Raw genomic sequence first — 139,141 nt, 5'->3', positions numbered from 1 at the left:
TTTGATTAATGCCAGTGAGAATGAATGAAAGAAAGAGAGAGAGGGCTCTATTTCAACTAACCTAACGCAATGGTAAATCTAAGCGCGGGCGGTAATGCTGTAGGTTCAAGGGTGCGTCAGAATATTTTTTGTTGTTGCTATTTTTAGTATGGCATTGGTGAGAGGAATAAACAACTTTGAAGAATATACAACTTCAAATCAAAGTTTATTTGTCACGTGCGCGGAATACAACAGGTGTAGACCTTACAGTGAAATGCATACTTACAGGCTCTAACCAATAGTGCATTTTTTAAGTAAAAAAAAAAAGGTATTAGGTGAACAATAGATAAGTAAAGAAATAAAAACAACAGTTAAAAAGACAGTGAAAAATAACAGTAGTGAGACTATATACAGTAGAGGGGCTATATACAGTAGAGAGGTTATATACAGTAGAGAGGTTATATACAGTAGAGAGGTTATATACAGTAGAGAGGTTATATACAGTAGAGAGGCTATATACAGTAGAGGGGCTATATACAGTAGAGAGGTTATATACAGTAGAGAGGTTATATACAGTAGAGAGGCTATATACAGTAGAGGGGCTATATACAGTAGAGAGGTTATATACAGTAGAGAGGCTATATACAGTAGCGAGGCTATATACAGTAGCGAGGCTATATACAGTAGCGAGGCTATATACAGTAGAGAGGCTATATACAGTAGTGAGACTATATACAGTAGAGGGGCTATATACAGTAGAGAGGTTATATACAGTAGAGAGGCTATATACAGTAGAGGGGCTATATACAGTAGAGAGGTTATATACAGTAGAGAGGCTATATACAGTAGCGAGGCTATATACAGTAGCGAGGCTATATACAGTAGCGAGGCTATATACAGTAGTGAGACTATATACAGTAGAGGGGCTATATACAGTAGAGAGGTTATATACAGTAGAGAGGCTATATACAGTAGCGAGGCTATATACAGTAGAGAGGTTATATACAGTAGAGAGGCTATATACAGTAGCGAGGCTATATACAGTAGAGAGGCTATATACAGTAGAGAGGCTATATACAGTAGCGAGGCTATATACAGTAGCGAGGCTATATACAGTAGAGAGGCTATATACAGTAGAGAGACTATATACAGTAGCGAGGCTATAACAGTAGAGAGGCTATATACAGTAGTGAGACTATAACAGTAGAGAGGCTATATACAGTAGTGAGGCTATAACAGTAGAGAGGCTATATACAGGAGTGAGGCTATATACAGTAGTGAGACTATAACAGTAGAGAGGCTATATACAGTAGTGAGGCTATAACAGTAGCAAGGCTATATACAGTAGTGAGACTGTAACAGTAGCAAGGTTATGTACAGCCACCGGTTAGTCGGGCTAGTTGTGGTAATATGTACATGTAGGCATGGATAAAGTGATTGTGCATATATGATAAACAGAGAGTAGCAGTAGCGTAAAAGAGCGTGTGGGTGTGTCGAGGTCTGAATGCCTTGGAATCAACTCTAACATTGGAATTGTCAGTTCTAGTTTGTTCAATGGCTTCTAGAAATAAAATAACAGACCTATTGTATCTTTGATAAATACGTTAACTGGAACCCATTTGTAGTCCACATTGTTCTAAGGAATTGTATGTCTTCAATAGCATTCACACTGATACAGGGGCTCCTACTGTAAATACAGTATGTAGTATACATATCATTCACACTGATATAGTGGCTAGGCCTACTGTAAATTACATTATGGCTGGGGCATTGACATGCCAAACATTGTCAATAAGCAAGATTAAATTATTATTGATAAGGCATAAAAAGATAAATAATAATTATAATCAAATTCTAAACAAAACAACAACTTGTTTTAAATATGCTTGATCACACTTACAGGTACCATCATTTCTCCCCCGTGGGCGTATAATATTAAAACAACGCAGACTATGGAGAGGATTTTACACACATCCAAACTTTTCACTGTAGCTGGACAAAGATCCAATATAAAGAGAAAGGGACAGAACGTCCACTCACCGTTATACTGCTCCCAAATAGGGCCTGTGTTTTAATGAACATCATCGGACCCGTCTTCAGAAGTTGAATTGCATTGCACTCCACAGACTCTGTAACCAACCATAAAACCAGAAAGGTGAATCATTCTGTAGTAATCTTGAATAGACCAACATATAATTGGAGGACACAGGATGTAATCTTTACTTGTCATTTATTAGGAATTGATTTACACCCACCGCTGTCTATCATGGAGACCAATACTCAACCATCTCTATTGCTCACAGAACGGTTACCAACCTAGGACCAGTGATAGCGCTGCCTATTGGTGAGATGAGCCAGCATCATTTATCACTCTATAACATTCCTCCCTCCATAAATCTGACACTAACTCTCAGTTAGTTTAACATTTTCAGATGTAACACCTACTGTATGAGTATTCCAACAACAATAACAGTAACCATTCTCATTGTAACTGGTAAGTAATTTCTTCACTTAGCATCAATAACATAACCTTACAGTGTTTTTCTTATCAACTGAACAACTGATTCAGTGTTTGAATTGTCATTTAACTTTTGTTTATTGGAAGCAAGGGTAGACTACCTTACTTCCTAAAGCAGATAAGGGCGCATTCTAGCCCATGAGAAACAAACATCTTCTTTACTACTTTCCAAACTCTCCAAAATGAGCTGGAGGTTTCCTAACTCTTTGAGAGCATCGCAATTCCCCTCTATGTGAACATTTGTTGGATTCCTTAACAAGTGCATTCTCCGTTGGGGGCCGTGGAGTACCTGTATCCTGTGGTAACTCTTTGCCTGCTGGACTGAGCTCTGTGCTGCATGTCACTGGCTCTGCATAGTCCTGTTCCTGTATACTGTCCTCGTCTCTGTTGTCTGTCACTGGCTCTGCGTAATCTGTTTCCTGTCTGCTGAACAGCTGATCAACATGCTTACGTGCTCCTCTACCATCCCCCACTAGCACAGTGTATGACACGGGCCCTGTGATTTCTTGAACCAACCCTGGTACCCATTTAGGTCCATATCCAAAGTTCTTGCTATACGTTGAGTCTCTGACTACAAAACTGCAAGCTTTTGCATGTTTGTCATGGTAAGTTTTCTGTCCTGCTTGCTTAGCCTTCACCTTACTCTTTAGGTCTGGGTGTATCAAGTCTAAGGTGCACCTCAACTTCCTCCCCGTCATCATCTCAGCCGGTGAAAGTTTGGTGGTTGACTGTGGCATGACACGATAGCTAAACAACGCTCTACTCAGTTTTGTCTCCAACGAGTCGCCTGCTCTCTTTTTCATTAGCTCTTTGAACGTCTGAGCGTCTCTCTCTACCAAACCATTCGACGCAGGTGCCCAAGGGACGTGTGTGATTCCATTCTTTGTCATGAACTCCTTATTGTTCTCACACACAAAACACTGAGCTGTTGTCTGAAACAATCATCTCTGGAATGCCATGAATACTGAAACTGTTCCTGAGGCACTCCACGGTAACAGCAGATGTAGCTGAGCTTACTGGATATACGTCCAGCCATTTTGAGTGAGCGTCTACTATCACAATAAAAACATCTTCCCCGTGAAAGGACCCTACATAGTCTATGTATAGTTTTCTCCAGGACCACTCCCATGCATGAAGTGGTGCATTAGCAGGTGTTTTCCTTTGCTCTTGACATGTGGTGCATGACTTTACCTTCCTTTCAATATCAGAGTACATATTAGACCTCCACGTGTAGCTCCTGGTCATGCCTTTCATCCTGGTCATGCCTGGATGACTCTGATGTCGCTGTTCCATCATCACTGTGTGTCCTTCTCTCTGGAACGATGACACGGTGCTCCCCAAAGCACACAGCCGTCCTGGACACTGAGCTTGCGCTGTCTCTGTTAGTATGGAGCAAACTCGGATCCCACATTGTGATCTGGCCACCTCCTCAAGTGTGTACTCACGGACCCTCGACAGGACTGGATCCTTCGCTGTCCAGCTCTGGATTTGCTGGGAGGTCATCAGTGGGCTGTTCTCCTGGTCCAACATCAGCACTCGTTCCTCCTGAGGTGAACTGCTTGGACACTCTGGGAGAGGGAGGCAGCTGAGAGCATCTGCATTACCATTGTCCTTGCCTGCTCTGTAAGTAATAACATACTCATATGCTCGTAGTGTTACTGCCCATCTCATTATTCTAGGAGATGCCATCTGTGGCCCTGCTTTCATTACATTCAACTGACTGTTAAGAAGCTTATGGGCTGTACAGTTTTCAAACTTTCTCACATATAGATACTTATGAAACTTCTGCACCCCGAATAGGATAGCTAACCCCTCCTTATCAAGTTGTGAATGGTTATTATCTGCAGGTGAGAGAGTGCGTAATACAAACCCTACTTGCTTCTCCCCCCCCCCCCCCCCCCCCCCCATCTGCCATGCGATTAGACAATACCGCCCCTTACCCCGTAGGGCGAGGCATCACAGGAAAGTACCAGTTATTTTCCTTCATCATAATGCACTAACACTCTGCTCGACTGAAACAGTTCTTTTTGACAGTTTGAAAATAACCTTTTGTTGTTCTGATCCCCAACACCATGGCTCGTCCTTCCTCAGCAGCTTGTATATAGGAGCGACAGAGTCGATAGGAAATAGTGTCGACAGAGTCGGTAGGAAACTATTATAGTAGTTTAATAGGCCCCAGATATGATTTCAGTTCTGTGACTGTGGTAGGCATTGGTGCCTGGCATTGGATGACGTCCAGTAGCATCCACCCTGTGTCCTAGAAATGTCACTTCCTTCTCCATGAAGCTGTGCTTACTCAGTTTCAAGCGTAGCCCAGCCTCCTCCAGTCGCTGTAACACTCTGTCCAGTGTTCGGATGTGGTCCTGGTCCTTTCTTCCTGTCAGGAGAATATCATCGAGATACACTGCACACTGGGTAATCCCCTGTAGAATCTCCTTCATTGTGCGCTGGAAGATAGCGGGACTGGAGCTGATGCCGAAGGGTAACCTGGCATAGGTGAACAGTCCCTTGTGAGTGTTCACTGTGACATATTTCTTTGAATCTTCATCTAGCACAATCTGCTGGTGAGCATGCCTCATGTCTAGTTTGCTGAATTTTTCTCCTCCAGCTAAGGACGTGAACATGTCCTCCATTTTAGGAATGGGGTACTGTTCTAGTGATGATAACTCTGTTTACTGTTACTTTATAGTCACCACACAATCTCACTGTTCCGTCTGGTTTTAACACTGGGACTAACGGTGCTGCCCAGTCCGAGAACTTCACTGGTTACATGATTTTGTTGTCCTGGCAACGATCTAACTCACCCTCGATTTTGGCTTTCATTGCAAATGGTACTGACCTTGGTTTTGAAGAAATGGGGTGTGGCATCACTTGATACATGTATACTACCGTTCAAAAGTTTGGGGTCACTTAGAAATGTCCTTGTTTTTGAAAGAATAGATACATTTTTTTGTCCATTAAAATAACATCAAATTGATCGGAAATACAGTGTAGACATTGATAATGTTGTAAATGACTATTGTAGCTGGAAACGGCTGATTTTCAATGGAATATCTACATAGGTGTACAGAGGCCCATTATCAGCAACCATCACTCCTGTGTTCCAATGGCACGTTGTGTTAGCTAATCCAAGTTTATCATTTTAAAAGGCTAATTGATCATTAGAAAACCCTTTTGCAATTATATGTTAGCACAGCTGAAAACTGTGGTGCTGATTAAAGAAGCAATAAAACTGGCCTTCTTTAGAATAGTTGAGTATCTGTAGCATCAGCATTTGTGGGTTCGATTACAGGCTCAAAATGGCCTTCTGAAACTCGTCAGTCTATTCTTGTTCTGAGAAATGAAGGCTATTCCAATGCGAGAAATTGCCAAGAAACTGAAGAGCTCGTGCAACGTGTACTACTCTCTTTACAGAACAGTGCAAACTGGCTCTAACCAGAATAGAAAGAGTGGGAGGCCCCCGGTGCACAACTGAGCAAGAGGACAAGTACATTGGAGTGTCTAGTTTGAGAAACAGACGCTTCACAAGTCCTCAACTGGGAGCTTCATTAAATTGTACCCACAAAACACCAGTCTCAACGTCAACAGTGAAGCGGCGACTCTGGGAGGCTGGCCTTCTAGGCATCCCTCTTATTGGTGCCAGCCTCAGTAACTGGCTTCACTGCCTCCTGTTTTTGGTGCCAGCCTCAGTAACTGACTTCACTGTCTCCTCTTCGAATTGGAATGAAAATAGACTTACACCCAGGCCTGCCAGTCACAGTACTGAAGACAGAATAATATAATGTACAACAAGTCAGTGGTTCCCAACCAGGGTTTGGTACCTTAAGTACCCCTTGTGGATAGGCTAAGAAGACTCATGAGACCATAGGCTTAGTGGTAAAATGCACATTAGTTGGTAGTTCAGGGGTACTCCAGGCAGAGCAAAATTCAGTTGGTGGTACAGTAAACAAAAGAGATTGGGAACCACTGCAGTAACTCATACACAGTGCAAGTAGTGTGCCTCCTAACCTGTTGATAGTTGAAGCCTAGCTCTAAGAATAACGGAAGTATTTTACAGTACCCAGCTAGCACATTTGGTTCCTTGGAAGTTTTGGGAACGTATGTTTTTGGTTTCACATTGGTTGTGGGAACGAAGCCATAGGTTTCCTGACTGGTAAAACGGATTAGGTTGCAGAGAGGTTCTGACAACTTTTTGCTCTGGTTCCTAAAAAGTTTTCCTGGGAGGTTTTATTAACGCTCTGAGAACGTTCTGACAACATTCTGAGAACGGAAATTAAAGCTTTTTAAATAACTTACAACTTTCACTGAATGATTCAATAAGACTTTTAATAACACTGCTACCTTATTTTGGGTTAATGTTTTAACTCCAAGCACAGATAGGACACATGGAAATGTATTTCCTTAGACATTAATCATGGAAACACATTTTTTTTTCATCAGTGAGATTCAAACCTATTGTCTTATTTTTCTCAATCCATGGAATTAGTCCACTGCGCCACTAGGATGGAGCGTACAAATCTGTTACTTTTAGTTCATTCAAACAGACCCAATTTCAAAGCAAAAAACAAACACTCATTAAGATCAGGTGTGGCCAATTAGTGGGTGCGGCCAACACACCTGAACACACTTAACAACATAGAGGACAGAGAGAGAGCTCTCTAAACATTACTAAAGTTTTATTGTGGTTTTTATGGAAAGTTGTAACGTTCTCTGGAACACTTTGAGAACATGACTTTAAATAGAACCACGAGGAAACCTGTTGGAAATGTTATGCTGAAGTCCTGAAATTCCCACAGGTTTCAATATTATTTTTTTTTATGCACTATGCTTTGCGTGGATTGAATGCTGTAACAACAAAGAATAAAACAAGTCCCATGATGGTGGTAACTGCTTATCACTTAATCATCATTTATTCACTTTACTTTAGTAAAATATTGAATATGTTGTGTAGGAGGAAGGAACCTGTCTTAAAACGTACTCTGAACTATTTCAGAACGTTGCCAATGTCAAACCATTTGGAGAACGTTCCTAGAACATTACCAAAATTGAAATTAACCATTTTTGAACCTTTGGGAAACATTGTTAGTTATGAAATGCCAAGAACGTAAAATGTTTGTCAAATTCCTTAAATGTGCTGAGAATGTTCCAAAGCCAAGCAACTATTCTACACCATTCCAAGCAAAATTACCATCAGACAACCACTCTCTCACCAAGCTGTAAGAAACACAAAAGGTTCTCTGAACGTTATGTTCTAGCTGGGTAGGAATTTGACTGGCCCAGTCTCCTTCCCTTTGCTCCAACAGAAGTGTTGAGTGGAAGTTGAAGACAGAACATGTGACTGGTAGACTGGGAACAGATACCTGTGAAGAAGCTACAGTTTTTATTGGTCTTTTCCACCGGTTAGCTCCCCACTCACTACTCCAAAATCCCCTCTGGCAAGACAGCTACAGTACAAAAGACAACCTACCCACTGCCACCCACGTACATGCATACTGGAAGCTCTGTCAATACACACATATGGTTTTTATTAAAGCACACACACTCACAAAGCTGCTTACTCGGATATATTGCTGAATTGCAAACAGCACACACTCAAACAGTGCCTAGTGAAAGTCTTCCCCAACCCTTCACACAGCTTTTCACATTTTGCTGCCTTTAAAATTCAAATCTAAAAAGAGATTGAATTGGATTGTTTCCTACAGATCTACACATATTCACAGTGAAATAAAAAAAATATATAGAACATTTAATAAATATAATGTAATAAAACAATTTGAAAAAACGAATTATGTCTTGATTGCATCTGTCTTCACACCCCAGAGTTAATACTTGGTGGATGCTCCTTTGACAGCCATTACAGCTATGAATTATTTTGAAAAAGATTCTACCAACTCTGTACAACTCTTAGGGCAATATACACTACCGTTCAAAAAGTTGAGTCACTTCGATTTTTTTTTTTTTTTTTAAATAACATGAAATTGATCGGAAATACAGTGTAGACATTGTTAATGTTGTAAATGACTATTGCAGCTGGAAACGGCTTATTTTTTATTAAATATCTACATAGGCGTACAGAGGCCCATTATCAGCAACCATCACTCCTGTGTTCCAATGGCACGTTGTGTTAGCTAATCCAAGTTTATCATTTTAAAAGGCTAATTGATCATCAGAAAACCCTTTTGCAATTATGTTAGCACAGCTGAAAACTGAGGTGCTGATTAAAGAAGCAATAAAACTGGCCTTCTTTAGACTAGTTGAGTATCTGGAGCATCAGCATTTGTGGGTTCAATTACAGTCTCAAAATGGCTAGAAACGAATAACATTCTTCTGAAACTCGTCAGTCTATTCTTGTTCTGAGAAATGAAGGCTATTCCATGCGAGAAAAAGCCAAGAAACTGAAGATTTGGTACAACGCTGTGTACTACTCCCTTCACAGAACAGCGCAAACTGGCTCTAACCAGAATAGAAAGAGGAGTGGGAGGCCCCGGTGCACAACTGAGCAAGAGAACAAGTACATTAGAGTGTCTAGTTTAAGAAACAGATGCTTCACAAGTCCTCAACTGGCAGCTTCATTAAATAGTACCCGCAAAACACCAGGCTCAACGTCAACAGTGAAGAGGCGACTCTATCCGTTCTTTTACCCATCTTAATCTTTTCTTTTTTTATTGGACAGTTTTATTGGCCAGTCTGAGATATTTTCTTTGCAACTCTGTGTTGTGTTATGATGCATCTGTGATGTTTATCCTGGATGAACACATTTAGAATTTTCACAGTTTTGAGGTTAAATCCTTTAGTAACACGATGCATTAGCAGGAGATATGCAACATCTCGCCATTAACAAACACATTTACATGAGGACACACAAACTCCTATTCCCACTGTGAGAAAAGGAAGCAAACAACACTACTCATAATTGATCACTCAATACCCCTATTTTTTTCCTCCCAGACCGAGAGAGTGAGAAACAAACACCATTTCAGTATATAGTAGGGCATAGATTGTAATGGATCCCATGGGACCCACAGGCTGTTGTGTTGGATATTAATGAGAGAGGGAGTGGGTTTCTGTCTCAGGGATGATTCTATAATAATAATAAAAGCTATTTAGCAGACTTTGATACAAAGTGATTTTGTGCATATATTCATATTTCGTATACAATTTATGTATGGGTGGCCCTGGGAATTGGACCCTCTATCCTGGAGTTGCCAACTGAGCCATGCCTCTCTAGCCTCTGGAGAAAAAAAACAGCACTGCCAGGAAGATCCACAGTCTCAAAATCCCATTTACCCCCTGCAGACAGACAATTATTGTCCACGGTGGGTGTAGAACAGCAGCACTAGTGCAATCACGGGCTCTTTATATTCCAGCCAGGCAATAAACGTGACGTTTAAATATTACCGCTTTGCATTTTACATCTCCAGCAGAGGTGGATGTGGAGGACAGTTGGAACTGGTTTGCATCTCGTTCTTCACCCTGGCTGTGTGCCCCAGCTCTAAAACATGATGTTTACAGGATTTTCTCACACTCTCACCTCGCCCTTCACGGTCCAAATTTACGAGCTTCACCTGCTCAGAAAGTTGTCTTCTGCCTCCTGGGTGGTGCAGTGGTCTATGGTGAACTCTGGGTTCGAGCCCAGGCTCTGTCGCAGCGACCGGGTGCCCCATGGGGTGGCGCACAATTGGCCCAGTGTCGTCCGGGTTAGGGGAGGGTTTGGCCGGCAGGGATATCCTTGTCTCATTGTGCACTAGTGACTCCTGTGGCGGGCCGGGCGCAGTGCATGCTGACCAGGTGTATGGTGTTTCCTCTGACACATTGGTGCAGCTGGCTTCTGGGTTGGATGTGTGCTGTGTCAAGAAGCAGTGCGGCTTGGTTGGGTTGTGTTTTGGAGGACACATGGATCTCGACCTTTATCTCTCCCGAGTCCATACGGGAGTTGCAGCGATGAGACAAGACTGTAACTATTACCAATTGGATACCATGAAATTGGAGCAATTTTAAAAAATGTAAAAAACAAAATAAGTTGTCTTCTAACGTGGGTGAAACAATTTTTTTTTACAGAAAAGGTCATATCTGTAGGGTCAGACGAGTCTGTAGGGATTCCGTTAAGCCAACACAGTAAATCAATCATTTAGGGTGGAAGTGGGGAGTTGATCTGTGCACAATGCAAACGCTGCCAAAAAAACATGAAAAGCTAAAGTTGTATTGATTAAATATGCAGATAATGTGCTGGAGAAAATGTGCTGTTATGGGAGAGATTTGAGAGAATGCCAGAGAGGAAAACAAGTAATTAAGTTCAAAAAGAAGATAAGCCCCGAGACTAACTACAAAAAAAAAGCTAACACAAAAATAACACACACTTCTTGATGTGTCATGATGCCTCTGATGTTTATTCTGGATGAAAACATGAGCATTTTCACACTTTAGAGGTTAATCCTTAGTAACACGATGCAGCGACTTCCTCTGTGAGACATCTTTCATATCGCAGACATTCAGAAACACACACACACACACACACAAACGAGTAAGGAGAGGAGTTGGACAGCAGTGTCATTGTTGGAAGTACTAGAGTTATTTATCACAGTAAATCCATCCTAGAATGGAGAATATGCATGTGGTGTTTTTTTTTTGCTGTGAGAGAAAGACAAGCTGTGATTGAAGCTGAGTGGGAAGGGAGGTATACAGCCTCCAGCCTACAGTTTGTCACGCTGTCAGAAAATAATGACACGACAGTGTGGAAAATTATAGAACTGTTCCCCAGATTCCAGAAATACTAAGGACAACTGTGACTAGATTCCAGATAACTCAAGAACCTATATATTTTTTACACAGCAAACAGAAAATCACATTGAAATAGTATAAGAATCTTCTCAACTTTACAACATGTGAATGTAAACAATGGTAAGCATTTATGAGTGATCACATGACAGTGACGCTGATGACATCAGTTTCCAGGATGTTTGTGTTTACTCTGATTACAGTGCCCTTGGGAACTACTGTAAACTTTGATATTCCAAACGGTTTGATTCTAAGGAAATTGGATTTTGATGTCTCAATGCTGACATCTACAGGTCACGATTCGATCATGTACGTTATCCCTAAGGGCTACAGACGGAGAACTTTGTACACGGAGAACAGGCTAGCTGAAATGACAGGAAATAATACTCTACACTTTGTTACTTCAAAAACAGTTCACATTTGGTTAGGTGAAAAGACAAGTCTCAGCATAAAACAAATAAACATGAAGTCCCCTTCTCATAATTCTGTGGGAGTGTTATTGCTGCACAGTGTTCTGATGACATCACTTGTACTGGTAAATCTTGATACAGTGGTGCATGCTGTCTGACACCACTAGATGCCCCTCAGGAAGCAAGGCCAGGCCTCGTGGGCTGCTCAGCCCCTGGGTGATTATAGGCCTGCCTACCCCCTGGGCTGGGTACATCACCACCCTGTGTTGCCTGCCCCAGTCCACCACCACCACGTCTCCATCCCTGTCTATGCAGATCCCCCAGGGGCTGGTCAGGACGGGCCCCATGCCAGCACACACCCCCAGGACCCTCACCGTGTTCCAGCCCGGCTCCAGCACCTTGACGCAGGGCTCCCGGCCCGTCTCGCTACCCCTCTCTGACACGGCCACCAGGCCAGAGCTCAGGCAGGCAGCCACCAGGTAGGGCCTGTGGAAACCCGTCACCACTGTGCGCTCCAGCCGAGAGCCCGTCTTGGGGTCCAGCTTGAGGGTGGTCAGGGTGCCTTTCCGGATGTCCGCCACGAGGAACTCATCCAGCCGGGTCACCGTCACACCCCGGGGGGCCTCCAGCTCGTCCTTGGCGGCGCCCATCCCCAACCCGCCGAAGGTCTGGAGCAGACGGCCGTGGCGGCTGAACACCAGGAGTGCACGCTCCGCTGCGCAGCTCAGAGCAATCAGACCCTTGGCGTTGACGGCGATGTCGAAGTAGTTCCGGCAGCGTCGGACGGAGCCCTCGGAGGTCGTGGAGGTCACCTGCTGGAGGACGTTCCCTCGCGGGTCGGTCACCTGGACGCGGGCGTTCCCACAGTCCACCACGAAAAGCTGCCCCTGGGGCGTGGCGTGGACCCCGCTGGGCAGGGTGAGGTCGGCACGGCCGGAGCCTTGTTTACCAAACTGACGGATCAGACACCCAAGCTGGGGCTGGAGATGGCCTCTTTCCTCTTCCATCTCCGTCAGAGCAGGCTCTCCTCTCTCCCCTCTCTCCCCCCAGCCTCTCCCCTGCTGCTCCTGAGAGGCAGAGTCTATGACCGACATGGAGAGACACCTGCTCACCTGGCTGGTACTCCCTATAATCCCACTCTGCCTCTTGGCTACTGGGCCCCACACCCCAGAGTCTCTGCGCCCGGAGGGGCTCTGTAGACCCTCAGAGACGGTGTGTCCTCGGCTTAGTGTCGGGGGGATGGAGGTGGTGGTGGAGGTCAGGCTGCTCCTGTTCACCCTCCAGGCCCCCACATGCTCCCCCCTCCCACTGTTGATCAGTGGGCGGGTCTTGCGTGACAAGTCTGCCGCTGACTTGGACAGGCGGGGGTCGTGGTTCAGGGAGCCTCTAAGGCTGTGGTCTCGGGGGGAGCTGACTATGAAGGTGTAGCAGGAATCCAGGCTGTCGGCTGGGGAAAGAGGATGGCCAGAGTCCCCCGTGGGGCCCATTTGGTGGTCATCAGAGGACACGCTGAGGCACGAGTGAGGGCACTCTCTGGAGGTGAGGTCCATGCAGCTATAGCTGGTCAGTGGCTCCCTAGGACTGACCTTAGGAGAGGGAGAGCCCATTGTTCTGTAGCTAGGAGACGGCGATCCTCTGGGGAACTCACACTGTCTCACTCTGCCTCTGCTGTCTCCTCCATCCTGGCTGTCCAGGCTCCAGCAGGGACTGAGGCTGCTGTGCTCCAGTCTGCCCCCCTCTGGTGGGGAGCAGGGCTCACGGCCAGAGACCATGACCAGGGTGCGTTGCTTCCTCTTGCTCATGACCCCGTAACCCAGCCGGCCGCCGAAATTGTTTGTCCTGTGCCTCAAGTCCTCTTCAGAGTCTCCGTTGCTAAGCGACGTGGGGACGGCCAGGAAGAGGTCCTCTTCACGTGGTTGAGATATAGGGGACTCTATCTCCTCATCCTGGGATGACTCCCTGTCAGAGGGCTCCCTCTTAGGAGGCCAGCGTCTCCTTTTAGGGGATGACTTCTTCTCTTCTCCTGACTCCTCGTCACTCCTGGCAGAGAGGCGGATCTTTCTGACAACCCTTAGGTTCCCACTGCCTGTCGGTGAGGTCATATCCTGCCTCGGCCCAGTCCCTCCATCGGGGGTACTTCTCACTTCCCCTGCACCCCCATGCTGGGCATTCCCACAGTGCTCCCCAGAGTGTAGGGCACAAAACTGTCCCTCTGGCCCACAACCCCCCACATTAAGACAGAGGTTGTGCTCCTGGAAACTGATCTCCCCGAAGGTCACGACATTGGGCTGGGAGCTGGGTCTGAAGCTCACCTTCTTCAGGGAGAGGGAGATCTCCCAGGGCTGGAGGAGGTCAGCGACCCCTCTGATCAGGAGGTTCTGGTCGGGCCCTGTCTGGCCCTGACCACTTCTCTGGATCAGCTCCCGCAGCTGGGCGACCTTACGGAGCCTCTGGTCCAGCAGGGCCTGACTAACGCGGGCGGCCGCAGCATTTTCCCTCTGCAGCTGCTCCAGCCTCCGCTGGGTGTCCCGGTGGTCCTGCTCCACTCTCTCCAGCAGACGCCGCTCCTCCCTTCTCGCCCCTAGTATGGCACGCTCCAGCCCCCTGCTCACTCCCTCTGTCTCAGCCACCTGGCGCTCCAGCAGCCGTCGCAGCTCTGTCTCCCCCCGGGCCAGGTCACGCAGGGCCTGGGTGGCCCAGCAGGTCAGGAGGGAGGGGGAGATGGGGGCAAGGTGGTCTTCCTCTGGGGTCTCTGTGTCGGACTGACCCAAGGGACTGGGGCTGATGGGGAACATAATGGCAGACCTAGGGGTGGAGGCTAGGGTGTCAGAGCCACAGTATAAGCAGGCCTTCCTGCTACCAGATCTCGGCCTTGCAATGAAGTCACTCCTTACCCTGAGAGAAGAACAAGAAGAGAAAAAAAATGATCTGTTAAAATGTTTTGAATGCCTTTGACTTATGTCATTACATAGCATGTCAACTAATTACTGCAAAATAATCTGAACTCGTACAGTATTGACCCATGATCTGTGTTCTGGGAAATCTGTGCCATTTTTAAGAAGTCTGACTATGGCTGTCACATACATTTTGGATTCAGCATGTAATGTATGTGTGTGTATGTGTGTGTGTGTGTGTGTGTGTGTGTGTGTGTGTGTGTGTGTGTGTGTGTGTGTGTGTGTGTGTGTGTGATATGTTGTTAAAGACCTGCAGCATCCTGTTCTTGTATAGCTGACAGACTCATTGTGACAGGCGCCATATGCTGATCTCTCTACCGCAGGCAGACTCTTCAATACACTGTTCTCCCAGACACACAGGAAGTAGATATTCTCAAACCTGCTGGACTTTCCTTACTGTTATCAACCAACACCATATCAACAGAACAGCAATATCTGTGCTTAGGGTTAGGGATTAGGGGTTAGGGTTAGGGTTATACAAAAATGTAAACGCAACATGTAAAGTGTTGGTCCCATGTTTCATTAGCTGAAATAAAAGATCCCAGACATTTTCCTTACACACAAAAAGCGTATCTCTCACAAATTTGTTGCACAAATTTGTTTACATCCCTTTTAGTAAGCATTTCTCCTTTTGCCAAGATAATCCATCCACCTGACAGGTATGGCATATCAAGAAGCTGATTAAACTGCATGATCATTACACAGGTAAACCTTGTGCTGAGGACAATAAAAGGCCACTCTAAAATGTGCAGTTTTGTCACACAACACAATGCCACAGATGTCTCAAGTATTGAGAGAGCGTGCAATTGGCATGCTGACTGCAGGAATGTCCATCAGACCGGTTGCCAGAATGTTATTTCCTCTACCAAAAGCCCCCAACGTCGTTTTTGAGAATTTGGCAGTACGTCCATCCGGTCTCACAACCACAGACCACGTGTAACCAAGCCAGCTCAAGACCTCCACATCCGGCTTCTTCACCTGGCGGATCGTCTGAGACCAGCCACCCAGACAGCTGACGAAACTGTGGGTTTGCGCAACAAAATAATTTCTGCACAAACTGTTCATGCTCACCAGACATTCACCCATTGAGCATGTTTGGGGTGCTCTGGATCGCTGTGTACAACAGCGTGTTCCAGTTCCAGCCAATGTCCGGCAACTCCACACAGCAATTGAAGAAGAGTGGGACAACGTTCCACAGGCCACAAACAGCCTGATCAACTCTATGCAAAGGAGATGTGTCACACTGTATGACGCAAATAAAGGTCACAACAGATACTGACTGGTTCTGATCCACGCCCCCACCTTTTTTTTAAGGTATCTGTGACGTACAGATGCATATCTGTATTCCCAATCATGTGAAATCCATAGATTAGGGCCTAATTAATTTTAAAAAATTAACTGATTCTCTTATATACTGACTTACTGTTCATCATGACAGAGAGACTGTCTTGTACTGTTCATCCAAGTCAGTAAAATAATTTTGTGCTGCGTTTATATTTTTGTTCAGTGTATATAAGCCAATTAGTATTGTTCCATGGAAGAAATTCCACCAAGACAATTTACCCCCTGCATGCAGTTACACATGTTGCCACACTGCAAACAGTACTGTATGTAGTACTGTATGTAGTACTGTATACCTATGGAAAGATGATATACAGTCGCTGTTGAAAGAGACAGTAGCCTGCAAGAGAATGGGGAAAAGAAAAAGAGGGAGGGAGGATAATGAGAGAGAGGGGAAGAGAGGGAGGGAGAGGAACTAGAGAGGAGAAGAGAAAGAGGGGAGGGAGGGAGAACGAGAGCGAGAGTGCATTGGCATTGAGAAATCTATTAGCATTTCAAATGGAGACAGAGAGTCAGAATCCTCTAGATAGGAGGGAGGTGAGGCTTGTCAGCCCAGAGAGGGAGGTGAAGCTAGTCAGACCAGAAAGGGAGGTGAGGCTTGTCAGCCCAGAGAGGGAGGTGAGGCTAGTCAGCCCAGAGAGGGAGGTGAAGCTAGTCAGCCTAGAGTGTCACCACCAAACATTTAATACAGGTCCCCAAGTCAGTGACATAACTCCCCCTTCTCCTCGCTTGGAGAAATTAGACATCACTGAGAAGAGCCTGGCTTTGATATTTTATTCATGAACTAGAACAAACTGACTATGAGAAACATCAGCGAAAGAAAGATGTTTGTTCTTCCAATCTGCCTGCTTGCTGTATTATGACAATAATGATGCCCCTGGGAACAGCCATGTGACGAGGAGATAGAGGAACGAAGCCCCTGGGAACAGCCGTGTGACGAGGAGATAGCAGAACGAAGCCCCTGGGAACAACCATGTGACGAGGAGATAGCAGAAGGAAGCCCCTGGGAACAGCTGTGTGACGAGGAGATAGCAGAACGAAGCCCCTGGGAACAGCCGTGTGATGAGGAGATAGCAGAACGAAGCCCCTGGGAACAGCCATGTGATGAGGAGATAGCAGAACGAAGCCCCTGGGAACAGCCGTGTGACGAGGAGATAGCAGAACGAAGCCCCTGGGAACAGCCGTGTGACGAGGAGATAGCAGAAGGAAGCCCCTGGGAACAGCCGTGTGACGAGGAGATAGCAGAACGAAGCCCCTGGGAACAGCCGTGTGATGAGGAGATAGCAGAACGATGCCCCTGGGAACAGCCGTGTGACGAGGAGATAGCAGAACACATGAATATACACAGTGGTGTGTATTTATGGATGCAAAGGTTTGCCAGGCTTCCCCAAAAAATTGACAAAAAAAATCTTTGTCTTTCTGTGTCTTCATAATTTTCCTTCAATTCGCAAGAGGCTTAATGTGTCATTGATAAAGCTTCGGAGCAAAACAGCGCCCCTCTATGTGTTGGCCATCTATCTGATGCCATCTGGTCCAAACAAGTATGACATTGTTTTAAATTTTTTATTTAACCAGGCAATTCAGTTAAGAACAAATTATTATTTACAATGACGGCCTACCCCCCCGGTCAAACCTGGACGACGCCTGGCCAATTGTGCGCCGCCCTATGGGACTCCCAATCACAGTCGGATGTGATGCAACCTGGATTTGAACCAGGGACTGTAGTGACGCCTCTTGCACTGAGATGCAGTGCCTTAGACCGCTGCGCCACTCGGGAGCCCCGAGTGTGAGTAATAGTGAAGGACATTTTTTTGGTGGGAAGGCTACCATATTTGGCATGACAATGACCGTATGATTTGACAAGACAAATCATTGTTGCCACCCGTAGCATTGAATGCAAGAGAAAGCCAGCAAGTATTTGGCCTCTCGATAACAAACAAAATAATAATAATAATAACAACCAATCAGCGTTGAGCTAAACTGAGTGCGCTCAACCGTGAATGGTTCTGGCAGACCAAAAAAAAGTGTCAAGGGAAGCCAGTTTGGATTTGACTTCACTCCTATTGCATCGATTCAAGAGAAATACGTAATACACAGAAACAACTTAAATTGTTGCATCTCGTTCAGTTGTCCTCCGGTTGCTAGCTAGCTAAAATTGTCCCTTTCCTAAATTAGCCATAGATGGTGATAGGGATTTGGACTTGTGGTTTTACTTAATTCTCCGTACTGGCCAACGATTATAACGTGGATTCTGACGCAACCATTAATTCATACATTGTGACACTGAGAGGATGGACGTTCAATGTAGTATGCTAATGTTAACTAGCTGGCCAGGTGCATCGTTGCCCATGAAAGGAAGTTAGGCTAGCGCGCAGGCATTTTATCCAGGTAGCCTAGGACAACAACAAATAAAAATGTAAGGCTGTACTGTATGACAGAGTCATTGACCGTTTAGACAACATGAAAGATGGGAGGAGGATGGCATTGGTGTTTCTCTGCAAGTAGGAGGGATTCAACATGTTTTTTTCTACTTACACACACACACACACACACACACACACACACACACACACACACACACAGAGAGAGAGAGAGACACACAAATCAGAACCACAGACAGCCACATCATATTTGGCTTACGTTGATTGGGCTAAATCGTTTTTGGTTTCTTTTAGTTGTCACTGTATTAGACTAAGCAGAGGTGATTTGATGATGTTGAAATGGTGCTGGAATAGTGGAGGCAGCTCCTGTTTTAGGTTTTTTTCTGGCTTAGCTTCCCCAGTAATTTTACACAGGCACCGCTACTGACGCTATGTAGGAATAAATTATATCACTTTATAGACTTCTTAGAAATATATTTCTTTTTCTTGGGCAAACCACGGTGTAGGTATAGAAATCCTGTCTGGGAAATACAACACTCAGCAGATGTTATGGTAGTGCCTCCTCAGTGATCTTATCTTATAACACTTTGACGAGAGGAACTAAATGAGAAATCCAACTACAGTCTCTCCTCATTCAATTCTAAAATGGAAATGAAGCAATAAAAACTCACTCATTTGAAAAAAAAATTTCTGTAAATCAGCAGACAGTCTCTAGTCATCAGTGGTGTATTATCTCAGGTTATATCAGGTGACTATGAGACACCCATGTTTGCTAAGGGTGGGTGTCTGTCAGAAAGGCTGCCTGTGTGGCAGTCGGCCTGTAGCAGTGCGAGTCCCTCTCTTGCCATCACAGGTTTCTCCTTACATTACCACCCTACATTATAGATGAGAAGGTCCTGTTGCTGCAACATCATGTTGTGTGAGTGATACACACACACACTCTCTCTCTCTCTCTCTCTCCCCCTGACAGCCATACAGATGTAGGATCGTAATTTGATTACTTTTGTTGCAGGAAATGCAAACTTAGTAGTGTATTCAAAGGTTTAAAATAGGTTCTAAAGTTTGTATTTTCCACTTTGAAATGTCAGATTTGATTTGCCCTAACAAAAACAATGTATCAACCCCTACAAAAACTTCCATTAATTATATTCCACATTTCCTGTTGATGCAGGATAATTTTCCTGCTGAAGCAAACTGGCTCAAATGAAGTTCCTACATCTGTAGTTCTGTTGGTAGAGCATGGCGCATGCAATGCTAGGATAGTGGGTTTGATTCCCGGCACCTCCCGTATGTAAAATGTATACACTCATGACTGTAGGTCACTTTGGACAATAGCATCTGCTAGAAGGCATATCTTATTTCATCTGTAGGCACAACAAGTGAGAGGAGAATAATATTGTAAATAACTGTGTCTCTGTTATTTGTACTTTGGACACTGTTTGTATTTTATTATAATTGCTTGTCCTTTGAAGCATGAAATATAAATATATTTAGAAACATTTAAACCTTACTTAAAAGACACATTATGCAGAAATTGCTCTGCCATTTCCTGGTTGATAAAATTCTAATAGTTTGCCTAATTTCATTTAATGTGAAAAAAAAAACCAAGCAACTAGAGAATCATTGTTCCATTCAAACCACTGTGAAATATATTTTCCATTACCAAAAATATTGTATTTTCAGCTGTTTGAAGCTGGTGCACAAAATCCTGACAGAGACAGTCTAAAGAGGCAAAAAACTAAATTCACACATAGAACAGATCTCCCGCGTCTTAGACTTGCTTTCAATGAGAATGACAGATCTATAACGCACATTTCTATGTGAATTTGGTCAGACTTACCTTTAATATATTTCACTAATTTAAACTAAATACATAAATGGCACCATACCCCAATTACCACTGAATACCATAAGCATTTCTTTAAGTTATATAATCTAAAGTCATGAACTGTCTGTCTTAAAAAAATATATTATGATATAAACAACAGAATTGCCTTACCTGTACCCAGGTATCCAACACCTGTTCCACCCCCACACACTGTTGTCCTTTATGACCACTCAACTCTAACGTTCTCTCTCTCTCTCTCTCAACTTCTCTCTTTTGTTTTCTTGTTTGGTGTTGCTAGGAGACAGCCAAAACTCCTCCAGTTTCCAACACTCCACACAAAGTGAAGAAATTCATCTGCCCTGACAGCTGCTTTTTTTTCTTTCTTAAAAAAAAAATAAATAAATAAAAAAGGTTGGTTTCCTTCAGTGGATTTGGCTTGATGAGGAGAGGGTAGTGGTATGGAGAATGTTGATGAGAAGGACACGTCAACAGACAAAATGAGCATGAAACTTTATCATATTATATGCAGGCAAACACATCAAATGTTATTATATGACAGACGAACATTGGGTTGATTGTCTTGAATGCTTTGCTTCATAAAACAAAAATGCTGGAATCAAAACATGTCAGTTTTGTGCAGAATACTGTATTATATGTAGTATGTCAGGATGACCAGTACGAGACTGTCAGGGTGACCAGTACGAGACAGTCTCTCTGTCAGGATGACCAGTACGAGACAGTCTCTCTGTCAGGATGACCAGTACGAGACAGTCTCTCTGTCAGGATGACCAGTACGAGACAGTCTCTCTGCCAGGATGACCAGTACTAGACTCTGTCAGGATGACCAGTACGAGACTGTCAGGGTGACCAGTACGAGACAGTGTCTCTGTCAGGATGACCAGTACGAGACAGTCTCTCTGTCAGGATGACCAGTACGAGACAGTCTCTCTGTCAGGATGACCAGTACGAGACAGTCTCTCTGCCAGGATGACCAGTACTAGACTCTGTCAGGATGACCAGTACGAGACAGTCTCTCTGTCAGGATGACCAGTACTAGACTCTGTCAGGATGACCAGTACTAGACAGTCTCTCTGCCAGGATGACCAGTACTAGACTCTGTCAGGATGACCAGTACGAGACAGTCTCTCTGTCAGGGTGACCAGTACGAGACAGTCTCTCTGTCAGGGTGACCAGTACGAGACAGTCTCTCTGTCAGGGTGACCAGTACGAGACAGTCTCTCTGTCAGGGTGACCAGTACGAGACAGTCTCTCTGTCAGGGTGACCAGTACGAGACAGTCTCTCTGTCAGGGTGACCAGTACGAGACAGTCTCTCTGTCAGGATGACCAGTACGAGACAGTCTCTCTGTCAGGATGACCAGTACTAGACAGTCTCTCTGCCAGGATGACCAGTACGAGACAGTCTCTCTGCCAGGATGACCAGTACGAGACAGTCTCTCTGCCAGGATGACCAGTACTAGACAGTCTCTCTGTCAGGATGACCAGTACTAGACAGTCTCTCTGTCAGGATTAGGACTGTTACGGTGACCGTATTACCGCCACACCAAATCAAATCGTTATTGGTCAGATACATACATATATTTAGCAGATGGTGTAGTGAAATACTTTTGTTCCTAGTGTTGGGTGGTCCTTTGCATGGGGTGATGTAAGTTTCCTTTAACAATCAGTCTTCCAGATAAATGACACAGACACAAGAACCTTGGTATAAAACTCTTAAGAAATAAAATGCAATTGCAGACAGAGATTCACATACAGAATACCTTAGTAGTCTATAGTAAAGATCTGTGTGGTGAAACAGGAGATAATGCTCTTTATACTAGATGATGTGGACAGCCTACCGTCAATCATATCTTAACATTGTTGCATTGGATTAGATAAAAAGTATCTAAGATGAGAAAAAACATGGTCTAGACTGTGGTTTCTCACTCTACCAATCTCAGGCCTTCAGGCTGTGTGGCTATCAGCAGGTGCAGACAGTTCTCAGCCTGAGAACTAAAGCAGGACATCTCCATTTACCCAGTGTTTTCCCCATCATCTGCGCAGTGCAAGCATACAAAAGTTATCACATATATATACAGTAATCACAGCATTGGTGTAACCCCTAACAGTGCAGTAGTATCTAACAATTCACAACAATACACACAAATCTAAAAGTAAAATAATGGAATTAAGAAATACTTAAATATTACATTGAGCAATGTCAGAGTGGCATTGACTAAAATATATGTATATACTGTATTCTATTCTACTGTGAGATAAGTAAAGCAGTATGTAAACATTAAAGTGACTAGTGTTTCATTATTAAAGTGGCCAGTGTTTCCATGTACAGTTGAAGTCGGAAGTTTACATACACCTTAGCCAAATACATTTAAACTCAGTTTTTCACAATTCCTGACATTTAATCCTAGTAAAAATTCCCTGTCTTAGGTCAGTTAGGATCACCACTTTATTTTAAGAATGTGAAATGTCAGGATAATAGTAGAGAGAATGATTAATTTCAGCTTTTATTTCTTTCATCACATTCCCAGTGGGTCAGAAGTTTACATACACTCAATTAGTATTTAGTTGCATTGCCTTTAAATTGTTTAACTTGGGTCAAACGTTTAGGGTAGCCTTCCACAAGCTTCCCACAATAAGTTGGGTGAATTTTGGCCCAGTCCTCCTCACAGAGCTGGTGTAACCGAGTCAGGTTTGTAGGCCTCCTTGCTCGCATACGCTTGTTCAGTTCTGCCCACAAAATGTTCTATAGGATTGAGGTCAGGGCTTTGATGGCCCCTCCAGTACCTTGACTTTGTTGTCCTTAAGCCATTTTGCAACAACTTTGGAAGTATGCTTGGGGTCATTGTCCATTTGGAAGACCCATTTGCGACCAAGCTTTAACTTCCTGACTGATGTCTTGAGATGTGGCTTCAATATATCTACATACTTTTCCTTACTCATGATGCCATCTATTTTGTGAAGTGCACCAGTCCCTCCTGCAGCAAAGCAACCGCACAACATGATGCTGCCACCCCCATGCTTCACAGTTGAGATGGTGTTCTTCGGCTTGCAAGCATCCCCCTTTTTCCTGCAAATGGAGGAGGATGGTCATTATGGCCAAACAGTTCTATTTTTGTTTCATCAGACCAGAGGACATTTCTCCAAAAAGTACAATCTTTGTCCCCATGTACAGCTGCAAACCGTAGTCTGGCTTTTTTATGTCAGTTTTAGAGCAGTGGCTTCTCCTTGCTGAGTGGCCTTTCAGGTTATGTCGATATAGGAATCATTTTACTGTGGATATAGATACTTTTGTACCCGTTTCCTCCAGCATCTTCACAAGGGCCTTCACTGTTGTTTTAGGATTGATTTGCACTTTTCGCACAAAAGTACATTAATCTCTAGGAGACAGAAAACGTCTCCTTCCTGAGCGGTATGACGGCTGCGTGGTCCCATGGTGTTTATACTTGCGTACTATTGTTTGTACAGATGAACGTGGTACCTTCAGGTGTTTGGAAATTGCTCCCAAGGATTAACCAGACTTGTGGAGGTCTACAATTTTTTTCTGAGTTCTTAACTAATTTCTTTAGATTTTCCCATGATTTCAAGCAAAGAGGCACTGAGTTTGAAGGTAGGCCGTGAAATACATCCACAGGTAAACCTCCATTTGACTCATTTAGCCTACCAGAAGCTTCTAAAGCCATGACATAATTTTCTGTTATTTTCCAAGCTGTTTAAAGGCACACTCTTCTGACCGACCGGAATTGTGATACAGTGAATTATAAGTGAAATAATCTGTCTGTAAAAAATATTTTGGAAAAATTACTTGTGTCATGCACAAAGTAGATGTTCTAACCGACTTGCCAAAACTATAGTTTGTTAAGAAATTTGTGGAGTGGTTGAAAAACTAGTTTCAATGACTTCAACCTAAGTGTATGTAAACTTCCGACTTCAACTGTATATACCTCTAAGGTGCAGAGATGCATAACCAGGTGGAAGCTGGCTAGTGATGGCTATTTGACAGTCTGATGGCCTTTAGACAGAAGCTGTTTTTCAGTCACTTGTCCCAGCTTTGATGCACCTGTACTGACCTCGCCTTCTGGATGATTGCGGGATGAACAGGCTGTGGCGGTTGATGTCCTTGCTGATCTTTTTGGCCTTCCAGTGACATCGGGTGCTGTAGTTGTCCTGGAGTCCAGGTAGTTTGCACCTGGTGATGCGTTGTGCAGACCGCACCACCCTCTGGAGAGCCCTGCGGTTGCGGGTGGTGCAGTTGCCATACCATGCAATGATACAGCCCGACAGAATGCTCTCAAATGTGCATCTGTAAAAGTTTGTGAGGGTTTTAGGGGCCAAGCCAAATTTCTTCAGCCTCCTGAGGTTGAAGAGGTGCTGTTGCGCCTTCCTCACCACACTATCGGTGTGGGTGGACAATTTCAGATTGTCAGTTATGTGTAGGCCGAGGAACTTGAAGCTTTCCACCCTCTCCACTGCGGTCCCGTCAATGTGAATAGGGGCGAGCTCCCTCTGCCGTTTCCTTAAGTCCACGATGAGCTCCTGTTTTGTTGACATTGAGTGAGAGGTTATTTTCCTGGCACCACTCTCCCAGGGCCTCACCACCTCCCTGTACGCTGTCTCGTCATTGTTGGTAATCAGGCCTACTACTGTTGTGTCGTATGTAAACTTGATGATTGAGTTGGAGACGTGCATGGCCACGCAGTCATTATTGAACAGGGAGTACAGGAGGGGGCTGAGCACACACCCTTGTGGGGCCCCAGTGTTGAGGATCAGCAGAGTGGAGGTGATGTTTCCTACCTTCACCACCTGGGGCAGCCCATCAGGAAGTCCAGGACCCAGTTGTACAGGACAGGGTTCAGACTCAGGACCTCCGACTTGAGCTTTAAGGGAACTATGGTGTTGAATGCTGAGCTATAGTCAATAAACAACATTCTTACATAGGTATTCCTCTTGTCCAGATGGGATAGAGCAGAGTGATGGTGATTGCATTGTCTGTGGATCTATTTGGTCAGTAAGCAAATTGTAGTGGGTCTATGGTATCAAGTAAGGTGGAGGTGATATGATCCTCAACTAGCCTCTCAAAGCACTTCATGATAACAGAAGTGAGTGCTACGGGGAAATAGTAAATTAAGTTCAGCTCCCTTTGCCTTCTTGTGTACAGGAACAATGGTGACCATCTTGAAGCATGTGGGGACAGTAGACTGGGATAGGGAGAGATCGAATATGTCCGAAAACACACCAGCCAGCTGGTCTGCGCATGCTCTGAGGACACGGCTAGGGATGCCGTCTGGGCCGGCAGCCTTGCTAAGGTTAACACGCTTAAATGTCTTACTCTCGTCGGCCATGGAGAAGGAGAGCCCACAGTCCCTGGTAGCGGGCCCGGCCGGACAGTTCCCGATTGACACAGGTGATCAACCAACACACTGTGCGTGGTGAACGTTCTAGATTAAACCAACACACAGACAGTGGTGAACGTTCTAGATTAAACCAACACACAGACAGTGGTGAACGTTCTAGATCAGGGGTGTCCAACTCATTCCATGGAGGGCCAAATGTCTGCAGGTTTTTGTTTTTTTCCTTTCAATTAAGACCTTGACAACCAGTTGAGTAGAGTTCCTTACTAATCAGTGACCTTACTTCATCAATCAAGTACAGTACAACGAAAACCCGCAGACACTCGGCATTCCGCGGAATGAGGTTGACTCGTGTTCTATAGACCGACGGACACACTAACAGTGGTGAATGTTCTAGACATGCATGAGATTCACTCACTCAAATCACCCCAGTGCTTGGAGCTAGGCTAATAAGCAAGAGTTTGAGTCAGTTAATAAGTATCTGTAGAATGTTCTGCTGTGAAATAGAGTACACACACACACACACACACACACACACACACACACACACACACACACGTTCAGGCAGAATTAATGATTAAAAAGGGAGAATAACAGGTGAAAGACGGAAAAAGCTCATCTCTAGGTGGGAAGCTCATCTGTACATCAACTGTTCTGTGTGCTGTGTCAGAAGCTTAATTGACACCGGAGAGAAAAGCCAAAATAAAGAAAACATCATGACACAATTCATATGGCTAGGTAAAACATTTATAAATGAATAAAAACGTTCCCTTTATTTTTTGTGTGTTTCTTACAGATATTTCCCCACAAAGTTCTTGTTTTTGATTCATGTTTTTTTTTTTTATCTTTCCCTCTCTTAAATTATAAAAATATTTCAGACATTCATTTCGCATGTGTTTCATTCAGTCCTCTTGATTAATTCATATGCCCCTGTATTTCTAAAGACCCATTGGTTTATACATTATTTACAGGTTAACTCAGTCTATCTCCTGTTTCAGCCTTGGCGTTAGGACACCAGAACATATTTGCATAGATTCCAGGAGAGATCTATCATTTCACAATACAGGAAGAAAAAAAAGTAAGAAAGAACAGCTGACAGACAATTCCCAGAAAAATGAAACTTAAATCAAAATAGTTTGAAACTTAAATCTTTAAAAAAAAATTACACACACACACACACACACTAGTGATGAGAACCATAAATCCATCCTCATCAGCTCATTGATGAGATAATCACAATGAGCCGTTCAGCTCTCTTGTGGTTTCTTGTCATTTGGAACGGTAACAACATCCTCTCCAACACAGTTTGAATATGATAGGCAGTAAATATAATAGGAAGTCAGGAAGTTACATCAGAGGATATTTTTCAAACCTCGACTGCATGGCATTATGTGGAGTGGCTGACTGGCAGTTCCAGAGAGAGATGCATGGCATTATGTGGAGTGGCTGACTGGCAGTTCCAGAGAGAGATGCATGGCATTATGTGGAGTGGCTGACTGGCAGTTCCAGAGAGAGATGCATGGCATTATGTGGAGTGGCTGACTGGCAGTTCCAGAGAGAGATGCATGGCATTATGTGGAGTGGCTGACTGGCAGTTCCAGAGAGAGATGCATGGCATTATGTGGAGTGGCTGACTGGCAGTTCCAGAGAGAGATGCATGGCATTATGTGGAGTGGCTGACTGGCAGTTCCAGAGAGAGATGCATGGCATTATGTGGAGTGGCTGACTGGCAGTTCCAGAGAGATGGTTGTATGAGGGAGAGAGATGCATGGCTGAGGAAGACTACTGCTGCCACACACACACACACACGACAAAACCTGGAAAGAGCTGAACACGCTCACAAATCACCAATCAATACAATTGAAATAGTTGCTTGAATTTCTTAATTTACAATAAAAGGAAAATGCTAACATGTTGAAAACACCTGATCCAGCTACTGTCTGTAGCCACCCCGAAACCCAGATGTATTTAACTCAACACTTATTATAGGTTTGCGTTCTTGTGGATGGGGGTTGCTTCAAGAGAACAGTGAACTGTAATAAAAAGGACAGTGAAACTAACTCACACACCTTTAACAAGCAATTCTTTCACAGAAAAATATTCATACAAAGTTAAAATCGGAGTTAAGAGTGACTGATTTGATGTCTGATCAAATGAAATAGATAACGGTTAAGAGATAATCATTTGGTCATTGCCAGGGTACAGTTCGTGACCTTAAGAGGGGTCACCAACTGTAAAATCCTTTTCTCTTGCACAATGTATTGAGACAAAATAAAAGTGAATGAAAGGGGATACATCGGAGGTGAACGAACAGAGACAGAAGGTATGGATATGGACAGCTGAAGGGACGGATGTTGTTTTGGAAAACACTGCAGTAATTTACTCTCTCCCTCTCTCTTCAACATAGAAACAGCTTGATTCTCTATTCTCAGTCTAGCACAGATTACCCAGAACCTACTTGTGGAACTAGCGACTTCTCATAGATTTTTTTGTTCATATATCTTTTTATTGAATTACTGTATTTTTTTCCTCTTCAAAACATCTGGATGTAGCTGTTCGAGGACTTGGGGAATATCGTCAATTCTTGAGAGTTATACATGCCCAGAATAAGAGTAACAGCGTAGGATATTAAGGGGACTTATTGTAGCCATGGCTTTCCTCAAACGTCAAAAGTCAAGAGTCGTACCTGTCGACCAGAGTTTTGGCATATCCATTTAAATTCTGACAGATGTTCTGACAAAAATGGCAAAAAACAGTTATTTCACTGACAGACCAGAGAGAATGTTGAGCCAAGTTATTGACAATATAGAGACAGGGTTAGAGATGGACTTTCACACACACACACACACACACACACACACACACACACACACACACACACACACACACACACACACACACACACCCTCAAACCCTAGATAAAAAATAAAAAAAGGAAATGAAAGTAATTAAAGTGTCTTGGCAAAGCTTCAAACACTGTGTGGGCGGCTAGCTTCTCAACACGACGCCTATTAATCAATATTAGATCCATGGAAACACTGACATGGTTAAACTTTCTACAGACTAGTTTCCCAGAGAGAAGAAAAAGGTCCCATATTTACTTGGTACCTCAGAATGACACCTTTTAGATATGTATATTACCTATGTAAGGTTAAGTATTACTGTTTAAGACCGCATCGCGCTTAGTTAGGCTAGTTCCAAGGTTATCATTAGCCTGGCTACCAGTCTCTTAGTTAGGCTAGCTCCAAGGTTATCATTAGCCTGGGTACCAGTCTCTTAGTTAGGCTAGCTCCAAGGTTATAATTAGCCTGGCTACCAGTCTCTTAGTTAGGCTAGCTCCAAGGTTATCATTAGCCTGGGTACCAGTCTCTTAGTTAGGCTAGTTCCAAGGTTATCATTAGCCTGGGTACCAGTCTCTTAGTTAGGCTAGCTCCAAGGTTATCATTAGCCTGGGTACCAGCCTCTAGCGTATCCACTCCCTATACACAAATCAAATCAACATATTAATTGTTAACGTACACGTGTTTAGCAGATGTTATTGCGGGTGTAGCAAAATACTCCATGTCACGTGCCAAAGATGGTAACGGCAAGGAGTGGAATGTTAGCTAAGAGAGACTGGTACTCAGACTAGGTTATCATGACAGTTCTATGTTCCATTATAGAACGGTTGGGGTGACTGTTCTATGTTTTTGAATTCCATGTTCCTAGCCTAGGTGATAGATCTACAGTATCTTTCCCTTGCAACAGTTGCCCCACCCCCCCGAACAGAAATATGGCCTTTCAGTATAGATAGCCAGCGTAAACTGATAATGGCTCTTAGGACTGGGACCCTATTCTCCCAGGGTTTAGAGAGCCCAAACAAAACTGTGTAGCCTATTTCTCACAACAGATTTGATGGATGGAACGTCAGTTTGGTTAATTGCAAACAGGAAACTAAATGTGATAAATGTAGTCACATTAAACAAATGTAAAGCTTTTAGAGGAACCAATATCTCCCGAGTAAAACCAGCACGAGAGAAGGGAGGTTGAAAGCAACGAGCATGAGGTTTTCTCCCAGTCTCAGACTACCGATTAACCTTCCCATCCTCTGTCCCACACTGAACCTTCAGAGAAGTATACTCTACAAAGCAGGATCAATGAGTTAGCCAGCTAACTTTGATAAGCAACCAGAAATAACTATTGCTATTCTAATTCATTAAGAAATCTAAACTTGGATACAAGTTTTGGTTGAGCCAATTTCAAGGTTATCCTTCTAAAAAAAGAAAACGTTTCAGAATATTTAGGCCTGGCTAACTCATTGATCCTGCTTTGTAGTACACACACCTTTAAGCACTGCAGTGTTTTTTTATACAACAGGACAGAAACACAGCCTTTCCTATGGCAACACCAGGTACATGACCAAATAGACTGGCAACACCAGGTACATGACCATATAGACTGGCAACACCAGGTACATGACCATATAGACTGGCAACACCAGGTACATGACCATATAGACTGGCAACACCAGGTACATGACCATATAGACTGGCAACACCAGGTACATGACCATATAGACTGGCAACACCAGGTACATGACCAAATAGACTGGCAACACCAGGTACATGACCAAATAGACTGGCAACACCAGGTACATGACCAAATAGACTGGCAACACCAGGTACATGACCATATAGACTGGCAACACCAGGTACATGACCATATAGACTGGCAACACCAGGTACATGACCAAATAGACTGGCAACACCAGGTACATGACCAAATAGACTGGCAACACCAGGTACATGACCATATAGACTGGCAACACCAGGTACATGACCATATAGACTGGCAACACCAGGTACATGACCATATAGACTGGCAACACCAGGTACATGACCATATAGACTGGCAACACCAGGTACATGACCATATAGACTGGCAACACCAGGTACATGACCATATAGACTGGCAACACCAGGTACATGACCATATAGACTGGCAACACCAGGTACATGACCATATAGACTGGCAACACCAGGTACATGACCAAATAGACTGGCAACACCAGGTACATGACCAAATAGACTGGCAACACCAGGTACATGACCAAATAGACTGGCAACACCAGGTACATGACCATATAGACTGGCAACACCAGGTACATGACCATATAGACTGGCAACACCAGGTACATGACCAAATAGACTGGCAACACCAGGTACATGACCATATAGACTGGCAACACCAGGTACATGACCATATAGACTGGCAACACCAGGTACATGACCATATAGACTGGCAACACCAGGTACATGACCATATAGACTGGCAACACCAGGTACATGACCATATAGACTGGCAACACCAGGTACATGACCATATAGACTGGCAACACCAGGTACATGACCATATAGACTGGCAACACCAGGTACATGACCATATAGACTGGCAACACCAGGTACATGACCAAATAGACTGGCAACACCAGGTACATGACCATATAGACTGGCAACACCAGGTACATGACCATATAGACTGGCAACACCAGGTACATGACCAAATAGACTGGCAACACCAGGTACATGACCATATAGACTGGCAACACCAGGTACATGACCATATAGACTGGCAACACCAGGTACATGACCATATAGACTGGCAACACCAGGTACATGACCATATAGACTGGCAACACCAGGTACATGACCAAATAGACTGGCAACACCAGGTACATGACCATATAGACTGGCAACACCAGGTACATGACCAAATAGACTGGCAACACCAGGTACATGACCATATAGACTGGCAACACCAGGTACATGACCATATACACTGGCAACACCAGGTACATGACCATATAGACTGGCAACACCAGGTACATGACCATAGAATGCACGGTGCACATGCATATTTTGCTCCCACATGACATTGATAGGTCTTAAAAATGTTTCATTTATATATATAAAAAAATAATACAATTAAAACTAAAATGATAAAGCAAGAACAGAGGTTGTAAATACAAATATCAAAATCCACTTTAGTTTTCCAGTACACAGTACGGGGGGGGGGGGGGGGGGGGGGTCCTTTCTCTTGTCACCCCTTTTTCCAGACCACCCCCTCTCCCCCTTGCTGTTAAATCTCACAAGCGGAGGTGATGAGTTTAAAAACAAAAAGGTTTGTCTTCTTGAGATGCTCTGAGCCCATTGGTCAGTTCCCTTCCTGTTGTGTCCACTACAGTTGAGATGATCAAAAGCTGAGTATCAGAGTTTACTTAAACAGTTTCAACGCTCCGCAAATTCTGTACCGCACAGGGAAAATTTAAGGTTGTGGGTCTTTTCTTGTTGTTGTTGTCAGATTTTCTAAAAGACGGAAGCTTTAACATGTCTGATGAGCATCATTCACTAGAGGGGAGAGTGGAAAGAGTTGACTCAGCACCATGTACATATATATATACTTCTCTACACTACCACCCTGCTATGGTATGTACACTACAGACCACTCTCCAAGATCTACAGATATATATATATGTAGATCTTGGAGAGTGGTGTGTAGTGTACATACCATAGCAGGGTGGTAGTGTAGAGAAGTATATATATATATTCTTGATTTCACATTGTCCGAATGAACTGTCCCCCTCCCTTCCTCTCGTCTCTTCACTGCAGCGCTTAGCCCCATCAGTGCTCCACTTTGCCCCCTGCAGGTGGAAGGGAGTAAATGGTAGCTGCACCATGAGGTCAGGGCCCATGGTCATAGTGTCCTAGAGGAGGAGTGCTGATCTAGGATCTGTCCATACATGGTCAGTGTCCTAGAGGAGGAGTGCTGATCTAGGATCTGTCCATACATGGTCAGTGTCCTAGAGGAGGAGTGCCGATCTAGGATCTGTTCATACATGGTCACAGCGTCCCAGAGGAGGAGTGCTGATCTAGGATCTGTCCATACATGGTCAGTGTCCTAGAGGAGGAGTGCTGATCTAGGATCTGTCCATACATGGTCAGTGTCCTAGAGGAGGAGTGCTGATCTAGGATCTGTCCATACATGGTCAGTGTCCTAGAGGAGGAGTGCTGATCTAGGATCTGTTCATACATGGTCAGCGTCCCAGAGGAGGAGTGCTGATCTAGGATCTGTCCATACATGGTCAGTGTCCTAGAGGAGGAGTGCTGATCTAGGATCTGTCCATACATGGTCATAGTGTCCCAGAGGAGGAGTGCTGATCTAGGATCTGTCCATACATGGTCACAGCGTCCCAGAGGAGGAGTGCTGATCTAGGATCTGTCCATACATGGTCAGTGTCCTAGAGGAGGAGTGCTGATCTAGGATCTGTCCATACATGGTCAGTGTCCTAGAGGAGGAGTGCTGATCTAGGATCTGTCCATACATGGTCACAGCGTCCCAGAGGAGGAGTGCTGATCTAGGATCTGTCCATACATGGTCAGTGTCCTAGAGGAGGAGTGCTGATCTAGGATCTGTCCATACATGGTCAGTGTCCTAGAGGAGGAGTGCTGATCTAGGATCTGTTCATACATGGTCACAGCGTCCCAGAGGAGGAGTGCTGATCTAGGATCTGTCCATACATGGTCAGTGTCCTAGAGAAGGAGTGCTGATCTAGGATCTGTTCATACATGGTCAGTGTCCTAGAGGAGGAGTGCCGATCTAGGATCTGTTCATACAATCTTATTCATTACGATTTAAAATTCTAAACCGATGCTAGTTCACCGTCAGTCTACCTGTCCTATCCTAACCGCTGTCTTGTTTCAGTCTACCTGTCCTATCCTAACCACTGTCTCGTGTGTCAGTCTACCTGTCCCGTCCTAACCACTTTCTCGTGTGTCAGTCTACCTGTCCCGTCCTAACCACTGTCTCGTGTGTCAGTCTACCTGTCCCATCCTAACCACTGTCTCGTGTGTCAGTCTACGTGTCCCATCCTAACCACTGTCTCGTGTGTCAGTCTACCTGTCTATCCTAACCACTGTCTCGTGTGTCAGTCTACCTGTCCCATCCTAACCACTGTCTCGTGTGTCAGTCTACCTGTCTATCCTAACCACTGTCTCGTGTGTCAGTCTACTTGTCCTAACCACTGTCTCGTGTCAGTCACCTGTCCTATCCTAACCACTGTCTCGTGTCAGTCACCTGTCCTATCCTAACCACTGTCTCGTGTGTCAGTCAACCTATCCTATCCTAACCACTGTCTCGTGTGTCAGTCTACCTGTCCTATCCTAACCACTGTCTTTTAGACTCTTTGTGGATACAGCCCCAGACTTCATGTACACTAGATTGACAACGCTTACAACCAATCCAATGCTTCTCAATCTTCTGGAGGAAGGGCATGGAGACAGACAGCATCACTCCTCAGTGTCGTGGCTCTGGAGGAAGGGCATGGAGGCAGACAGCATCACTCCTCAGTGTCGTGGCTCTGAAGGAAGGGCATGGAGACAGACAGCATCACTCCTCAGTGTCGTGGCTCTGGAGGAAGGGCATGGAGGCAGACAGCATCACTCCTCAGTGTCGTGGCTCTGAAGGAAGGGCATGGAGACAGACAGCATCACTCCTCAGTGTCGTGGCTCTGGAGGAAGGGCATGGAGACAGACAGCATCACTCCTCAGTGTCGTGGCTCTGAAGGAAGGGCATGGAGACAGACAGCATCACTCCTCAGTGTCGTGGCTCTGGAGGAAGGGCATGGAGACAGACAGCATCACTCCTCAGTGTCGTGGCTCTGGAGGAAGGGCATGGAGACAGACAGCATCACTCCTCAGTGTCGTGGCTCTGAAGGAAGGGCATGGAGACAGACAGCATCACTCCTCAGTGTCGTGGCTCTGGAGGAAGGGCATGGAGACAGACAGCATCACTCCTCAGTGTCGTGGCTCTGAAGGAAGGGCATGGAGACAGACAGCATCACTCCTCAGTGTCGTGGCTCTGAAGGAAGGGCATGGAGACAGCGTGCTCCTGGGCCAGAGCGGCCAGCTCCTTGAGGAACTCAGAGAAGATGACGGCGCAGTAGACGGCGTTCTTCACCCTCAGAGCCTCTGCCTGCTTCTCCAGCCCCGACGCCCCTGACCCGCCCCGGAACAGGGCACTGTGCAGCGATTGGCCGCCGTCTCGTACATGGGCCAGGGCGAGCTGGGCGGCGTGGCGTGCCCGCGTGGGGCTGTTGGTGTGGCGAAGGATCAGGTCGCCTAGTGAGGGTTTCCGGCTCTTCACTGGAGAAGAGATAGACACAGCATGTGATTAGGATAGGACAAGTAGACTGACACCAGACAGACAGGATGGGACAGGTAGACTGACAACAGACAGACAGGATGGGACAGGTAGACTGACAACAGAAGAGACGTAAATAACCCAAAACATGTCAAACCTCTTTTTAAAAATGTTTCTATTTATAATCTTTCGCTTTTACCCCTTTTTCTTCCTAATTTCATGATATCCAATTGGTAGTTCCAGTCTTGTTCCATCGCTGCAAGTCCCCTACGGACTTGGGATAGGCGACCCTGCCAAGCCGCACTGCTTCTTCACACACTGCTCGCTTAACCTGGAAGCCAGCCGCACCAATGTGTTGGAGGAAACACCATACACCTGATGACCGTGTCAGCGTGCACTGCACCCGGCCCGCCACAGGAGTCGCTAGTGCGCGATGGGACAAGGGTATCCCAGCCGGCCAAACCCTCCCCTAACCCGGACGACGCTGGGCCAAACCCTCCCCTAACCCGGACGACGCTGGGCCAAACCCTCCCCTAACCTGGACGACGCTGGGCCAAACCCTCCCCTAACCCGGACGGCGCTGGGCCAAACCCTCCCCTAACCCGGACGGCGCTGGGCCAAACCCTCCCCTAACCCGGACGGCGCTGGGCCAAACCCTCCCCTAACCCGGACGACGCTGGGCCAAACCCTCCCCTAACCCGGACGGCGCTGGGCCAAACCCTCCCCTAACCCGGACGGCGCTGGGCCAAACCCTCCCCTAACCCGGACGACGCTGGGCCAAACCCTCCCCTAACCCGGATGACGCTGGGCCAAACCCTCCCCGTGCCTTAGACCGCTGCACTGCCTTCTGACAGATGCAGATATAGACATGGTTTCACAATTATTATTTTTTACCTTTATTTAAACTAGACAAGTCAGTTAAGAACAAATTCTTAATTACAATGACGGCCTACCCCGGGCAAACCCAGACGACGCTGGGACTATTGGGCTCCCAATCACAGCCGGTTGTGATACAGCCTGGATATGAACCAGGGCGTCTTTAGTGACGCATCTATCACCGAGATGCAGTGTCTTAGATCGCCACTCAGTTGCCTTCAACTGTTTTGTTTATGTGGCCAGAACACAGACAGGCCCGTTTGAGCCTGATTCACCCTGGTGAGGAGATGTGTGTCTTGATAAAAGGTAATAATCTCATCTGCTGCCTACCCTATCCAGTAACCCTGTGAACAGAACAGATGACCCAATTTTCCCCAATCACAGCCTGTAGGCATTATTCATTCTCTCTAGCACTCCCATGGGCTACTATACACTGTGTGTGTGTGTGTGTGTGTGTGTCTGCATGTGTCCGTGGCCCTCTCACTCACCCAGAGAATCAGAGCGTCTCAGTGTGGGCATCCCCATGGGTGAGTCAGCCCAATCCACCTTGCCCCTGGCCGCCAGGTAGCGCTGGGCTTTCTTCAGCATGGCAGGGAAATCCTCATGGGACGCTGCAAACGTCTCGATGCGGTTCTTCACTGAGCCCAGGACCTGAGGGAGTGAGGAAAGAGAGAGGAGGCAGGGGAGAGAGAGAGAGAGAGAGGGGGCAGGGGAGAGAGAGAGGAGGCAGGGGAGAGAGAGAGAGAGAGAGAGGGGGCAGGGGAGAGAGAGAGAGGGGGCAGGGGAGAGAGAGAGAGGGGGCAGGGGAGAGAGAGAGAGGGGGCAGGGGAGAGAGAGAGAGGAGGCAGGGGAGAGAGAGAGAGGAGGCAGGGGAGAGAGAGAGAGGAGGCAGGGGAGAGAGAGAGAGGAGGCAGGGGAGAGAGAGAGGAGGCAGGGGAGGGAAGCAAGGTTAGGGAACATAGTGATACTTCCTATCAGTATGACATGCTGACCAGTCCCTTGTTCACGTGCACCATCACGCGCATGTTGATTTTGTCCACTCACACCAGACGTGATCAGGACACGCAGGTTGAAATATCAAAACGAACTCTGAACCAACTAAATTAATTTGGGGACAGGTCAAAAAGCATTGAACATTCATGTCCATTTCTCTAGCTTGCTGTTGCTAGCTCATTTTGTCCTGGGAAATAAACTAGATATTTTACCTGAAATGCACAAGGTCCTCTACTCTGACAATGAATCCACAGATAAAAGGGGAAACTGAGTTTGTTTCTAGTAATCTCTCCTCCTAGGCTTCTTATTCTTTGGACTTTATATGGAGGTTGGCAACCAACTTTAAGGTGCATTACCACCACCAACTGGACTGGAGTTTGGACCTCAGTTCATCTTTCAATCATCCAAGTGGGTATATGCTCCTAAAACCAATGAGATGGGAGAGGGACTTAGCATCCAGCATCCAGTTCAATTTCAGCACCTGGCTATGCAGACGCTCGTTGACGAGCGCGAGCAGTGTGAGCACGCGACGCTAACGGTGTGGTCAGCATATGAGAGATTTGACGCTGGGTTAGAGTTAGGGAACACAGCGATACTTCCTACCTGTATAAGAGACTTGACGCTGGGTTAGAGTTAGGGAACACAACGATACTTCCTACCTGTATAAGCGACTTGACGCTGGGTTAGAGTTAGGGAACACAACGATACTTCCTACCTGTATAAGAGACTTGACGCTGGGTTAGAGAACACAGCGATACTTCCTACCTGTATAAGAGACTTGACGCTGGGTTAGAGAACACAGCGATACTTCCTACCTGTATAAGAGACTTGACGCTGGGTTAGAGTTAGGAAACATAGTGATGTCTTCCTACCTGTATAAGAGACTTGACGCTGGGTTAGAGAACACAGCGATACTTCCTACCTGTATAAGAGACTTGACGCTGGGTTAGAGTTAGGAAGACATCACTATGTTCCCTACCTGTATAAGAGACTTGACGCTGGGTTAGAGTTAGGGAACACAGCAATACTTCCTACCTGTATAAGAGACTTGACGCTGGGTTAGAGTTAGGGAACATAGTGATGTCTTCCTACCTGTATAAGAGACTTGACGCTGGGCTGGAACACCATGTTGGTGTTGAGGAGGAAAGATCGGAGCAGGGGCTGAGGGTAGCAGGCAAGCTGGCCCAGAATACCCGTCAACAGGATGTTTACATACAGAGAGTTCTGGAGCATGTTTTCCAGCTTGGCAAACAGAACCACCATGAACGGACCTGCATGGGGGGGGGGCGAGAGAGAGGGGGAGCCAGAGAGAGATATTTTGTTAATTTGAAACAGGGACAAATGTACAACCAAACATACGACTCAAAAGTGAGAAGTCATACATTGCACCAGATTTAGCTAACAGTTCATTTAAATCTGAAGTCCCTGGGAGAGGAACAGAGAGCGAGGAAGAGAGAAGGAGGGAGACAGATGGGAGCAAGGAAGAGGGGGAAGGAGAGAGGGGAGCGAGGGAGAGAGAATGGAGGGAGGGAAGGTGCACTTGCACACTAATGGAAGTCAAAATCTAACAAGAAAAAAAACAGGCAAGACTAAATATCAAAAAGGAAGCAACAGTCTATATTAATTTCCTGTGCAACGTCATCCAATGTTAAACATCAAAAGAGCAAGTCAACCAAAAGAAAACATCAAACCAACATCAAAATAATTCAATAATGGAGCAGCATCCAACCTCGAGCACTAATTTAAAATATAACAACTAACATCTTAACACACATAAGCAAGTAAACAGCAGATAAACAGTAGACAACATAATCTAATAGACACAAAAACCCTTCTGCTCTCTGGTGGTCTTTCTCACCTGTGTAGGGCTGAGAGGATGGCTGTCCTAGAGGCCTGGCAGGGCTGAACACCCCCACAACTCCAGCCCCTACCCCACTCCCCATCAGGTCAGCGTCCAGGGGAGAGGGGGGCGGTGGTTCCTCTGAGTGGGGATCTCTGGTGGTCTCCTCCAGCTGTCTGAGCAGCCCCACCCCCCTGCTCCTCTCCCTCACCCTCTCCTCCAGCTCCCGGAGTTCCTGGGTGAAGGCTTCGATGCTGATGCCCTGGCCGTTGGAGTCCCCAGGCCCCTGCTGGCCCCCCTCCCAAGGCCCAGCCCCATCTAGGAGCTCAGAGATCAGTCGCTCCACTGCTTCTGACTGGTTAAAGATTGCCTCAGGAGGTCCCGATCCAGGGCCGGGTGCTGCAGCATGGAGGGTCAGCCTGTCGTTGGAGGAGTTGGTACGGGGTTCTGAGAGCAGCGGAGCAGACTGAGTCTGGGTGTGACTCGGTTTGTGTGGTGGAAGACCTCTGGAGCTTTCCACAGACCCATTCCCTTCACTGTAGAAGCCCAGTAGGGACCTGCAGGACTGGGCAGGGGCAGGGCAGGCACCCACCCCCCCGTTCTGACTAGAGTCCCCGCCAGCAGGGTGCCGCTGCTCGCCCAACTCTCTCTTCACCTTCTTAACTTCCATCCCTCCATCCTGGCTGTCCCTACCCCCGTCCCCCTGCCCCCCCAACAACGTTCCATTGATGATGGCCTGCTGAGGGCCCTTGGTGGGGGCGGAGTGGAGGTGGGGAGCAGCGGAGGGGTCAGGAAGGGAGGCAGAATCAGGAGGGAGATGGAGAGGTTTGGGGAGGGGGACATCCTCTCTCTGCAGGCTGCGTTTCTTGGTGCGGGGTGTGAGGCTGATACAGCTGTTCTTACCGATGGTGACATCCCACTCTCCACTATCCCTCTCTGTACTGGTCCACTCTGACCGCGCTGCTGCCACCACCGCTGCCCTCTGATGGCCGGGGGAGGTACTACCTCCACCTCCTCCTCCTCCCTGCTGGAAGGAGAAGTGCTCTGGGAACATGGCCAGGGAGGGGTTGGAGGTGGGGGGCGGGGGCGGTAGAGGGGCCGTGTTGGGTGAGGGGTCCTCTCCGTCGTAGGGGGCTGACCAGTTCCGGCAGGCCCAAGAGCACAGCTCTACCCCCCTACGTGCGTCCCTGAGGTACTCCAGGTATCCCGACTCCCAGTCCAGCCCCTCTGGGACAGGGTGCATGGGGCTATCTGGGGACAGGGGGGTGTTGGGGCCGGCACCAGGCGACAAGGGGACCGTCTCGGTGGGGGAGGAGGGCCCTCCTCCAGTGCTCTGCTGGCGCATGAAGAGGGCCAAGCGGGACGGAGTGCTGGGTTTGTGGTGTACTGGAGACTCTGAGCTGGGACTGTTCAGGACTACAGACAGAGGGAGACAGACAGACAGAGGGAGACAGACAGACAGAGGGAGACAGACAGACAGAGGGAGACAGACAGACAGAGGGAGACAGACAGACAGAGGGAGACAGACAGACAGAGGGAGACAGACAGACAGAGGAACATTAGTCATTGTTCTACTTTATGTACATATACATTTATATATCAATGTTGTAAATGTAAGTAGTGAGTCAAACAAGAGATGTGTTGTGTAATATAATGCAACTTACAAATAAAAATCTGTTTTTTTAAATATGCCCATATAGTTTCCTTTTATTTTCATAATATATTGAATTTGGCCTTTACTACTATAGCCCATAGAAACACATTAAATAACATAAATGGTAAAAAAAAAAAGATAATCCTTGTGATTTATTCATGGACTAAGGCGTTGAAGTGTCTGTCGTATAGGTAGGCAGGTAGCCCCTAGTGGTTAGAGCATTGGGCCAGTAACCGAAAGGTTGCTGGATCGAATCCCTGAGCTGACAAGGTGAAAATCTGTCGTTCTGCCCCTGAGCAAGGCAGTAACCTTCACTGTTCCCTGGGCGCCGTGGATGTCGATTATGGCACCACCCCCCCACACCTCTGTGATTCAGAGTACAACTGACTAGGTATCGCCCTTTCACTAAATCTAGGAAATATAAGATCAGCAAATACATATGTTTTTAACCCCTTATTTGCCACAAAACTACTTCCATTAATTTGCATGGGTTACCTTCAGATGAGTCTCGTGACATGTTTGTGAGAGTTTCCCCTTTCCACAGTGGGATCATTTTAGTTAGTAGCCCAAACGGTTCGGACGCAACAGAAAGAAGTTGGCACATCAGCGCTACAGACCTCAGACGAGTCGAGACCTCAGACCCTAGCTCTCTTTCCTTCCTTTCCTAGCTTCCTTTTCTTGGTCTCCCCCCCATTGTAGTCAAACAAAAAATAATCCGGTCAGCAGCAATCCTGTGGACAAAAACAGCTTGTTGATGAGAGCGGTCAAAGGAGAATGACTAGAATGGTTCAAGCTAACAGGCGGAACACAAACAGGCCAATAACGGCGCAGTACAATAGTGGTGTTCAGAACGACATCTCGGACCACACGGATGGGATATTGCAGCAGACGACCACACCGGGTTCCTACCAGCTAAAAACAAGAAGAAGAGGCTCCAGTGGGCACGCCATCACCAACACTGGACAACTGAGGAGTGGAAAACCATCGCCTGGTCCGACGAACCCCAGTTCCTGATGCGTCATGCTGATGGCAGAGTCAGGATTTGGCGTAAGCAGCATGAGTCCATGGCCCCATCCTGTCTGGTGTCAACGGTACAGGCTGGTGGTGGGGGTGGTGTAATGGTGTGAGGAATATTTTCCTGGAGCACGTTAGCTCCCTTGATACCAATTGAGCAACGTTTGAACGCCACAGCTGACCAGGTTGTTGCTGACCAGGTGCATCCCTTCATAGCAACAGGGGGGGTCCGACCCAGTACTAGATGGATGTAGCTAAAAACTGGCCACTGAGTGTATTCACTTTGATATTATTTTTAGGAAAACTGAAGATGTCCTAATCTGGACTCCGTATCATAAATCTGCACAAAACTGATCTGTAAAACGCAACTCACAAAATGTTGTCACATCCACAAAAACATATTTGACCACTTGCGTTAGTTAACAATTGCATTGGCGCTAGATAGAAGCTTCCTTCAAACTGCATGCAGATGTAATGAAAATTGGATCCACGAAATCCTCTGACTGGGGAAGTAGATAAAGGGCGTCTGCCAAAATCCCCAAGTATCCCTTGAAAAGTTGTATTCTATATTTGCACAACGTCTTTTGTTTGTGACTCACTACTTATACAGAGCAAAAATATAAAACGCAACATGCAACATTTTCGAAGATTTTACTGAGTTGCAGTTCATATAAGGAAAATCAGCCAATAGAAATATATAGATTAGGTCCTAATCTATGGGCAGGGGCACAGCCATGGGTGGGGCATGGGAGAGCATAGGCCCACCCACTTGGCAGTGAGGCCCACCCACTGGGGAGTCAGGCCCAGCCAATCAGAATAATTTTTTCCCCCCTCAAAAAGGGCTTTACTACAGACAAATACTCCTCAGCAGCCCTCTCACCCCACCTCAGACGATCCTGCAGGTGAAGCAGCCGGATGTGGCGGTGCTGGGTTGGCATGGTTACACGTGTTCTGCGGTTGTGAGGCCGGTTGGACGTACTGACGTGCGACTTTACATGTTGCGTTTATTTATTTATTTTTTTGCTCAAAAAAATAAAGGGAACACTAAAATAACACATCCTAGATCTGAATGAAATAATCTTATTAAATACTTTTTTCTTTACATAGTTGAATGTGCTGACAACAAAAATCACACAAAAATAATCAATGGAAATCCAATTTATCAACCCATGGAGGTCTGGATTTGGAGTCACACTCAAAATTAAAGTGGAAAACCACACTACAGGTTGATCCAACTTTGATGTAATGTCCTTAAAACGAGTCAAAATGATGCTCAGTAGTGTGTGTGGCCTCCATGTGCCTGTATGACCTCCCTACAACGCCTGGGCATGCTCCTGATGAGGTCGCGGATGGTCTCCTGAGGGATCTCCTCCCAGACCTAGACTAAAGCATCAGCCAACTCCTGGACAGTCTGTGGTGCAACGTGGCGTTGGTGGATGGAGCAAGACATGATGTCCCAGATGTGCTCAATTGGATTCAGGTCTGGGGAACGGGCGGGCCAGTCCATAGCATCAATGCCTTCCTCTTGCAGGAACTGCTGACACACTCCAGCCACATGAGGTCTAGCATTGTCTTGCATTGAAGGAACCCAGGGCCAACCGCACCAGCATATGGTCTCACAAGGGGTCTGAGGATCTCATCTCGGTACCTAATGGCAGACAGGCTACCTCTGGCGAGCACATGGAGGGCTGTGCGGCCCCCCAAAGAAATGCCACCCCACACCATGACTGACCCACCGCCAAACCGGTCATGCTGGAGGACGTTGCAGGCAGCAGAACGTTCTCCACGGCGTCTCCAGACTCTGTCACGTTTGTCACGTGCTCAGTGTGAACCTGCTTTCATCTGTGAAGAGCACAGGGCACCAGTGGCGAATTTGCCAATCTTGGTGTTCTCTGGCAAATGCCAAACGTCCTGCACGGTGTTGGGCTGTAAGCACAACCCCCACCTGTGGACGTCGGGCCCTCATACCACCTTCATGGAGTCTGTTTCTGTCCATTTGAGCAGACACATGAACATTTGTGGCCTGCTGGAGGTCATTTTGCAGGGCTCTGGCAGTGCTCCTCCTGCTCCTCCTTGCACAAAGGCGGAGGTAGCGGTCCTGCTGCTGGGTTGTTGCCCTCTTACGGCCTCCTCCACGTCTCCTGATGTACTGGCCTGTAGCGCCTCCATGCTCTGGACACTACGCTGACAGACACAGCAAACCTTCTGGCCACAGCTCGCATTGATGTGCCATCCTGGATGAGCTGCACTACCTGAGCCACTTGTGTGGGTTGTAGACTCCGTCTCATGCTATCACTAGAGTGAAAGCACCGCCAGCATTCAAAAGTGACCAAAACATCAGCCAGGAAGCATAGGAACTAAGAAGTGGTCTGTGGTCCCCACCTGCAGAACCACTCCTTTATTGGGGGTGTCTTGCTAATTGCCTATAATTTCCTCCTGTTGTCTATTCCATTTGCACAACAGCATGTAAAATGTATTGTCAATCAGTGTTGCTTCCTAAGTGGACAGTTTGATTTCACAGAAGTGTGATTGACTTGGAGTTACATTGTGTTGTTTAAGTGTTCCCTTAATTTTTTTGAGCAGTGTATATATATATATATATATATATTTTAAAACATTGATAAAAAATTAAAAAACTCCATAAAATGTCATAATGTATAACGTGTAGTTAAAACTGAAGTTTAACTCTTTCCAAATCTTTAAACACACCGTTTCTTATGCTTGTATTGAAAAAGGTACATTTGTAAATTCATCTGGATAAGAGCATCTGCTTGAATGAGTGACATGTTCAGTAGAAACCATGGGTTAGTCGCCTGTCAGTCAGTTACCTTTCCCCCAAAGGGCAGGTTCTTCCTCCTGCTCAGCAGAGGGCACTGTGCTCAGACGGCAGCAGTCTGGGATGAGGGACAGGAACTTGTCAGCTGATTTACCATAGAGATCAGTGTCCCTGACAGCACGCCTCTGACTCAACATCACATGGGTACAGGGCAGCAGATACCTGTCATGAAAATAATAATAGATTTCATTTATACAGTGTTTTTTCATTACAAGTAGAATCTTAAAAGATGCTGTAGGACAACAATACACTGTTACATTCTCAGTTTCAGTTTCTACCTGAGAACGAGCTGCAACATGAGGTCTTCACAGTTGAGAGAGAGTAGAGTCCTAAACAGGCTCAAAGACACCATACACAGCTGTAGGAGAGAAACAACAGAACATTAGACAGCTGTAGGAGAGAAACATGAAGAACATTAGACAGCTGTAGGAGAGAAACGTGAAGAAACAGCAGAACATTAGACAGCTGTAGGAGAGAAACGTGAAGAAACAGCAGAACATTAGACAGCTGTAGGAGAGAAACGTGAAGAAACATGAAGAACATTAGACAGCTGTAGGAGAGAAACGTGAAGAAACATGAAGAACATTAGACAGCTGTAGGAGAGAAACGTGAAGAAACATGAAGAACATTAGACAGCTGTAGGAGAGAAACGTGAAGAAACAGCAGAACATTAGACAGCTGTAGGAGAGAAACGAAGAAACAGCAGAACATTAGACAGCTGTAGGAGAGAAACGTGAAGAAACAGCAGAACATTAGACAGCTGTAGGAGAGAAACATGAAGAAACAGCAGAACATTAGACAGCTGTAGGAGAGAAACGTGAAGAAACAGCAGAACATTAGACAGCTGTAGGAGAGAAACAGCAGAACATTAGACAGCTGTAGGAGAGAAACGTGAAGAAACAGCAGAACATTAGACAGCTGTAGGAGAGAAACGTGAAGAAACAGCAGAACATTAGACAGCTGTAGGAGAGAAACGTGAAGAAACAGCAGAACATTAGACAGCTGTAGGAGAGAAACGTGAAGAAACAGCAGAACATTAGACAGCTGTAGGAGAGAAACGTGAAGAAACAGCAGAACATTAGACAGCTGTAGGAGAGAAACGTGAAGAAACAGCAGAACATTAGACAGCTGTAGGAGAGAAACGTGAAGAAACATGAAGAACATTAGACAGCTGTAGGAGAGAAACGTGAAGAAACAGCAGAACAGACACCCTTTTTACATCAGCCGATGTCACAAAGTGCTATACAGAAACCCAGCCTAAAACCCCAAACAGCAAGCAATGCAGCTGTAGAAGCCCCCCCCCACCCATTCCAGGCCCCATTTCCTACATCATTTTTTTGTTGTTTGTTTTAATTCATTTTACTTACTACAACTGATATGGATGTGGTTGTCTCACCTAGCTACCTTTTGATGACACTAACTGTAAGTGGCTTTAGATAAGACGGTCTGCTAAATGACTGAAAATACTGTACACTCACAATACTGTAGTACTGACCCTTGAGTTGCTGCTGATGCGAGTTAGCAACGTGTCCAGGATGGTGTCGTTGTCGTGGCGATGCATGAGGATAAAACGCAGGAAGGTTTTAAGGAGAGACGTTTCCGTGACGCTGCGCAGGAACAGGTCCAGGTAGGCTGTACTGGCTATCATCTCATCTACAGATGACTGGGGGGGGGGGATGTTAAATATTAAAATATAAAATTCTGATGTTGGCAGCCAAAATGACATGTTTTAACGAGAAGAGTAATAAAATCAAGTTTTTAAGCGTGCCTCCAGCTGGAGCAGCCTAGTAGCTACTACTTTTAACTGTCAGCTCAGGCTAGCCAATCAGAGAGTCCCCCCCCCCTACCTTGTGTAGGGCGGGTCCCATGACAGGGACCAGGAAGCCGTTGTGAACGTAGTCGACCAGCTGTCTGCGGACCAGGGGGTGAGCCACCTGGATGACAGCGTTACAGAACTCCAGAGAGTTCATGAAGAGCACCAGAGAGGACACGCCCATCCAGTCCTCCCTACGCAGAGCATGCCAGTCATCCCCCCGTACCTCTATCTTCCTCGGCAGGGAGGAGTAGAGAGCACTCAGGCCCGTGGCCAGCACCTGGAGAGGGGAAGAGGTCAGTGGATGTTTAGGACTAAATTAAGAGGCAAAAGATTCATTTTGACAAGGCTGTACATGTGTCAAATATGAGGGAAAGCAGGCATGTCAGCAGCACATCACAAACATTCAGCGGGAAATACTAACAGTCCATGTATTAATGATATATTTTCTGATAAAAAATAAAGGAGGGAGAAAGATGACATTTCTGGGAAATATACACATGCACTGGAAAACAGGTCTCAGGACAGTGTCTACAGGCAAATGTGTTCCCCGTTTAATCTGGAAAACGGTCTCCGGTCATGCCTGACTGGTTTAATAAACGCCACAGCCCCTTGGAGAGCAGCTAGCCAACACAGACAGTCCTGTGGACAGCATTTCTTTATAGCAACTGGCGGCCAAAAAGTTTTTTGAGCAAAAATATATAAGAAATATTACATTTGCCCCTCCAAGTCATTCAAGCAAAAAAAAAAAAAAAAAGGGGGTTGATTTTATACACACACACACACACACACACACACACACACACACACACACACACACACACACACACACACACACACACACACGTTATGGCTTTTCAACCTTTGCCATATGGTGGATTCAGAGCTATCTATCAAATAGAACTCAAAGGGTTTTCTTTAATGGAAGCTTCTCTAATGTCAAACATGTAATGTGTGGTGTACCGCAAGGCAGCTCTCTAGGCCCTCTACTCTTTTCTATGTTCACCAATGTCCTGCCACTGGCATTAAACAAAGCATGTGTGTCCATGTATGCTGATGATTCAACAATATACGCATCAGCAACCACAGCTAATGAAGTCACTGAAACCCTTAAAAAAGAGTTGCAGTCTGTTTTGGAATGGGTGGCCAGTAATAAACTGTTCCTGAACATCTCTAAAACTAAGAGCATTGTATTTGGTACAAATCACTCCCTAAGTTCTAGACCTCAGCTGAAACTGGTAATGAATAGTGTGGCTGTTGAACAAGTTGAGGAGACCAAATTACTTGGCGTTACCTTAGATTTTAAACTGTCATGGTCAAAACATAGAGATTCAATGATTGTAAAGATGGGGAGAGGTCTGTCCGTAATAAAGAGATGCTCTGCTTTTTTGACACCACACTCCACAAAGCAAGTCCTGCAGGCTCCAGTTTAGTCTAACCTTGATTATTGTCCAGTCATGTGATCAAGTGCTTCAAGGAAAGACCTAGTTAAGCTGCAACTGACCCAGAACAGAGTGGCACGTCTTGCTATTCATTGTAATCAGAGGGCTGATATAAATACTATACATGCCAGTCTCTCTTAGCTAAGAGTTAAGAAGAGACTGACTGCATCACTTATTTTTATAAGAAACATTAATGTGTTGAAAATCCCAAATTGTTTGCATAGTCAACTTACACACAGCTCTGACACACACACTTACCCCACCAGACATGCCACCAGGGGTCTTTTCACAGTCCCCAAATCCAGAACAAATTCAAGAAAGCGTACAGAATTATATGGAGCCATTATTGCATGGAACTCCGTTCCGTCTCATATTGCTGAAATAAAACAGCAAACCTGGTTTCAAGAAATAGATCAAGCAACACCTCACGGCACAACGCCTCTCACCTATCTGACCTAGATAGTTTGTGTGTATGTATTGATATGTAGGCTGTGTGTAGTTCTGTCCTTGTCTATTAATGTTCTGTATTGTGTCATGTTTCATGTTTTGTGTAGACCCCAGGAAGAGTAGATGCTGCTTTCGCAACAGCTAATGGGATCCTAATAAAATACAGAAAACAGCTAATGGGGATCCTAATAAAATAGAAAAAAAAGTAATAATCTAAACTCAGCAGTCACTTTTTCAGGACCCTGTCTTTTAAAGATAATTGTATTTTTAAAAATAATTAACTTCACAGATCTTCATTGTAAAGGGTTGAAACACTGTTTCCCATGCTTGTTCAAAGAACCATAAACAATTAATGAACATGCACCTGTGGAACGGTCGTTAACTTTTTAGTGATAAGGGGCAGTATTCGGAAAGAATGACGTGCCCAAATTAAACTGCCTGCTACTCTGTCCCAGAAGGTAGGATATGCATATTATTAGTATATTTGGATAGAAAACACTCTGAAGATTCTAAAACTGTTTGAATGATGTCTGTGAGTATAACAGAACTCATATGGCAGGCAAAAACCTGTGAAAAATGGACATGGACATAAATGATGGACTTTATCGAACAAAACAACATTTATTGTGGACCTGGGATTCCTGAGAGTGTATTCTGATGAAGATCAAAAGGTAAGTGAATATTTATAATGCTATTTATGATTTTAGATGACTCCAAAATGGCAGGTATCTGTATTGCCTGCTGTTTTCTGAGCGCTGTACTCAGATTATTGCAAAGTGTGCTTTCCCCGTGAAGCTTTTTTGAAATCTGTCACAGCGGTTGCATTAAGGAGATGTTTATCTATAATTCACTGAATGACAGTTTAATATTTTATCAACGTTTATGATGAGTATTTTTGTAAATTGTTGTGCTCATTCACCAGAAGTTTGAGGCAAAATATTTTCTGAACATCACGTGCCAATGTAAAAATGGGGTTTTTGGATATAAATATGAACTTTATCGAACAAAACATACATGTATTGTGTAACATTGAGTCCTATGAGTGTCATCTGATGAAGATCGTCAAAGGTTAGTGCTTAATTTTAGCTGCATTTCTGTTTTTTGTGATGCCTCTCCTGCTTGGAAAATGGCTGTGTGGTTTTTCTTGTTTAGGCTCTGCCCTAACATAATCTAACTTTATGCTTTCGCCGTAAAGCCTTTTTGAAATCGGACAATGTGGTTGGATTAAGGAGAAGTGCATCTTTAAAATGGTGTAAAATAGTTGTATGTTTGAGAAATTTGAATTATGAGATTTTGTTGCTTTGAATTTGCCACCCTGATATTTCACTGGCTGTTGATAGTGTGTACCGCGGGTGGGACGCTAGCGTCCCAGAGAAGTTAAGACACTAACAGACGATAGGCAATTAAGGTCACAGTTATGAAAATGTAGGACATTAAAGAGGCCTTTCTACTGACTCTGAAAAACACCAAAAGAAATATGCCCAGGGTCGCATATGGGCACAAACCTACCGTCGCTGGACCAGACAGGACAAGCAAAAAGTGCTCTTCACTGAAGAGTCGTGGTTGTGTCTCACCAGGGGTGATGGTCGGATTCGTGTTTATCGTTGATGGAATGAGCGTTACACCGAGGCCTGTACTCTGGAGTGGGATCGATTGGGAGGTGGAGGGTCCGTCAAGGTCTGGGGTTGTGTGTCACAGCATCATCGGACTGAGCTTTTTGTCATTGCAGGCAATCCCAACGCTGTGCGTTACAGGGAAGACATCGTCCTCCCTCATGTGGTACCCTTCCTGCAGGCTCATCCTGACATGACCCTCCTGCATGACAATGCCACCAGCCATACAGCTCGTTCTGTGCGTGATTTCCTACAAGACAGGAATGTCAGTGTTTTGCCATGGCCAGCGAAGAGCCCGTATGAGACATGTTGGATCGGAGGATGAAGGCTAGGGCCATTCCCCCCAGAAATGTCTGGGAACTTGCAGATGCCTTGATGGAAGAGTGGGGTAATATCTCACAGCAAGAACGGGCAAATATGGTGCAGTCCATGAGGAGGAGATGCACTGCAGTACTTAATGCAGCTGGTGGCCACACCAGATACTGACTGTTACTTTTGATTTTGACTCCCCCCCCTTTGTTCAGGGACACATTATTCAATTTCTGTTAGTCACATGTCTGTGGAACTTGTTCAGTTTATGTCTCAGTTGTTGAATCTTATGTTCCTACAAATATTTACACATGTTAAAGTTCGCTGAAAATAAACGCAGTTGACAGTGAGAGGACGTTTCTTTTTTTGCTGAGTTTAGTTGATGCACAGTGCTGCACTCTGATCTGTAGTGGGAGATAAACCCCTGGCATTTACAGCCTGACATCTGCGCCTTCATTACTCCAGCTGGAGCTGGCCTGTTCTGGGGTTATGATCTCAGCTGGAGCTGGCCTGTTCTGGGGTTAGGGGTTACGATCTCAGCTGGAGCTGGCCTGTTCTGGGGTTAGGGGTTATGATCTCAGCTGGAGATGGCCTGTTCTGGGGTTAGGGGTTATGATCTCAGCTGGAGATGGCCTGTTCTAGGGTAAGGGATCACGATCCTACACTTACACACGCACAGCACAACTTCTCCCTCTTATGCAAGCTCATCCATTCAAAGTTCATTGGCACAGAATTGGGGAGGACCGCCAAGAGGCAGAGCCAGGGTCAGGATACAGCACCTGTCCAGCACAGATCTGCTGCCCAGAGCAAAGCCACACCACATCTGAGAGAGCAGCCAGGTCACAGCATAGCAGGCCATGTGGCCAGACCTCTCTCTCTCAGTGCTGTCAGTCTGTTACACCAACAACACAGCCTGGACTGTCGCTGGCTACAAATGCATCAGGAGACTGGCCTGTCACTGGCTACCATTGCAGCAGGAGACTGGCCGGTCACTGGCTACCACTGCAGCAGGAGACTGGAAGAGAAAACACAGAATGAAGAGATTCTGCATTGTATCCATTTAAGCTAAACACATCAGGTCAGAGGTCTCCAGTGTTGTCATTCAGTAACAGAGAGGAAACTTCTCCAGGGTCAGAGGTCTCCAGTGTTGTCATTCAGTAACAGAGAGGAAACTTCTCCAGGGTCAGAGGTCTCCAGTGTTGTCATTCAGTAACAGAGAGGAAACTTCTCCAGGGTCAGAGGTCTCCAGTGTTGTCATTCAGTAACAGAGAGGAAACTTCTCCAGGGTCAGAGGTCTCCAGTGTTGTCATTCAGTAACAGAGAGGAAACTTCTCCAGGGTCAGAGGTCTCCAGTGTTGTCATTCAGTAACGGAGAGGAAACTTCTCCAGGGTCAGAGGTCTCCAGTGTTGTCATTCAGTAACAGAGAGGAAACTTCTCCAGGGTCAGAGGTCTCCAGTGTTGTCATTCAGTAACGGAGAGGAAACTTCTCCAGGGTCAGAGGTCTCCAGTGTTGTCATTCAGTAACAGTGAGGAAACTTCTCCAGGGTCAGAGGTGTAGACTGTCCTTGTAAATAAGAATTTGTTCTTAACTGCCTTGCCTAGTTAAATAAAGGTTAAATATAATAAATAAAAAACAATTCAGTAACAGAAAGGAAACTTCTCCCTGGTAGTTGCTGTTGATTTGGACTCGTCGAGCATTGGGGCGTCGGACAGACAGACAAGTTCAATCCAACGGTTCAGAGAGGAATCTGGGAGAGGTGAGTACAGGGAGCCAATGGATTTGTCTGTCTACTTCACCTCACTGACCTTGTCAAATGAAATGTTATTGGTCACATACACATGGTTAGCAGATGTTAATGCGAGTGTAGCTAAGAATGCGAAGCTAGGCGGCCATCTCTGTCGGCGCCGGATGTGGGTGTTACGCAAGAGCCTGACTGGTGGTTAAGTCTGAAAAGCAGCCTGGGTAAACTAACCACACACCATGGGAAGGTCTCAGACAAACAGCAAAGACAAAAGTACTTTGTTTAACTTTGTCGTTTCAAACTAGGCTATATAGCTGGGGTTGACAGTAGCGTGGCAGGGGAGAGAGAAACAATATTTTGCACAGGAGAGAATCAGAGGCTGCAGTCCCCAAACACTTAAAAGACACACCTTCGTCCATCTAAATATTAGACCACGATGAACAAACTGGGCTTTGGGAGAAATCAAATTCGAAACATTTTCAAAACACAGAGAAAAATGTTGATTTTATTATAAGAAAGTAATATAATTTAATAGCAGAAAACATATGTCATGTTGCTTAAATAATGTGTGCATGTGTCTTTAAAAATATGGTCTGGAACTTTGGTAACTACTAGGGCTGTGGTCCAAACACTTAAAAGACACACCCTCGTCCACTTACCCTCGCCTTATGCCCTTGGGGGAATCCCTGTCGCCATTTTGGCAGGTGGTCCAAATGATTAGCCAAGCAAGGGAAGTTTGCAACGTAAGCCCTTCAGCCTTCGTTTTAGTCGGCTTTGCGAGTGTATAATTATGTTCACTCCGGGGCCTGAAACTCCCCAGAATTCAATTCGCAACGACTGTACATCCGTCAAGAAAAGTCTGTGAAAACGTAAAAACAACATCAATGGAGAAGTCAACATACAAGTGTAAGTAAAATACGAATGCAAATAAGTTACAAATTGTACTACTAATGCACAAACATGTCTCTTAAAAAGTAGATATGTTTCTGTTTGGTTATCGTTTGGAAATTATTTTAAGTGTTTGGACCGCAGTCAGTCTTGTTGGAGTTGATTCATGAGCAGAAAGACAAGAGTAGGTGTCAAAGAGGACTGTATTAAAAGTCCCCCCCCCGTTGGTCTACAACTCTGTTGATCCTCTGGTAAGGAGATTTGACTGAAGCTCATACATTATTTCATCATAGGGGAGTACACAACACAGTACAGGAGAGGACAAGAGGAGGGTTACACTACACAGTACAGGAGAGGACAAGAGGAGGGTTACACAACACAGTACAGGAGAGGACAAGAGGAGGGTTACACAACACAGTACAGGAGAGGACAAGAGGAGGGTTACACAACACAGTACAGGAGAGGACAAGAGGAGGGTTACACAACACAGTACAGGAGAGGACAAGAGGAGGGTTACACAACACAGTACAGGAGAGGACAAGAGGAGGGTTACACAACACAGTACAGGAGAGGACAAGAGGAGGGTTACACAACACAGTACAGGAGAGGACAAAAGAAGGGTTACAGGGAAGGGAGGAGGAGTGGAGGAGAGCCAACCACATACTGCAAAGACAGACAGACGGCATTACACACAGCAAACAGACAGACAGCATTACAGAGCCACCCCTGACCAGTCATTACAGAGCCCACCCCTAACCAGTCATTACAGAGCCACCACTAACCAGTCATTACAGAGCCCACCCCTAACCAGTCATTACAGAGCCACCACTAACCAGTCATTACAGAGCCACCCCTAACCAGTCATTACAGAGCCACCCCTAACCAGTCATTACAGAGCCACCACTAACCAGTCATTACAGAGCCCACCCCTAACCAGTCATTACAGAGCCACCACTAACCAGTCATTACAGAGCCACCCCTAACCAGTCATTACAGAGCCACCCCTAACCAGTCATTACAGAGCCACCACTAACCAGTCATTACAGAGCCCACCCCTAACCAGTCATTACAGAGCCCACCCCTAACCAGTCATTACAGAGCCCACCCCTAACCAGTCATTACAGAGCCCACCCCTAACCAGTCATTACAGAGCCCACCCCAAACCAGTCATTACAGAGCCCACCCCAAACCAGTCATTACAGAGCCCACCCCAAACCAGTCATTACAGAGCCCACCCCAAACCAGTCATTACAGAGCCACCCCTAACCAGTCATTACAGAGCCCACCCTAACCAGTCATTAGAGCCCACCCTAACCAGTCATTACAGAGCCCACCCTAACCAGTCATTACAGAGCCACCCCTAACCAGTCATTACAGAGCCCACCCTAACCAGTCATTACAGAGCCACCACTAACCAGTCATTACAGAGCCACCCCTAACCAGTCATTACAGAGCCACCCCTAACCAGTCATTACAGAGCCCACCCCTAACCAGTCATTACAGAGCCCACCCCTAACCAGTCATTACAGAGCCACCCCCTACCCAGTCATTACAGAGCCACCCCCTACCCAGTCATTACAGAGCCCACCCCTACCCAGTCATTACAGAGCCCACCCCTACCCAGTCATTACAGAGCCACCCCTAACCAGTCATTACAGAGCCACCCCTAACCAGTCATTACAGAGCCCACCCCTAACCAGTCATTACAGAGCCACCCCTAACCAGTCATTACAGAGCCACCCCTAACCAGTCATTACAGAGCCAACGCTAACCAGTCATTACAGAGCCCACCCTAACCAGTCATTACAGAGCCCACCCCTAACCAGTCATTACAGAGCCACCCCCTACCCAGTCATTACAGAGCCAACCCTAACCAGTCATTACAGAGCCCACCCCTAACCAGTCATTACAGAGCCCACCCCTAACCAGTCATTACAGAGCCCACCCCTAACCAGTCATTACAGAGCCACCCCCTACCCAGTCATTACAGAGCCACCCCCTACCCAGTCATTACAGAGCCACCCCCTACCCAGTCATTACAGAGCCCACCCCTAACCAGTCATTACAGAGCCACCCCTAACCAGTCATTACAGAGCCACCCCTAACCAGTCATTACAGAGCCACCCCTAACCAGTCATTACAGAGCCACCCCTAACCAGTCATTACAGAGCCACCCCTAACCAGTCATTACAGAGCCACCCCTAACCAGTCATTACAGAGCCACCCCTAACCAGTCATTACAGAGCCACCCCTAACCAGTCATTACAGAGCCCACCCCCTAACCAGTCATTACAGAGCCCACCCTAACCAGTCATTACAGAGCCACCCCTAACCAGTCATTACAGAGCCCACCCCCTAACCAGTCATTACAGAGCCACCCCCTACCCAGTCATTACAGAGCCCACCCCCTAACCAGTCATTACAGAGCCCACCCCCTAACCAGTCATTACAGAGCCACCCCCTACCCAGTCATTACAGAGCCCACCCCTAACCAGTCATTACAGAGCCCACCCTAACCAGTCATTACAGAGCCCACCCCTAACCAGTCATTACAGAGCCACCCCTAACCAGTCATTACAGAGCCCACCCCTAACCAGTCATTACAGAGCCCACCCCTACCCAGTCATTACACAGTAAGCTGAACAGATGTAATCACCAGTAAGGTAGACAAGTGAATAGGCATCAAAAGTCCTAATGCAAAGTAACCTCCCTTCTCTATTAATTGGAGTCATTACATAAAACTAATCAGAATTCCAAAATCATGTCCTAAAATATTTTTCCAGGAAGTGAAGTGTACCTATAATGTAAACTCCAACAAAACTTCAAATTTAAACCAAAATCGCTTGCATTCATGAGTAATGTTGCACGGTAAACCCAAAACGTCGGAACTTTTTCGATACTAGAACATGGGAAAACGTTTCGGTACTAGAATTTTAGTTACTTTAAAAGGTACTTCTGTTTCACAATGTCTACTGATTGAGAGGAGCAAATCTGTATCAGCACAGCTGATGTCACCTTATCGCGCAAGAGCACCGTGCCTGCTTCCCTCACTCATTGCTAGCTCTAGCCTGCCACGAGGCACCACTGAATAATGCAACACGGCCTGTAGAGATGTTGAAACGGTTAATTACTGTTCCCAAAACAATGTCCAGTGCAGGCTAGAACACTACAAATCAAGAAAAAAAAAAGAACAGCTTCCAGGTTTGTAGGCAAACTTTCTTTACTAGCTTACAGCTGAAACCAACATCAATTCCCTACCCTAGTACCTTGTTTGAGATACAGTAACAAAATATTGCTGATTTAAAGCAGATTGTCACAAAAAATTTAAATGAATTGACTTAGTTTCACCCACCTCATGTCTCTCCCAGTCAAGATCATCTTTGCTCTAGCCTCACGGACTGTGTGTGAATGACATCATGGGTCTTAAATGTTGATCAGTACAATAAAATGTGTCCCAAATAGAAGTTAAACAAATTGTTTTTCCATCTGTAGCCTCAGATTATTTTTTTTGTTGCCAAAACAAGTTCAATAAATCAATGCATGTACACACTCCTATTGAATATTCACTCACCTGTATTGTGAATACGCCTAGGCTACATCTTGATTCACCCAGTTTACCAACAGAGATTTACCATTTAAATAAATTTAAATTCAGACTTCCATTTGCTGCTGTAGCAAACTGGCTCAAATTCTAAAAGGAAGTAAAAACATCACCTGTTCCAGCCATTCGCACTACGGCAGGCAGAATGGTACAATAAACATGTCTGTGTTGCTTTCACATGGATTAGGCTACTCTGACTATACTATAGACAATATAATAATAATGGTCCCGTGTGGCTCAGTTCGATTCCCACGGGGGACCAGTACAAAATAATGTATCCACTCACTACTGTAAGTCGCTCTGGGTAAGAGCGTCTACTAAATTACTAAAATGTCAAATGTAAATAATTATGCAATTAATTATGCATTTAGCAATTCTGCAGCATTGAAGGCCCCCCAAGAACACAGTGGCCTCCATCATTCTTAAAATGGTAGACGTTTGGAACCACCAAGACTCTTCCTAGAGCTGGCCGCCTGTCCAAACACAGCAAATGGGGGAGGAGAGCCTTGGTCATGAAGAACCTGATGGTCACTCTGACAGAGCTCCAGAGTTCCTCTGTGGAGATGGGAGAGCCTTTCAGAAGGACAACCATCTCTGCAGAATTCCACCAATCAGGCCTTTATGGTAGAGTGGTCAGACAGAACCCACTCCTCATTAAAAGGCATGACAGCCCACTTGCAGTTTGCCAAAAGGCACTTAAGGACTCAGACCATGAGAAACAAGATTATCTGGTCTGATGAAACCAAGATTGAACTCTTTGGCCTGATTGCCAAGCGTCACGTCTGGAGGAAACCTGGCACCATCCCTACTCATCTCTTTCCTCTACATTAGTGCCCGGGGAGTAGTGCACTGTGAGTGAAGTGCTGAAAGACTCATTTCCAGAAGCACACAAGCACAAAAGTTGGTCAAATGAACCAAGAAGTCTACTGAAGAGTGACTTTGTCCTAGTGTTTGATGGCTAACTACATAAAAAAATATAATAATAAAAAATCACACTAGGTTGCGTTTTGAAATTGCAAATAACTGATAGCAAAGAGATCTCTCTAATCCCCCCCCCCCCACGTGAGTGCCCAGTTACCCATCAGCCCTTTCAAGGGGCAGCTGACATTTTTTGACTCATCTACACGACTCCAATATTTGAGGGTACATTGTGCTTGGTTGAGCATGGAACACTCCAGAAACATTTTATTCATGGTCTTTTAGTCCTTTATTATCATCATCATCATTGAAACAACTCAAACTTTCATTGTGCCCCTAAATGTCTGTGTGGTCCTTTAAAAAGAATATCCTTAAAAAAAAATAAAATAAAAAATTAAATTAAAATAAATTTAAAAAAATTAAAAATTTAAAAAAAAAATAAATCACCAGAACTGACTTTCTCAGTCCTACAAAAAAATTAAAATCATCCCCGCTTTTTTTTTTTTTTCATGGTATCGTTTTGGAATCGAGTATTGTGATACTAAACATGGTATTGGTTTCAAAGTCTAAATTCTTGTTTCGTGACAACACTAGACACACCATCATCACCGGCGGATCAGCATGTGTCTGTCAGAGGGGAAACAGACAGTCGTTCCAGATCCTTAGTGAGATACAGGCAGTCCACAAACCCACAGAGAGCAAGTTAATGGAGGCAATACTGAATCACGGGTTTAAACATGTAGCACTTTGTTAGTGTAGTCGTGGGCGGTGTTTGCAGACTTCTTTTGTACAGCTTTGACAGTGCTACTGTATCTTTTTTGACATGCAAAGACCCAAACGGCATTCCATAGTATGTATGTCGTGAAGCTAATAGCAGTGACGCTATTACTGTGTAACTCCGGTAGGGCAACATCTGAAAAATAGCACACTTGGTAGTGTGTACCGGTGCTCAACCAGTCGGGCGAAAGCCTACATCACCCACGACAGAAAACGGTTGATTGTCAAGGGCAATGAATTCCATTATCTTGGCGTTAATGGATTTCGCCTTTTGAGTTGTCTTGCTGAAATGTTCTTACTCTTTCAAATGACTGCTCGACTTGTTGACTGCTTGATCCACACAGCAGACATTGTGGGCTAGGTTAGGAATACTGTGTTGCACGTGTAGCGCTACATTTTACATGGCTTCATTACGTCATATAGGTATGCACGTCAACTTTGACATCGGTTTTTCACATTGCCGTTAAACTAGACAGACGTCGGGCTGATACTGACGTTGGCATTTTCAGCTAATATCGTCCGATTCCGATATGTTCACCGATAGATCGTGAACAGAAAGAGCCATGTCCCATACCACCCTTACCCCATTAGTTCAGTTTGTGTCTAACTTTTCACGTGTAATTGCTTTCTGCTGTTGTAATGCAGGGCTCCCTTGAAAAAGAGACCTTGGTCTCAAATGGGACTACTGCCTAAACAAAAGTTAAATATAAATACATGAAATAAATCCCTCACCGGGCAGAAGTAGGAGTTCTCTGCAATGTAGCGTGCCACGCCCTGGTTGCTGGCGGAGGTTGCCATGACGAGGAGGAGGGCGTCGCGGGCCTGCTGTCCGATGGCCCCGTCACGGTGGATGAAGGGAACCAGCAGAGAGAAGATGAGCAGGTTGGTAGGACCGTGTTGGGCTGGGGCGGTCCTGAACAACAGCTCCAACACAGCAGGAGCACGCGCCATGGACACACAGATCTGGGGATGTTGAGATCGCAATATCTTTTTCATTTCACGAAACATAAACGCACACAATACGACATGACACAATGAACAGGGCTAACATTATATGAATTACAAAAGGTTTAACAACTCAACAGTAGCTACCCACGCCTCCAGCCGTCTCATGCCACCCACGCCTCCAGCCGTCTCATGCCACCCACGCCTCCAGCCGTCTCATGCCACCCACGCCTCCAGCCGTCTCATGCCACCCACGCCTCCAGCCGTCTCATGCCACCCACGCCTCCAGCCGCCTCATGCCACCCACGCCTCATGCCACCCACGCCTCCAGCCGTCTCATGCCACCCACGCCTCCAGCCGTCTCATGCCACCCACGCCTCATGCCACCCACGCCTCATGCCACCCACGCCTCCAGCCATCTCATGCCACCCACGCCTCCAGCCATCTCATGCCACCCACGCCTCCAGCCGTCTCATGCCACCCACGCCTCATGCCACCCACGCCTCATGCCACCCACGCCTCCAGCCACCCACGCCTCCAGCCGTCTCATGCCACCCACGTCTCCAGCCGTCTCATGCCACCCACGCCTCCAGCCGTCTCATGCCACCCACGCCTCCAGCCGTCTCACGCCTCCAGCCGTCTCACGCCTCCAGCCGTCTCATGCCTCCAGCCGTCTCATGCCACCCACGCCTCCAGCCGTCTCATGCCACCCACGCCTCCAGCCGTCTCATGCCACCCACGCCTCCAGCCACCCACGCCTCCAGCCACCCACGCCTCCAGCCACCCACGCCTCCAGCCACCCACGCCTCCAGCCACCCACGCCTCCAGCCACCCACGCCTCCAGCCGTCTCATGCCACCCACGCCTCCAGCCGTCTCATGCCACCCACGCCTCCAGCCGTCTCATGCCACCCACGCCTCCAGCCGTCTCATGCCACCCACGCCTCCAGCCGTCTCATGCCACCCACGCCTCCAGCCGTCTCATGCCACCCACGCCTCCAGCCGTCTCATGCCACCCACGCCTCCAGCCGTCTCATGCCACCCACGCCTCCAGCCGTCTCATGCCACCCACGCCTCCAGCCGTCTCATGCCACCCACGCCTCCAGCCGTCTCATGCCACCCACGCCTCCAGCCGTCTCATGCCACCCACGCCTCCAGCCGTCTCATGCCACCCACGCCTCCAGCCGTCTCATGCCACCCACGCCTCCAGCCGTCTCATGCCACCCACGCCTCCAGCCGTCTCATGCCACCCACGCCTCCAGCCGTCTCATGCCACCCACGCCTCCATTGAGCCACAATGTTTATTTTCCTTTGCACTGTTTTTCTTTTCTTTTGTCTGCCTTCTGTGTATTCCTTCAGGGACCATGTTGGAAACAAGTAGAATTGCTTTCACGTGTTATCCCCTGGGTTGTACTCAGAGCATCTTTTCCCAATAACAATCAACCAATCTGTTCCACCCACCTGGTTGAGCAGCAGCACTAGGCTGTTCTCCAGAGAGGGAGGGCAGCCCAGCTGGGGCTCAGCACAGGCCCCCAGCAGGCCCAGTAGAGGTTGCAGCACCGCCTTGTGTTGGAGCAAGGGCTGCTGAGACTGGCCTATCAGCATCTCAAACAACTTGAGTAGCGCCCCCTGGCTGTCGGTGTCCAGGCCACGCCTCAGGTGCCACTGCACCACACGCTCCAGGACGTTCTCAGTCACCACCAGGTCCAGGATGGGGCCAACGGGGGGGACGTTACCGGACGTTACCGCCCCGGGGGGCCCCTCACACTCCCCCGGTCGCTCCTCGGCCAGGAGGCACAGCATCTGGTCGGTGTGGTTCCGCACCGCGGTGAGGTCATCGCTAGAGCTTGACGGATCCCGCTGCTCCAGCACCCAGGACACCTGTAGAGGAGGGAGGGGGGGGGTTAATCCTCAGTGTCCTGGGGGTTGGCTGGATGTCACATGCATCACTAATTAGTACCTGCATTGGGCATCAACCAATCAACTTCTGAGAATTTTACACATAGTGAAATTTACCCCCCAAAAATCTAATTGACAAAAACACACAGTGTTGTGTGTGAAACCCCAAGTGTGTGAGAATGAGTTACCATGAGTGTCTGTTGTTGACTCAGTGATGTGCTGCTTAGCAGGAAGCTCGTATTGAGTTACTTTGTTGCCATTAAGATCAAGCAAAACTTCTGAAGTCGAGAACAAAATTCTTAGTATTGAAAACAAAAATCATGATATTGAAAGCAAAACGTAAACCCAAATGTATTGAGCAAAAAAAATATTTTGCAAAGGAAATAACTTAGAAATCTGCAACAAAAAAAATGAATTCAAAATAAATAGGTTTTCATTAAACATTTTCGATTGTGATCAAACACCTCTTTGTATTTTTTTCCCCCGGCACATTTAATAAAGCAACATAGCACCTTGCATCCCACTGCTGGTTTGCCTCAAGCTAAGCAGGGTCAGTCCTGGATGGGAAACCAGATGTATCTGGATGTGGTGTTGGAGGGTTGATGGGGGGGGACTTCCTGCTGGTCTTAAAAGGCATTGTAACCACTATTTCTCAATGCCAGAAACACATATAATAATAACTTTGAGAACTCCAAGAAAACATTCACAAATAACAAACTCTTAAATGAATTGTTATAACATTGTAATGTTGTTTGAGTTCCTCCAAATCAGCTCTAACTTCAGAAATAATCCCACACAACGCTTTGTGGTCAGCTGTCACCATAAATTAAAAACGTATAAAAACCCGGAGAAATTTGTGAAAATGAGTCGGGCGAATTGGGTGTCTAGTGGTCAATCTGCGGGGCACATGTTATCCCTGAGAATGTCCACTGTCTGTATGAACTTGCTATCCATCCATTAATGTGGCTTCTAAAAAGTGTCAAAACAGCCAGCAGTACCAGCAGGAAACGTGATGATTATCACTGGCATGGAAGTGCTACCTCTATGCTAATGTTAAGTAACTATAGAGCTACAGCAACGTCGCTCACATATTCCTTCTAAAGAACCCTGATAACACTTACCAGATGTAAACATGTCTGCCAGCGGATGGTAGATAACTACTGATGCTGTCATAGATAAAACTACTCTTTCCCATTGTGCTAAGGTGTTTATGGGGGCTGTTCCTTCATCATGTACAGTAGACTACAGACAATATGTTCCTCCATCATGTACAGTAGACTACAGACAATATGTTCCTCCATCATGTACAGTAGACTACAACCAATATGTTCCTCCATCATGTACAGTAGACTAGACATTATGTTCCTCCATCATGTACAGTAGACTACAGACAATATGTTCCTCCATCATGTACAGTAGACTACAGACATTTTCCTCCATCGTATCCCTGAGCTGACAAGGTGAAATATCTGTCGATCTGCCCTTGAGCAAGGCACTTAACCCTAATTGCTACAGGGTCACCATCAATAATGGCTGATCCCTGGCCCGTGAACCCATTCACATAGGGTGTCTGAGGGAGATTTGGGATATCCAAAACACATATTTTGATCGCACAGTCGTACAGGTTACCCACTTGTACAAGCAGTGAAACAGGACAGATATATAGGGGCTCCTGAGTGGCACAGCTGTCTAAGGCACTGTATCTAAGTGCTAGAAGCATCACTACAGACCCTGGTTCGATTCCAGGCTGTATCACAACCGGTCATGATTGGGAGCCCCATAGGGCGGCACACAATTGGCCCAGCGTCAACCGGGTTTGGCCTGTGTAGGATGTCATTATAAATAATGATTTGTTCTTAACTGACTTGCCTAATTAAATAAAAAAAGCGTACTTTTTTAATGTTTATTTTTTAATAAGTTTGACCTTTGTTGCATTGCTCTGCCCTCCAGAGGTCTGCATCCCAAATGGCACCATATTCCCTATATAGTGCACTACTTTAGACCATTGGCCTCTGATCAAAAGTAGGGCACTATATAGACAATAGGGTGCTATTTGGGACACAGCCAGTGTGTTGTGTGGTAATGGTCTTGGGCCTGGCGGTATTACAGGAGACTGATGTCCTCAGTGGAAAGCCACCCTTCTAATCTAATGCTAAGGCACAGAGGGTGGGGCGCGTTCCAGGGTGTTGTGTGGTAATGGTCTTGGGCCTGGCGGTATTACAGGAGACTGATGTCCTCAGTGGAAAGCCACCCTTCTAATCTAATGCTAAGGCACAGAGGGTGGGGCGCGTTCCAGGGTGTTGTGTGGTAATGGTCTTGGGCCTGGTGGTATTACAGTAGACTGCTGCCACCCTTCTAATCTAATGCTAAGGCACAGAGGGTGGGGCGCGTTCCAGGGTGTTTAATTTGGCGATCGCATTTCACACCTCGGAGGATTGGAAGGTTTATATTATATATTCATGTGGTTTCTGAGATGTTCCTTGATCTGATCATCTGCAAATAAATTGTAAATACTACCTGGACACCAGAGCCAAGTCATTTTATCTGGTCTTTTATCCTCTGGAAATACAATGTACATCCTGCTGCATGAGTTTTTACCCAAATAAATCAAAATCCCTCAGTGATAATGGGTTTTGTAGAGACCTTGAGACACTGACAGCGACAGGTCAGTAGAGACCTTGAGACGCTGACAGCGACGGGTCAGTAGAGACCTTGAGACGCTGACAGCGACGGGTCAGTAGAGACCTTGAGACGCTGACAGCGACGGGTCAGTAGAGACCTTGAGACGCTGACAGCGACGGGTCAGTAGAGACCTTGAGACGCTGACAGCGACGGGTCAGTAGAGACCTTGAGACGCTGACAGCGACGGGTCAGTAGAGACCTTGAGACGCTGACAGCGACGGGTCAGTAGAGACCTTGAGACGCTGACAGCGACGGGTCAGTAGAGACCTTGAGACGCTGACAGCGACGGGTCAGTAGAGACCTTGAGACGCTGACAGCGACGGGTCAGTAGAGACCTTGAGACGCTGACAGCGACGGGTCAGTAGAGACCTTGAGACGCTGACAGCGACGGGTCAGTAGAGACCTTGAGACGCTGACAGCGACGGGTCAGTAGAGACCTTGAGACGCTGATAGCGACGGGTCAGTAGAGACCTTGAGACGCTGATAGCGACGGGTCAGTAGAGACCTTGAGACGCTGATAGCGACGGGTCAGTAGAGACCTTGAGACGCTGACAGCGACGGGTCAGTAGAGACCTTGAGACGCTGACAGCGACGGGTCAGTAGAGACCTTGAGACGCTGACAGCGACGGGTCAGTAGAGACCTTGAGACGCTGACAGCGACGGGTCAGTAGAGACCTTGAGACGCTGATAGCGACGGGTCAGTAGAGACCTTGAGACGCTGATAGCGACGGGTCAGTAGAGACCTTGAGACGCTGATAGCGACGGGTCAGTAGAGACCTTGAGACGCTGATAGCGACGTGTCAGTAGAGACCTTGAGACGCTGATAGCGACGGGTCAGTAGAGACACTGACAGCGACGGGTCAATAGACACCTTGAGACGCTGCTTCTTTCAACCTTTATTGTATGTGGGGATCAGTTGAAGTGCCTGGATAGTAACAAAATAGCCTCTGTTGGCATGACGTGACCGGCAGTTAAAGACTAAAAGGGATGATCGATACTCTACTGATGGGAGCTGATAACGGTTGACAGACTGGTCCATCCTTCTTGACAGGCAGGCACACACACTATCCAGGCAACTGATCCCCACATACAATAAAGGCTGAAAGACATGGAAAGTGCATCCACTCTCCGTACACATAATAACCCTCCCCCTACACACATTAAGCTAAAAGCCCTAGTCAGCTCAGTGCTGGGAGAGGGGAGAAAGAGAGAACAGAGTTAATGAGAGAGAGAGGAAGAGAGAGCAACAGCTTTGACAGGGTCAGCCGCAGCATTATTACTTCCTGTACAAGCTGTCTGGCAGGCAGAGTGTAGCATTATGATGGATGACATCCTGTTGGCAGATTTCAAATGTGTATCTATCAATATACACTATGTATACACAAAAGTATGAGGCACAGTCATAGGATGCCACCTTTCCAACAAGTCAGTTTGTCAAATTTCTGCCCTGCTAGAGCTGCCCCGGTCAACTGTAAGTGCTGTTATTGTGAAGTGGAAACGTCTAGGAGCAACAACGGCTCAGCCGCAAAGTGGTAGGCCACACAAGAAAAAAAAAAGTCTGTCCTCAGTTGCAACACTCACTACTAAGTTCCAAACTGCCTTTGGAAGCAACGTCAGCACAACAACTATAGTTCAGGAACTTCATGAAATGGGTTTCCATGGCAGAGGAACCGCACAGAAGCCTAAGATCACCATGCGCATTGCCAAGCAATCGGCTCGAGTGGTGTAAAGCTCACCACCATTGGACTCTGGAGCAGTGGAAATGCGTTCTCTGGAGTGATGAATCACGCTGTACCGTCTGGCAGTCCGACGGACAAATCTGGGTTTGACGGATTCCAGGAGAACGCTACCTTCCCCAATGCATAGTGCTAACTGTAAAGTTTGGTGGAGGAGGAATAATGGTCTGGAGCTGTTTTCCATGGTTTGGGCCCCTTAGATCCAGTGAAGGGAAATCTTAACGCTACAGCATACAATGACATTCTAGACGATTCTGTACTTACAACTTTGTGGCAAGAGTTTGGGAGAGGCCCTTTCCTGTTTCAGCGTGACAATGCCCCTGTGCACAAAGCGAAGATCATACAGAAATGGTTTGTCAAGATCGGTGTGGAAGAACTTGACTGGCCAGCAGAGCCCTGACCTCAACCCTATCGAACACCTTTGGGATCAATTGGTACGCCAACTGCGAGCCAGGCCTAATTGCCCAACATCAGTGCTCGACCTCACGAATGCTCATGGCTGAATGGAAACAAGTCCCTGCAGCAATGTTCCAAGATCAAGTGGAAGCTGTTATAGCAGCAAAGGGGGAACCAACTCCATATTAAATCCCATGATTTTGGAATGAGGTGTTCAACGAGTAGGTGTGCGTCATGTAATGTGTTTGTCATTTAGCAGAAGCTTCTATCCAAAGTGACTTAGTCATACGCGAACGCGTCTCGGCAGCGTGCGCGTCTCGGCAGCGTGCGCTCCAACGCGTCTCGGCAACGCAGCGCGAACGCGTCTTGTGTCTAGACTATGTGTAGGTGGATTTTAATTACATTTCTACCCAGGGCCAACCCGAACAACGCTGGGCCAATTGCGCCGCCCTATAGGACTTCCAATCACGCCCGGATGCGATACCGCCTGGATTCGAACCAGGGACTGTAGTGATGCCTCTTGCCCTGAGATGCATATAAAGGGATGTAGATATACTGTAGTTGTGTGTATGCGTGCGTGCTCAAAAAGGTTATTCCCCTAGAGCAGGGGTATTCAAATCCTACCCTGGAGGTCCAGACTAATGCTGGTTTTCTGTTCTACCTGATAATATAATTGCACCCATCTGGTATCCCAGGTCTAAACCAGTCCATAAATTAGTACAGATTTGAGTGTTCGAGTCTCACCTGTCTCCAGTGGTTCTCAAACACCATGAGGCAGGTTTCTGGGTCAGCAGTACAGGGACTGGAGGGTGCTACGTTCCGACTGGACCTGCCCCCCGGACCTCGAGGGGTCAGCCGGCTCAGCCAGCTCATCCTGACCAAAGGGGTCAAGGGTCAGAGATCAGGGTTCAGAGAAGAGGGGGAGAGAGGACTTGGCACATGAACTACAGGGTAGGAGAGAAGGAAGGGGTTGAGAGAGGGTTCAGGAGAGGAGGGTCAGGAGAGGCGGAGGAGGAGGGTCAGGAAAGGAGGAGGAAAGGGGGGGTCAGGAAAGGAGGAGGAAAGGGGGGGGTCAGGAAAGGAGGAGGAAAGGGGGGGGGTCAGGAAAGGAGGAGGAAAGGGGGGGGTCAGGAAAGGAGGAGGAAGGGGGGATTAGGGAAGAAAGAGAGGGGGGTGGTCAGGAAAGGAGGAGGTGGTCAGGAAAGGAGGAGGGGGTAAGGAGAGTCCAGATAGAAGGAGATGAGGAAAAGGGGGGGAGGGGTTCTGCTGTGGTTGCAGGGGTGAGGCTGTACTTCGGTGTCAGTGTCACCGTGGTAACGGGTCAGCGGTGGTCAGTTAGGGGGTTGGGTGTCTGTGCAGGGGGACGCGCGTCGGCTCTCCCTGAAGACCCTGTCATCCAGTCTGCAGCCAACACCACTCCATGCCTAGGCAGAGGACCCGCAGCACTGCAGGGACACAACAGAGGTTAGGGTTATTACTATACAGAGGTTAGGGTTATTACTATACAGAGGTTAGGGTTATTACTATACAGAGGTTAGGGTTATTACTATACAGAGGTTAGCCTAATTACAACAGACAGATAGACAGAGGGGTCCTGGGGCTGTGTTCACAAACACACCCCGCAGAGCCCCAGGACATCAACACAATTAGACCCAATCAAATCATGACAAAACTAAAAGACAATTACTTGACACATGGGAAAGAAATAACCCCCCCCAAAAAAACTGAGCAAACTAGAATGCTATTTGGCCCATTAACAGAGTACACAGTGGCAGAATACCTGACCACTGTGATTGACCCAAACTTAAAAGAAAGCTTTGACTATGTCCTTGACCAGCACAAAAACATCCTGTGACGTTCTGCATTAGCATCGAATAGCCCCCGTGATATGCAACTTTTTAGGGAAGTTAGGAACCAATATACACAGGCAGTTAGGAAAGCAAAGGCTAGCTTTTTCAAGCAGAAATGTGCATCCTGTAGCACAAACTCAAAAATGTTCTGGGACACTAAAGTCCATGGAAAATAAAAGCACCTCCTCCCAGCTGCCCACTGCACTGAGGCTAGGTAACACTGTCACCACCGATAAATCCACAATCATTGAGAATTTCAATAAGCATTTTCCTACGGCTGGCCATGCTTTCCACCTGGCTACCCCTAGCCCGATCAACAGTAATCCACCCCCCACAGCAACTCGCCCAAGCCTCCCCATTTCTCCTTCACCCAAATCCAGATAGCTGATGTTCTGAAAGAGGTGCAAAATCTGGACCCCTACAAATCAGCCGGGCAAGACAATCTGGACCCTCTCTTTCTAAAATTATCTGCCGAAATTGTTGCAGCCCCTATTACTAGCCTGTTCAACCTCTTTCGTATCATCTGAGATTCCCAAAGATTGGAATGCTGCCACGGTCCTCCCCCTCTTCAAAAGGGGGAGACACTCTAGACCCAAATTGCTACAGACCTATAGCTATCCTACCCTGCCTTTCTAAGGTCTTCGAAAGCCAAGTTAGCAAACAGATTACCAACCATTTCAAATCCCACCGTACCTTCTCCGCTATGCAATCTGGTTTCAGAGCTGGTGGGTGCACCTCAGCCACGCTCAAGGTCCTAAACGATATCATAACCGCCATCGATAGACATTACTGTGCAGCCGTATTCATCGACCTGGCCAATGCTTTCGACTCTGTCAATCACCACATTCTTATCGGCAGACTCAACAGCTTTGGTTTCGCAAATGATTGTCTCGCCTGGTTCAACAACTACTTCTCAGACAGAGTTCAGTGTGTCAAATCGGAGGGCCTGTTGTTCGTACCTCTGGCAGTCTCTATGGGGGTGCCACAGGGTTCAATTCTCAGGCCGACTCTCTTCTCTGTATAGATCAATGATGTCGCTCTTGCTGCTGGTGATTCTCTGATCCACCTCTACGCAGACGACACCCTTCTGTATACATCTGGCCTTTCTTTGGACACTGTCTTAACTAACCTCCAGACGAGCTTCAATGCCATACAACACTCCTTCCGTGGCCTCCAACTGCTCTTAAATGCAAGTAAAACTAAATGCATGCTCTTCAACCGATCGCTGCCCGCACCTTCCCGCCCGTCCAGCATCACTAGCCTTCCCTGTGGCTCAGTTGGTAGAGCATGGTGTTTGCAACGCCAGCATGGTGTGTGCAACGCCAGGGTTGTGGGTTCGATTCCCACGGGGGGCCAGTACAAAAAAATAAAAATAAAATGAAATGTATGCATTCACTACTGTAAGTCGCTCTGGATAAGAGCGTCTGCTAAATTACTAAAATGTAAATCACTACTCTGGACGGATCTGACTTAGAATATGTGGACAACTACAAATACCTAGGTGTCTGGTTAGACTGTAAACTCTCCTTCCAGCATCTCCAATCCAAAATGAAATCTAGAATCGGCTTCCTATTTCGCAACAAAGCATCCTTCACTCATGCTGCTGTCGTGTCTTTGGGGTACCATTAAACTGAAGACATGTTTATCAATTAACTCCCTGTAATTATTATCACGCGATTAAACTGATTAATCGTTTAATTGTAATTAACTAGGAGATTGGGGCACCAAGGAGAATTTTCAGATTACAAAGTTATAATTTTCCTAACATAACTTTCCTATATTATAATATAGGCCGATTATCTTCTGGTTTAAATGGTGTATTTTACCTCGAGTCCAGTCTCATTCCAAACGTCGTAAATTGTTGTATCTGCACGAACCCAGTCTTTACTAAAATCATCCATACATCAATTGTCTTAAAATCATTTATTTACTACACTAAGTAATTAACAGAAAAGATAAAAACAGTAATTATCGTCACAAAGGATTGGAATAGTAATGTGCCCTAATGGCTAACAGGCATGGCTGGTCTGTTAGACAATGGGTCATAAACAGTCAGCTGAGAATGCACACCTACAGAGTTCATTAATATTAACAATTGAAGGCTCACTCATTCGGGAACAATTGCAATCAAGATATATTTACGCTCAGTGTGTCGTTCTGATTCTTGTCCGCTTTTTTTTTTTTTTTCTCTCTCTCTCTCTCTCTCTCTCTCTCTCTCTCTCTCTCTCTCTCTCTCTCTCTCTCGCTCTCTCTCTCTCTCTCTCTCTCTCTCTCTCTCTCCTCTCTCTCTCTCTCTCTCTCTCTCTCTCTCTCTCTCTCTCTCTCTCTCTCTCTCTCTCTCTCTCTCTCTCTCTCTCTCTCTCTCTCTCTCTATCTCTCTCTCTCTCTCTCTCTCCTCTCTCTCTCTCTCTCTCTCTCTCTCTCTCTCTCTCTCTCTCTCTCTCTCTCTCTCTCCTCTCTCTCCTCTCTCTCTCTCTCTCTCTCTCTCTCTCTCTCTCTCTCTCTCTCTCCCTCTCTCTCTCTCTCTCTCTCTCTCTCTCTCTCTCTCTCTCTGTTACAATGGATCTTTCAGGGCGACATTCATTAATGTCGTCATAGAATGGATGTTTCGTTGGTCTTTCACGTTCAATGATATAATTTACTTAGCTGCAGACTAATAATTAATATCAAAGACTTGTTCTTATTCTGTCGGTCTCGATAGTCTAAAAGTTAACCACGTGGTATAGTTCACTTTCAATAGACGAATTTGATGTTAAAACCTATTGGCCATGGAGTGGAGGCCTGGTCTAAAGAAATGTAAATCAGGGTGGGTTTTATAGTGACCCTTGAACAGGCTTGTCAAATGACGCCTGGTCCTGTATGTGTCCCTGGGGGCGTGCCTATGACTGAGTTAGAATTGTATTTCTGTAACCAATCACATTACATTAGTACATAGCATCTCAATGTATTACAAAAGCTTTATCCTTATTAATACATTCTATACAACCATTATGATGCAAGTCTCAAGCTGAGGCTATTATATAAACAGTTTTATGGTAATATGGCTATATTGTCTCTTCTGAGTATCACAAAATTGTACCAAGCGGACCAGTTCGTAGCTGGATTCTTCACCAATCTTCCATACCTTCTCCAGAACACACGTCGCTCGGTTCTCCAATTCTATGAGTTGGAAGAATTTCCTTTGTCTCTCTATGAAACATGTGGTAGGAGATTCTCCTCTTAGGGTTTTTAACAACCCTTTCACACAGGGCCTGGGTTGGGGGGAAGGTAGGTTGGGGAATGGTACAAAGGGGAGGGGGTCAACTGTCCTTCCTGTACCCAAAGAGGCCAACGTCATGACACTGCCAAACATACCCTCGTAAAACTGACCATCCTACCGATCCTCGACTTCGGCGATGTCATTTACAAAATAGCCTCCAACACTCTACTCAACAAATTGGATGCAGTCTATCACAGTGCCATCCGTTTTGTCACCAAAGCCCCATATACTACCCACCACTGCGACTTGTACACTCTCGACTGGTCCTCGCTTCATACTCGTCGCCAAACCCACTGGCTCTTGGTCATCTACAAGTCTCTGCTAGGTAAAGCCCTGCCTTATCTCAGCTCACTGGTCACCATAGCAGCACCCACCCGTAGCACGCGCTCCAGCAGGTATATCTCATTGGTCACCCCAAAAGCAAATTCTTCCTTTGGCCGCCTTTCCTTCCAGTTCTCTGCTGCCAATGACTGGAACGACCTACAAAAATCTCTGAAGCTGGAGACTCATATCTCCCTCACGAGCTTTAAGCACCAGCTGTCAGAGCAGCTCACAGATCACTGCACCTGTACATAGCCCATCTGTAAATAGCCCATCCAACTACCTCATCCCCATACTGTATTTATTTATCTTGCTCCTTTGCACCCCTGTATCTCTACTTGCACATTCATCTTCTGCACATCTACCATTCCAGTGTTTAATTGCTATATTGTAATTACTTCGCCACCATGGCCTATTTATTGCCTTACCTCCCTCATTTGCACATACTGTATATAGACTTTATCTACTGTATTATTGACTGCATGTTTGTTTATTCCATGTGTAACTCTGTGTTGTTGTATGTGTCGAACTGCTTTGCTTTATCTTGGCCAAGTCGCAGTTGCAAATTAGAACTTGTTCTCAACTAGCCTACCTGGTTAAATAAAAGGTGAAATAAATTTTTTTAAATAAAAATATACAGACTCAGTGAGCATAGCCTTGCTATTGAGAAAGGCCACCGTAGACAGACCTGGCTCTCAAGAGAAGACAGGCTATGTGCACACTGCCCACAGAACGAGGTTAAAACTGAGCTGCACTTCCTAACCTCCTGCCAAATGTATGACCATATTATAAACATAATATTGCTTTTCTTATGAAGAAATAACCTAAAAATCAGTAGAGTTTTTATTTTGTATATTTTCTTTTACCCCTCCTCCTCAATTTTGATCTTGTCTCATCGCTGCGAGGCAAAGGTCAAGTCATGCATCCTCTGAAACATGATCTGACAAAGCCGCGCTTCTTAACACCCGCCCACTTAACCCGGAAGCTGTAACCAATGTGTCGGAGGAAACACCGTTCAACTGACGACAGAGGTTAGCACGCAGCCGCCCGGCCCGCATCAAGGACGGCGCCGGAAGGAATGACTTCCATTTTACGGGCTGCTAACCAACTGTGCTATTCTGTTTGTTTTCTGTTTTTTTCACATTGTTTGTAACTCATTTTAAACATAATGTTTCTGCTACCGTCTCTTATGACCGAAAAGAACTTCTGGACATCAGAACAGCGATTACTCACCTCGAACTGGATGGAGGAGGGCGGGGTGCCTTGTAAGAACTTGCAGACGAGTAGGTAAACCACCACTACACTCCATATTATTGGCCAACGTTCAATCATTGGAAAACAAACTGGACTATATGATTAATAAGAGACTATCCTACCAACGGGACATTAAAAACTGTAATATCTTATGTTTCACCGAGACGTGGCTAAACGAAGACACGGATAACATAGAGCTGGCTGGCTTCTCCGTGCATCGACAGGACAGAGCAGCTACGTCCGGTAAGACGAAGGGCGCGTGTGTGTCTATTTGTCAATAACTGCTGGTGCGCGATGTCTAATATTAAAAAGTCTTGAGGTATTGCCCGTCTGAGGTAGAATACCTCATGATAAGCTGTAGACCGCACTATCTACCAAGAGAGTTCTCATCTATATTATTCGTAGATGTCTATTTACCACCACAAACCAATACTGGCACTAAGACTGCACTCAACGAGCTGTAATAAGGCCATAAGCAAACAAGAAAATGCTCATCCAGAAGCGGCGCTCCTAGTGGCCGGGGACATTAATGCAGGCAAACTTAAATCCGTTTTACCTGATTTCTACCAGCATGTCACATGTGCAACCAGAGAAAAAGTAAATAAATTCATGAAATAAAAAAATTAAAACACTCTGGACCACCTACACGCCACACACAGAGATGCATACAGAGCTCTCCCTCACCCTCCATTTGGTAAATCTGACCACAATTCTATCCTCCTGATTCCTGCTTACAAGCTAAATCTAAAGCAGGAAGCACCAGTGACTCGCTCAATACAGAACTGGTCAGATGACGCGGATGCTACACTACAGGACTGATTTGCTAGCGCAGACTAGAATATGTTCCGGGATTCATCCAATGGCATTGAGGAGTATACCACCTCAGTCAGGCTTCATCAATCAGTGCATCGCTGACGTTGTCCCCACAGTCACCACACGTACATATCCCAACCAGAAGCCATGGATTACAGGCAACATCCGCACCGAGCTAAAAGGCTAGAGCTACCGCTTTCAAGGAGCAGGACACTAATCCGGACGCTTATAAGAAATCCCGCAATAACCTCAGACAAACCATCAAACAGACAAAGCGTCAATACAGGTCTAAGATTGAATCGTACTACACCGGCTCTGACGCTCGTCGGATGTGGCAGGGCTTGAAAACTATTACGGACTACAAAGGGAAACTCAGCCGCGAGGTGCCCAGTGGCGCAAGCCTACCAGACGAGCTAAATGCCTTTTATGCTCGCTTTCAGGCAAGCAACACTGAAGCATGCATGAGAGCACCAGCTGTTCCAGATGACTGTGTGATCACGCTCTCCGTGGCTGATGTGAGCAAGACCTTTAAAAACAGGTCAACATTCACAAAGCCGCGGGGCCAGACAGATTACCAGGACTTGTTCTCAAAGCATGCGCGGACCAACTGGCAAGAGTCTTCACTGACATTTTCCACCTCTCCCTGACCGAGTCTGTAATACCTAAATGTTTCAAGCAGACCAGCATAGTCCCTGTGACCAAGAAAGCGATGGTAAACTCCTTAAATGATTACCACCCTGTAGCACTCATGTCGGTAGGCATGAAGTGCTTTGAAAGGCTGGCCATATCGCACAACACCATCATGCCGGAAACCCTAGACCCACTCCAATTCGCATACCACCCCAACAGATCCACAGATGATGCAATCGCACTCCACACTGCCCTTTCCCACCTGGACAAATCCATACATTAGGGCCAAAATACATTTATTTTGAATTGACTGATTTCTTTATATGAACTGTAACTCAGTAAAATCGTTGAAATTGCTGCATGTCGCATTTAGATATTTTTGTTCAGTATATATACACACACACACACACCTCTACCTCAAAGTGGTCCCTTGAACTCGAATTTGAGTTTACATCCTAAATTGACCACCTTCAATTTGAATTGACCTCAACCCCTCACCCCACTGCTCCCCCTGTTTCTAATGGGCTGTGTGAGGGAGGCTATAGGCTGTACGTAGGGCAGAGATGAGGTGAGCAGCCTATGCCCCTGCTGACCCCCATCCTAACCCAGAAGAGCAGCACGGGGCCCCAGCACCCCTTCCTAACCCAGAAGGGCAGCACGGGGCCCCAGCCCCCCCCCATCCTAACCCAGAAGAGCAGCACGGGGCCCCAGCCCCCCATCCTAACACAGAAGAGCACAGGGCCCCAACCCACACAGATAGGGGAAGTTCACTTAGTGAGGTTTGTGTAACGAGCAACACTGACGTAGCCAAATATCTCATCCAAGCATTAGTGTCATACCCGTAGTTATGGGGAGCATAGAGTCATATAGATTTTAAAAGGACAGTCAGTACTCTGTGTGGGGTTCCTAGTACTACTTACTGTTCTGCTGAAGTTATTACTTAAAGCTAATAGGGATTAGAAAAATGTACAGGCCACACAGTCTCTCGGTTGATCTCTCACGCGTGACTGACGTCAAAGTAGAGAGCTGGGATAAAGACAGAGTTAGAGAGGAATGTATTGCTCTGTGGCTGAGACAGGACATATTTAACACAACTTAAAAAGAAACAGAGTGAACATAGGAGTGATTTGTCTTTAATATCCGGGGTGGGTTACCAGAGACAGCATAATTTCCATCTCATCGATCTACATTTTTCACAGAAGCAGTCGGTGTCTTGAACATTTCCCCACACACATTTCCACGTTACAAATCACGACAAAAACAACTGACTGCTATAGTTGGCTCAGGACGAGAGAGAAAGAGAGCAAAGGCTGCTGGGAGATAAAGTAGGTTATTGTAGCGCCTCTGATTCATCGAGGTTTGCTTACATTTACAAAAAAACACCATCTTACCTGAACACTTGCTCAGCGTCTGTCTGGGCTAAACCTCCATTTTGGCTCTGGTCCACAGAGGGAGGAGGAAGCCCTGACTCATGGCCCTAGCTGGCTGCTCCAGTCCAACGCTGGCTTTTCAAGGAAGTCACCAACCAGCAGCGATTGGCTTAGTCTTCCTTAGCCCCAACTGCTCTCCCAGGACTGAAAGTCAACCACCACCTAGACAGAGAGGAGAGGGTTTGGTTATAAGCTGGTAAGCCGGTGTATTGTACTACACAGGTCTAGTCTGGCAGAGAGAAACGCAGACAGAGGTGACACAGAAGGTGTTAAGCTGGGTGTACACTACATGATTTAGCTGTCCCAGACCAGTTTGAGATCGGAGCCAAAATCCTCCATGTCGTAGTCTACTCAGAGCGACCGATCAAGTCTTTGAGCAGTCCCAGATGTCCTGATATTTTCTAAACGTTTGATTTTAAAAATCGGAACAAAATACACTATGCTCTTGTAGTGTGAGATGTGCAACACGTTTTGAGAACATTGATCAGCAATAGCCAATGAGAGTCTGCCAGAGAAGAAGCCAGTAAGACGGTGATGTTGTTTCACATCATCCAGAATGTGTAGACTCTCCAGCAGGAGAGATTACTGCTAGAGATTCTACTTGAATTTAACCAAAGTGTCAAATCGTTACAGCTCTGAAGTTCACAAGCAATTCAAAATGTTGGCTAGATGTTTAAATGCTGTTATGGCAAACGTGAATGTCTGACTGAAAATGTTTATGAGGCTGCTTTGAGCCACAACTAGGCAAATCATTGTAAATAAGAATTTGTTCTTAACTGATGGCCTACCGGGTGTTAACTGCTTTGTCTGGGGGCAGAACCACTGATTTTTTTAAATTGTCAGCTCGGGGATTCGGTCCAGCAAACTTTTGGTTACTGGCCCAACACTCTAACCACTAGGCTACCTGCCACCCCATGTTCTAGCTATGTTAAATCACATCACCACATTGTTTTGGTGAGACAGCGTGGTATGGAGAATCCTGTAGTGTGTGACCCGTCTGTGCCAGATCGTTTAGTAAGCACACCAAGACCAAAAAAAAAAAAAAAAAAAACACCGGCAAGACGTTTAATGTGAGAGGATCAGCGATGTTAGGAGTTTCAAAGTCACGTAGTGTACACCCGACATTATACCAGTCTGGCTGCAAACAGAACGGCTACAGCAGGCAGTGTCAGGTTCCTCCCTTCCCACTGGCGCTCCTCTGGGAGCCCCATATGGTAATCACCAGCCTAGACAACAACCATAGGCTGTGTTTTCCATTAGTGCTGGCTAAAACTGAGCCTGTAAGACAAATTTTCAGCCAGCTACTCCATCCCCCCCCCCCCCCAAGTCGTATTAACTAGGCTACTTTTCATTTGAAAAGTTTAAATTCGATAGCCCGTTGAGCCATCTCCCGCTAGAATGAACGATATGCATCTTTTAGCGATCTATTGATAGGACAGGTCACCTGTCAGTCACAAAGCGAGCGATGACAGGGAAACGCAGTCTGCCATCTATCGCGCCTCTCGGCACAATTTCTGTGCGCTGTGGTTGGTTGCAGTAGAGTTTCTTCATAGTAGGCTATTTACTGTGCTTTGATTGACAACAGCAAGGTGTGGAACAGACTGAATAAAGTCATTTTTTATTTAACCTTTATTTAAACAAGGCAAGTCAGTTAAGAACAAATTCACAAATGATGGGCTACCCCAAACCCTCCCCTAACCCGGACGACCCTGGGCCAATTGTGTGCCGCCCTATGGGACTCAGGGTCTGTAGTGACGCCTCTGGCACTGAGATGCAGTGTCTTAGAATCTCCTATATCCCGTCGCCATTTCATAAATCATAGATTGTAATTTTATGTCCATGGTATCGCGTCGGTACAAGTCAATCAAACAGTTTCCTTTACCTAGATGTCACTAGACAGTGACACTAAAGTGAGTGACTCGTCTCAGTCAGGGTAGCCTACCGAATCGCATCATTCATTTGGCTCCCTAATTTGCGTATGGCTACTGGTAGGCCTAGGTTTTTTGGCGATTATCTTAAATGATTAAAACATTCAGTGAAAATGGTGAATCATCACTGCGGGAACAACAGGTAGTGGAGATCCTCATCCCAAAATGATAATTTGGGCTCACGGAATCTAGGCATTAAAACAGAATTCAACAATATTAAACCGTATTGGAATCAACTAAATGTATTGAAAATGTATTCATTTGCCCAAGTTCATCAAAAGACATGAACAGAATGAATTAGTTAAATGGTATTTCCAGCAACGCGTCACCAGGCTGTATCACAACCGGACGTGATTGGGAGTCCCATAGGGAGGCGCACAATTGGCCCCAACGTCGTCTGGGTTTGGCCGGTGTAAGTCGCCATTGTAAATAAGAATTTGTTCTTAACCGACTTGCCTAGTTAAATAACTTTAAAAAAAACACATCTACCACTTTGAGTAGCCGTTAGCGATGATGCTAATGAAAAAAAAAAAACTCTTCATCTACCAGAAATGTTTTTTTGGGGGACAGCCATCTCAACTAAATGTTCATTAAAAATTGCCTATGCTTAAATGGAAGAATGATATCATAACTATTTTTTCATCAATCCAGTTGGTATTTGTTTAGAAAACTCTACAATCACATGTTGACTACAGCTAAACAGCCTCTTGCTAACTACACCCAAAATCCACTTAGCCTTTAGTGTTCTGGAACATTCATTTATTTCGTGTTTTTCCACATAACAGCCAATGTGGGCAGGGGGCTAGTTAAATAAATTTGTTTTAATCAAATACATAATTTGAAAAACAAACATTGTGGCAATGCATAAACTGTAAATGAGACTGATCAAGTGAAGACCGGCAGGGTTCGATACTGTGACCAAAAACAGTCGCACTTGCGACCATTTGAACTAGTAGCTAGTGAGGGTCCCAGTGAAAACAAGTGTACCAGGGTCACTTTAGTTTTTGGTTCACAATTTGTCCTTTTTTATTATGATTTATTCAAACAGTAATGTGCAATTGACCAAAAATAAAGCAACTTTCTGAAGAGGCAGCAACGGAAGAGGAACATCCCAGTCTGTGTGTGTGCAGGCACTATATGTCTACGACTGTGTAGCCGTGAGCGACGCTAATGATAGCTTAACCGTCTTCGGGTAGATGGAAAGGCAATTTAAAAAGGTAACTGTTCTTCTACACCTGCATTGCTTGCTGTTTGGTGGTTTTAGGCTGGGTTTCTGTACAGCACTTTGTGACATCAGCTGATGTAAGAAGGGCTTTATAAATACATTTGATTGATTGAACTACAAAAGTAGCCTGACAGAATCATGATTATTAGCATTAATCCAGTAGCCATTTGTTTTAAAAACTCCCATCACAAGTCCGCTACAGACATGGGTTGTTCGTCCATAAGCTAAAGTAAATTGCCAAAATTAGAGCCTAATTTGCCTACTCCTGTCTACAATTTTTTTTAAATAATAATAATAATAATAATAATAATAATAATAGTGGATTGTTTTAAAAATCACATTTACCTACAAGCCTGCAATTTGGACAGCCCGTGCGGCAAACACCAGAGGATTGCTGAGTTGTGACTAAGTACAAAGTAGAAGCCCAGCCAGGCATAAAGCAATATTTCATCTTCATCTGGAAAGCACAACCATCTCTGCAGTACTCCACCAATCAGGCCTTTATGGTAGATTGGCCAGATGGAAGTCTCTCCTCAGTAAAAGGCACATGACAGCCTGCTTGCAGTTTGCCAAAACGACTCAGACCATGAGAAACATGATTCTCTGGTCTGATGAAACCAAGACTGAACTCTTCAGCCTAAACGCCAAGCATCACATCTGAAGGAAACCTTTCACCATCCCTATGCAGAAGCATGGTGGTGGCAGCGTCATCATGCTGTGGGGATGTTTCTCAGCAGCAGGGACTGGGAGACAAGTCAGGATCAAGGGAAAGATGAACGGAGCAAAGTACAGAGAGATCCTTGATGAAAAATTGCTATAGAGCACTCAGGACCTCAGACTGGGGCAAAGGTTCACCTTCCAACAAGACAATAACCCTAAGCACACAGCCAAGACATTGCACGAGTGGCTTCGGGACAAGTTTCTGAATGTCCTTGAGTGGCCCAGCCAGAGCCCGGACTTGAACCCGGTCGAACATCTCTGGAGAGACCTGAAAATAGCTGTGCAGCGACGCTCCCCAACCAACCTGACAGAGCTTGAGAGGATCTGCACAGAAGAATGGGAGAAACTCCCCAAATACAGGTGTGACAAGTTTTTGCATCATATGCATGACTCAAGGCTGTAATCACTGCCCAAGGTGCTTTCTGCTTTGCCATTCTGGGGTAGTGCGTGTAGATGGATGAGGGGAAAAAACCTATTTAATCCATTTTAGAATAAGGCTGTAACGAAACAAATTTCAGCTGCTCAGATTCCAATGTTAGTAACAATAGGGAGATGAGACGACAAAATAAAATGTATCCCAGTAAGACAGAGGTCATCAATAAGTGAACAGACTAAACCAGACCTCTAAACCTTTCTGTACACACTGACCGACAGAGCAGAAGTGAGATCTGTTAGCCTGCCTGAGCACAGTGAGGCTTTTTGGCAGCGGCTGACCCTCAAACCTAGGAGCAGTTTAGCTGAAACATGTTCAGCAGCGGCTGACCCATCGTCATATGGTGCCCCTTGACTTTTTCTAATTTTGTTGTTACAGTCTGAATTTAAAAATGGTTTAAATTGAGATGTGTCACAGGCCTACCCACAATTCTCCATGTCAAAGTGTTTTCCCGTTATGTTTCTGTTTAACAAAAGCTGAAATGTCTTGAGTCAATAAGATCAACCACTTTATGGCGAGCCTAAATAAGTCCAGGAGTAAAAAGTTGATTAACAAATCACATAATAAGTTGCATGGACTCACTCTGTGTGCAATAATAATGTTTAACATGGTTTTTGAATGACTACCTCATCTCTGTACCCCACACATACAATTATCTGTAAAGTCCCTCAGTCGAGCAGTGAATTTCAAACACAGATTCAACCACAAAGACCAGAGAGGTTTTCCAACGTCTCACAAAAGGCACCTATTGGTAGAAGAGTAACATTTTTAAAAAGCAGACATTGAATAGCCCTTGGAGCATGGAGAAGTTAATAATTACATGGATGGAATACACCCAGTCACTACAAATATACAGGCGTCCTTCCTCAGTTGCCAGAGAGGAAGGAAACCGTTCAGGGATTTCACCATGACGCCAGTGGTGACTTTCAAACAGTTAGAGCTTAATGGCTGTGATAGGAGAAAACTGATGATGGATCAAAAACATTATAGTTACTCCTCAATACTAATCGAACTGACAATGAAAAGAAGGAAGCCTGTACAGAATGAAAAAAATATTTGCTGCAAGGCACGAAAGTAATACTGCAAAAAAACTTTTTTGGCCCAAATAGAACATGTTATGTTTGGGGCAAATCCAATACAACACATTACTGAGTATCACTCTCCATATTTACAAACAGAGTGGTGGCTGCATCATGTTATGGATACCGGGCGTGCCGATCTCGTTTTATCAAACTTGATACTCGTAATTGGATTTACTCGTGATCGGAAAACTCAGAAGTGTGCTTTAAATGCCGGTAAAGCCTCTACCCTGGAGTGAGCATTATTGTACCATTACTCAGGCCGCATCTCAGAGCACATCATTCATTGTGTTCATTCACTCAGACACATTGTTAAAATGAACCCGAGAGATGAAAATGCACATGACTACTTTACTTTGTCTTATTCAATTATCAACGGAATAGGCAAATACATAGGCCCCTTGCATGGCTGGCTACTACTACTATCTGCATGTATTCTAGACACAGATTTTGAAGCTAGGCTAATTTGCTTGCTCCATATTGTTTCACTTTGGAGAGGAGCAAAGCTTTTCTCTGCCGACACTTATGCCACATTTGTAAAATCAAAAGAAACAACCTACATGTCTTTTTTTCCCCCATAATGATCTGTCGCTCAGTAAACATGACTGGGCAAGAATAAATAATAATAGCAAAGCTCACGACAGACGTCAATGGAATAATTATACGGACAGACAAAGTAGGCCTACTAAACAACGCCAATTAGACAGACTAAAACAACCATATGGCCTCAGCCGACAGGAAATTACTAGTTTGAACAACAATGACTAGCTCCAGATTCATACACTATGTTTGAGAAAACTTATGCCCTGATACGAATGACTGAGTGTGGTGAAACAGAGCCGTGCGCGTGTCTGGGGAAATGAGAGCGGCTTGTTCTAATCCAATCGTTACAGCAGGCTCAACCGGTACCCCACCCGTTTCTTTACAGAAGAACTATCCAATAGTTGTTTAGAGAGAACACATCGCTTCACACGGATTGAGTGAGAGAAATGCGTGCTGGCAGCTGAAAACATGCTTTTTCCAACCACGGATAAATTACAATAACAAAAAATACTCACGTCATAATCGTATTCAGACAATTCTACATATCCGTTACAATACTTGTTTTGTCCTCGGCACGCCCCAAATGAGTATGGGGCAAATCCAATACAACACATTAATGAGTACCACTCTCCATAGTGGTGGCTGCATCATGTTATGGGTAAGATTGTCATCGTTAAGGACTGGGGAGTTTTTCAGGATAAAAAAAACCCGGATTGGAACAAACCACAGGTAAAATCCGAGAGGAAAACCCGCTTCAGTCTACTTTCCACCAGACACCGGTCAGGATGCTCTCAATGGTGCAACTGTAGAACATTGAGGATCTGGGGGACCAATGCCAAATCTTTTCAGTCTCTTTTCAGGTTGTTGTCCTGGCACCACACTCCCAGGTCTCTGACCTTCTCCGACCTTCTCCCTATAGGCTGTCTCATCATAGTCGGTGATCACCGTTGTGTCGTCAGCAAACTTAATGATGGTGTTGGAGTCGTGCTTGGCCACGCAGTAGTGGGTGAACAGGGAGTACAGGAGGGGACTGAGCACGCACCCCTGAGGGGCCCCCGTGTTGAGGATTGCCTACCGCCCGTATGTGTTGTTGCCTACCCTTACCACCTGGGTGCAGCCCATCAGGAAGACCAGGATCCAGTTGCAGAGGGAGGTGTTTAGTCCCAGAGTCCATAGCTTAGTGATGACCTCTGTGGTCACTATGGTGTGGAAACGCTGAGTCAATGAACAGCATTCTCATATACAGTTGAAGTCCGAAGTTTACATAAACTAGTTGTAATGACTCCAGCCTAAGTGTTTTCAACCACTCCACAAATTTCTTGTTAAACTATAGTTTTGGCAAGTCGGTTTGGACATCTACTTTGCGCATGACACAAGTAATTTTTCCAACAATTGTTTACAGACAGATTATTTATCTTTTAATTCACTGTATCACAATTCCAGTGGGTCAGAAGTTTACATACACTAAGTTGACTGTGCCTTTAAACAGCTTGGAAAATTCCAGAAAATTATGTCATGGCTTTAGAAGCTTCTGATAGGCTAATTGACATTACTTGAGTCAATTGGAGGTGTACATGTGGATGTATTTCAAGGCCTGTTAACAAGAAATGTGTGGAGTGGTTGAAAAACGAGTTTTAATGACTCCAACTTAAGTGTACGTAAACTTCCGACTTCAACTGTACATGCTCTAAGTGATTGATAATTGATATTCAGCAGTCATATAAAAGTATGCCTTATTTACTTTGAAGAACTACTAAAAAGTAATTTTGTCAGAAAGCATAGGCAGCAGCTCTATAGAGATGATATGACTTGGAAATAAATAAAAGTAAAATAAAACAAAATGTAATAAACAACTGAAATATTTTATCAAAGTGAATAAAATAGTTGTGATAAGCATTTACCACCATAATGGGACGTATTGTTTTATCCTTTGTTGTTACAGTATTCAACCCACACAATTCCCAGTGAAATTAAAAATAATCTAAACCGTAAACCTTGATTATTTTTTTAATAACTGACACGAAGCTAAACAGGATTTTTTTTTAAGCGCTCATCACTACTGAAAAAGGTACGTTTGAGCACCAATCCCTCACCAATGGCCAGATAGAGGATAGAATGTAGAGGATAGAATGTAGAGGATAGAATTAGAATGTAAAGGATAGAATTAGAATGTAGAGGATAGAATGTAGAGGATAGAATGTAGAGGATAGAATGTAGAGGATAGAATGTAGAGGATAGAATGTAGAGGTAGGGAAAATATTTTCCCAAGAGAAGCTAACTGACCACAGTCATGTTTACCTAACACTGTATCTGCGTCTGAAATGGAACCCTAAATTGAACTACTTTTGAACAGGGCCCACAAGATTCTGGTCAAAAGGTGTGCACACCGTGTAAGGAAAAAGTCTCCCTCTCTCTCCCTCGCCACGGGACATCTGCCCGCATGATACATTATTGAGTGGCAAGCATGTCAAGTCCATCTCAAAAACCTCCTGACCTGGAAAGCTCAAATGTTCTCAAGACCAACTTGACATTGCTGAGACAGATTCTGTAGCAATCTAGTTAACTTGCTAGCGATTTCAGTGAATGTTTAACATATTTCTAGAGGCAAATATGTTGATTATAACTGACATTCTATGTAAATCTATTTCTGGTTACTGATGTAAGTCTGTGAAAGGTTATCGCTTGGGGATTCGATCCAGCAACCTTACGTTTACTGGCCCAACGCACTAACCACTAGGCTACCTGCCGCACCAAAGAGTGGATGGTTCGAGACCATGGTATACCACGGGCATGACAAAAAAGTAACTTATTATTCTAATGACATTGGTAACCAGTTTATAATATCAATTAGGCACCTCGGGTTTGTGGTATATGACCAATATACCACGGCTAAGGGCTGAGTCCAGTGTTGCGTCACGCTTAAGAACAGCACTTAGCCATGTTAAATAGGCCATATACCACACACCCTTGTGCCTTAATGCTTAATTATTCCTTACTTAAAGACAGGACACTCCATTTAGTATGATGTTACTTTTGTATGGCATGTATTAATTTGTGAATATCCATCATCCATTTCATATGATATGTTACGAATTACAATTTGTATGATGTTTTGCAAAATGTACAAAAGGTTACTTATTTGTTAAATGTGTTAAAATGCTGAAGTTGTCTGATGAGATTCGAACACACAACTTTTGGGTTGTTAGACGTTCAACCACCAATCCACCCTCCTTTTGTTTTTGACTTAAGTCAACTTCTGTCTTATGTAACCATACCAAACATAACATAATACTAATTTCAGAATCCCAGATTTAAATTTACTATGTTACGTCTAGTCTATGAGATCAAGCTGAATTATACCATGGCATTGTTGAATAACGTTACACGTTTATAATTGCTGAGTAGTCAACAACAAGCGAGCTAGTTTCAGCATTTACTAACGTTAAAAATTACAACAATTTGGAAAATGTGCTGGTTAGCTAGCCAAGTAAATAAACGCCTAGCGTTAATGTAAACAGTTGATGTGCATGCCTGCTGCTCGTTTGCATAACATATCACGTAGCTACTGCATTCCCACGTACTGTAGCAAGCCAGCTAAGTGCTGCTGTGTGTCAGACAGCGCACTCATTTAGAAAAAACAAGCTAGCTACCGAGCTAATATAGCGATGTCTCCTTAGCAACAAATCTGATACTTTCAGACTTAACTGAATGCAAATAGCTAGATAACGTTAGCAAGTAAAATGGCAAAGTCAAAGTATTTCAGTTGAACAGTCAAATACTCACGGGTAGGTTTGCAGTACTTTCGCCCCCCCCCCCCAAAAAAAATGGCAAGCTGCTTTGGAGCAGTGATTTCCACGAAACAACTTTAGCTTGCTGGCTAGCCAAAATGCTAACGGTTGCTATACGGGCAATTCCACTGTCAGTCAATCAGGGTGTACTGTAAAAATGGAGCCACGAACGCAAACAAGATCGCCTAAAAAATGTATACTTTGTCGCATAGATTATTATTTTAGACAACAACAAACCATGTTCTGATTTCACAATCATTCTCTCTTTTCGCTGCCATCTTCCTCTGTCACACATACATACATCAGTGGTCACACACCCACACGCAAGGGACGCTATGACGTTTTTAAAAAACCGCGACCGCAGATTTGCCGCTACTCCCTGTACCCTTTCTCCGCCGCCCTTGAAAAAGGGGAACGTCCTATCTGAACGGCATTCGTGCACATTTATAACCTGTCAGGCATGTTATGTGTGTGGGACAAAATACATTTCCTAACGCATATAAGAGTCACGTTGGAGATGCATAGATAGATCCGTATATAAATGTGTCAGATTGTGTGGGTGAGTGAGGGTTACACAGAGGAGGATGAAGAATACACTGTGACGAGCCTAGGTTTATGAGCGCGGATATCAATTCTAACGCTTGCGCATTCTCTTACGGTACAGTCGATAGCCCGCTGGACTTCGGGCTAGAAGGTCGAGGGTTCGAGACCTGCTCACTGCCGTTTCATTACAATATTATCATTTAGATCAATTAACACAACCATTGGCTACAACTTTCTTGGTTTGATTGGTTTATAGCATAGGCCCCATCAAATGAACTAAGAAATCAATGTCATCATAGCTGTTTGGTATTTGCTGCAGGATAGCACTAGTTGGTCCCTGGAGTCTGCTGTCTGGTTAGAGTCACCTGCTCCCCTCCATGGAGACAGACAAGCATGATCAACAGGTGTGTTTTAAAATCTTTACCTTTATTTAACTAGGAAAGTCACTTAAAAACACATTTTTTATTTACAATGACAGCCTACTGGGGAACAGGGCAGTAGGTTATCTGCCTTGTTCATGGGCAGAATGACAGATTTTCACTTTGTCAGCTCAGGGATTCAATCCAGCAACCTTTCAGTTACTGGCCCAACAGCTCTAACCACTAGGCTACCTGTTGCTGCTCAGGTAAGCTGTTGCCATGCTGTTGTCATATAAAAACACAGAAATGCTGCTATAACACCAGTCATGAGCGTCATGCGGGCAGCTTGCGCTCATAATAGTCCATTATTACTAGCAGGTACCTCTGTCCTGTCAGACAGACCACCAAGGTGACGGTGAAGGGAGCACTAGATGGGGGTACAGAGGTCATCCTCATCCAGAGAGGGCATATGATTTACGTAAAATCCTGACAACACCCAGGTAGACGGAATAGGAGAGGCAGAATGAACCGACGAGCGAGGCTGTTCAGGTGGCATCGGATGCAGAAGGAGGATGAGGTGAAAAAAGAGGAGGGGGAAGATGAGAAGAAGCTTCTGGAAAAGCCCAAAGTGAAGTGAGAGACTGGGGGTTTAATATTGTATTTACCAAAACATGACTGATACATGATAATATAGGCACCATTGATTATTCAATAAGGCATTGGGTCTGAAATAGTTATGTTATTTCAAATATAATCTCTTTTTGGGCTTACTTGTGATCAATTTGCAGTGTACAAATTATTATAATTTTGTTCCGGCTCCCCAACTAACTGCTCTGACAAAAATCAGCGCAAAATGGAACACAGCATCATCTGGGTATATGTGCAACAAAAGTTCAACATTCACTTTCTGCTACCATATCTGTCAAGCCGTCTACAGCGTACAGTTTGACGTATACGTTTGATAAATCCAATGTATGCACCACACAGAATGCCACCGCAACTACCTCTGCAACGCAAAGCTTCAAGGCAAACGCAGTGCTCCATTGGAAATGAATGTACAGTCGTGGCCAAAAGTTTTGAGAATGACACATATATTAATTTCCACAAAGTTTGCTGCTTCAGTGTCTTTAGATATTTTTGTCAGATGTTACTATGGAATACCGAAGTATAATTACAAGCATTTCATAAGTGTCAAAGGCTTTTATTGACAATTACATGAAGTTGATGCAAAGAGTCAATATTTGCAGTGTTGACCCTTCTTTTTCAAGACCTCTGCAATCCGCCCTGGCATGCTGTCAATTAACTTCTGGGCCACATCCTGACTGATGGCAGCCCATTCTTGCATAATCAATGCTTGGAGTTTGGCAGAATTTGTGGGTTTTTGTTCATCCACCCGCCTCTTGAGGTTTGACCACTAGTTCTCAATGGGATTAAGGTCTGGGGAGTTTCCTGGCCATGGACCCAAAATATCGATGTTTTGTTCCCCGAGCCACTTAGTTATCACTTTTGCCTTATGTCAAGGTGCTCCATCATGCTGGAAAAGGCATTGTTCATCACCAAACTGTTCCTGGATGGTTGGGAGAAGTTGCTCTCGGAGGATGTGTTGGTACCATTCTTTATTCATGGCTGTGTTCTTAGGCAAAATTGTGAGTGAGTCCACTCCCTTGGCTGAGAAGCAACCCCAAACATGAATGGTCTCAGAATGCTTTATGTTGGCATGACAGGACTGATGGTAGCGCTCACCTTGTTTTCTCCGGACAAGCTTTTTTCCGGGTGCCCCAAAAAATCGGAAAGGGGATTCATCAGAGAAAATTACTTTACCCCAGTCCTCAGCAGTCCAATCCCTGTACCTTTTGCAGAATATCAGTCTGTCCCTGATGTTTTTCCTGGAGAGAAGTGGCTTCTTTGCTGCCCTTCTTGACACCAGGCCATCCTCCAAAAGTCTTCGCCTCACTGTGCATGCAGATGCACTCACACCTGCCTGCTGCCATTCCTGAGCAAGCTCTGTACTGGTGGTGCTCCGATCCCGCAGCTGAATCAACTTTAGGAGATGGTCCTGGCGCTTGCTGGACTTTCTTGGGTGCCCTGAAGCCTTTTTCACAACAATTGAACCGCTCTCCTTGAAGTTCTTGATGATCCGATAAATGGTTGATTTAGGTGCAATCTTACTGGCAGCAATATTCTTGCCTGTGAAGCCCTTTTTGTGCAAAGCAATGATGACGGCACGTGTTTCCTTGCAGGTAACCGTGGTTGACAGAGGAAGAACAATGTTTCCAAGCACCACCCTCCTTTTGAAGCTTCCAGTCTGTTATTCGAACTCAATCAGCATGACAGAGTGATCTCCAGCCTTGTCCTCGTCAACACTCACACCTGTGTTAACGAGAGAATCACTGAGATGATGTCAGCTGGTCCTTTTGTGGCAGGGCTGAAATGCAGTGGAAAAGTTTATGGGGGATTCAGTTCATTTGCATGGAAAAGAGGGACTTTGCAATTAATTGCAATTCATCTGATCACTCATCATAACATTCTAGTGTATATGCAAATTGCCATCATACAAACTGAGGCAGCAGACTTTGTGAAAATTAATATTTGTGTCATTCTCAAAACTTTTGGCCACGACTGTACTTCTGGTGTACCAAAATGCAATATCACTGCTGCCAAGAGTGGCGCGCATCTGTACGTGACATCAGTGTGTTGGGTTACTGGAAAAGGGTCTATAAGAGCATATATGATTTTCCGGCTGTACATTGATATTGCTAAATGTATTGTTCTCCTTTACTGAACTGTTAGGAGCTAGTAACACAAGTATTTCTCTGCACCCGCTAAACTGTGTATGTGGCCAATACACTTTGATTTGATTCGATTTTCATCCATCCCTTTCTCTCATCCATTTCTCTTTTTCTCCATCTCCTAGTCAGCTGGAGGGAGTTGGTGGTTGACCCATCAGTGGAGTTTTATTATGGATGGCTACAGGTCATGATCTTTCCCATCTTCTACAGCTGGGTCTTCATCATTTACAGATGCTTACATCAAATGTAGCCTATGGCTGGACAGTTATCCATGTGTCACAGCTGTTAGAAGGAGCGGACCAGGATGCAGCGTTTTCGTAGTTCCACATATTTATTTAACCAGTGAAACCGAATGCAACAATTAAACACTTCAAAAATATACACAAAACAACAAACCGTGACGCAGGAGGATCAAATACACTCACAACGAATAATCACCCACAAACACATGTGGGACAAACATCAACTTAAATAGGACCTCCAATTAAAGACAACGACAACCTGCTGCCTCAAATTGGAGGTCCTGCCAAACAACACCAACATAGAAATGCTAAACTAGAAACTGAACATAGACATACAAAAACAGACAAACACCCCCTGTCACGCCCTGACCACTCTACCATAGAAAATAACCACTCACTGTGGTCAGGACGTGACACCATGCCAAGGTGTTCGCTTCGTGTCAATATACTGTTTCTCTGTTCTTGACTTCTGTTGTTTATTTTTTGTGTTTTTCTTTGTGTAAAATATGTTGAGACCTTGTACAGATTAAATAAATTGTGATTTGATTGGAAAGATAATAAACAGAATAATAAATAGACCACCTCACAGAACAACATTTTTTTAAGCCAATTGCAATGTTAATTTTGTAGATATTTGATATGTTATTTGACATTATTTTTATGAGACATGATTCCCGGCAATAGATGAATCGTACCTGGCCCTGTGGCTTACGCTCGGCTACTTCTCTGACCTATTATTACACAGATAATTGAATGTGTGGGGTACAGAGATGAGGTAATCATTCACAAATCATGTTAAACACTATTATTGCACACAGAGTGAGTCCATGCAACTTATTATGTGACTTGTTAAACAACTTTTTACTCCTGGTCTTATTTAGGCTTGACATAACAAAAAGGTTGAATACATATTGACTCAAAACATTTCAGTTCTACGGTTTTTATTCATTTGTAAAAAGTTCTAAAAACAAAATTCCACTTTCAAATTGTGGGGTATTGTGTGTAGATCAGTGACACAGGCTTTAACACAAGAAAATGTGGAACAAGTCAAGGGGTGTGAATACTTTCTGAAGGCACTGTATATTTTTGTTTAATACTGTATATGGCTGGTACCATCATCAAATTTAGATTTTTTAACAGATGGAACCTTGTGTGTGTCTACCAGTGGTGGGTTGGAAATAATCCTTTGTGCTTGTTAATGCATTTAAAAACACGTGAAAAGATATATTGTGGAGAGCCAATGACTGAATTCTGCAAGAAGAGGGAGAGAGAGTTGGCTTTTCTTTTATGATGACTCCAAGGCTTAGTAATGAAATGTTATATTTATATTTCCCTGGATATGAACTACTCTGACCAAGACTGTATGTATCTGTGTTGTGCTTCCCCCTGCAGGTTTCCTAGAGCACACTTCCTGTTGAGGAAGGTGCTACAGTGGATACGGCAAGAGAAGTTCCACCCCCATTAATTTCCAATGAGGGCACGCAGAGAAATGTGAGGGGGATTGTGGGAAGTTGAGCGGTAAGACCTCTGCTAGAGGAGCGGTAAAAAAGGTTTAGCTTTATTCAAATTTCAAGCGAAGCATTGGATCAAAGTGTTGTCAAGAGGAGGCGCTGCCTCTGGTCAAAACCCACTGTCAGGGTAGGAGGTTCTGGTCTCCATTCAGTCCATGGCCACATTTGGCGGGAGGTGCACAGGAAGCAGTTGACCCTCACAAGGTGTCGACCCTAACCAGGGGTTCACCCTCACCAGGGGTTGACCCTCACCAGGGGTTGACCCTCACCAGGGGTTGACCCTCACCCCTGGTCTCATCTCTCCAAGCTTATGCTCTACACATATTCGTGCTGGAAGTCTTGTCTGTACATCGGCTTCAGGTTCGAACGCTGGATCGACTCCAACATCTCCAACCCTGTATTCGCCTCGTTGAGGCACCAGTACTTCTACTTCTTCTGGTTCTCTGTGCATATCTTCACCACTGTGGGTGACATGACTACCTGTTTATGATGGCAGGCCTGCTGATCACCATGCTGGTGTTTGCCTCCATCATGGGACATGCCCAGACTGGCTAATCCTACCTCATCCAAACTTCTTCCATTTAAGAATGATGTAGGCCACTGTGTTCTTGGTGACCTTCAATGCTGCAGAAATGTTTTAGTACCCTTCTCCAGATCTGTGCGTCGACACAATCCGGTCTCGGAGCTCTACAGACAATTCCTTCGACCTCGTGGCTCATGGCTCTGATATGCACTGTCAACTGTGGAACCTTATATAGACAGGTGTGTGCCTTTCCAAATCATGTCCAATCAATTGAATTTACCACAGGTGGACTCCAATCAAGTTGTAGAAACATCTCAAGGATGATCAATGGAAACAGGATGCACCTGAGCTCAATTTCGAGTCTCATAGCAAAGGGTCTGAATACTTATGTAAATAAGGTTGTGCCTGGATTTTATTATTAATACATTTGCAAAAATGTCTAAAAACCTGTTTTCACTTTCATTGTGGGGTAGTGTGTGTAGATTGATGAGGGGAAAAACATTATTTAATCAATTTTAGAATAAGGCTGTAACGTAACGAAATGTGGAAAAAGTCAAGGGGTCTGAATACTTTCCAAATGCATTGTAAAACCACAAGAAGCTATTCTCTTTCTGCACCAACCTTGACAGGAAAGTGCTAACCAACGTAGCATGACAACCTAGCCATTTTACCTTGATAGGGGAGCAGATAGCCACTGTAATACTTTCTGTTATACATGAATCGATAGACATAGCAAAGGGGGGATACCTAGTGAGTTCCACAACTGAATGCATTCAACTGAAATGTGTCTAACACATTTAACCCAACCCCTCTGAATCAGAGAGTTGTGGGGTGCTGCCTTAATCAAAATCCAGGGACCAATAGTCATTGGGGGTTAATTGCCTTGCTCAAGGGCAGAACGGCAGATTTTTCCACTTTGCCAGCTCGGGGATTTGAACCAGTGACTTTTCAGTTACTGGCCGAACATGCTTAACAGCTAGGCTACCTGCCACCTACTAGTCAATTATACTACAGTTATTTAAAATAGTCATTCCGAATAGTCATAGTAATCAAACATCCATTTAATTGAACAAATCTATTTAAAAGGTACATTTTATTGATTGGATGTTTCCAGTTAGGAACACCACATGAGAAAGGATTCTGTTAGGCATTTATACATTTTTCACTTAAGTGAGGTATCGAGGGGAGCCATCAGCTGCTGCAGCAGCATTCCATGCGGCGTTCCCTTTAAATTGCGCATAGCCTACGTAGGAGAGGGAAGGTGTGTTCCAGGAAGTGTAACGGGACACGGCCAGTGGACGCAGCACCGGCCATACATCAGTGCCGTATTCATTAAGATTCTGTTGCAAAACGTTTCTTAAACGGAAGAAAACGGAACGAAATGGGGAGTGACCTACCTGAGTTTGTCCAATAGAAACGAACGTTTTCGTTGCTAAACGCAACTGTTTGCAACTGTTTGGACTAATGATTACACCCCACGACTGTCTGCATGCATAAGAATTTACTAAAAACATACCGGATTTTTACATTACATGAGGGGCTACCACTGACTAACAGAATCGATGATGGAGCCTCCAGAGGAGAAGCCCATTATTTACACAATGGAGAACAAGCCGATTGTGACATGTGAGTGTTTTGTTGGTGGGATGATGTTGCAGTCGTTTTATTCAGCCGGCCAGCTATTTGTAGCGAGGTTTGTGAGTTTGACACTGAGCTCAGGCAAGGCAGCCAGTTGCCGTCGCTTATCAGTGGCTTTAATAAAGAATGGGCTGGCTTTGTGAAACGTCAGCACCATTTCTTGCAGGACAGTGACCGTCGCCGCCTGACAAATTGATAACGTTCATTGAACAATCTTCAATCACAGTTTTCTTTCCTTATCATTTTATGATGAGATATGCCTTAGACTAAGCTACGATATCAGCTAATGTAGACAGACAGATCATATTTGATGTCCATCTCCTTAACGCCACAGGTCGTGATGCAGTTTCATCAACCTGCTGTCATCATGCAAAAAGGCACCTGTTTCAGACAGGATAGATAACGCCTAGCGTAGCCGGGGGCCACACAAATGAATGAGTCTTTAGGCTATATACAGACAGTAGCTACAGTGTGAGCAGTGGTGTAAAAATACTTAAAAGTAGTACTTAAGTCGTATTTTTTTGGGGGGGGGGTATCTGTACTTTACTATTTATATGTTTCACAACTTTTACTTTTACGTCACTACATTTCTAAAGAAAAGAATGTACTTATTACTCCATACATTTTCCCTGTTTGAATGCTTAGCAGGACAGAATAAAAGCTCCACGTACATCCCTGGCCATCTCTACTGCCTCTGATCTGGGGGACTCCCTAAACACAAATGCTTCCTTTGTAAATGATATGGAAGTGTTGAAGCGTCCCCCTGGTTATCCGTAAATACGTTTTTTAAAAACTAGGAAATCGTGGCGTCGGGTTTGCATTCAAAGCAATTTGAAATGATTTATACTTTTAATTTTTTCAATTACATTTACTTTTTAATACTGAGGTATATTTAAAACGAAATACTTTTTAGACTTACTCCAGGTATTTTACTTTGACTTTTATTTGAGTAATTAAAGTATCATTATTTTTTTACTCAACTATGACAATCGGGAACTTTTTCCACCACTGAGTGTGAGTGTGTGTTGGGAGAAACTCCTCTGTTGGCCTTTCAAGTGAGCTTCTCAGAAAAGTTATTTTAAGGTTTGACCCTATTGGTGGTCTTGACAGCTCCGGCCTGCTTGTCCCTGGACCACCCTGGCTGGTCAACAAGCTCTCACAGTCACGTCAGAATTAGGTTAAAAAATTGTTACTCAAAAGTCAAATTTCAAAGTTGTTCCGAACATCAAATGTCAAACTGTTTCAGGTTAAGTTCCAGGCATTAACTGTGAAATCGTAAGGTCAGGCATTAACTCCGAATGGTTGTTTTTGGGATAGACTTAGAAAGTTGTTTTTGAGATTTTTGTTTTATCACTGGATTCGAAACATGCAACCTTTAACGACAGACAAAGACTCCCATCCACTATCCCCGTCCACAAGGACCTTGCAAAACTGAAAACTATTAAGAGGTAACAGCGGTCACTGTTGCCCCTAGTATCCTGTTTCCACGTAATCTCCCGACGCCCTTCTGACATGGATGTAAGTCGAATACTGACTTGTATCACAGGTGACCTGGCTGGGCTGGTAGCCTATGGGCTTAATATACCATACTTCTGGTAGCCAATTAAACTCAACTCTGCAATTTATTGTGCGGCGACTAGTGTGGAGCTCCTACGTCACATAAAATTGCGTTAAAAAACCCCCCCAAAAACGACTGATTGTTTTGTGTAATTGCAGGCTATTCTCTGGGTGCTGAAATCAGTCGTTATTGATTAAAAAAACGCAATTTTATAAGACATCGGATCTCTAGTCCGCCGCCACTAGTCGCCGCACAACTCCATCATAAATCATTGCGTTTACTCGGCTATACTACTGGCAGCCTATAGGTTTCCTATACTTCATTTGAGGGATGATTGGATGAGGAAGTCAGTGATTGAAATATAAGTAGAATGACCTCAGGTATGCTTGATAAGATCTGTCATCATTTCCATTGTAGCCAGAAAACCTTAGTGTCTGTTTATGAGCTTCAGTTCTCTTCTCTCTGGGGGGACCATACCAGGGCTGTTCTCTCTGGGGGACCATACCAGGGCTGTTCTCTCTGGGGGGACCATACCAGGGCTGTTCTCTCTGGGGTGACCATACCAGGGCTGTTCTCTCTGGGGGGACCATACCAGGGCTGTTCTCTCTGGGGGGACCATACCAGGGCTGTTCTCTCTGGGGGGACCATACCAGGGCTGTTCTCTCTGGGGGGACCATACCAGGGCTGTTCTCTCTGGGGGGACCAGGGCTGTTCTCTCTGGGGGGACAAGGGCTGTTCTCTCTGGGGGGTCCATACCAGGGCTGTTCTCTCTGGGGGGACCATACCAGGGCTGTTCTCTCTGGGGGGTCCATACCAGGGCTGTTCTCTCTGGGGGGACCATACCAGGGCTGTTCTCTCTGGGGGGACCATACCAGGGCTGTTCTCTCTGGGGGGGACCATACCAGGGCTGTTCTCTCTGGGGGGACCAGGGTTGTTCTCTCTGGGGGGACCATACCAGGGCTGTTCTCTCTGGGGGGGACCATACCAGGGCTGTTCTCTCTGGGGGGACCAGGGCTTTTCTCTCTGGTGGGACCATACCAGGGCTGTTCTCTCTGGGGGGGACCATACCAGGGCTGTTCTCTCTGGGGGGACCATACCAGGGCTGTTCTCTCTGGGGGACCATACCAGGGCTGTTCTCTCTGGGGGGACCATACCAGGGCTGTTCTCTCTGGGGGGGGACCATACCAGGGCTGTTCTCTCTGGGGGGACCATACCAGGGCTGTTCTCTCTGGGGGGACCATACCAGGGCTGTTCTCTCTGGGGGGACCAGGGCTGTTCTCTCTGGGGGGGACCATACCAGGGCTGTTCTCTCTGGGGGGACCAGGGCTGTTCTCTCTGGGGGGGACCATACCAGGGCTGTTCTCTCTGGGGGGACCATACCAGGGCTGTTCTCTCTGGGGGGACCATACCAGGGCTGTTCTCTCTGGGGGGGACCATACCAGGGCTGTTCTCTCTGGGGGACCATACCAGGGCTGTTCTCTCTGGGGGGGACCATACCAGGGCTGTTCTCTCTGGGGGGACCAGGGCTGTTCTCTCTGGGGGGGACCATACCAGGGCTGTTCTCTCTGGGGGGGACCATACCAGGGCTGTTCTCTCTGGGGGGACCATACCAGGGCTGTTCTCTCTGGGGGGACCTGGGCTGTTCTCTCTGGGGGGGACCATACCAGGGCTGTTCTCTCTGGGGGACCATACCAGGGCTGTTCTCTCTGGGGGGGACCATACCAGGGCTGTTCTCTCTGGGGGGGACCATACCAGGGCTGTTCTCTCTGGGGGACCTTACCAGGGCTGTTCTCTCTGGGGGACCATACCAGGGCTGTTCTCTCTGGGGGACCATACCAGTGCTGTTCTCTCTGGGGGGACCATACCAGGGCTGTGTGCAGTTTTACTATTAGAGGCAACAACAAGATTTACTAGCAGAGCTATACAGCGCTGGTCTCTGAACAGCCCTATTCCCAAGGGCAAGGTCTCAGCTTTATGGTGCAGCGCAGCCTTACAGCACTTGTATGATTGAAAGGTCAATTCGATTTGAAGTCCAATGCTCAGCAGTGGGCTTTGCTTTGCTGTAGTCCAGGTAACAACAGATTGCTGTTACCAAGACACAGAATTTGTCTCAGCATCAAATTTCTGAACAGGTGTTGCTTCTTCCCTCATCGCTCATAATCACACAGGGAAAGAAAGGTTGGTTCTGGGAGTCTGGTGGGGGATGGGGTACCCCCTGTCATATCAACCTTTAACCACACAGGAAAAGGTTGGTTCTGGGAGTCTGGTGGGGGATGGGGTACCCCCTGTCATATCAACCTTTAACCACACAGGAAAAGGTTGGTTCTGGGAGTCTGGTGGGGGATGGGGTACCCCCTGTCATATCAACCTTTAACCACACAGGAAAAGGTTGGTTCTGGGAGTCTGGTGGGGGATGGGATACCCCCTGTCATATCAACCTTTAACCACACAGGAAAAGGTTGGTTCTGGGAGTCTGGTGGGGGATGGGGTACCCCCTGTCATATCAACCTTTAACCACACAGGAAAAGGTTGGTTCTGGGAGTCTGGTGGGGGATGGGGTACCCCCTGTTATATCAACCTTTAACCACACAGGAAAAGGTTGGTTCTGGGAGTCTGGTGGGGGATGGGGTACCCCCTGTCATATCAACCTTTAACCACACAGGAAAAGGTTGGTTCTGGGAGTCTGGTGGGGGATGGGGTACCCCCTATCATATCAACCTTTAACCACACAGGAAAAGGTTGGTTCTGGGAGTCTGGTGGGGGATGGGGTACCCCCTGTCATATCAACCTTTAACCACACAGGAAAAGGTTGGTTCTGGGAGTCTGGTGGGGTTTGGGTTACCCCCTGTCATATTAACCTTTAACCACACAGGAAAAGGTTGGTTCTGGGAGTCTGGTGGGGGATGGGGTACCTCCTGTCAGGTCAGTATCTTCAAAACCTGTGCTTTTTTCAGCCGTGGACGTGTCTGGAAACAACACTAGGACAGAGGGGTGATAGCCAGCAGGGCTTATTGAGTCTGTAGCTGGATCATAGGGCAGGGCTATTCAATTCCAGTCCTGAAGTTCAACTGGCTATTTTAAATGAACATACAATCCTCTGTTGACAGGTACTTATTGGGTATCAGGGGATTTTCTGTTCTCCTCATTCTCTCTCCTCCTTCCCTCACCCTCATTCCTGCTTCCTTCCTTTCCTCCCTCTTCTTCCCTAATCTCCCCCCTCTCTCCACAAGGCGCTGGGGACCAGGCCTTGTTCACTTCTCTCTACACCCCATTGGCCCAGCAGCTTCCCAGGGAACCAATGGAGTGGAGGAGGTGAGTGCTGACAAGATGTGCCAGGAAGTAATTGGTCTAATTGAAACTTTTTTTTTGGTACTGCTGAATGACTTTGTCGACTAAATGTTGGCTTACTGGTCAATGCTAGATAAGAGCATCTCAGTGTATAAGCATTATGATGTATAAACTCCTTTATAGAACGTCTATATCATAATATTTTTTTGTTGATCTCAGGTCGTATGGACGAGCACCAAAGATGATCCATTTAGAGGCCAACTTTGTCCAGTTCAAAGAGGAACTCCTCCCTAAAGAGGGAAACAAAGCCCTCCTCACTTTCCCCTTCCTCCATATCTACTGGACAGACTGCTGTGTACGTGGTGCCGTGCCCGTTTTACTGTAAACACACACACACACACACACACACACACACACACACACACACACACACACACACACACACACACACACACACACACACACACACACACACACACACATAAATTCTACTCTACCCTCCAATAAGTAACAGGTGGGATGTAACCTTAACTCTAACCTTAACTCTAACCTTAACCCTAAACCCCCTAGAAATAGTATTTGACCTCGTGGAGACTAACAAAATGTCCCCAGTTGGTCAAATTTTTGTTTGTTTACTATTCTTGTGGGGACTTGTACACGCGCACACACACACACACACACACACACACACACACACACACATAAATTCTACTCTACCCTCCAATAAGTAACAGGTGGGATGTAACAGCCTAGCTAAATGATTTGATCCACAGTGGATTATTAGTATTATTCTTAGTGCAGGCAGCAGATGGATGGCTGACAGACACAACACATTACATGTTGTGTATTCCAGCTGGTTCACATATTGTTTGCATTTAGTCTCAGGAGGATTCCTCTACTATTCTCCTGCCTGCCTGCCTGCCTGCCTGCCTGCCTGCCTGCCTGCCTGCCTGCCTGCCTGCCTGCCTGCCTGCCTGCCTGCCTGCCTGCCTGCCTGCCTGCCTGCCTTCCTTCCTTCCTTCCTTCCTTCCTTCCTTCCTTCCTTCCTTCCTTCTCCTAATGAGTGTAACCTGGCTGGCCCCTCAGTTTGTTCAGGGAGAGAAGGGAGATCAGTGGAAAAGTGCTGAGGAAACAGAAATGTGTTGATGTACTAAAAGGGCGGTTCACTTGTTTTAAGGAAGTGCAGTCCAGTCAGCGACTCGTGACCGACATGGGAAACAGTGCGTAATGGATAGCTATTGCAGAGAGCCTTTGTTGTTTTAGAAGCACTTTAGTATATCAAGGCTGTTGGACTCATTAAAGAGTAAATGTCATTCATCCAGGACATTTGATAGTAATGACTCCTATAGAGGTTTTCACCACTACTATTTCCTGGCATTTGATGCCCTGAAAAGGGACTGGAAATGCATAGTGTTTTGTATTTACTCGTAATGTGAGAGAGTTACTTTATGATTGTCTGAACAGTGAACACACAAAACATACCTCATTGTTATTGTTATTGTTGTTAGTGTTATTGTTATTATTATAATTATTAATAGTATTGTTATTATTGTTATTATTACTATGACTGTTATTTTTATTGTTATTGTTATTGCTGTTGTTGTTGTTGTTATTATTGTTATTATTAATGTTGTTATTATTATTGTTATTATTATTACTATGATTGTTATTGTCATTATTACGGTCATTATTATTGTTATTATTATTAATGTTGTTATTGTTATTATTATTGTTATTGCTATTATTATTGCTGTTATTATTATTGTTATTGCTGTTATTATTGTTATTATTGATGTTGTTATTATTGTTATTATTATTGTTATTATTATTATTGTTATTATTGATATTATTATTATTATTGTTGTTATTGTTGGTATTATTGTTTTTATTGTTGTCATTATTATTATTGCTATTATTTTTGTTGTTATTATTATTATTATTGGTATTATTATTATTATTATTATTAGGGGTTCAGAAAGGACTAACCAATGAGTTCTAACAGATTAGAAATTATTTCTAAACAACTTTATGAATGAATAATGAACTGTCAATAAACCCTCTAGGACACAGAGGTGTACAAGGCGTCAGTCAGGGACAACATGATGAGGTGGCAGGGCAACCTGCGGCTCCACGGGTCAGCTGACTGGGTCATCGTTGTCGTGGAGACCAGCGACACCAAGAAGAAGAACAAGACCAACATCCTGCCTCGCTCCTCCTTAGTGGACAAGATCCGCAACGACTTCTGTAACAAGCAGAATGACCGGTGAGACACACAAGATACAAACAAAATGGACACACTTACAACACAAGATACAAACAAAATGGAGGCTGGAAATGAGAAACACAAATAGCCAGAAGAAAGAATTGTTCTGACAGATCAGATACAAATGTCTTTCCTTCTCTCTCTCTCCTTCTCTCTCTCTCCTTCTCTCTCTCCTTCTCTCTCTCTCTCTCCTCTCCTCTCTCCTCTCTCTTTCTCTCTCCTTCTCTCCTCTCTCTCTCTTTCTCACCTAGTTGTGTGGTTCTGTCAGACCCTCTAAAGGATTCGTCCAGGTCTCAGGAGTCGTGGAGTACCTTCCTGCTGAAGCTGAGGACTCTACTGCTGATGTCCTTCACTCAGAACCTGGGACGCTTCGAGGAGGACATGCGCACACTCCGGGAGAAACGCGATCAGCCCGGCTGGAGCTTCTGTGATTACTTCATGGTACAGGTAGGTCTGTGCTTGTACCTGCCAGTCTGTGTGTCTTAGGTGAATCTGTGGTTTTATACAGGAAGAAGAGGATTTGTTTGTTTGTTTATTTATATATATATGTATGTATGTATGTATGTATGTATGTGTGTGTATATGTGTATATGTATATATTAGTATACACTACCGTTCAAAAGTTTGGAGTCACTTAGAAATGTCCTTGTTTTTGAATGAAAAGCAAATTTTTTTTGTCCATTAAAATAACATCAAATTGATCAGCAATACGGTGTAGACATTGTTAATGTTGTAAATGACTATTGTAGCTGGAAACAACTGATTTTTTATGGAATATCTACATAGGCGTACAGAGGCCCATTATCAGCAACAAACACTCCAATGTGTTACCATGGCACGTTGTATTAGCTAATCCAAGTTTATAATTTTAAAAGGCTAATTGATCATTAGAAAACCCTTTTGCAATTATGTTAGCACAGCTGAAAGCTGTTGTTTTGATTAAAGAAGCAATAAAACTGGCCTTACACTAGTTGAGTATCTGGAGCATCAGCATTTGTGGGTTCGATTACAGGCTCAAAATGGCCAGAAACAAAGACCTTTCTTCTGAAACTCATCAGTCTATTCTTGTTCTTAGAAATGAAGGCTAGTCCATGTGAGAAATTACCAAGAAACTGAAGATCTCGTACAACGCTGTGTACTCCTCCCTTCACAGAACAGCGCAAACTGACTCTAACCAGGATAGAAAGAGTGGGAGGCCCCGGTGCACCACTGAGCAAGAGGACAAGTACATTAGAGTGTCTAGTTTGAGAAACAGACGCCTCACAAGTCCTCAACTGGCAGCTTAATTAAATAGTACCCGCAAATTAGTACCTGTTTGATCACGTGTGATGTGTTGTGTGTATCTGTGTTTTGTTGTGTGCAGGAGGAGTTGGCCTTTGTGTTTGAGATGCTGCAGCAGTTTGAGGATGCTCTGCTCCAGTATGATGAACTGGACGCGCTCTTCACTCAGTGTGTTCTCAACTTCGGGGCTGGAGGTACATGTACAGCAACTCCCTCTCACGCAAGCTTTATAAGTCATCTAAAAAGTGTCTTTGGAAAGTATTCAGACCCCTTGACTTTTTCCACATTGTGTTAGGTTGCAGCCTTATTCTAAAATGTATTAAATTGTTTTTTTTCCCATCAGTCTACACACAATACCCCATAATGACAAAGTAAAATCGAGTTTTTAGACATTTTTTCTAATTTAATAAAAACAATTAACAATTATCACATTTACATAAGTATTGAAACCCTTTGCTCTGACACTTGAAATTGAGCTCAGGTGCATCCTGTTTCCATTGATCATCCTTGAGATGTTTCTACAACTTGATTGGAGTCCACCTGTGGTAAATTAAATTGATTGGACATGATTTGGAAAGGCACACACCTGTCTATATAAGGTCACACAGATGACTATGCATGTCATAGCAAAAACCAAGCCATGAGGTCGAAGGAATTGTCCGTAGAGCTCCGAGACAGGATTGTGTCGAGGCACAGATCTGGGAAGGGTACCAAAAAAATGCAGCATTGAAGGTCCACAAGAACACAGTGGCCTCCATCATTCTTAAATGGAAGAAGTTTGGAACCACCAAGACTCTTCCTAGAGCTGGCCGCCTGGCCAAACTGAGCAATCGGGGGAGAAGGGTCTTGGTCAGGGAGGAGACCAAGAACCCGATGGTCACTCTGACAGAGCTCCAGAGTTCTGAATCTGGGAGAATCTTCCAGAAGGACAACCATCTCTGCAGAACTCCACCAATCAGGCTTTTATGGTAGAGTGACCAGACGGAAGCCACTCCTCAGTAAAAGGCACATGACAGCCCGCTTGGAGTTTGCCAAAATTCAACTAAAGACTCAGATCATGAGAAACAAGATTCTCTGGCCTGATGAAACCAAGGTTGAACTCTTTGGCCTGAATGCCAAGCGTCACATCTGGAGGAAACCTGGCACCATCCCTACGGTGAAGCATGGTGATGGCAGCATCATTCTTTGGGGATGTAGCAAAAATAATTTAAAACCTGTTTTTCCTTTGTCATTATGGGGTAATGTGTGTAGATTGATGATGATAACTTGTTTTTAATCCATTTTAGAATAAGGCTGTAACGTTACAAAATGTGGAAAAAGTCAAGGGGTTTAAATACTTTCCGAAGGTATAATATTATATGCCATTTAGCAGATGCTTTAATCCAAGGCAATGTACAGTCATGCGTGCTTACGTTTTACGGACGGGTGGTCCCGGGAATCGAACCCACAACCCTTGCTTTGCAAACAGAATGCTCTACCAACTGAGCTAAAGGACCACATAAATATATAGCCACCTCCCGAGTGGTGCAGTGGCCTAAGGCTGTGCCACTAGAGATCCTGTCACAGCTGGCCGCCTTCGGGAGACCCACAATTGGCCCAGCGTCGTCTGGGTAAGGGGAAGGTTTGGCCGGCAGGGATGTCCTTGTCCCATCGCGCATTAGCGACTCCTGTGGTGGGCCGGTCCTTGGCACGCTGACACGGTCGCCAGGTGTACGGTGTTTCCTTCGACACATTGGTGCGGCTGGCTTCCGGGTTAAGTGGGCGTTGTGTCAAGAAGCAGTGCAGCTCGGCTGGGTCGTGTTTCGGAGGACGCACGGATCTTGACCTTCGCCTCTCCCGAGTCCATACGGGAGTTACAGCGATGAGACCAGACTGTAACTTCCAATTGGCCAACACGAAAATGGGGAGAAAAAAGGGTAATAATAAATAAGTGCCACAAACTCCCTCTCACAGAGCGGCACGTCTTGCTCTTCATTGTAATCAGAGGGCTGATATAAACACTATACATACCAGTCTCTCTTGGCTAAGAGTTGAGGAGAGACTGACTGCATCACTTCTTCTTCTTATAAGAAACATTAACGTGTTGAAAATCCCAAATTGTTTGCATAGTCAACTTACACACAGCTCTGACACACACACACTTACCCCACCAGACATGCCACCAGGGGTCTTTTCACAGTCCTCAGGTGCAGAACAAATTCAAGAAAACGTACAGTATTATATAGAGCCATTATTGCATGGAACTCTGTTCCATCTCATATTGCTCAAATAAACAGCAAAGCTGGTTTCAAAAAATAGATCAAGCAACACCTCACAGCACAATGCCTCTCACCTATCTGACCTAGATTGTCTACATATCAATACATACACACAAACTATGTGTGCCTTTTTTTATATGGATGTAGTTCTGTTCTTGTCTATTAATTGTTCTGTATTATGTCATGTTTTGTGTGGACCCCAGGAAGAGTAGCTGCTGCTTTCGCAACAGCTAATTTACATTTACATTTTAGTCATTTAGCAGACGCTCTTATCCAGAGCGACTTACAGTAGTGAATGCATACATTTCATACATTTTTTCCCGTACTGGTACCCCATGGAAATCAAATCCATAACCCTGGCGTTGCAAACACCATGCTCTACCAACTGAGCCACACGGGACCAGCTAATGGGGGTCCTAATCAAATACACCCCTGAACAATACCCCAAAATCACTCAAGCTTTATAAGTCAGCGACTCAATACATTAAAATCAGCATATAGTTGTGTCTTTCTGCTCGTCTCTGTGTCTGTGTGTAGACGGGGCCAACTGGCTGGGTTCCTTCTGCTCCCCGGTGAAGAGCTGGACTGGCTTGCTCCTGCGGCGCCCCATAGACATGGAGAAGAGAGATGGGATCCAGAGCGGGCAGGCTAGCCTGCTGGAGCTACGCAGCTACCTGTTCTGTCGACAGTGTACCCTGCTCATCTTTCTCCAGAGGCCCTGGGAGGTGACACAAAGAGCCCTGGAGCTGCTGCATAACTGTGTCCAGGAGCTATGCCTGCTGGAGGTACGGTTACTGGGTGGTGATGGGGTACGGTTACTGGGTGGTGATGGGGGTACGGTTACTGGGTGGTGATGGGGGTACGGTTACTGGGTGGTGGTGATGGGGTACGGTTACTGGGTGGTGGTGGTGATGGGGTACGGTTACTGGGTGGTGGTGATGGGGGTACGGTTACTGGGTGGTGATGGGGGTACGGTTACTGGGTGGTGGTGATGGGGTACGGTTACTGGGTGGTGGTGGTGATGGGGTACGGTTACTGGGTGGTGGTGGTGATGGGGTACGGTTACTGGGTGGTGGTGGTGATGGGGTACGGTTACTGGGTGGTGGTGGTGATGGGGTACGGTTACTGGGTGGTGGTGGTGATGGGGTACGGTTACTGGGTGGTGGTGATGGGGTACGGTTACTGGGTGGTGATGGGGTACGGTTACTGGGTGGTGGTGATGGGGTACGGTTACTGTTTGGTGGTGATGGGGTACGGGCACTGGGTGATGGGGTACGGTTACTGGGTGATGGGGTACGGTTACTGGGTGATGGGGTACGGTTACTGGGTGGTGGGGTACGGTTACTGGGTGGTGACGATGGGGTACGGTTACTGGGTGGTGGGGTACGGTTACTGGGTGGTGGTGATGGGGTACAGTTACTGGGTGATGGGGTACGGTTACTGGGTGATGGGGTACGGTTACTGGGTGGTGGTGATGGGGTACAGTTACTGAGTGGTGGTGATGGGGTACGGTTACTGGGTGGTGGTGATGGGGTACGGTTACTGGGTGATGGGGTACGGTTACTGGGTGATGGGGTACGGTTACTGGGTGGTGGTGATGGGGTACAGTTACTGAGTGGTGGTGATGGGGTACGGTTACTGGGTGGTGGTGATGGGGTACGGTTACTGAGTGGTGGTGATGGGGTACGGTTACTGGGTGGTGGTGATGGGGTACGGTTACTGGGTGGTGGTGATGGGGTACGGTTACTGGGTGGTGGTGATGGGGTACGGTTACTGGGTGATGGGTGATGGGGTACGGTTACTGGGTGATGGGGTACGGTTACTGGGTGGTGGTGATGGGGTACAGTTACTGAGTGGTGGTGATGGGGTACGGTTACTGGGTGGTGGTGATGGGGTGGAGTTTTCTCGCCGCTTCGGCCTCACTTTTCTTTTTCTCTCTCTCGCTCCTTCGCTGTCTCTATCTCTCTCTGTCTCTCTCTCGCTCCTTCTGTCTCTCTCTCGCTCCTTCGCTGTCTCTCTGTCTCTCTCTCGCTCCTTCGCTGTCTCTCTCTGTCTCTCTCTCGCTCCTTCTCTGTCTCTCTCTCGCTCCTTCGCTGTCTCTCTCTCACTCCTTCGCTGTCTCTCTCTCGCTCCTTCGCTGTCTCTGTCTCTCTCGCTCCTTCGCTGTCTCTCTCTCGCTCCTTCGCTGTCTCTATCTCTCTCTGTCTCTCTCTCGCTCCTTCTGTCTCTCTCTCGCTCCTTCTCTCTCTCTCGCTCCTTCGCTATCTCTCTCTCTCTCTCTCGCTCCTTCGCTGTCTCTCTCTGTCTCTCTCTCGCTCCTTCTCTGTCTCTCTCTCGCTCCTTCGCTGTCTCTCTCTCGCTCCTTCGCTGTCTCTGTCTCTCTCGCTCCTTCGCTGTCTCTCTCTCGCTCCTTCGCTGTCTCTGTCTCTCTCTCGCTCCTTCGCTGTCTCTATCTCTCTGTCTCTCTCTCGCTCCTTCTGTCTCTCTCTCGCTCCTTCTCTCTCTCTCGCTCCTTCGCTGTCTCTCTCTCGCTCCTTCGCTGTCTCTCTCTCTCGCTCCTTCGCTGTCTCTCTCTCGCTCCTTCGCTGTCTCTGTCTCTCTCTCGCTCCTTCGCTGTCTCTCTCTCGCTCCTTCTGTCTCTCTCTCGCTCCTTCTGTCTCTCTCTCGCTCCTTCTGTCTCTCTCTCGCTCCTTCGCTGTCTCTCTGTCTCTCTCTCGCTCCTTCGCTGTCTCTCTCTCTCCTCTCTTTTTCACAGATGTATCTTGCTCTGTTTAATAACAAGCGTTTTGCAGTGTGCTGTTAGCTAAACTGTTGTTGTTGTGTAGGTGTCTATGCTGGAGGGTGCATTAGACTGCTGGGTCTTCCTCAGCTGTCTGGAGGTGCTGCACCGGATAGAAGGCTGCTGTGACCAGGCCCAGCTAGAGGCTAATGTCTCCCACACTGTGGGCCTGTGGGCCTATGCTACTGACAAGGTAGGTTTCTTCCTAGGTTCCTGCCTTCTAGGATTTTTTCCTAGCCACTGTGCTTCTGCCTCTGCATTGCTTGCTCTTTGGGGTTTTAAGCTGGGTATCTGTAAAGGACTTTGAGACAACTGTTGATGTAAAAAGGGCTTTATAAAATACATTTAATTTGATTGGTTAAAGCAGGGGTCGGCAACCCAAAATGTTGAAAGAGCCATATTGGACCAAAAAAAACAAAAAACAAATCTGTCTGGAGCCGCAAAAAATTAAGTATTTTATAAGCCTTATAATGAAGGCAACACATGCTGTAAGTGTCTATATTAGCTATATTAGCCTACTATCAAAATTATAAGTAGGCTACAAATACATCATGTTTGAGAATATCTGCTCGCACAGGTATGTTGATCCAAAAATGGATAATACTCCAAATGCATATTTCTTCATGTTCCCTTAACTGTCAGGAAGAGCATTCCATGTTTCAAACACAACTCAGATCGTGATGGGCTTCTTTGAACTCTCTCAGGGAGGGGAAGTGAGAGAGCGTGCCTCACTGTACATCTCTGGTGAATACAGTCAGCTTGCGCTCGAATGACAAAACAGCTTCCAGCATTTGCAGTGCAGTGTTTCCCCGCCCCTGGAGACTTTTATTCAGCATGTTTAGGTGACTTGTCATATCCACCATAAAGTGCAGTTTTTCCAGCCACTCGGTATCTTCCAGTTGCGGGTAGTTCAGGTTTTTGCTTTTCAGGAATGTTTTCACATGTTCTAAACAAGCAACAAAGCGACGCAAAACCTCACCCCTGGACAGCCATCGGACTTTGTTGTGTAGCAGGAGATCGGAATATTCGCTGTCAACTTCATCTAGCAATGCACGGAACTGACGGTGGTTTAATGCTTTTGCAATTATCTTGTTCGCCATCTCGATGACAAGGTTCATCACCTCCATACACTCCGGTGGGAATGTTTGTGCACACAGTGCTTCTTGGTGCAAGATGCAGTGAAATGCAAGCAGATTTCGATCCAACGCCTTCTGTAGTAAAGTCACAAACCCCTTTTGTGATCCTCTCATACTGGGTGCCCCATCTGTAGCCACTGAAATCAGGTGGTTGGTGTTTATTCCATTGTCATTTAAACACTTCAGCACAGCCTCACATATGTCCTCCCCGCGTGTTTGGCCTTTCAGTGGTATTAATTCGATCATTTCTTCTTGCGCCCCATCAGAGTTCACATACCTGCATAACAGCGCTGCCTGTTCAATATCGATCACATCACACGACTCATCACAGGCAATTGAGTATGCTGGAGCTGAATTAATGTCCTTGATTTGCTGATTGGTGTTGTTGCCTGCCATTTTAATGGCCCTTTCCTTCACTGTCTTTGCGGAGAGAGGCATGTCTTTAATTTTCTGTATTATCTCGGTTTTGTTTTTGAAGTCTGAAAATAGGTGCTCTGATATTTTAATGAATGAATCCTTCATGTAGTCACCATCTGTGAACGGTTTTCCACGCTTTATTATCTCCCGGGTTGCAACAAAAGTAGCAGCAGTAGTGGAGTTTGGAGATGCAATCCACTTCTTAAATCTATCTTTGCGCTCCTCTAATTTCTCCAGAAGTAATGCAATCGCACTTTTTCTCTCACTCCCAACTGGGTACTCGGCTGCAAATGTAGCATGCCTCCCCTGGAAATGTCTTTCCACGTTACTCTTTTTGTTATTTGACAACTTCTCATTACAAAGCAAACATGCAGGCAATCCTTCCGCATTGGCAATGAAAGCAAATGATTCGGTCCAAGAACTGTGGAATCCTCTGTTCTCCTCAGCCATCTTTCTCTTTTTCCCTTTGGGATCCATGGCCCATGACACACCCGCCGGTTTGTTTGCAACAGCCACCTGTCTGGCACTACGCCGAGCTGAAAGAAACGTGTGTCGCAGGCTATGACGTAAATCTTCGTTGACAGAAATGTTGAAATTAAATATTTATTATACACATTTTTACAGCATTGGATAATAAATTATATTAAAACAAAAAATATATTCACACCATCTTTTTCCATTTTCATATTTTTGAAAAAGCTCCAGGGAGCCACTAGGGCGGCGCTAAAGAGCCGCGGGTTGCCGACCCCCGGGTTAAAGGTAGCACAACATTATTATATTATAACTACTGTAAATGTACCTCATAACTAGGCTACCTGCCTAGGTTCAATGTGAGTAGTGGTTAGAGCATTGGGCCAGTAACCGAAAGGTTGCTGGATCGAATCCCCGAGCTGACAAGGTGAAAATCTGTCGTTCTGCCCCTGAACAAGGCAGTTAACCCACTGTTCCCCGGTAGGCCGTCATTGAAAATAAGAATTTTTTCTTAACTGACTTGTCTAGTTAAATAAAAAATTACAATTTTATATTGTTTATTTTCTTAACTTCTTTCAAACCCAACTCTACCCTCCCTCCCTCTCTCCCTCCCTCCCTCCCCCCTCTCCCAGCTGAAGTCTCTGGGCTATATGTGTGGTCTGGTGTCAGAGAAGGGTCCGCTGTCTCTGGAGCTGAACAGAACTGTGGACCTGCTGGCTGGACTGGGGGATGAGAAGGCTGAGACTGGTGAGGGAGGGGGTGGGTCATTGGGGAGTATACAAATTATAGGCAGGAATAAAACCGTAAAACATTTTAATGGGAAACAACATTAGCTTGATATAGGCTCTCAGTAGATTGGCATTGACGAAGCAGACAGGATGAGATATAGGCTCTGAGCCAAATGCTACAGCAACGTGCAGAGCACTCCTCTAGTGGGATCATTCCTCACTTGTCCTAGTCCTCTTCTCTCCTACCTCTCTTTCAGTCCACAGCTTGCAGAGCCCGTATAAAAAACTGAAGGAGGCCCTGTCTTCTGTGGAGGCGTTTGAGAGACATTATCTTGTAAGTTCAGAAATGAAACATGTTGGTTTGTGTGTGGTGACAGGCTGTCAGATAAAAAGTATGTCGGCTTGATTCATTAAACTAAACGGCATCAATTTATCCCCCTGTGCCTCCATCCCTCCTTCCTTCCCTCTCTACTCCCTCCCTGCCTCCCTCCCTCCTTTCCTCCCTCCATCCCTACTTTCCTAATTTCCTTCCTCCATCCCTCCTTTCCTCCCTCCTTTCCTCTTTCCCTCCTTTCCTCCCTCCTCTCCTCCTTTCCTCCTCTCCTCCATTCCTCTCTCCCTCCTTTCCTCCTTTCCTCTCTCCCTCCTTTCCTCTTTCCCTCCATTCCTCTCTCCCTCCTTTCCTCCTTTCCTCTTTCCCTCCATTCCTCCTTTCCTCCCTCCCTCCTTTCCTCCCTCCCTCCTTTCCTCTTTTCCTCCCTCCCACCTTTCCTCCATCCTCCCTCCTTCCCTCCATCCTCGATCTGTCCATCAGGAGTTGTCCCATGCTGCTGTGGAGATGTACAGGGCCATCGGCAGGATGAGGTCAGCACGGCTCGTTGGGATGAGCCTGGCTGAGTTCTACATGTAAGAGACCGTGATGGTCATCATTCCACTTCCGCCTGGAAATGTCTTTCTACTGTCTTCTGCACAGTCAAGAAGTCAAGTACAGGACATGTAGTAACTTCATTTTGTGTGTGTGTGTGTGTGTGTGTGTGTGTGTGTGTGTGTGTGTGTGTGTGTGTGTGTGTGTGTGTGTGTGTGTGTGTGTGTGTGTGTGTGTGTGTGTGTGTGTGTGTGTGTGTGTGTGTGTGTGTGTGTGTGTGTGTGTGTGTAATAAGGAGGAAGGGTAATCCTGAGCAGGCGGAGAGCTTCTTGCAGAATGCTCTGAGGTCATACGTGTCAGAGGGGTGGAGCCTACCTGTAACTCACACCAGGAAGCAGATGGCTGAGTGCCAGAAACTGCTGGGGAAGACAGAGAAGTATCCCCAATCAATGAAACCCCAAAGAGCAAGTAAGGCAGAGGCAGGAGCACAGTGGCTAGGAAAAACTCCCTGGAAGGCAGGAACCTAGGGAGAAACCTACAGAGGAACTTTCACTGGATGTAAATGAGTAGAAAAGTGTAATGCCAAAGATGTCAATTGTTGTCATTATGTAATCACTTTGAATGAATGCCATTCACTTTTTCTATATTCAGATTCAGAGAACTTTGATGTCCTCAGAGAGGCTATTCATTTTGCAGCAGTCATAACACACAATTTTTAATAAAAACAAATAAGAAGAAAACGACAACAAATAGCGAAGGATGTTTACAACTATAAGCTAGTCTGAAGGACCAATTTCTTTCGCATATTGTAGCTCTTGTTCTCATTGCCCATTGGCTGCTGGTTTCCTTGACAACCCACCCTTAGCTACCTGCAGACAAGTGCCTTGTTGGCAGGTGATGCCAATCTGACCAATGAGGAGAGGATTCACTTCTGTCAGGAGATCCTGACTTTCGCCAACCAATCAACAGACAGCAAGGGTAAGCAGCCAATCATAGCAGATTATTTTAGTCAGTCAACGTGGTTTAGGTCTAACCCTGTTCCTGGAGAGCTACCCTCCTGTCCTGTAGGTTTTCGCTCCAACCCCAGTCGTAACTAACCTGGGCCTCGTTCGATTGCCAAACGTTTTCGAATGTTTGTGGATAGAAATACCATTGATTGGAGCCGACGTGATTCCTCATTCTACATGTCAGAGAGGCGTGTTTGTTCTACGTAACATATTTCTATCGGAAAGTTCCAGAACGTTGCGTCCTGCTGAACGTGTCAGGTGCGCTAGGTTAGTGTTGGAGCCCTGATGTAAATCCATATTCATTGACACGTTATTATATTTCACAGTGCCCCTGTCTCTCTCTCCCTTCACCTCTTATCCCTCTACAGCCCAGAAGGTGGCGCTCAGTATGAGTTCTTTCGCCCAGCTCAAGCAGCTGCAGTTCCGCCCGGCAACAGCCACGGTACACTCTGGCACCGCCCTGCAGGTGGAGTTGTGTCTGCGCAGCTTGATGCCTGTGGCCATGCCTCTGGAGCAGCTGGCTGCCAGTGTTCACTTAAACCTGGAGCAAGGAGAGACTATCGGGCAGACCAGGGGGCCACCGAGACGGCCATACCCAGGGACGGTGCTTTTCCCCCTGGGTAACTCCTCAGCGATGCACCCATCCGCTGCTGGTCCTTCTCTGGAGCTGGAAGAGATCCAGGACCGCAGCCCCTCGGACCCTCGTACACTCAACTCCACCGGCATGGTGTGTAAGAACACACACCTGGTCATGCGTCGTCATGACAGCAGCCCGTCACCGGACACGCCCAACCTTGTCAGCCCAGTTCCTGTTGTCATGGATGACGGGGCAAAGATGCTAATGAGTGGTGATGTCACTCTGCTGCCGGGCAACAACAGCATTGTCTTCAGTGTACCAGTAAGACCCTTATTATAATGCTGTGATTGTCCTCTTCCACAGGACAGGGCTGTTACTGCAAATACAGGACGTCATTATCACTTGAGATTGTAGATTGTCTATTGACTCTTTTTTCTCTCTCTCTCTCTCTCTCTCTCTCGCTCCCTCTCGCTCCCTCCCTCTTTTGCTCCCTCGCTCGCTCGCTCTCTCTTTCTCTCTCTCCCTCTCTCGCTTCCTCCCTCTCTCGCTCCCTCCCTCTCTCTCTCACTCCCTCTCTCTCTCGCTCCCTCTCTCGCTCCCTCTCTCTCCCCTGGTGTAGAGTCAGGAGCTGGGTACCTACACATTGCGTCAGCTGTGTGCCACAGTGGGCCAGGTCCAGTTTGTCCTCCCTCACATCTCTCCTCTGGTCCAGTATGAGGTCTATTCTCAGGAGCCCCAGCTCACTGTGGAGCCCCTCACAGGTCTCTCTCTCTCTCTCTCTCTCTCTGGCACATTTAGTTTGAGTTATTTGCACCAAAGAAAACAAGTGATAGACAACAATACAGATAAAAACTACATTTAATAAAACGGTGTACAGGTATGGTTGGAATCCAAGGGCTTATATGAAAACCAAACCACAAAAAAACTAGATACAAGTACAAAAATAAAAAAAGGTTTGTTAAAACAGATTAAACAACTACTAATTGAAACACTCAAATTGTGTCTATGATACACACAGTTCAAATCTGGGGAAGTAGATACAGGGCCTCATTGACAAAATCCAGAAGTATACCTTTAAGAAACATTTTGCAACAGAATCTGCGGACCCCGATGGCAATAAATGTATAAAACCGAAAGCTTACCTTGACTTGGAAGAGTTACAGTGTTGGATAGCCTAGCTTGCTAGGCAACATATATAGCATTCCTCTCTGTTTGAGTCAGGATGTTGAGTAGGCTTAAATTAGCGGCATTAGCTAAGTAAGTGAAAGGTAAACTGAGAAAAAAAAGAAATATAGCTAACTTTCTTGCCTTTCTCTCTCTTTGAGTCAACTACTCACCACATTTTATGCACTGCAGTGCTTATGCTTTCAGTACTAGATTCATTCTCTGATCCTTTGATTGGATGGACAACATGTGAGTTCATGCTGCAAGAGCTCTGATAGGTTGGAGGACGTCCTCTGGAAGTCGTTATAATTACTGTGGAAGTCTATGGAAGGGGGTGAGAACCATGAGCCTCCTAAGTTTTGTATTGAAGTCAATGTACCCAGAGGAGGACAGAAGCTGTCTGTCCTCCGGCTATACCATGGTGCTACCCTAGAGGGTGCTGTTGAGGCTTCGCTAGACCTTCATTGCAAAACAGTGTTTTAATCAGTTATTTGGTGACTTGACTATATTTAGTATACTTTTATCTAAAAAATATCACTTTTTTTTTGTTTCACAAAAAATAAATGTAGGAAATTCACTGAGGAGGATGGTCCTCCTTTGAGGAGCCTCCCCTGCCACACACATTAATATGCTGAATCCATACTCAGTGGTGTAAAATACTTAAGTAAAAATACTTTAAAGTACTACTTAAGTAGTTTTTTTTAGGGTATCTGTACTTTACTTTACTATTTATATTTTTGACAACTTTTACTCCACTACATTCCCAAAGAAAATTATGTATTTTTTACTCCATACATTTTCCCTGACATACAAAAGTACTCATTACATTTTTTATGCTTAACAGGACAGGAAAATTGTCAAATTCATGCACTTATCAAGAGAAGATCCCTGCTCATCCCTACTGCCTCTGATTTGGCGGACTCACTAAACACAAATGCTTCATTTGCCATATACAGTTGAAGTCGGAAGTTTACGTACACTTAGGTTGGAGTCATTAAAACTCGTTTTTCAACCACTCCACAAATTTCTTGTTAACAAACTATAGTTTTGGCAAGTCGGTTAAGACATCTACTTTGTGCATGACACAAGTAATTTTTCCAACAATTGTTTACAGACAGATTATTTCACTTGTAATTCACTGTATCAAAATTCCAGTGAGTCAGAAGTTTACATACACTATGTTGACTGTGCCTTTAAACAGCTTGGAAAATTCCAGAAAATTATGTCATGGCATCATCAAATGACATCATTTCAGTCAATTGGAGGTGTACCTGTGGATGTATTTCAAGGTCTACCTTCAAACTCAGTGCCTCTTTGCTTGACATCATGGGAAAATCAAAAGAAATCAGCCAAGACCTCAGAAAATAAATTGTAGACCACAAGTCTGGTTCATCCTTGGGAGCAATTTCCAAACGCCTGAAGGTACCACGTTCATCTGTACAAACAATAGTACGCAAGTATAAACACCATGGGATCACGCAGCCGTCATACCACTCAGGAAGGAGACTCGTTCTGTCTCCTAGAGATGAACGTACTTTGGTGCGAAAAGTGCAAATCAATCCCAGAACAACAACAAAGGACCTTGTGAAGATGCTGAAGGAAACAGGTACAAAAGTATCTATATCCACAGTAAAACGAGTCCTATATCGACATAACCTGAAAGACCGCTCAGCAAGGAAGAAGCCACTGCTCCAAAACCGGCATAAAAAAGACAGAATACAGTTTGCAACTGCACATGGGGACAAAGATTGTACTTTTTGGAGAAATGTCCTCTGGTCTGATGAAACAAAAATAGAACTGTTTGGCCATAATGACGATCATTATGTTTGGAGAAAAAAGGGGGAAGCTTGCAAGCCAAAGACACCATCCCAACCGTGAAGCATGGGGGTGGCAGCATCATGTTGTGGGGGTGCTTTGCTGCAGGAGGGACTGGTGCACTTCACAAAATAGATGGCATCAAGAGGATGGAAAATTATGTAGATATATTGAAGCAACATCTCAAGACATCAGTCAGGAAGTTAAAGCTTGGTCACAAATGGGTCTTCCAAATGGACAATGACCCCAAGCATACATCCAAAGTTGTGGCATAATGGCTTAAGGACAACAAAGTCAAGGTATTGGAGTGGCCATCACAAAGCCCTGACTTCAATCCTCAAGAAAATTTGTGGGCAGAACTGAAATATTGTTTGCGAGCAAGGAGGCCTACAAACCTGAATCCGTTACACCAGCTCTGTCAGGAGGAATGGGCCAAAATTCATTGTGGGTAGCATGTTGAAGGCTACCCAAAACGTTTGACCCAAGTTAAACATTTTAAAGGCAATGCTACCATATACTAATTGAGTGTATGTAAACTTCTGACCCACTGGGAATGTGATGAAAGAAATAAAAGCTGAAATAAATCATTCTCTACTATTATTCTGACATTTCACATTCTTAAAATGTGAAATGTCTGACCTAAGACAGGATTTTCCTAGGATTAAATGTCAGGAATTGTAAAAAACGGAATTTAAATGTATTTGGCTAAGGTGTATGTAAACTTCCGACTTCAACTGTATAAGGACTTTGAAATGATTTATACTTTGTCTTTTGATACTTAAGTATATTTTAAGTATATTTTTGAAATTACATTTACTTTTGATACTTAAGTATATTTTTTAAACCAAATACTTTTAGACTTTTACTCAAGTAGTATTTTACTGGGTGACTTTCACTTTTACTTGAGTCATTTTCTGTTAAGCTATCTTTACTTTTTTTAATCTTTACTTTTACTACAGTATGGCTTTTGGGTACTTTTTCCACCACTGTCCATACTGTGTTTTCCTTGTCTTAAGTATGTTTTTACCCTTTGTCCTATGATTTTGATATAGGACAATTTCATTGCTGTTTTATGTAATGCATTTAGTGTTTGAAAAAATATATATATTGTATGTTTTGTTGTTGTTTATGGTGACTGTCATATATTGAAAATTGTAAATACAATGTTTGAATGGACCATTTTCAAAAACACACATTGTCTCTGTCTCAGACCAGCTGCTGGCAGGCCTCACCCAGAGGGCAAAGGTCAGGCTGCAGACAGGTCACTACACTGTGAAGAAGGGAGATGCCCTGCAGCTCACTAACATAGACAGCATGCTCATCCTCACCTCCTCCTTCTGCCCTGCTACCATCCTCAACAGCACTGCAGGTCAGAACAGAGAAATCGTGAGAAATTTTCACATATGAAATTCGGTTCCCTGGTTCGGTATCCTGGAGCGTTTCTACAAAAAATATAGAGATTAAAAAAAAAATACGTTTCGCTTCCACAAGCCCTGAAAATAACATTTTCAAGACACATATTCTACATGATGTTATGAGCAAGCTAGTTTGTTTACAATAAACGAAAAGTTACAAGCGAAATGCGCTGCCGCGTCACAATACCTGGCACTCGTTTCAGCCAGGGTTCGTTTGCGTTTCACACATGCTTTATGGCTCGGATGAGCGCACTAAATGCTCCAGGATCCGGACATGTGAAAGCACCCTAAGTTGTATCCTGATCCTAGCTGTAGTTTTCTGCTCGTCCGTGTCTTCCTTCTCAACTTAGTTCCGCACCAATCATCTTTCCTCATCCCTCACTGAGTATCTCATTTTTTTTCCTCTCTCTATCTCTCTCCTCTCCTCTCCTTTCCTCTCCTCTCCTCTCCTCTGCAGAGCTTGTGGGTGAGAGTGTTCTGTTCATCCAGTCGTCTGACAAAGTGACCTGTATCTCTCTACCTCCCACCCCTCCCTATCACACCCTGGAGTTTCAGCTGGAGGTACTGTGTGTCATCCCTTCTGACCCAGTCCGGCCCGAGAACCAGAGACTCACAAACGGAGAGATACGCCACCGGCCCCGGAGCTACAGCCACCCCGATAACCACATGACCGCCATCAACCAGAGGGTACTGAGGACAGAGATATGTTTGCACAGTACATGATCTTGTTAATAGCAATGCAGGATAAATAACGTAGATAGTGATTTTCAATGACTTTCAGGATTTGTTATGCATTTCGTCTACAGTCGTGGCCAAAAGTTTTGAGAATGACACAAATCATTTCCACAAAGTCTGCTGCTTCAGTGTCTTTAGATATTTTTGTCAGATGTTACTATGGAATACTGAAGTATAATTACAACCATTTCATAAGTGTCAAAGGCTTTTATTGACAATTACATGAAGTTGATGCAAAGAGTCAATATTTGCAGTGTAGACCCTTCTTTTTCAAGACCTCTGCAATCCGCCCTGGCATGCTGTCAATTAACATTTCTTGGCCACATCCTGACTGATGGCAGCCCATTCTTGCATAATAAATGCTTGGAGTTTGGCAGAATTTGTGGGTTTTTGTTTGTCCACCCGCCTCTTGAGGTTTGACCAGAAGTTCTCAATGGGATTAAGGTCTGGAGAGTTTCCTGGCCATGGACCCAAAATATCGATGGTTTGTTCCCCGAGCCACTTAGTTATCACTTTTGCCTTATGGCAAGGTGCTCCATCATGCTGGAAAGGCATTGTTCATCACCAAACTGTTCCTGGATGGTTGGGAGAAGTTGCTCTCGGAGGATGTGTTGGTACCATTCTTTATTCATGGCTGTGTTCTTAGGCAAAATTGTGAGTGAGCCCACTCCCTTGGCTGAGAAGCAACCCCACACATGAATGGTCTCAAGATGCTTTACTGTTGGCATGACACAGGACTGATGGTAGCGCTCACCTTGTCTTCTCCGGACAAGCTTTTTTCCGGATGCCCCAAACAATTGGAAAGGGGATTCATCAGAGAAAATGACTTTACCCCAATCCTCAGCAGTCCAATCCCTGTACCTTTTGCAGAATATCAGACTGTCCCTGATGTTTTTCCTGGAGAGAAGTGGCTTCTTTGCTGCCCTTCTTGACACCAGGCCATCCTCCAAAAGTCTTCGCCTCACTGTGCGTTCAGATGCACTCACAACTGCCTGCTGCCATTCCTGAGCAAGCTCTGTACTGGTGGTGCCCCGATCCCGCAGCTGAATCAACTTTAGGAGACGGTCCTGGCGCTTGCTGGACTTTCTTGGGTGCCCTGAAGCCTTCTTCACAACAATTGAACCACTCTCCTTGAAGTTCTTGATGATCCGATAAATGGTTGATTTAGGTGCAATCTTACTGGCAGCAATATTCTTGCCTGTGAAGCCCTTTTTGTGCAAAGCAATGATGACGGCACGTGTTTCCTTGCAGGTAACCATGGTTAACAGAGGAAGAACAATGATTCCAAGCACCACCCTCCTTTTGAAGCTTCCAGTCTGTTATTCGAACTCAATCAGCATGACAGAGTGATCTCCAGCCTTGTCCTCGTCAACACTCACACCTGTGTTAATGAGAGAATCACTGACATGATATCAGCTGGTCCTTTTGTGGCAGGGCTGAAATGCAGTGGACATTTTTGGGGGGGATTCAGTTCATTTGCATGGTAAAGAGGGGACTTTGCAATTAATTGCAATTCATCTGATCACTCTTCATAGCATTCTGGAGTATATGCAAATTGCCATCATACAAACTGAGGCAGCAGACTTTGTGAAAATTCATATTTGCGTCATTCTCAACTTTTGGCCACGCCTGTACATTGTCAAGTCAAATATTATTTTTCTTAATTTATAAAGAATTGGATGGCTTATTTTGAATGGAGACAAGTAACATATTCTATCATTGTCTCTGTCTGTTCTCTGTGCACAGATGTCTATAGACTGTCCCTGGTCCATCTACTCCACTCCAATATCACTCACCTTCTACATCCCCTTTAAGGCCAAGCACTCACTACTATCAGCAGGGAACAGGTAAACCCTCACTACTATCAGCAGGGAATAGGTAAACCCTCACTACTATCAGCAGGGAACAGGTAAACCCTCACTACTATCAGCAGGGAACATGGAAACCCTCACTACTATCAGCAGGGAACAGGTAAACCCTCACTACTATCAGCAGGGAACATGGAAACCCTCACTACTATCAGCAGGGAACAGGTAAACCCTCACTACTATCAGCAGGGAACAGGTAAACCCTCACTACTATCAGCAGGGAACAGGTAAACCCTCACTACTATCAGCAGGGAACAGGTAAACCCTCACTACTATCAGCAGGGAACAGGTAAACCCTCACTACTATCAGCAGGGAACAGGTAAACCCTCACTACTATCAGCAGGGAACATGGAAACCCTCACTACTATCAGCAGGGAACATGGAAACCCTCACTACTATCAGCAGGGAACATGGAAACCCTCACTACTATCAGCAGGGAACAGGTTAACCCTCAGTACTATCAGCAGGGAACAGGTAAACCCTCACCACTATCAGCAGGGAACATGGAAACCCTCACCACTATCAGCAGGGAACAGGTAAACCCTCACTACTATCAGCAGGGAACAGGTAAACCCTCACTACTATCAGCAGGGAACAGGTAAACCCTCACTACTATCAGCAGGGAACAGGTAAACCCTCACTACTATCAGCAGGGAACATGTAAACCCTCACTACTATCAGCAGGGAACAGGGAAACCCTCACTACTATCAGCAGGGAACATGGAAACCCTCACTACTATCAGCAGGGAACATGGAAACCCTCACTACTATCAGCAGGGAACAGGTTAACCCTCAGTACTATCAGCAGGGAACAGGTAAACCCTCACTACTATCAGCAGGGAACAGGTTAACCCTCAGTACTATCAGCAGGGAACAGGTAAACCCTCACTACTATCAGCAGGGAACAGGTAAACCCTCACTACTATCAGCAGGGAACAGGGAAACCCTCACTACTATCAGCAGGGAACATGGAAACCCTCACTACTATCAGCAGGGAACATGGAAACCCTCACTACTATCAGCAGGGAACAGGTTAACCCTCAGTACTATCAGCAGGGAACAGGTAAACCCTCACTACTATCAGCAGGGAACAGGTAAACCCTCACTACTATCAGCAGGGAACAGGTTAACCCTCAGTACTATCAGCAGGGAACAGGTAAACCCTCACTACTATCAGCAGGGAACATGGAAACCCTCACTACTATCAGCAGGGAACAGGTAAACCCTCACTACTATCAGCAGGGAACAGGTAAACCCTCACTACTATCAGCAGGGAACAGGTAAACCCTCACTACTATCAGCAGGGAACAGGTAAACCCTCACTACTATCAGCAGGGAACAGGTAAACCCTCACTACTATCAGCAGGGAACAGGTAAACCCTCACTACTATCAGCAGGGAACATGGAAACCCTCACTACTATCAGCAGGGAACAGGGAAACCCTCACTACTATCAGCAGGGAACAGGTTAACCCTCAGTACTATCAGCAGGGAACAGGTAAACCCTCACTACTATCAGCAGGGAACATGGAAACCCTCACTACTATCAGCAGGGAACAGGTAAACCCTCACTACTATCAGCAGGGAACAGGTAAACCCTCACTACTATCAGCAGGGAACAGGTAAACCCTCAATACTATCAGCAGGGAACAGGTAAACCCTCACTACTATCAGCAGGGAACAGGTAAACCCTCACTACTATCAGCAGGGAACAGGTAAACCCTCACTACTATCAGCAGGGAACATGGAAACCCTCACTACTATCAGCAGGGAACAGGGAAACCCTCACTACTATCAGCAGGGAACAGGTTAACCCTCAGTACTATCAGCAGGGAACAGGTAAACCCTCACTACTATCAGCAGGGAACATGGAAACCCTCACTACTATCAGCAGGGAACAGGTAAACCCTCACTACTATCAGCAGGGAACAGGTAAACCCTCACTACTATCAGCAGGGAACAGGTAAACCCTCACTACTATCAGCAGGGAACAGGGAAACCCTCACTACTATCAGCAGGGAACAGGTAAACCCTCACTACTATCAGCAGGGAACAGGTAGCCCGGGGAAAAAACAACACCTAGTATTCAAATCTTACCCTACGAGGTCCGGGGTACTGCTGGTTTTCTGTTTGTAGGTCTGAAAGCATTTGACCTTTTTGACCGCTACCCTTTGACTTGACTCACAGGAAGTACATCCAGGTGTGTCTGCAGAACGTGTCAGATGTGACCTTTCACCTGATGGACCAGAGGCTAACAGATCATGAGTCCTCTCTGGAGCTGCAGTCCCTCAACACTAAAGCACAACAGGTAACTTAACAATGAGCCATCATAAGAGCCATAAGCTCTGACAAGTCTCAATATCAGCAATATTCCAATAGCCCTATTTTCATCACAGATTTAAGATCTTTACTTTTGTAACTTTCACCTGATGTAAGGTGCAGTAAGGTGGTTCTCTCTATATATATAGTTGGTGTACAGTGAGCAGTGTGTGGTTCTCTCTCTCTATATATATAGTTGGTGTGCAGTAAGCAGAGTGTGTACTGCGTATGGAATGTGAGGTGGAAGGAAAACATGCCACTCTGTCTACAGTGTGTGTTCTCTGCCAGCTTCTCTTCTGCTTCTGAGGAAGTCTCAGCCTTCAAACCCTACCACTACGAGTTTCAACTGGAGAGAGTGACAGTGAGTAGCCTAATGTATAATGTACCTGGTACCTACCTGATCCTTAAAGGCCCAGTGCAGTCAAAGTTCTGTGTTTTGTATCATATTGTACAACAGCTGATGAAACAAACACTGTAAAAGTGTGAAACATTTTCATCAGTTTTATTTCCTGGTCATTTCTGATTGAAAATCCAATCTACACAGGTTCTACTAATCAGCATATTTGCATGGGTAGAGTTTTAGCTTGCCTGGCGACATCACCAGGCCATATAAGTTAAAAGACCAATAACAGAGTTTCAAACCTCTCTACCAATAACAGCTAGTTTTCAGGTTCCATATCTCTCCCATTAGGCTCATCCAATTATGCCCCTCATTTAGACCACTCCCAGACAGTCATAGCAAAATTATTGCTTTAGCTTTTTGCTAAACAGCTATTTTTGTTTCTTTTTTTACCATTTTTACTGTGTTCTACCCGACTGTGTTCTACTCGACTGTGTTCTACTCGATTGTGTTCTACTCGACTACTGTGTTCTACTCGACTACTGTGTTCTACTCGACTACTGTGTTCTACTCGACTACTGTGTTCCACTCTGCGTCTGCGTCTGTGTTCCACTCTGCGTCTGTGTTCCACTCTGCGTCTGTGTTCTACTCTGCGTCTGTGTTCTACATCTGTGTTCTACTTTGCTGTGTTCTACTTTACTGTGTTCTTCATCTGTGTTCTACTTTGCTGTTTTCTACATTTGTGTTCTACTTTGCTGTTTTCTACATTTGTTCTACTTTGCTATTTTCTACATCTGTGTTCTACATCTGTGTTCTACTTTGCTGTGTTCTACATCAGTGTTCTACTTTGCTGTGTTCTTCATCTGTGTTCTACTTTGCTGTGTTCTTCATCTGTGTTCTACTTTGCTGTTTTCTACATCTGTGTTCTACATCTGTGTTCTACTTTATATCTGTGTTCTACATCTGTGTTCTACTTTATATCTGTGTTCTGCAGGGTTGGGGTCAATTGGAATTATTCAGTCAATTCAGAAAGTAAACTGAAAAGTAGAAATTATGTTTTTCAAAAGTTGTTAACTTCTTTTAAATTCAAATCAGTTCCTGATTTCAAAATTGAGCCCAACCCTGGTGTGTTGTGTTGCAGACACTGTACAGTGTGAGGGCAGAGATCATGCCTGCAGCTGGTCAACAAAACTGTCATTCTGGCTCCCTCTGTGGGCTGGAGATGTCCATCACACGACTGGCTGAACCTGAGGATGATGGAGGGACAGAGGAGAAAGGGCAGACAGAGACAGAGGAGGTCTGCTCCACCAAGCTCATGTATGAAGGTAAGTGTGCATAAACTCGTAAAGTGGATTTACTTCAAGTGGTGGATTTTAGTCGTGTGTGTGTGTGTGTGTATGTGTGTGTATGTGTGTGTGTGTGTGTGTGTGTGTGTGTGTGTGTGTGTGTGTGTGTGTGTGTGTGTGTGTGTGTGTGTGTGTGTGTGTGTGTGGTGAGCACATTAAACCCATCTCTGTTCTCCCCCAGTGGCAGACAGCAGCAGTAGCTGGGTGGTGTATGGCAGAAGTTCAGGGCTGGTGTCCATGCCAGCGGATGCTAATGCCAACTACAAGGTACAGGTTGAGTTGATGCCCCTGTTTGCTGGCCACCTGCCATTCCCTGACATCAAGGTGTTTAAGTACCTACCTCCAAGTGCCAACTCTGCCAGCCAACCTGATACAGGTGAGTCCTACCTCCCTTCTTCAGGCTCTCTCCTCCTCTCACAGATGTATGACTCTCACAGGGCTAAATCCTAACTTGACATGTGTATATTGGATATTCATACAAATCAACCATTGACATGAATTAATGTTTTTAATTGTTTATTATGCCGGGTGCTAACTCCCCTTTACTCTTCTGTTCACAGACGGCTGTGTAGAAAACGACACCCTCTACCTGCTGGACCGGCCTCTGGACGACCAGGGGGACACGGCCAGCATCCGTAGCCAGGGAAGTGTCCACTCTGTGGGCAGCGGGGAGCACCAGTCCAGGGTTCTCCCCATGCCTCGCCTGGAGCCCTTCAGCCCGGGACAGGTGTTCAACCACAGCCAGGGATGCCAGGTCCTGGTGCTGCCCTCTACGGATGACCACGTTCTGGAGATCAACGCTACGTGACCCTGGTGGTTGGTCAACACCCATCACCATCACTTCTTGCCCCAGACCTCCTGTGGGGCTCCGCTGTTCTGGAGCTCTAAGTTTGGTTGGGACCCAAAAGTAGCTGTTCTAAGACCAGACTATGGACTCTGACTGTGGGCTCTGCTAGCTGGACTAGCCCCCCGAGCCTGGAGCGGACACAGTCACATCAGTAGAGCCCTGATGAACTAGACACACCACAACTTGCTGATGTCTGGACATATGTTTTCCATCTCCCCCATTCTCCTCTTCTTCAGACTGTGTTTTGACTCAGTGAATAGATCTGTCTGACTACTGGGTCGTCTTGCCCCATCCTCCTCTTCTTCAGACTGTGTTTTGGCTCAGTGAATAGATCTGTCTGACTACTGGGTCGTCTTCCCCCATCCTCCTCTTCTTCAGACTGTGTTTTGACTCAGTGAATAGATCTGTCTGACTACTGGGTCATCTTCCCCCACCCTCCTCTTCTTCAGACTGTTTTGACTCAGTGAATAGATCTGTCTGACTACTGGGTCGTCTTACCCCATCCTCCTCTTCTTCAGACTGTGTTTTGACTCCGTGAATAGATCTGTCTGACTACTGGGTCGTCTTCCCCCATCCTCCTCTTCTTCAGACTGTGTTTTGGCTCAGTGAATAGATCTGTCTGACTACTGGGTCGTCTTCCCCCATCCTCCTCTTCTTCAGACTGTGTTTTGGCTCAGTGAATAGATCTGTCTAACTACTGGGTCGTCTTCCCCCATCCTCCTCTTCTTCAGACTGTGTTTTGGCTCAGTGAATAGATCTGTCTAACTACTGGGTCTCAGAAAAGGGAGAGGACACACATTGTCAAACCCTGTTGACATACAAGGCAATCTTGTCCTCCCTCAAACTTCTGTATTAAACTCAAATGCAACAAAGCCCTGAGTATAGTAACGTGTGTGTGACTGTGTGTGACTGTGTGTGACTGTGTGTGACTGTGGTATGCTCACAAACTGATGGAAATTGTGTGTCCCACAAAGTTGTATGTCTCAGCTATGTACACATTCCTGTCTCCTTCTGGCCTTTCACCATTCTCACCAAACCCACAGTCCACAACTAACATTGTAGTTACACTGCCCTCATCTGACCACTGTACATACTGTTATGTACATAAATGTACAAAAGCTGAAGAACAGACGCACATCCAGGTACTTTCCACAGGTGCTGGAGTTGTAGACAAAACTCATGGAAAACAGAAAGGAAAACGCTGCACACTGCTGCACATGCTGCCAGGTGATATTTATTTATAACAACATTTTGACCCTAAGGTCTTCATCAGGCATCCATATCCCAGGTGGGGGTGGAAGATCATTTTTTATATATATATATATATATATATCTCTATATAGGGGCAGTACTCAGTGACATCAATTACTGAAACAGATGTATTACATAGTTTCACAATATTAACATTCACAGTGAATGTGATCAATATTTATAGTAATATACATACAATATTCAATTAGGATTTTTTTTAAACAATTTAGACTTATTGGAACTATAAAAATGGTTTCAAGTCAAACTCCCTGTTAAGGCCAAGAGGAGGCAGTGTGTTCAGCCTGTGGATCCAGAAAGATATAAATAAATGTGACAATGAAAAGAGACTCCCTGTCGTTTCTCTGCAAGGCTCTACAACAGTAAACAATACAAGATGGACTCCCTGTCGTTTCTCTGCAAGGCTCTACAACAGTAAACAATACAAGATGGACTCCCTGTCATTTCTCTGCAAGGCTCTACAACAGTAAACAATAAGATGGAGGGGGAGGGGTGTGGGGCACGGCCGTTACAGTGTTTTTGGGGGGGTCAGGGTTGGTGCTGGTGTACTACTACTATTCACGTCAATTCTAAACTGGATTCAGCTCTAAGCTGGATTCAGCTCTACTACTATTCACATGTAAATTCTAAACTGGATTCAGCTCTAAACTGTACTCAGCATCCTAAAGTCCATTCACATCCACCACACCTAAATTGTAAAAAAAAAAAAAAGTTATTTAACTAGGCAAGTCAGTTAACTGCAAGCATTGCAGCGCAATCACTAGCCTGCTATTCAGTGGAGTGGGTGTGAGGTCCCAATTCTGGGTTTAAGGGTCTCTTTTCCAAGCTTATAATGATAAATATTCAACATTGGCCATGCTGTCAATCCAGCATAATTTCGCCACGCTCAAAACAAGTGTTAACTCGGAACTGGGAAATCTGACTTCAATGAGTTCAAGACAACTTGGAATTCAGGAAAAAACAAACTAGCTCCGACTGGGAAAATACTTTTGAACGGTCATCCAACTCGGAATTGTAAGTCAGGAACTCGGGCCTCTTTCTAGAGCTACGACCTGAAGATCACTGACGTCATCATGATTCATCCTCGTTTTTTTCCCAGAGTTCCCAGTTGTCTTGAAAGCACCATAAATCCAGAGAATGGTAGACTTTGATGACAAAGTCTGATGACAAACTTTGCCCACATAGGACTGCCGCTTCACCTTCCTGTTCAAGTGAGCACAGCACAACAAGGTGAGTCCAAAAATATCTTGTATGCTGCTGCATAAATTATGGGAGATATGTATACTGTAGCTAAGAAAGTAATACTAAGTGTATGTTGTGTTGTAAGCTGTTAGTAGCCCATGTGCCTCACCTTAATAATCTGGTCTATTTTCCCCCTCTTAATGTCACCTACCGTTCTGACTTGGTGGTGCACGTGTAGCATATAACCTGTTTTAGAGAAATGTAATCATAGAATATTGTAAGAGCTTTCATTGTCTGATTATATGCCCCCTTTATTTATCCTACGGTTCTGACTTGGTGTACAAGGAGAACTCTGTAAGAATGGCTCATGTTCTGAATTATGTCACTGTACATTTCAAAAGTGCTGAACAAATAGTTATATTAACTACGTCCGTCCTAGCTCTCTCATTAACGTCTTAATCGAAATTACAGATTTCCTCTTATCCCTTTATGCTATAGTTTGTAGATCTTAATTGTCAGTACATTTAACAATTTTTACATTTTAGTCATTTAGCAGATGTTCTTATCCAGAGTGATTTACAGTAGTGAATGCATACATTTCATACAATTTTTTATTTTTTTCCCCCGTACTGGTCCCCCGTGGGAATTGAACCCACAACCCTGGCGTTGCAAACACCATGCTCTACCAACTGAGCCACACGGGACAACAGTAGAAACAACATTTGTTTAAGCAAGTCAGCCATATCAGCTATGTTTTTTTTAAAGGCAGTAAATGAGTCTGAATGAACTGTTTTGCTGCCAGACAAGGCTCCGCTGATAGCCAGGTGTAGCAGTGGTAAGGTGTTGGGACTGCTGTTGCGACAGCTTTATGTAGGCCCTAACAGTTTGTGGGCACCGATTGTCACTGTTATAGTGCAATTAATGTATTGTTTAGTGTTGTGTTGTGTAGTGGCTTTGCTGGCATGCATCCCCCAGTTTTTTTTTTTGTCTGTTTGCCCCACCAAGATTTACATGCTAAAATCACCACTGATAGTCAGTATGCTATCTATATCTTATCTATAATGCTCTGCTGCAAAAGCTTTGTATGCTACTCCTCAGTCTACCGAAGAACTGCTATGCTAGGGCTTAGTTTGACTTAGTCCTGACTGTGTGTGTTCTCAGTGAGAAGTCAACCCTTCGGCTGACATGGCTCTGGGCCTTCACTGTGTATGTTGCCTGGAGAACAGCAGCAGGTGACCAGACTCGTCTTCATCACTCCAAACACACCTACAGCCAGCGAGCCCAACACACACACACACACACACACAACCATCCACTCTGACACACACACACAACCAACCATCCACCCTGACACACACACACAACCAACCATCCACCCTGACACACACACACACACAACCATCCACTCTGACACACACACACACACACACACACACACACACACACACACACACACACACACACACACACACACACACACACACAACCATCCACCTTGACACACACACACACACACACACACACACACACACACACACACACACACACAACCATCCACCTTGACACACACACACACACACAACCATCCACCTTGACACACACACACACACACACACACACACACACACACACACACACACACACACACACACACAACCATCCACCTTGACACACACACACACACACACACACACACAACCATCCACCTTGACACACACACACACACACACAACCATCCACCTTGACACACACACACACACACACACACACACACACACACACACACACACACACACACACAACCATCCACCTTGACACACACACACAACCATCCACCTTGACACACACACACACACACACACACACACACAACCATCCACCTTGACACACACACACACACAACCATCCACCTTGACACACACACATACACACAACCATCAACCCTGACACACACACACACACACACACACACACACACACACACACACACATAACCATCAACCCTGACACACACACACAACCATCCACTCTGACACACACACACACACACACACACACACACACACACACACACACACACACACACACACACACACACACACACACACACACACACACACATAACCATCAACCCTGTCACACACACAACCATCCACGGGGCTCACAATTGGCACAGCGTCGTTCGTGTTAGGGTTTGGCCGGGGTAGGCCGTCATTGTAAATAAGAATTTGTTCTTAACCGCTGATTCCTTCCAAACCACTCATTGTTGAATTTGTGATTTCCAACATGTTGTGTAATGAATATGTCCAATGGCCGATGAGCACCGATACGTTTTATCTATAATTTATATTCATTATTTCTCTTCATATGACAAGGATTAAAAAGGATTTGCCAGTAGCTTGTCGACTTGATTCAAAATGGTGACTGCTAACTTGCAAGCTAAGATTTTGAAAGTATGATGTCCAATCAAAGCTACTGTAGATATACCGGGATTTGACGTCATTTTATCTGTGGCCAATGACCTTGAGCCTTCTTCGATGGGCACTTCTAATGTAACTCTATGGCAGCACACAAGGGGCTTGAATTTTCTAACTCTACCCTTAGATTTGTCAGTGACGTAGTGTCCCCATGAGTGACAAAACACTGAGCCAATCACGGCACAACTAGAGAACATTACCAACCCCTACGCTCCGTATTTTCCGCTGGCTGCCCCACCAGCACAGAAAGCACTGAGCTAGGCTGAAAACCCTGCGTTTTGGAGCTGCCTTAATCAAGAAAGCAAAAAAGAGACGATGTTTGAATGCGGATTCATTAACTCAATGATTTTCTATTTTTATGTACATTGTTTGCAAGTTGATATGTGACATGTATTAATGCCAAAATGACATGCTACAAATGTGGGGCTCAGAGCCCCACCTGCCCTGAATGACGGGTTGCCACTGCTGACTCTGCCACTACTGTCTATACTCTGCCACTTCCTGACTATATACATTGTACTGTCTGTGTCCATATTAAGACAAGTTACCAGCATCACCAACACCCCTCACCAGTGACTTTTTTTTAGAACTTTTTTAAAAACTTTTCATTTGTGGTAATATTTTCTCTTCCTCTCTCTTCTCAACACGTCTTCATTGTCTGAATTTTAATACATTTGACACTTATTTACTGCATTTTTTTAATACAATTTTTTAAAACTCAAAAAATGCTATTTGGAGAACAGCAAAAACAAGCTATTTATTTATTTGCAAATCAAATAAATAATCATAAATTATGGATATTAAACATTTAGGTACATATAAGTGTATTATATCGGTTAAAAGCTTAAATTCTTGTTAACCTCTCTAGGGTCGGTGGGACGAAATCGTCCCACCTACGTAACAGCCAGTGGAATCCTGTGGCGCGTTATTCAAATACCTTAGAAATGCTATTACTTCAATTTCTCAAACATATGACTATTTTACACCATTTTAAAGACAAGACTCTCGTTAATCTAAACACACTGTCCGATTTCAAAAAGGCTTTACAACGAAAGCAAAACATTAGATTATGTCAGCAGAGTACCCAGCCAGAAATAATCAGACACCCATTTTTCAAGCTAGCATATAATGTCACATAAACCCAAACCACAGCTAAATGCAGCACTAACCTTTGATCTTCATCAGATGACAATCCTAGGACATTATGTTATACAATACATGCATGTTTTGTTCAATCAAGTTCATATTTATATCAAAAACCAGCTTTTTACATTAGCATGTGACGTTCAGAACTAGCATACCCCCCGCAAACTTCCGGTGAATTTACTAAATTACTCACGATAAACGTTCACAAAAAACATAACAATTATTATAAGAATTATAGATACAGAACTCATCTATGCACTCGCTATGTCCGATTTTAAAATAGCTTTTCGGTGAAAGCACATTTTGCAATATTCTGAGTAGATAGCCCGGCATCACATGGCTAGCTATTTAGACACACACCAAGTTTAGCCCTCACCAAAGTCAGATTTACTATAAGAAAAATGTTATTACCTTTGCTGTTCTTCATCAAAATGCACTCCCAGGACTTCTACTTCAATAACAAATGTTGGTTTGGTTCAATAATCCATAGTTATGTTCAAATATCCTCTGTTTTGTTCGTGCGTTCAAGACACTATCCGAAGTGTAAAGAAGGGTGACGCGCCCGACGCGTTTCGTGACAAAAAAATTATAAATATTCCATTACCTTACTTCGAAGCATGTCAACCGCTGTTTAAAATCAATTTTTATGGCATTTTTCTCGTAAAAAAAGCGATAATATTCCGACCGGGAAACCGTGTTTTAGTTCAAAGACAGAGAAAATAAAAACATGGGGTCGCCTCGTGCACGCGCCTCAGTCTCATTGTACTCTGATAGACCACTTACCAAAGGCGCTAATGTTTTTCAGCCAGGGGCTGCAAAGACATCATTCAGCTTTTTCCCGGGTTCTGAGAGCCTATGGGAGCCGTAGGAAGTGTCACGTTACAGCAAAGATCCTAAGTTTTCAATAAAGAGAGTCAAGAAGTACAAGGAATGGTCAGAGAGGGCACTTCCTGTACAGAATCTTCTCAGGTTTTTGTCTGCCATATGAGTTCTGTTATACTCACAGACACCATTGAAACAGTTTTAGAAACGTTAGGGTGTTTTCTATCCAAATCAAACAATTATATGCATATTCTACTTACTGGGCAGTAGTAATAACCAGATTAAATCGGGTACGTTTTTTATCCGGCCGTGCAAATACTGCCCCCTAACCCCAAAAGGTTGATCTAACTGCACTGTCCGATTTACAGTAGCTATTACAGCGAAAACATTCAATGCGATTGTTGAGGACGGCACCCCACATCAAAATATTTTTACACCGACACAGGTTTCATAAATTCACAAATAGAGATTAAATATTCACTTACTTTTTGAAAATCTTCTACACCTGCATTGCTTGCTGTTTGGGGTTTTAGGCTGGGTTTCTGTACAGCACTTTGAGATATCAGCTGATGTAAAAGAAGGGCTTTAGAAATACATTTGATTTGATTAATGTCAAGATCCTCAGAGATTAATTTGGATAGAGATAGCAGAAATACAATTGTCTTCATTCTGTCATAATGATAGAAAACTCAAGAAAAGCAGGCATAATTGAGGTAGGCTAACTTGAAGGTAACTTTTTGTAGATTTTAGTCAAATGCTCTTTATCTGTGAGATAGGTCCTCATTAGCATAGCTTGTCTATGCAGTCTCGCACCTAGGTGTCGATAGAAACCATCCGGGATGCCAATCAATCAGCGCCAATGATCAATCACACATGGGCACGCAGGGACTTTTAAATTCACAAGCAAATGTGGGACAGACAGAGAAATAATAAAAGCTTGTTTGTAAAAATGTAATTGTAAACCAACACTGTATAGCCTGAGAACATGGTTAAAACTATCATTTTGATATCCTGGATGGGCCTTCAATGCGTCTGTATGAATTTGAGTGGTTAGGCTACATTTCTACAGCCACATCCCTCGGCTGTTTTCCTAAAAGGTGGCAGATTTCCCCTTTAAGATCAGTGGATGACAGAGGGAATGTCTGTTTTAAATATATATATATATGAATTGAGTCATTGAGCTACATGGGCCTACACAATCCATATTTGAACATGTTTGATATTTTACAGATATTGTACCATTTTCTTTTTTTTTTTAAACAATTACATCTGGAGTTCCTTCACTCCTGTTGTTTTAGGGCCAAAATTGACCAATGAAAAAAAAGGAAACGAGGGGGACAAGGTCAGAGAGCATTTGGTTTGTTTATGCAGCTAAAGGCCGATATTGACTGTGACCTTCCAAAAACTGTCAATTGAAATCTAGGTCCTACTTCTAGAGTGTAGACCTAATGACTTTTTTGTTGTTGTCTGTCCTCTGCAGGTAGACTGGTGTCAGGCTGGAGCGGCAGCTGCACGGCTGTGTGGAGAAACATCTGTTCATAACTATGGCCTGGTGCTGGAGCTGCAGCCACACCCAGGCGACGGGCATCTTCATGGCCCAGAACCTGGTCGAACGCGTCCCGTTAGGGCCGACCGTAACCCTCCCAGAGTTCCATACCTCCCTGGTGGTTGTATCCCTGAATCCACTCCAGTGCCGCTCTCGGCAGAAGAGGAGCGCCGTCTACCAGCCGGTTACACCCAGCAACGTGTGTAAGCCGCGCCTCCTCTACATCGACTTCAAGGACGTGGGCTGCCAAAAGAAAGATGCTCAGGGTCCCTGCTCATCTGCGTGAAAGTGCCGTAGGCATGCAGCAAGGAGGCATGAGGACTGCAGATGTGGCCAGGGCAATACATTTCAATGTCCGTACTGTGAGACGCATAAGAGCGCTACAGGGAGACAGGACGGACAGCTGATCTTCCTCGCAGTGGCAGACCACATGTAACAACACCTGCACAGGATCGGTACAGCCAAACGTCACACCTGCGGGACAGGTACAGGATGGCAACAACAACTGCCCGAGTTACACCAGGAACGCACAATCCCTCTATCAGTGCTCAGACTGTCCGCAATAGGCTGGACTGAGGGCTTGTAGGCCTGTTGTAAGGCAGACATCACCGGCAACAATGTCGCCTATGGACACAAACCCACCATCGCTGGACCAGACAGGACTGGCAAAAAGTGCTCTTCACTGACGAGTCGCGGTTGTGTCTCACCAGGGGTGATGGTTGGATTCACGTTTATCGTTGAAGGAATGAGCATTACAGACCGGAATGTCAGTGTTCTGTCATGGCCAGCAAAGAGCCCGGATCGCAATCCCATTGAGCACGTCTGGAACCTGTTGGATCGGAGGGTGAGGTCTAGGGCCATTCCCCCCCAGAAATGTCCGGAAACTTGCAGGTGCCTTGGTGGAAGAGTGGGGTAACATCTCACAGCAAGAACTGGCAAACCTGGTTAAGTCCATGAGGAGGAGATGCACTGCAGGACTCAATGCAGCTGGTGGCCACACCAGATACTGACTGTTACTTTTGATTTTGAACCCCCCCCCCTTTGTTCAGGGACACACTATTCCATTTCTGATTAGTTACATGTCTGTGGAACTTGTTCAGTTTATGTTTCAGTTGTTGAATCTTGTTATGTTCATACAAACATTTACACATGTTAAGTTTGCTGAAAATAAATGCAGTTGACAGTGAGAGGACGTTCCTTTTTTTGCTGAGTTTATATATTTTTTGTGGGGGCTTGCCTGTTTTGCATGTTAATTTGCATTAATACGTGTTATATCAGTTTGCAAACATTGTAAAAAAATATACATCATTGAGTTAATAAAGCCTCATACAAACATGGTCTCTTTTTTTGTTTTCTTGAGTAAGGCAGCTCCAAAATGCAGGTGTTTCAGCCTAGCCCAGTGTTTTCTGTGGTGGTGGGGCAAGCCAGCAGAAAATACGGAGCATTGCGCCGTGATTGGCTCAGTGTTCTGTCACTCATGGGGACACTATGTCACCGCCAAATCTAAGGGTAGAACATGAAAATTCTAGCCCCTTGGGTGCTGCCATAGTTACATTGGAAGTGTCCATCCTAGAAGGCTTAAGGTCATTGGCCACAGATAAAATGATATCAATTCACATTATATCTACAGTAGCTTTGATTGGACTGATCATGTCAACGTCATACTTCCAAGTCTTAGCTAAGAGTCATCATGAATCAAGTCGACAATCTACTGGTAAATCCTTTTTGATCCTTGTCATATGAATATAATTTATAGATAAAACGTATCGGTGCTCATCGGCCATTGGACGTAAACATTACACAACAAGTTGGAAATCGCAAATTCAACAATTACTGGTTTGGAAGGAATCAGTGACAGTGGCTAACTGCAAGCATTGCAAAGCAATCACTAGCCTGCTATTCTGTGGAGTGGCTGTGTGGTCCCCAATCTGGGATTAAGGGGTTCTTTTCCAAGTTTAAAATTATAAACATTCAACATTGGCCACGCTGTCAATAAAGAATGATTTGTGCCGCGGTCAAAACAATTAACTCAGAACTGCGAAAACTTGGCTTCAGTGAGTTCAAGATAACTTGAAGTCGGGAATAAACTAGCTACGACTGGGAAAATACGATTTGAAAAGTCATCCAACTCGGAATTGTAGATCCGGTCTCTGAAGATCAATGACGTCATCATGATTCAACCTTGTTTTTTCCGAGTTCCCATTTGTTTTGAAAGCACCATAAATCCAGACAATGCCAGACCGATGACAAAATATGCCCATGAAGGACCGCCGCGCCACCTTCCTGTTCAAGTGAGCACAGCACAACAAGGTGAGTCCAAAAATGTATTGTATGCTATTGCATAAATGATATAACATGCTAGGGAGATATGTATACTGTAGCTAAGAAAGTAATCCTAAGTGTATGTTGTGTAGTAAGACGTTACTAGCTCATGTGCCTCACCCTAATAATTTGGTCTATTGACCCCTCTTAATTTTGCCTACTGTTCTGACTTGGTGGTGCACATGTAGCCTGTAATCATAGAATATTGTAAGAGCTTTCATTGTCTGCTTATATGCCACCTTTATTTATCCTACGGTTCAGACTTGGTGTACAGGGAGAACACTGTAAGAACGGCCCATGTTCTGAATTATGTCACTTTACATATCAAAAGTGCTAAACAAATAGTTATATTGACTACGTCCTTCCTAGCTCGCTCATTAATGTCTTAATCGTAATTACGGATTGCCTCTTATCCACTTGTCGTCCCCTTATGCCATAGTTTGTACATCTGAATTGTCATTAGAAACCACATTTGTTAAAGCAAGTCAGCCATATCAGCTATGTTTTTTTAAAAGGCAGTAAATCAGGCTGAATTAACTGTTTCTTTTGGCCTTTTGTGGGCACCGTTTGTCACCATTATAGTGCAATTAATGTATTGTTTAGTGTCGTGTTGCGGCTTTGCTGGCATGCATCCCACCTTAATTTAAAAAAAAATCCAAACAAGATTTACATGCTAAAATCACCAATGGTCTCTTCTCAGTTTGGCACCGGCACACTTTTCACCTTAAACCAAAAGTTCAGATTTAAATTGACTTTATAAAGGATCTTCATTTGATCACTCTTTCATTGCTGACAATTTTCCTTCCCAGCAGGAAATGCATACTTGTAGTGTATTCAAGGAGTCTAAAGTTAGTAATTTACACATTAAAATGTAAGAATTGATTTGCCCTACTAAAAAATGTCCATTAATTGTAATCCACATAAATCATATGTCTTGTTGCTGTGTGATTATTTTCCTGCTGTAGCAAACTGGATCAAATTAAGATCCTACATTTGTAAAGTCAAGTTATCCCTGTCACCGATTTTGGATTGCCCTGCCATCCTCTAGCCACTGCACATACTGAAAGCAATCCCTGTCCTCTTTGTTTCACTGCAGTAAAAAAATCTATTTGTCTTTACTCCAGCATTTTGGATTTGAGATCAACATTTTCACATGAGGAAACATTATAGAAAGTCACCTTTTATTGAAAATGAAATATTAAGTATTCACACCTCTGAGTCAATACTTGTTAGAATCACCTTTGGCAGCGTTTACAGCTGTGAGTCCTTCTGGGTAAGCCTTTAAGAGATTTGCACACATGGAATTTACAATATTTGCACATGATTCTTTTTAAAACTCTTCAACCTCTGTCAAGTTGGTTGTTGATCATTGCTAGACAGCCATCTTCAAATCTTGGCATAGATTTTTAAGTAGATTTAAGGCAAAACTGTAACAAGGCCCCTCAGGAACATTCAATGTCGTCTTGGTAAGCAACCACAGTGTATATTTGGCCTTGTGTATTAGGTTGTCCTGCTGAAAGGTGAATTTGTCTCCCAGTGTCTGTTGGAAAGCAGACAACCAGGTTTTCCACAAGGATTTTTCCTGTGCATGGATCTATTCTGTTTATTTTTATCCTGAAAAACTCCCTATTCCTTGCCGATGACAAGCCTACCCATAACATGATGCATCCACCACCATGCATTTCTGAGAACTTTTATTTCAGGTCATGAAACATGGGACCAATACATGTTGCATTTATATTTTTGTTCAGCATAATATATAACTATTTTAAGTAACTAATCCTAACACTGCACATACCCTATTAGCTATACAAATACCCATTACACATTAACTCAGAACAGGGATTAAAAACTATAATTGAATACGTACAGATGGATCTGTTAGCAGAAAATAGTATTATATTAACAAAAGGTAAACAAATACATTTGCTTTACAGAACTGCTTTTGTTGTTGCAGTTTTACAACAAATTTCCTGCAATTCTACACACTTTGCCATGATTTATGCCATGTCAATATATCTGAGTGAGAGTGACTAACAAAATGAATGGGGGCCCACTTGAGGTCAGGGCCCATGGGCACGTTCCAGGTCGATAATTTGACCATGATTACTTCAAGTTTAGCTGGCTAGACTAACTTGACTAAAAATGTTTTAATGACACGGGCTAATTGAGTGTCTGTCAGTGACTGACATATAACAAGAGGAAAAGTGCTGATGCACAATCATGTTTCTAAATTGCACCCTGTTCATTTTACTATTCTAACTCTGAACAGTCATTTGAGACCCTGACTGAGTCCCTAAAATATATATTTTTAAATAAATAAAAATGAAATTCATATATAGCTATGGCCCTGCTGGAGATAACATATCCATCACTGTTGCTAATATTTCACACATCTGTAGGGAGTTAAATAACTCATCACTGTTGATAATAAGTGGTTTGTTTGGTCTATGACCAGTTTGTGTCTGACCCAGAGGAGGCAGCCATTGCCATGGCCCTTGTTAACTGATGCAGGAAATCATCATCAATGAACCAGTGATATTGCTAGTGAAATTGGATTGGACAGCACATCTGAATGATTGCCATTAGCTCCCTGATCCCAATTTGGGAAACCTGGCATCATCACAGTGCAAAGAAGCACCTCTAGTGTCCATAGAAATATGCCACATTACATCAGGAGACAGTTAATGTCAAGATACTCAAGAGATTAATTTGGATAGAGATAACAGAAATACAATTGTTTTCGATCTGTCATAATGATAGAAACTCAAGAAAAGCAGGCATAATTGAGGTAGGCTAACTGGAATGTAACTTTTGTAGATTTTAGTCAAATGCTCTTTATCTGTGTGAGAGGTCCTCATTAGCATAGCTTGTCTATGCAGTCTCGCACCTAGGTGTCGATAGAAACCATCCGGGATGCCAATCAATCAGCGCCAATGATCAATCACACATGGGCACGCAGGGACTTTTAAATTCACAAGCAAATGTGGGACAGATAGAAAAGCAAAACACATGCGGTAGGTTAGTCTAGTTTGTTTGTAGCAAAGCCTAGGTCAAACGCGAAGAATGGAGACTTTGGTAATTTTAGCCCTAGCTATTTTATCCATTAGTGCGTCTGCTTTAGGAAATGGAGAAGATTTGAAGACTCAGGAGCGCTTGTTTTTAAATTCGTTGGGCCTCTCAGCTCGGCCAAAGCCGTCAGAACACCGCCGCGTTCCCTCGGTGTTGTGGAGGATGTTCAAACGTACCGGCACCCGGGAGAACGACACCCGGGAAAGCGACCCGTGCATGGTGTCTGAGTATGGAGTTCGCGGAAACATTGTTCGATTTGTGCAGGACCAAGGTGAGTTTTATTCCTGTCTTTCCTTCCATCATGCGGCTATCCTGTAGTACTTTGTTCTGTGTGGTTAAAAGGGTCACTCTGCAATTAATTTTTTTTTTTTTTTTTTTTAAATTAAAGTAAATTAACGATATAAAGGCTACTCATTGATTTAATATAACTGATAAGTAATGCCCCATGAGTTTAGTTCAACGGTTGTACCCTTTACTAAACTCCAAATATAAGCTTGTCTTACCTTGTTTGTAAAACAATTAAGTAACATCTGAGTGTAAACTGTATAGCCTGAAAACATGGTTAAAACTATCATTTTGATTATGAATGGACCTTCATTGCGTCTGTATGAATTTGAGTGGTTAGGTTACATTTCTGCAGCCAAATCTCTCTGCTATTTACCTAAAAAGTGGCGCGGTAAACACTTATTGTTGGAAAGGCAGGTTGCCCCTTTAAGATCAGCGGATGACAGAGGGAATATCGGGTTTGAAAATATTCTCAGAATGACAATTTGAGATCAATTCATTATTGAGCTACATAGTCATACACAGTCCATTTTCGAACATGTTTGTTATTTAAGAGTTCCTTCACTTTGTTTTGGGGCCAAAATTAACCACCGAGGTTAAGAGTTTCAGGTTGGATATTCGCCTGTAGTTTTCCTTACGTCCACCAACAGCAGTTAGGGACCGTCAACATGGTGATGAATCAACATTTTCAATAACTTTTTAACCATTACTCCTAAAACTTTAAAAACTAGTTGTAGCTAACCCGATGTCATAGACGCACATTGCACACGTTGTTGTTATTATTTATTTACATTTTGGAATTTCAGTAGTTCATTGGTCATGTGACCTAGTGACTTCAAACAAGGTTCAGAATGTCCACTCAGTGGGCCTACACATTGCACACCCTTTAGTTTGTCCATTTCACATGATTTTACATGAATTTTTCTACATTTCAAATTTCAATAGCTCCTTGGTCTTGTGACCGACCGACTTCAAACATGGTGCAGAATGTACAATGACTACACTTATATTGCACGCTCTTGTTTGTGTACTGTAAAATCACTCGGTGTAACGTACATTTGTCATAGTTTTAAATTTCAATAGCTCCTTGGTCATGTCATTTACACACCTAAGAAGTGTGTAGTGGATATACATCCATATTGCATAACCTCTAGTCATGTCTCTTCTATATTGTTGTACATTAATATTAGTTTGACAATTAGGGGGTTCAGTCCAATTTTTACCCTTTTCTTTAATATTTATCTATAACAATTGGTACTTATAAGTACTTATTTTCCATGTTTTAAAATTTTCCACAGTATTTAACAGCGGTACACAATAGGAGAGAGACATCTTCTTTCATCTTTATTATCAACCATAAAGGGCAAAGTACGAGAGTCATGTTATTAATTGTCCAATGCCGGGATGGAGAGTGAGCTAGTGAGGTAGGCTGCAGTGGGTTTGCTGGTCAAGACATATACTGAACATGTAACCACAGTAATGGTGGCCAGTAAATCAATGACTAAAAATGTAATATTGACAAATTTAACAGAAATTGTAGACCTTTAATCTTTTCCAACATGTCAACAGACACTTCAATTAAGTATGAAACATTTCATTCTTAACTTTCTCTTTATCCCTGGTTGATGTACATTTCAGAGCCTCTTCAGTGTGGATGGGGTATAACATACATTTTCAACAACAAAGACTGCACTTCCTGTTTGTTCTTTACTCTGAACTCTTTTGTCTTCATTCCTAGGCATAGCACATGAAACCACCGTTGGCATGCAAAACATTCAATCTAAAACACGTTATAAATAATATCAAATATCAATGCAGTATGGTAACCTAGTGGTTAGAGCGTTGGACTAGTAACTGAAAGGTTGCAAGATCAAATCCCCGAGCTGACAAGGTAAAAATCTGTCATTCTGCCCCTGAACAAGGTAGTTAACCCACTGTTCCTAGGCTGTCATTGAAAATAAGAATTTGTTCTTAACTGACTTGCCTAGTTAAGTAAAGGTAAAAAAATTATTGACGTATTAGCCATCCATTGTATTATATCATAAATTGTCTTACATGCCGTCACTGTTGTCAAAATGTAATAAAGTTACTAACCCAGTCAGTCTTCGGGCCACATCCAGGTTCCTTATCAGTGGCACACAAAAAGCAGTTGACTTTGAACTCTGAAATCATAGGCATGAACTGAACATATGGCTGTCCCACACAACTACATAAAAATATAGAATTTACTTTGAATTAAATATCTTTACATACCAGACATTTTTAGTATATCCTCAGCTATTTCTTTTCGCAGTTGCTCCATGTGTTTTTGAAGGTTCCATATCAATTTGGGAGGGGATGTTGGGCAAGTTCTGTGCAACTTGCTTGGCCATCTACACCAAAAAATCAAATAGTTTTTGACCTAATTGTCACATAACAGCTAACCATTCATTATAGAAAATATAACTATCAAACGTGCATTACATAGACCTCGCAGCTGAAGGTGTCCTGCAGCAGGGTGAGTTATTTCCCCTCC

The 139,141-nt window shown here is 44.9% G+C and overlaps 4 protein-coding genes and 1 long non-coding RNA gene across 7 annotated transcripts in view; 2 read left to right on the top strand and 3 right to left on the bottom strand.

Moving 5' to 3' along the window:
- Positions 1-10,872: 10,872 nt before the first annotated feature.
- On the bottom strand, positions 10,873-20,442 carry LOC106582485 (uncharacterized). Its single transcript, XM_045704882.2, has 2 exons — positions 20,358-20,442; positions 10,873-14,577 (listed from the first exon to the last, which is right to left on the bottom strand). The coding sequence occupies exon 2, from the start codon at positions 14,475-14,477 to the stop codon at positions 11,796-11,798; it is 2,682 nt and encodes an 893-aa protein (XP_045560838.1). The 5' UTR covers positions 14,478-14,577; positions 20,358-20,442; the 3' UTR covers positions 10,873-11,795.
- A 10,902-nt stretch (positions 20,443-31,344) lies between these two features.
- On the bottom strand, positions 31,345-84,760 carry fhip1b (FHF complex subunit HOOK interacting protein 1B). 3 transcript variants are annotated; one of them, XR_014382076.1, is made up of 14 exons: positions 84,419-84,760; positions 74,669-74,869; positions 65,895-66,595; positions 59,899-60,318; positions 58,227-58,457; positions 45,791-46,036; positions 45,439-45,606; positions 44,222-44,301; positions 43,936-44,105; positions 38,458-39,855; positions 37,692-37,870; positions 36,095-36,257; positions 33,526-34,732; positions 31,345-33,488 (listed from the first exon to the last, which is right to left on the bottom strand). XR_014382076.1 is itself a non-coding variant. In XM_045704879.2 (14 exons), exons 4-14 carry the CDS (start codon positions 66,021-66,023, stop codon positions 34,428-34,430), a joined length of 3,489 nt encoding a protein of 1,162 aa, XP_045560835.2. In that variant the 5' UTR covers position 66,024; positions 66,443-66,595; positions 74,669-74,869; positions 84,419-84,760; the 3' UTR covers positions 31,346-34,427. The 3 variants fall into 3 exon arrangements, 1 of the variants encoding a protein (XP_045560835.2); XR_014382075.1 differs by having other exon boundaries at positions 31,346-33,262; positions 33,299-34,732; XM_045704879.2 differs by having other exon boundaries at positions 31,346-34,732; positions 65,895-66,024; positions 66,443-66,595.
- Positions 84,761-91,677: 6,917 nt separating this feature from the next.
- Positions 91,678-124,099, top strand: LOC106582484 (trafficking protein particle complex subunit 10). The gene is made up of 23 exons (XM_014165639.3): positions 91,678-92,016; positions 96,817-96,898; positions 97,094-97,229; positions 98,938-99,137; positions 99,389-99,584; positions 100,501-100,612; positions 103,214-103,461; positions 105,502-105,648; positions 108,112-108,226; positions 108,465-108,541; positions 109,022-109,113; positions 109,368-109,508; positions 109,938-110,050; positions 110,448-110,977; positions 111,276-111,417; positions 114,846-115,004; positions 115,508-115,737; positions 117,532-117,632; positions 119,841-119,961; positions 120,169-120,333; positions 121,454-121,637; positions 121,840-122,034; positions 122,219-124,099. The coding sequence occupies exons 1-23, from the start codon at positions 91,953-91,955 to the stop codon at positions 122,464-122,466; spliced, it is 3,798 nt and encodes a 1,265-aa protein (XP_014021114.3). The 5' UTR covers positions 91,678-91,952; the 3' UTR covers positions 122,467-124,099.
- Positions 124,100-136,004: 11,905 nt separating this feature from the next.
- Positions 136,005-139,141, top strand: part of gdf3 (growth differentiation factor 3) — a 9,132-nt gene continuing 5,995 nt past the window's right edge. The window contains exon 1 of the mRNA XM_014165635.3: positions 136,005-136,612. Within this exon, the coding sequence (XP_014021110.1) occupies positions 136,336-136,612 (277 nt within the window). The 5' untranslated portion in view covers positions 136,005-136,335. The remainder of the gene's footprint in view (positions 136,613-139,141) is intronic.
- LOC106582480 (uncharacterized) overlaps positions 138,150-139,141 on the bottom strand; it is a 2,452-nt gene continuing 1,460 nt past the window's right edge. The window contains exons 2-4 of the long non-coding RNA XR_001323325.3: positions 138,880-138,998; positions 138,721-138,788; positions 138,150-138,360 (exon numbers count right to left, since the gene is read on the bottom strand). This is a non-coding gene — a long non-coding RNA (uncharacterized LOC106582480). The remainder of the gene's footprint in view (positions 138,361-138,720; positions 138,789-138,879; positions 138,999-139,141) is intronic.

This window comes from Salmo salar, chromosome 21 (assembly GCF_965601325.2).
Source record: "Salmo salar chromosome 21, fSalSal1, whole genome shotgun sequence".
Lineage (NCBI taxonomy): Eukaryota > Metazoa > Chordata > Actinopteri > Salmoniformes > Salmonidae > Salmo > Salmo salar.
Note: the sequence above shows the minus strand (reverse complement) of the source record. Positions and strands in the feature narration are given on the sequence as shown.

Excerpts from the sequence above, each read along its gene's own strand:
- fhip1b (XM_045704879.2), bottom strand. The coding sequence starts at position 66,023 with ATGAGCTGGCTGAGCCGGCTGACCCCTCGAGGTCCGGGGGGCAGGTCC. Across the intron at positions 60,319-65,894 it reads TTGAGAACCACTGGAGACAG|GTGTCCTGGGTGCTGGAGCA; the intron begins GTGAGACTCGAA and ends CCTCCTCTACAG. Across the intron at positions 45,607-45,790 it reads TGGGACCCGCCCTACACAAG|TCATCTGTAGATGAGATGAT; the intron begins GTAGGGGGGGGG and ends CCCCCCCCCCAG.
- LOC106582485 (XM_045704882.2), bottom strand. The coding sequence starts at position 14,477 with ATGTTCCCCATCAGCCCCAGTCCCTTGGGTCAGTCCGACACAGAGACC.
- LOC106582484 (XM_014165639.3), top strand. The coding sequence starts at position 91,953 with ATGATGGAGCCTCCAGAGGAGAAGCCCATTATTTACACAATGGAGAAC. Across the intron at positions 103,462-105,501 it reads AGGAGCTATGCCTGCTGGAG|GTGTCTATGCTGGAGGGTGC; the intron begins GTACGGTTACTG and ends GTTGTTGTGTAG. Across the intron at positions 115,005-115,507 it reads CATCCTCAACAGCACTGCAG|AGCTTGTGGGTGAGAGTGTT; the intron begins GTCAGAACAGAG and ends TCTCCTCTGCAG.